Source organism: Pezoporus occidentalis, unplaced genomic scaffold (assembly GCF_034315485.1).
Source record: "Pezoporus occidentalis ecotype Australia unplaced genomic scaffold, CSIRO_AGI_Poc_V1 ctg4, whole genome shotgun sequence".
Taxonomy (NCBI): domain Eukaryota; kingdom Metazoa; phylum Chordata; class Aves; order Psittaciformes; family Psittacidae; genus Pezoporus; species Pezoporus occidentalis.
In genome coordinates this window covers 7,905,220-8,049,398 of record NW_026915724.1, presented here as the reverse complement: position 1 = coordinate 8,049,398, position 144,179 = coordinate 7,905,220, and the positions used below count along the sequence as shown (strand labels likewise).

The window sequence follows — 144,179 nt, the reverse complement described above, 5'->3', positions numbered from 1 at the left end:
TTTTCCTTGCTAACAAAAGGGTTTGATTTCAAAGGGCTTTTTTTTTGTGTGTTTTTTTTTAGTTGATTTTGGGGTTTGTTTGTTTTGTGTGTCTTGGGGTTTTGTTTTTTTTGTTTGTTTGTTTGGTTTTTTTTTGTTTTGTTTGTTCTTTCTTTTGTTTGTTGTGTTTTGTTTTGTCTTTAAGGCAGTGCAATTCAATTTCTAGGTTTCTAGGTTTCTGTCTGGATCTCTATGATCTATACTTCCCCCCAAAGCAGTTACTTAAATGAATAGAGCTAAATAAACAGAGGAGAGGGAACAGATGGATGTGTCAGTCTGGTAAACCTGGGGGCAATTTGTGCCTAAGAGGCAGAACAACCACACTGGGCAAATGTAGGGAGGAGAGGATGCTTGTTTAATGGGGACCTGTAGCACATCCAGCTGAAGTAGCCACTGTTCCTTGAGAGGCTGGATCAAAGCTGGTACTCCAAGCTCCTGACACCTGCTTTCCTTCATTCCTGACTATCTACTAGTTGCTGTGTTTGCTGGTTGTTCCTGTGCAGTAGAATAGTGCCTGCAGGATATCAGTTCTTACAGACAACTGCAGTGGTTTGCAAGAGTCTGTAGCAAAAGGCAGACTTAAGTCTTCCTGTTATCCATAATTGTTTTCTTCATCTACTTTCCTCAGCATGAGACCCTCAGATACACTAAACAGTTAACCTGGGGATATTAAGCTAGTTTGGATTGTCTTTTCACCATGTCACTTGGAAATATTCCACTTGCCTTGCTTCTGTTCAATTGTTTTTTAGACATGTGCCCCAAACAAAACAAATACAAGCAAAATTTATGTGTCTTCCCTGTATCTCTTCTCGTAAGTTTATGTTGCTGGCACATTATTTCTTCCCAAGGACTCCAGCCTTGTGCCTTTCTCACACAGGCAGCTCTCCTTCTTCAGGGCCACACTTCACTACAGCAGGATTTGATTAGTATTATTATCATTTGCTTGGCTTATAAGCAAATAAAGTTTGTTTATTCCATACTGTGCAGAGTTCTCCAGTGTTTTTATATTTCACATTTAAATCTGTTATTATATGACACCCTCCCAAAGGACTCTCAATAACGTGAGAGGTTTACTTGGCTAGTGCTTTTGTGTTCCTGTTGTTGTAGAACTCAGCCTTTGGAATAGTGTTCTCTCTATTTTTGTGGAGGTTTGTGTAGCATCTCATGGCCCAAATTAAGAAATAAAGCTTAGGTTGCACATATGATGAAGACATGGAGTAGGTCACAGTGTTAGCAAAGAAATGTGAGAAAACTAGAACCTGGAAAAGATTTTGGAAGAACTTTGATTCTCCATGTTTCTCCTCTAACCTGCACTGACCTCTTCCACACAGCAGTGTTTACTTGTTATTTGCTCAGCTAAACACTGTCTCATATGTGTACAGAAAGACTTTTTTAAGTTCTGTTTCAGAGCCTTGAGCCTGCAATGCCTAAAGTCTGTCTTCTTAAACAACTGTCTGGACCCTGTTGGCCTGCCTATAGGCATGTGAAAATAATTAGCTTTAGGTTAAATGCACAAATCCTAAGTTTTTTGTGCCTGTTCCATGCCTCTCAGTGCATCTGCAGTTCGTAAAATTAGTGGATGCCTAGTTCTAGTTAGCAGTCTTCAAGCTCTACTGCAGTAAAACATCGAAACGATAAGAAGTCAGTGTAATGACTATGTCAATGGTTTCTCCAGTTCCAGTTTCTAGTATGTGACCAAATTCTAGCTCCTGGTGCCCTGAATGGTACTGCAGTATCAGTCCCATGGATCTCCAAGTTGATGCATTGGTGGACATAATCTGTAGTTTTGATGTAGAAAAAATGTATGGAAGAGAAAAATACTTTTTTTTTCTCTTTCTCTTTTGCAGTGGCAGTTTACTGAGCCCATAAAAAGTCAGAACATGTCAGCCTGGCAAGGTCTGTTTGCCTTTGTTGTCTGTATAGGCTTTATTACCCAATCAACTGCGCAAGCAGAGAAGGTAGAGGTGACCTGCAGTTAGTGATTTCCAAATAGCCTTTATTCATGGCCAAGGCCACCAACAAACACACATGTAATTTTATTAGCTTTCTTAGAATAGTAGCACGTGCAGGCTCAGATGTGCTGCTGTCTATGCACAAAACTGAGTAGTTGTTAAAATGCTGCTACAATAATGAGATATATTTAGTATGTAGGAAACATTTTGATCATAACCTAAAGTCTACTCTTAGATGAATAAGCCAGTCTCTTTTCTGTAGAGTAACAATGTGATAGTCAGTAATATGTATTTTTTAATACATTCAGAACATTTTGTGTAGTAGCAGTAGCATTATAGAGAGCTTGTCTACAGTTATAAGGGTATTTTAATTCCTGCAAGACAGGATAAAAAAAAATCTTAAACGGTACTATCAGATAAGAAAAACTTCTTTGGATTAGGGTTTTACAGATGAAACCAAGCAGGGATTGCCAAAGCTTCTGGTCTGATGAAATGAGACTAATCTTCAAGAATGAACTCTATTATTGTTTGTTCAGTCCATGGAGATTCTGCCAGTAACTTGTGCTTTTTAACAAAAGAAAAGTGTTAGGCTTTAAAGAGAAGGCTTGAATATATTTCATAGCTGAAGGCCGGACTTGACAGTTAAGCAATTGATATGCAGCTGCTAGTATCAGTAGAGCCCAGTTTTCCTTTCTGGTTCGCCCCTACACAGAGCAGTTGATTATAAACACGATGCAAGTTGGTCACAGCAAATTGTTAGGGATAGATATTTTTCTTTTTTCTTTATTTTGTCATTCTGAGGGGGGAACAGATTGTGATCTCTCTGATTGTAATCTCTACCAGGTATTTCTTCTAGAAAGGTTTCAACAGATGCGAGCACCAAAGATGCTGCCTTCTCACTCCAGCTGTCATTGCACCCGCAGAGCTTGTGGTCTACATTTCCCATGCAGGTGGCTGCCTGTCTGTCATTAATGTCATGCTTTTGTTTTTATTGTTGCCTACTTGAGCATCTCCCACTGAAACTGAGAAGGTCTTCTGACAACATATTTTCATTCTGTACTCTCAGGATCTCATCTCTTATGTTACACCTCATCCATTTTATTTGGTCTTCTGCAGCTAATGCTGCTGCTTGAGTCATGAGTTGCTTGGGTGGTTAATTAGGCCAATCATGTAGCAGTTTATTTGATGCTGAAAAATTACCTTCTTGATGATAGATCATAAGTGTTGGTATCCCAAAGATTCACCTTCTTTCTGAGAGACAGGTTCTTGTGCATATCTAAGAAATCATTTGGAAGACATATTATCATAGAATCATAGAATCGTTAGGGTTGGAAAGGACCTTAAGATCATCATCTAGTTCCAACCCCCCTGCCATGGGCAGGGACACCTAACGCTAAATCATATCACCCAAGGCCTCGTCCAACCTGGCCTTGAACACTGCCAGGGATGGAGCATTCACAACCTCCCTGGGCAACCCATTCCAGTGCCTCACCAATTGCCTCACCAGTGCCTCACCATATTGAAGTGGATGAAAGGAAAAAATCTTTTCCTCAACTCAGTAGTGGAAGGTTGTCACACTTGATGCAAAAATCACTAATGGATTCTGCTTTCTACACTCTTTGAACTTCCTTTTTTTTGCCATAGCTAAGCTAAATTTTTCATATTAAATTTCTTTTGTATTGCTTCTCCATTGTCACTGCTCTGAAGGTGTTGATGTCTGGATGTTTCTCAGACCTAGTCTGGTCAGAATAAAAGCTTTTAATCTGCATGAAGGTAAGATTTGCACTGAAAGCATGAGCCTGTTCCCTTAATCAATGAGTTAAAATACTGTGAGGACAGGGGATCTTTATAGTGAGGTACCATAGTGGACATAAGAAGTGAATGGTAACCACAAAGGACCTTGGTTAGCATGAGAGGGGGTGGTGACTGGTTCTCATGGCAATATATTATTATGGACTTCATTTTTCCCCATTGCTTTCCTGTCTTTTGAATGCTAGAACTTTCCTCTCTCTTTCCTCACCATGACTAAGTGAATGATTATCACCTTTAACCTAAGTTGAGAGCACTTTGGCAGTATTGCCAACTCCCATTTTCATCCCAGTAATAGGATTGTAGCTGTCATTACATCTGATGTAATGTCAACCCATGACATGACAAAGACCACAGATGCTGCAACCCAGCTGTAGGAGAACTTCCCCTTTATTTTCTTTTTTTTTCTCTTGTTTCTCTGCTTCCTAAAGCAGAACAGCCAGACTGGATTGCTGCAGAAGTCAGCAAGACTTTGTTCATTTTCCTGTGAGCTAATGGGGTTTTCTAGATGAGGAAGTTAAAGGGAAAACAACAAAAAAAGCTCCAGCAGCAAGATGTGATTCTACTTATGAGCCTCCTCCTATGAGTGCTGCATCAGTTCCTTGAAGCTTTCCCTACCCTGCTGCAGAACCAAGACTGGGGTAAAAGAGGAGGAATGAATCATGGAATAATTTAGGTTGAAAGCAACCCCTTGTTCATCTGTAACCTAGGGTTCTTTCAACCTCCTCTCCAGATTTACTAAGGGACAAACAAATCTGGTTGCATTAAAACTCATGATAGTACAGGATATCTGTGGAATTTCAGGTGTGAAATATGGAATATGAGCTAATGAATTAAGCTTCACCAAGGGCAAGTCCTGCCTGACCAACCTAGTGCCTGTTTATGATTCAGTTTTATATTACTGAGGTTGTCATTTAGGGTAGAATGTAATCTCTACCTAGAAGATCTTTTCAGGTGTCTTTAGGTTTCTTTAAAGTTCTTCCTTTGAATGATGAATGTAATTTCTTTCTGAGATTTGGGGGAGGGAGTGATGATGGAGGCAGATTTTACTTGCACCAATGAGCCCAGAGAGACAGGCTCTTTTTTCCTTCTGTAAGTAAAGATTGTTCTCTATTGCTTTATATTAAGCAAGCTAATTAATAAAATTCTCATGTTTATACGAAACATCTGCACCATCAAACATAAGTATGTAGCAGCTTATCAGAATAAACAGCAAACAAAACAAGTAGTATTATAAAATGAAAGTGTCTTATTTATGATTACAAATTTGGATAGGCCTTCTCTGTTATATCTTAAATAAGATGTAGCTTTGCACCTGAACATTTACTGTAGAAGGGTTGTGCAACATGCATCTCACCCACTGGTTTGAACATTACGGCTGTGATAGTCATGAGACACTGCATAACAGAATTTAGTGTCAGCAGACAGGAGCATCTCTGTCTTTTGTATGGATCCATAGTTGCGCATGCAGCAATGGATAGAAACACATTCTTGGTCTCTGCCCCACTGCATCTCTTCCGTGACTTCAAGTTAATAGAAACAGACAAAGGCACTTCCTGCCCTTATAATAAAAGTTATAGAGGAGGCTTTCAAGAGCAGTACATGCTGGTTTCTCTTCCTGTGGTGGAAGTTTTAGATTAAGTTCCTGCTGATGTTGATGAGACTGAAAGCAAACCGATGCCAAGTGTCTTGGGGAACGTTCACTGTGTAAGAACTCCAGAGAAGTGGCTCATAAACATTTTCAAAATAAAATGCTATCTGAGTCTACATAGATTTCAATATATAAATGCATGGTAGGAGAAAGTTAACAAGTCTATAGTTAAAATGGAAAAAGCAGTTTTAGTTACTAGAAAGCTATGAAAATCATTAAATTCAGAAAGAGTTGGATGATAGCCATTTAGCAGATCTGACCTAAGTAAAACGTGTCAGGATCTTCAGCAAACCAAAACATTGTGACAGCCAGTACAGATCAGATGAAACAAAGTGCTTATGCTTTCCATCTTTTAATCCTTTAACTTGAAATAATTTTAAAATAAAAGAGCTTTTTAAATGGGAAGGAAACAAAAATCTGTCATTTTGAATACAACAAAAAGAAAGAATTAATCTGCTTATTTCTAATCCCAGTGATTCAGGAAATGCACACACCATAAAACTGTTTCAATTTACTACAATTTGCATTTTTTTCCACAAAAATTGTTGGCCAAAGTGTTTTTCCAGATCTGTGCAATCTTGACTCCCTTAGCTTATGCATAAATTACATGGTATGATGCCTAAACCAAGAACACCATCTGTCTCCCATTTCAGACTGCAATTGAGAGCAAAAGTCTTCAGGACAGGTTTATTATTTTATATGATTCATAGCTATTGTTCTGTAGAAATCAAAATTTGTTTGAAAAGCTGATGACCAAAACTGAATTCAAAGCCAGAATTTTTTTGACAGTCCTTGAAAGTCTTAGAATCATAGAATCATAGAATAATTAGGGTTGGAAAGGACCTTAAGATCACCTAGTTCCAACCTCCCTGCCGTGGGCAGGGACACCTCACACTAAACCATATCACCCTAGGCTTCGTCCAACCTGGCCTTGAGCACTGCCAGGGATGGAGCATTCACAACCTCCCTGGGCAACCCATTCCAGTGCCTCACCACCCTAACAGGAAAGAATTTTCCTCCTTATATCCAATCTAAACTTCCCCTGTTTAAGTTTTAACCCGTTACCCCTTGTCCTATCACTACAGTCTCTATGAAAAGTCCCTCCCCAGCATCCCTACAGCCCCCCTTCAGATACTGGAAGGCTGCTATGAGGTCTCCACGCAGCCTTCTCTTCTCCAGGCTGAACAGCTCCAACTTCCTCAGCCTATCTTCATACGGTAGATGCTCCAGTCCCCTGTTCATCCTTGCACTTGTCACAACAGTTGGCCCTCCTCTGCACTTGTCACAACAGTTCCATGTCCTTTTTATGTTGAGGACACCAGAACTGCACACAATACTCCAGGTGAGGTCTCACAAGAGCAGAGTAGAGGGGCAGCATCACCTCCTTCGACCTGCTGGTCACACTTCTTTTGATGCAGCCCAGGATACAGTTGGCAATGGGTTCAGTTCAAATAGTAAGACACTTAAATGTAGGTATATACCTGTATGCATTTGCATATGAGCAAGGTGCCCAGCTCCCATCCTATATGGTGAAAGTTTAGGGCTTGATCAGGCTGCTATCCCACAATCAGACCCCAGAAGCCTTTTGGTCTCTGAAGACATCATGAAGTCAACAGATTTGACACTTGACTTACATGACTTACATGCACGTATGAAGGTGCATTATGTGGGATAACATGGGGCATTTCAAATGGCTCTAGATACCGGTGGTCAACCCTCTCGTTGGTGACATCATTTCAGTTTAGAGATTTATTTGGTTTACCCTAAAGTAGTCAAGCATAGTTTGGCAGCTGCTTGTGTTCAGCTGTCTGCATGTGCTGACCACATCTCTGCTGGCTATATGGGGAGTTTGGAAACCTAGTTCATGTATGGACATGATACAGATAGCTTTCTTCATCTGTGGGCTGACTCTCACTCTATCATTCTCAAAATGAGACTTCAAACATTTTTTTATTGTATTTTCTTCTTTCCTTTGGTAGCACAATTTAGTATTTTATTTTTCATACTATAAATTATTTTCATCTATATATGTGACACCAAAGTTTTGCCTCTTCCTTGTATGCTTATCATATATTAATTACAAAACTCTTCATTACCCTGAAGCTAGGGACTTGAAGTAAAGGCTGTTAACTTAGAAAAACACCTGCCTCAAAAAAAATTAAAATTATCCCCTAGATAAGCATAGCAGGCAGTGAAAATTCTGTATTTCCTCAGTTACTTCTTGTTGCTCAGCATGTTTTTGACAGTATGGAAGTTGTAATAATGGTTCTATGATGCCGGTGCAGTTTGTATACTGGGCATGATATGCTGTGGTACAGAATACCCCTTTTGGGTCAGGTGTCCTGTCTCTACTCCCTCACAGGTTCTTGTTCCCCACCTCACTGGCAGACCATGAGACACTGAAAAGTCCTTGACCAGAGTAAGCATTACCTAGCAACAACTAAAACATCGGTGTGTTACCAGCGTTGTTCTCAGACTGAAGCTGAAACACAGCACTGCACCAGCTACTAAGAGGGAGAAAAATATCTGTTACATCTGAACCCAGGACAATGGTTTACTGGTAGGCCTCTGCACAAAGGTTCAAGGTTGCTCGATGGTGCATTTTGGTGTACCAATCTTTAGCAATAGCTGTAGTAGTGGAACACCTTAATAGGAGCTGTTCAAGGCCAGTTTCCAAGGCTGAACATTATCACCTAATAGCTTTGATCAGAGTGGTAGCAAATATTTGTATAAGAACATGCATTTGGATTCAGTCTGCTGTATTTTTTTTACAGCACTAACTGTTTGGAATATGGCCTGTCTGAGGTCTACTCTGGAAACTGAGGTTCATGGTTTCCACTAAACCAGCACTCTTACTGGGCTCTCCTCCTGTCCTTGTGACTCCATCCTATCGTATCTCCTGAGAGTCACCCTGTTTGCCACTCTTTCCCTAGCCATTTTCCTAACAAAGCAGTCATCCAAATGCTCCCTTCTTGCACTTTAGCAATTTTGCAGTGCTGTCCTATCCTGCTACATCCTTGGTGCAAAGGTTGTTTATCTATACTGGGATTCCTCCTCCCTTGCCTTCTTCTCCTGCATCCTTTATAGCACCAAAGATAAACTGCTCTTTTTCCACTTTCAAGGAGCTTCATAGCTTAATCCTCACGTAAGTGTCACCTGGTACTAACTGTCTAGTTCTCATGGTTTAGATCTGACCAGATCAAGATGCTTTAGTGTCAGAGATAAACTAGACATTAACCAACCTGTTGGTCTTTCAGACCGCTAGCTAGCATGTGCTGGCAACACTGCCTCGTTCATTCTTTGTCCTCCTCTAGAAGCTACTCGTGGGGCAAGATGAGGCTGTCCCTTCAGCCCTTGCCTCTGCCTGTGCAGGAGCCTCAGCAGTTAGCTTGGGTCTTCTGAACTGTAACCAGTTGTCTACCTTCTGGCATTGCAATGCCTTCATTAGGAACCCAATGTCAGCATATGCAGATAGCTCTGCAATGTAGCGTATCTCTGTGTATGTGTATTTTGCACCCATAGCATCTGGCTATGGTTTCTGCAGATTCTGCAGAATTCCTAATGCTTTCTCATATCACCAAATTTCAGGAAAAGTCCTTTGACTGTAGTCTCTTTACAGGCACAGGTGAATCTCTCTAATTCGAGACACACAACTTCAATGGATATTTGTTTTGGTCTGTTTACACAGGTTTGCTGTGTCTAAATGTTATCTGTAAGAAGCTAATGTACCAAGAGTCTAAGGCACAGTTAACAGAACTCATATAATTGACTCTTGCTTGCATCATTAACAGTTTCCCCTGTCATTTTTTCACATCAGCTTTTAATCCTCATAAGGATATTATTCCTTGTTCCAAATTCTTACATCTAGAAAATAAAATAGCCACGAAATGAGGCCATTCAATGTGGAAGATTTATTTTTAGAAAGCTCCCCCTTGACTCTTCGCCTTTCCTGAGGCTTCACTTTCTTGGGCAGAGCAGTCGAGATTAAATATCCCATAAAGCAGATAGATAGGAAGTCTTTCCCTCAGTGTAAGGAGCAATTACCATTAAAGGGAGCAAAGCTGAGGTCACCACAGTTCAGGAAGGCCCAGTTCTCTTGCCTGCTGATGCGACTCTTTGGCCAATGTCCCTCATCCTGTGCTTCAAGGCAGCCATGCAAGCTCATAGTGGGAATGACTGAGCTTTCATAGGCACCAAATGTTTGTATCTGTCCACAATCCTCTTGCAGGCTCTGATTTACCTTTGAGGCTCTCCATGTGATATAGGCCAGATGTCTGTGCAGAGCACGGCTGAGTAGGAGCAGGGGAGCTGGCACTGATCTCTCTATAAGCTGAGCAAAAGGTGAGACTGGCCACTGCCCAGCTGGCTCGGGCACATCACAAGGGTGCAAGGATTGGGTCTTGCACTCCAACCAGCAAGTGCTTCACACAGGGTATTCACCAGCAGCTAAAGCCAGGACAGAGGCCTCCCAAAGCCCTGAAGAACCTGACAGAAAACCAGTTGTTTCTTGAAAAATGCCGAGCATGTATAGGTTGATCACCTCTGGGGGCACATGCATTACTCAGGTGACTTACAGAAGTCCCGAGGAAGCTCCACTCATGCTTGCTTTACTCCTGAACAAAGCGGACCTCTTGCCATACTCCTGGGTGAAGTGGACCTCTGTCTGACCTCCTCTATTCTATGGTCTTTAATGATGTCCTTGTGGGTATTTCTGTGTCTCAAGTCTGCAGCTACTGGAGACAGTGAGACATTTAAACCCTTTCCAACTGGCTATTACACAAATGTCACTAAGAAATGATCTCATGGCTCCTCACACTGAAGAGCTCTCAGGAGTGATTCAGTCAGCCAAGGTGTTTTAATCTTTCAAACCCTCTACAGAATGCTGCTATCTGATGAGGTGGCTTTCAGAAGTTACTGTCATCTTCAGCAAGGTAAGTAGTGTCTGCAGGATCTTATTATTGGGGAGTTATGTAAAATGAACTTTTAATTTTAAAATCTGTGGTTCTTCAGTGCATTGCTCTGAAGTGACCTCTCACTCCTCTCATGACACATGGACCACTGGAGATCATTTGAAGTGTGTTCCACAGAGTTGTTTTTCTTGGCAAAAAACAAAGTCAACAACAGTTAGCAAGGTGGGTATTTACATTGACAGCAGTCCACTTAGCAGTATGTAACCTTTTTATTGTTTAATTCTAAGGTTATAAGGCAATGATTGCCTTTACCACCAAATCTACTGTATGCAGCTAGCTGACAAGGGACAGAAAGTAGGCACAGTTATGATCAAACCCCCTCTGTTTAACTGTGCTGTTTAACTCTGTTGACTTTATGGTGGTGTAGATGAGAACAGATTTTGGCCCTGTCTTCAGGCTGCTGACATGAGACTGTAGCACTCTGTGCAGTTCATAAGTGGTAAATTCCTATTTATGCTGCTACAGCTATCCATTTACACCAAGACCACGAATAATATCTTTTGAAGCACTCCATTGACAACTGAGCTACAGTTAACACTAAAATTTATTTCATGATTTCAGAAAAAAAAATATCCCATGACTTTTCTTCTTTTTCCTTCCTCTTTACTTCTTCTTTTCCCTTCAGAAACTTGTCTGAAAGGTCTCGCACCAGTTCACCCTGATTATTTCTACAGTAAAATACAAAAACTGTTCAAGAAGTTCAGGTAGGGGCTGAAAATTTTTGCTCAAACCTGCAGTCACAAACCCACTGCTGACAATCTGAAGAGTGGCCTGAACTAGTGGCAGCTCTGCTGCTAGGAGCCTACAGTTTTTCTTCTGCTGGAGCCCAGAAGTGCTGCAGTTTTGACTGAGAAGAGCCGTGCTTTGCACACAGCTTTGGATCTCAGCCCATCAGAATCCACAGACCAGGAGGTCCTCTCCCTCTGCCACTGGGTAGCTCCCCAAAGCAAGCCTTGAAGATCAAGTCCCCACATAGTACAATGGCAACTTCCTTTTAACATTCAGGTAGGACGGTTTTAGCTTCAGCCTGTCAAGCAGTTGAATGGAGCAGCCTGATGGAGGCAGATGACTCTGCCTGGGGTAGTTCTACGTGACCTTTAACAACCAGCAAAGGCTTCTCTTGAGGTAGTTTCTCTGTGGATGAACCCCAGCTGGTGAACAACAGCTATGGCCAATGTGGTTTCAGACACGTAAAACTGTATTCTGATAAACTGTCTTGTTTCATTAGCAAGGTCATCATGTCACCTCCAACAACTCCAAGATGAGGTAAAGATTTCTTCTAGCCAGAAAACTGCAAAGTATTTACACTGCCTAGTCCCATCTGCTCAGCAAAAATGCCTCCTTCTGTTGGGTTATGAGCCACCTGCTCTCAATCAGATGCCTGCGTCTTGCTCTTAATCCCAAGATCACTTTTCAGAGGCACCTGGATAGCCCCAAGCAGAGCTCATGTGGGTCCAAAAAAGCTTGAGTACTTAAACTCCTTGGTGTGCCTAATCTATAATGTGCTTGTAATCTTCCTCAGGCGGTACCTCTTGCTCTTACTCACCCTTTACAGGACAACCACAATGTTAGAATCCTTGCCTGCAGTGTAGGAGAGACTAGACTTACTACCCTCCTCTACCTCAGGGGCTCCAATCCCATATCAAAATCTTTTTCTCAACTAAGAGAGCACTTTAGCTGTAAGGGGACCATCAAGGAGTCTTGCAAATTGTCCTGTTGATTCTGATTCAAGCTACAGATACCTGAGAAAAGGCATGAATCCCTGAGCTAACCTTAGTGGTTAGGGTTCTCACCTGGGGGTGGAGGTTTTTGCCGCCTTTCTGCCCATGTATCTTTACACATTCTACCTAGTAAGTGTGTAATGTGAAATACTCATGCAACCCATGGCACAGGCTGCCTTCCCAAGAACCTGGATCTGACCAGTATTTTTATAATTGGTCTTATGGTCTTTAGTCTTACTTTTTTTGGTCTTCTGTCTTAGGAAAAGCATTGCTGTTAGGAGAGGCACTATAGAGAACTGCCCTGTTACAACCTTGTCATTGTCCATGACCCTGGCAAGGCAGATGATTATTGATTGCTGAAGTATTTGATAACATTAGCTGAGGCATAGCAGTCACAGACTTTGTACTCTTTTCTCCCCTGACTTGCATCTGTGTGAACCCTGGTAACAGGAGTTTAACTGAGGTAGCAGCCATGGCAGCAAACCAAAATGCTTGTATATAGCCCAATTTAAAAAAAAAAGAAGAAATCCTTATCCAAAGTCATTCAAACTGTTCATCTGTATGTCTTTTGTCATGAACTGGAAGTGTAGTCAGGGGGTTATACTGGATCTTTGCAGCTGCATAACACTAGCTCAGCATTAAAAAGTGTCATTGCTCTGCAGAGTTCCCTGAAGACGTGCTGGTATACCCCTCTTGTTAAACAATTTCAGAACTGGGCAGAAAAAGCTGGTTGCCTCTGTTGTTTTATACACTCAATATCGATCCACAGGTTATGGGTCCAGCCATCCATGGAGAATTGCTAGCAATCTTCCATTTTTTTCTTGCACTTGGGTAGCTGAAAGATCAGGTCTAGGAGCTACTGAATACTCTAATTTCTCATAGACCAAGGAAGCCAAAAGAAGACATTAAACCACAGCCTGGAGCAGTCAGTTTGAAGGAGACAAGAGGATGTAAAAGAAGTCTTAAATTTTGAGGGAACCCAGAATTAGTTTAGCAGTATTCTTCTTATCTTTTGTTATACACTATTTCAGTTCTGTGTTGAATTTGTTTTCATCAAGGAAGAGTATTTTGCTTCTATTGTTGCATAGCTTTGCTACCCTCCAAAATGAGTGTTTTAAGAAGGATTTGTTTAAGAAAGGGGGAGTAGATACTCTAATGACCTCATAGCAGCCTTCCAGTATCTGAAGGGGGGCCTATAAGGATGCTGGGGAGGGACTCTTCATTAGGGACTGTAGAGACAGGACAAGGGGAAACAGGTTAAAACTTAAACAGGGGAAGTTTAGATTGGATATAAGGAGGAAATTCTTTCCTGTTAGGGTGGTGAGGCACTGGAATGGGTTACCCAGGGAGGTTGTGAATGCTCCATCCCTGGCAGTGTTCAAGGCCAGGTTGGACGAAGCCTTGGGTGGGACAGTTTAGTGTGAGGTGTCCCTGCCCACGGCAGGGAGGTTGGAACTAGATGATCTTAAGGTCCTTTCCAACCCTAACTATTCTATGATTCTGATCCTATGTGCCAAGGGACATGTAATTATGGTTTTCAGGTGTTCTCTAAGTCAGTGCTAGCTTGCATTGAATGTGCTATTTATAAATGCATATAAATAATACCAAAATATAGTTGACAGAGGTATGAAAACAAGCTGTACCTAAAGAGTGGATACTTCCCTCACCAAGAGAACCACAATTATAATTCAAACCTACCTGCATTATACGTTATAGTTTAATATTATACATATTGCAAATAGTAGCAAATTGGTGTTCTCTGTTCTCCTTTGAAAATGAAAAAAAGATTAAATAAAATTACAAAGACAACACAGGCAATAAATAATCACACACTACTGAATCCTTTTATTTACCCTTGAGTACTTATCACACTGGATAGTGAGAAGAGACACAGATACATAATTCAAAGCAGTTCTAGGACTCAATCCAAAATTCCATGTTTAAGAAAAGCTCTGTGAGCTAGACTGGATGTGTAGCCAGAATGTGAAATTTGAAAGTATCTAATAGTCCTGTGTCTTACCTTCTGTGATGAGGCTTACTTGTGAGTCAAGGACAAAAGGTCGGACCATAAGTCCTTAGGAATAAAAATAGGATAACAACAATATTTCAAGTCCATTTGATTTTTTCATTGGCAGATGAGAAGAAAACTCTCTCTTTTAGCCTGAAGATGTTTCATTAAAGAATGGACCTCTGTGGCATACATCCCTCATTTGGAGCAAGAAAGGACAGTGATGTTACAGAGAACCAAATTATATTATCCCTGGAGCAATTGCTTTTACAGAGATGCCACCACCAAAAATGAAATGTGTGGGCATACTACCCATGATAACTCTAATGGAATTAGACTAGGAAAACATAAGGAGTGTGACCAATGGAGGCTGATGGAAATACGGAGGTCAGATAATGTTGCAAAACCTGTGGTGACTGTTTATCCCCATACTGGCATTTGAGCTGGCTAGTCTAAAGCTGAGTTAGGGGGCTTTGGATGAGTGCATAAATCTTTGACAATGTTACAACATTAAAATGACAAACAGTCTAGAGATGCATTTGGTTCAGCCAGTATCTTTTATTTTAATACAGTTTCAACTTTCTGAAAAGAAGTATATTACAATGAATGTAATACAAGTTTGCAGTTCCACTAGAACGTGAACAATTTTGTATGTTTTCTTCAAGTCTTTTTCTAGGTTTTCATAAAACCATAAAGGCACTTCCCCAGGAAACTCTCCCCTCCCCACTATGAATCTGCCTTTGTATACAACAAAAAACTTTATTTCACCTGCAGGGAGAACCACTACCTCCAACATGTCACTTATAAGAAAGAGTAAGTTTTACCTGTAGTTGAATCTTGGTAATTATTTGGAATTCCCTGATGAAATTCTCACCACCTCTGGGAAAGTATTTGCTGACAGAAAAAAAGAAAAAGGAACTACTGCACACGCACACAATTCAAATCTTCACTTGCATTTCAAAATGGTCGATAAAAGGGGAGACATATGCATCAACACAGTGCATTAAACCCCTTGCATGCTGGTACCATAATGGTATATATTATGCATTTTCCATTAGACGAATTACCTTCATACAGATTTTCCCCCAAGACTTGCAATGTTTTATTTGCATATATACATAAAATATACATGTAGTATATGTTATATAGTGCATTTATACAGTACATAGTTTACATGTAATATATATATTCATAGGCATTTCAGTCTATACCTGAAGTTAACATCATTGAGTGGTTGCAAAATACCCAGCCCTGCACGGGATTGATCTAAAGAAGGACATTGCACATCATTGTCCGCAAGTTCTATCTCAAGATATGAAAAAATCAAAGCCAGAAACTGTTTAATTTCATGGACAGCAAATATCCTGCCAGGGCATTTTGCTGTGCCGGTCCCAAATGGCATATAGTAATACTTCAGTTTGCGACCGCTGTGGTAGAAGTCAGTCTTTTCTTTTCCATTCTCATTCAGAAAGCGATCATATTTGAATGTCTGTAATTAAACCCGCAAAAGAGTTAATTGATATTTGAATACCTTCAAAGAGAGATAATTCCATTAGGACACAAAATGCAGGCTGGGAAAGAAATGCCTCTAGCAGTAAGCATATTATAGTAGCACCCAGCCCCGTGGTGGTGTTTTGGAGAAGATAGTCCCTGAGAAGTTCTGGTATGTGGGACATGATCCCAGGTTCTTTGCTGGAAACTCTCCTTTTCTTTTATGACCGTCTTAAAGTTGTAACCTCCATTCTTGTTCATGCAGCAGAACTGAAAGATTTCTCATTCTGTGCCTCTGGGAAAATCTTATCCTTACCCTTGTCCTCCCTCAAACCCCCACAATGGTGATTTTTCCTCACCAAGGAAGGCAGTAAGTACAGGGCTATCCAGGGCTGGCAGCACGCATTCTGGTTACACGAAAATATATTTTGCATGCAGTGCTTGCACCAACTTTATTCTCTTTCTTGTCTATCGTTACATATCCAGGCGTAAGAACAGACTGGAGTTCAACAGCAAAACAGCCATGGGGCACCCCTGACAAATGCTCTATTTAAGAGGAATATTAGCTTCTGCTAGAGCTCAGAGCTTAACGCACTTTGATAAATACTTACCAAGGGATCAGCATATATTTCTGGATCAAAATGCAACAGTTGAGGATAAAGAGCTACAATATCATCCCTGCGAATGTTGTAAAAATCATTCTCTAAGTGCAAAGTGAAATCCTCCTTGGCAACTCGGAACGTCATGGAGGCACTCGATAGCCTCATTGCCTCTTTGATGATGCTGTCTGTGAGGAGAAGAAAAGGAATGATTACTATGGACATAGTATGTCCCTGGGGGAGGTCCTGCATTTTGAAATATTTCAGAGTCATGATCAAACCCTGCATTTAATAGAAGAAATATTTTATCCATAACTTTCTAACGCTTAAGAAGGTATCTTTCTCATTTATTTTTAGCATTATTATTGCTTCTGCAGATAACACCAAGGACTTATAGTTGATGTAACAGAATACTTGAAAGTGAGACACATTTTCACTTGAGATAAAGAACAAACCACTCAACACTGGAAACGGAATGAGAAAAACAATACTGCAGTGATCAGGATTTTCTGAAACTTTAAAAGGTGATGCATGGAAACCAGTGCTCAGAAAAAGTAACTTGTGGGGGGTTTGCTTCATTTTTAATATAATAAAAAAATTTTTTTTTAAAGCAACAGTAGTTAAAAGGTGTCATTTTCAAAACTCTCTGTAACTTGGACACTTTTGAAAAATATGCCTGTAATTTGAAATAAGAAGAAATAAAAGTTATTGGAATATTCTGCTTCACATCATAAGAACGGGGATATAAAATTTGGCAACACACTTTTATTTGATCTATAGTCATTATAAAAACCCCATGGTTTTGAATTATCATGGGGTCTCCAATACTGTATTATACAGCAGTACAGCAGTATTTAGACATGCCATTACCAAGAAAAAGTGCTATTCACGTGAATTTTGATACTGTCGGTACCACCCGGGACATTGGGAAGACTGATTTTGTACATACAGGGATTTTTCCCCAGTGTTTGTTAGCTAATTCCATAGTAATTCCATAGCAAGCATTTCTATGGTAATAAATAGAAGACTCTGACAATTGTGGTGCCATTTCTGATACTCCTGCATAAAATAATCATACCTAGTACTGGCATATTATCCAGTTGTTTCCGGTTTAAGGAAATGTGTTTGCCATTGGATCTGATCTCTCCGTCACTTTCCAAAACACTTTGCACTTCCTTGGTAGCAGCTGTCATTGCTTCTGGGTTCCTAAGACAAAACCAGCAGAACTATAGCATAGTTTTACACTTAAGGATGCTTTAAAAAGGGGCTGTTGCCATTAACTTTTTTCCTGACTAAACTTTAGTACCTTTTAAAATTAAAATATTGCAGCAAAATGCTGCAATTACACTTTTTCATGTCTTGGCAAAGGTATGATAGCTTCAGAAAAAGGAAAAGAACCTCAAGTATTTGATTCTGTCACCAATGGTAAGTGGGACAGAACTGAGGTGCGCAACAGGTAATAAACAGTAATATTACTAAAAAGCAACGCCAAGCATAAGAAAAAAAGCAATCAGTTGTAGATTAGGAAACAGCCCCATTGTGGGTAGAAAGTTTAGGAACAGGATAATAGATCAGTTTCATAACATCACTTATCCTGAATGATGTCCAGGACATGACGGCAGTATTCTGTCTAGCTGAAAGGAAACTTCCTAATAAGAAAAGTCCACACAGTATCTTTCACTGTCCAGAGTTTCTTACAGACACAGAATATATGAGCTATGGTGAACTAACAATCCTGATGAATGCACAATAAAACAGGCTTTTAAAAGACTCCAAGGCCAGATAGACCTAAATCCAATGGATTCTTGGAGTGCAAAATACTAGAGAACCTCAGATATTAGCACTGGCAGGTCGCTACAAGGGTGCAAGCCACTGGCTAAATAACAACGTTAGCAATTTAGATACATACTTAAGAGTTAGTTATGCTGAGGTGGATTATACTGCACAGACACCCACTCTAAGATGGACATTTAATAGTATTATCTGAACTGTGCATCCTTTCATGAGTAAGAAGCTCAACAAGTCTACACTGCAACATCAACAGGATCTATCAATGTAAAAACTATTTTCTACTAAGTATCTGTGAAAACAATAATAAAGTTACAGCTCATTTTGCCAGCTCTAATGAGATGGTCTAAAATTGTCCAGTTACACTGGGAGCCTTCCATACAATTAATGTTCTGACTGCAACCAGCACTTTTAATATCATATCATACAGATTTACTCCAAAGCTTTCTTGGCAAAGTGTAGCATTGCCCTGGAGTGTTTGTTGGGTTTTTTTAAACACTTCTACAGAAGACTTACTTAAGGAGATAGAACAAGCTCCAAAACGTGGCAGGAATGGTGTTCGCTTGAGAGGCCCAGAGCACTGCCACATGGGTCTTCGCTTTTTCCATGTCATCGAAAGTTGACAGAGTGTCATTCAGGAACATGCGGAGGGTGACAAGCTCAGAGAGGTTATTCCTCTTCAGGAGGTTCTCATGGAGGAGTGCCTCTCCCAGCTTCTCACGTGCGCTATGGGCACTCTTGAAGAGGTGGATAGGCAGCCCTGCCACAAGGGCTGGAAAGATCCTATCAAATTCCTTGAAGTTTTCGAGGGCATTTAGGATATGAGCTCTCTCATTTTCTTGCTTTGATGATAGATTTTTGTCATTATTTAAATTAAATTCTTTACCAAAAAGTGTTAAAAAGCCAGACTCAAACATTACCTGGCAACAGAATGCATAAAGTCCTTCTGTCACCCAGGTATTAGACTGAAGCTTAGACGTTCTTGACTGCAGCATTGCGTATTGTAGGTTTTCCATCATTGCTTCAATGAGGGCATCTAAGGCATTACCTTGAAGGGTTCTAATGAAAGTCTGGTGAAAATTTTCAGTGGTGTTTCCTTCTGCTGGGTCAATGCTACCATGCCCAAAAGCCTGTCACAAAAGAAATATACATGATAAATAAGGCCTATCATAACCTTAATGATAAAGTCTATCAGAAATGAAAGACAACATATTATAGCTTACTAGAGGGAAGTATAATAAGGGCTATTAATACTAGAGCTGATACTCTCTCAGTGAAAGCAGTGAAGTAGGCAAATGAAAATATATTTCGATAGATGCTTACAAACAGATCCCAGTGACATCAGCAGGAGCCTTTCTGCTTACTTCAGGAAGAGTTTGACTGAGCTGCTATTGTGTTGCATCGTTTTTTAAGGCCTTAGGTCTGACTCTTCCATAGTAGTGAGAACCCCCTGAGGAAAGTATCGGCTTCCGCAAGCTACATTATCATTTTGAAGATGGTGTTAATTGTATTTCTGCTTTAGCAATTTGGGATACTTCACGTTTAAACAATGTCATTCTCTAAATCTAAATCTCTAAATCTAAATCACTGCATATTTCATTTCCATTAAGGAAAGGGAAAAAAAGACACGGATGTTTTAAAACAATAGAAGTGCAATAATGTGAAAACGATTCTATTTTAAAGGCACAGTTATGCTATCAGGATTGACTGGGTATGTCTGTCCTGCCAACAGATACTTTGCATTTTAGATATAAAAAGCATTTTTAAAGGGGTACCTTGGCAGAAGTAGCAAAATGGAACTTTTTCCAGTCCAAGTGTTTACCCTGGCGGATCAATGCATGGTATGAAAATGGGTCGGTGAGGAAATGGATGTATTTCCCTGCTACTTGGCAAGTGAAAATGTGGCCATGCTTCTTCTGCTTTTCTCTGAGGAATTCAAGGGGATTGGCACCAAATTGCAAGGCACAGCCCAGGTATGGAAGGAACCCATTTTCAAGTGGTGGTTCACCTTGTCGCCTACAAAACACAAACAAAGCTGAATCTATAAGTATGTATAAAGAGCTCTTCTAAAGGACTACCAGGTAAGCAAAATACTGAGGTAATTTTTAATGTGAAAAAAATGCTACACCCCACTTTTCCCCAAACAAATAGTATACTGACAAATAATTTTTTTCCCCTTCAAGGACTAAGCCTTTTGTTAGGTCTATGGTAGAATAACTTTATGGTAGAATAACCTTAACAGCCCTTATTATAATAAACATAATAAACCACAGCTTGATTATGTCATCTTCTTTTCCCTAGATCAGGAATATATTTTTCACATGTTTAAATGCAGAATTGTTGCCATTAGCTAACATGCACAGTTATGAAATTGTTCCATAAATGAATAATGCACCCCACTAATATTGTCTCATATATTTTTGGGCAATGGCATCCACAATTCAATTTGAATACCAAAGGGAACAGCCTTGTCGTATAGAAAGATTGTTACTGGCATATCCCATTTGATTCAGATCTTGCTGAAAACAGTGGGAATTTTGCCATGATCTTCAGTAAGCATAAAAGTAAGTCCTTCTGGCAAAGTGTCATTAAGTGAAACATATGTTTAGAGTGAAGCATATGCTCCAATGATATATTTTATAGAGTCAGAAAACTACTTTCCTGCATTAGGATGCCATAGCTGCTAAAATAACTTTCAGATACTACTTTAGCTTTACCAGTAAAGTCCTTATATTTATTATCTGAATTTACTGTTTATTATCTGCATTCAACTATTTTCATCTTTTTTTATTAAACTTTTTAAAGTAAAACAAGAAAATAACTGCTGAAAAGTATGAAAAGACAACAGTTAAGCAAATTACTTGCTCCTTATGCAAATGTGCCAGCAGGATCAATGCTTTTAAGGAATATATATTCGACATAGTAAGGTACATAAATATTACCTTTATTACACTGTGTTACTAGGTATGATAGGCTGATGATATGAAAATGTTGGTAAGTAGGTATTACACTATAATTATATATAAGTGGATATTATCTATGATTACAGTGCATGCAAAAGTACAACCCAGTGCTTTAGGAAATTGGGACATGCACATTCATATTTTAATTACCTCATTTATGCATAGATTTGTATTTACAGCTATGTCTAGGCATTAACTCACTATTATTAAAAAGACCATACACAAAAATCCTATTGTAACATAAATTTCTCAGAAGACCAAACAAATGTACAAAGTATATCTGACAGAAACAAAGGCCAGGTACTCTGAGATGTATTTACAAAGATATTTCTTACCTCCTCCTCCTCCCTAGAAGAAACAAAAACCCACAGCAGAGTATTAGCACTGTTCCCCAGACCCATGATGCTATGAACATTTCTGTTAATGCCCAAAAACTTCCAAGTGGAAAATTGGTAACTACCAGTATGGCAGGAGAGGTGACTGAGAATGATACAGAAGACAGGCCATGATTTATATACTGTAGGTGCACTCCTGTATCTAATGGCATTCAATCAACCTAGCAAGCTATTGATTAACCATTTCTGGAGAGAGCCTGTTTCGTCTCTGTTCTGACATTTTTCTGCGGAGAGCTCCACTGGATTGATGGAGACAGTTGCAGACATGGCCTTGAGCTAATGTCACATATCAGTAGCAGTTCCAAAGTAATCAAACAGCTGTAATAGTTGATAATTTGAAGGTCTGTCAGGTGTGTTTTGATTTGCTCTGCAGATTTACCAATTGCAGTTTATAGTTCAAGTTTAGCAATATACGAAATGGTTACTGACAGGTGTCCAGAGGAGTCAGATTGGGCTAAAAGGCTGGGTTCAGGTTGTCCTTCAGCTGCCAGCCTGCTGCCCTCATCCCCTCCTTCTCGTGGACTGACTACCCTGGTTCTGGAATGCCACAGCAAGAGGGAATGGCAGGGGTTCAGCTGTGGCCAAAGGAATGGCTTCAGAGATGGGCAAAATGGGCTTTATATAATGCAGCGTGAGAGAGAAGAAAGCAGGATGAGGCAGTCCTATTTCTTTTACTTTGTTTTGCTTGCTTGGTTTGGTTTTGCTTGTGGGTTTGTTTGGTTGGGTTGTTTTTTTTTTCATCGTCCTTGAATCACCTTTTATTTTCCCATTAAATCTTTTTCCCTCTCTGTTTCTGACTAGTGAGAGTTCAAACTCTGGCTTGCCTTTAGCACAGGCAGCAGATAATGATCCCTCATTAGTCATTCAAGGCCTAATATGTTTCCAAGGGGTTTAGTCACTTTTTCAGGCTCACTTTTGTAGGCTTACTTTTGTATCAGTACTTGCTGGTATCCCTACAGCTGTGTGATAAAACAGTAATGACTTGGTCCTGTTTGCTGTCAAAATTGAGCACTACACTGAAGGTTCCGAGCTGCAAATCTGGCAGATGGGAATATTGTCCTGGCTTCAAACCAATGAAGGCAGAGAGGCACAGGGTAACTCTGTTCACATGCCATTACATTTGAGGCAATTTTTAAGTTCCTATACTGAAGAAATGAACTCTTTGTACAGCGCTGAGGTTTGCCCTCACTTGATCTGAATAGCAACTGCTTTTATGTGCCTGCTCAAAATCCTTTCTCTCACCCCATTTTCACTTAAGCACAGGTGTTTCTTTTGTTTATGCTCTTTCAACAAAGTTCTAAAATGACAGAGAAAATAAGATGGCATCAGAAGTTTCAGTGATCAAAAGGTGCTGTAATTCTATTCCTAGTAGTAATTTTTCCTCACAAGGGGAAGCACATAAAAAAAGGAATGCAATGGAGATGAGTCAGGAAAACTGTTTTTCATCAGCTGAATTTAGCTTGTTATAACAGAGTTGCTTTATAAAAACAATTTCCTGCTTGTTTCCATTATGGGAAATTTCAGTTCTGGGTGTTATCTTTGACTACATGCTATCACCTTCTCATCCTAAACAAGTATGTTACTTTTATTACATTTGTGTCTAATTCTGATTGCATGTGTAAGTCTCAGCCTTATGTCCCTTATGTGGCAGTACCCTTAATAAATTACTATTGTCAGCAGAGTTGCTTTTTCATAGTTTAAAGGTGTTTCCTAGTTCTAGATCATCTCCCATCTGGTTTCTTAAATAGGCCAATCTACAACCCCAGAGCCAGCCAGTACCATAGTAGGCTGCAGCCTATGTCTTTGTGATAAATGTACGCAGGAGTGTTGTTTGCCTCAGATATTGACACAAATTCAGCAGGTGAAAAGTGTGAAACCCCTTTCATTTATACAAGTGGGCATTAGACTTTCCTGATTTTTAGCAGCACCAGTGGAGTGCACTGATGTTCTGGATATGGTATTTCACTGTTCTTCAGTTTCAGACAAAGACATGACATCTGGCTGGATACTGGGTCCATTTCACACTGCCAAAGCTCAGGCAGTTGCCACCAATCTGTACAGCAGGGCTTGAAAGCACCATGTTGTTGCATTTATTGACAGGTATTACATTTTCTGCAGCATGTTATGTGTTGTGTATGAGGTTGACTCTCTTGCCCCATCCCAAAAGGGCAACTCACAAGAGTTACGGATGCAGTCAGAAACCATATAATGACTCATTTTACCCTGGCTTTGTGAAGCACAATCCTGGCATAAAAGGTAAGAATAATATTAGTGCAAAGAACTGACATGACTTGGGATCAAGACTCACCTCAGGCCAAAGACACCAGGAGAAATAAAGAAGCACGTATCTTTGAATGTATAAGCATTTGTCACTGAAGGTTTGAATATGGGTGTTCATCCCTCAAGAATAGTGGAGAAACTCGGCAATGCACTGGACAGTAGTTAGAAAACACAAGACCTTTAAACAACTGTCATTTGACCTTTTGGTTAAGCCTTAGTGCATACTGAACTAGAATCAGTCCAAAAAAGGTCAACTCAAGAGGATGTGGGTGCACACAAGGTAGTGTGCTGGTATTTTACCCAGTATGATATGTTTAGTACCTGCTTCCACTTCAGCGTGGCTGCTCACACCAGCTGCAAGGTCAGCAGAGATACGGCTCTGTTTGTCTTCCGGGCCATGACTTGTGTTGAGACTGATGCTTGGTTACATTGCACCACTTTCCCTAAGACATTTTCACCTAGCTATGGGCAGAGGCTTCCAGGAGCACTCTTACCTGTCACCTCTGCTCCAGCCCATGAAGTATGTTTGGTTATGGTCTCTGAGGAGCCAAACTGCTCCCATAAAGCAAACAGGCCCAGCTCGCATCCATGTGATTCCTGAAGCCTCATAGAAGCCTTCTGGCTTGCTTTGTACAGAAGCAACTCACTAACCATCCAAACCCCAGCTTCCATCTCCTGTGTTGTAGCTATATGGCTTTCTTCAGTCATGACCCATACGTGGTATTTAAACAGACAATAATAGATAGGCCAAGCTGAAGTGAATAGTTTTTTTCCAGTCTTCATAATTTGGAAGCATTGAGGCACAGAAGGGTGTGATGGAGTTAGGAGAGGCTGCTGATTATATTTGACAGTAAATAACAAATTTATACACAGCCAACTATAAAAAACATTTATTCACTGGAATTAAATAAGGGGTACACCCTGTAAATAAATTATTGACCTTTTTCTTTTGCATGTGTTACAGAAACTGTGTTAATATCAATATATTTCATCAACAGACAAAAACCACACAAAAAAAACCTCCAGCTTGGCAGTGTGGAGGCAGCCCTTCAGTTAACGAAGCAGGAACAGCCTGATGTGCCACAGCCAGGAGGCATAATTCCAGCTACAAATCATATCTGAAGCTATGAAACAGGTAAAAGATACCTCAGAAAGGTGGAGCAATATGAAAGTTTAAACAAGAAATGGCACAGCATAGCTGCTTGTAGCTCAGAACCTTTTGCAGCCAAAAAACTGCTAATAACTAACTACATGCCACCACCTACTGGTAAACGTCTTCGAATGGCACTCGTGTGTTTACAGCAGTCATAGAACTGTGCTAGTCAGTGTTTGTGTCTTGCTTCTATAAAAGAAAAATTGTATTTATTTTAGGTGCATATGTATTTTTCTTTGCACCTACATACATGTAAATACATGTTAATAGTTTTTATAAAAACTCAAATACTCCTAGTTTTTGGGGAAGGGTAACTTAGGTTTGTTCAGGGTGTGGGTGTTTTGAAAGCTGTGGATTGTTTCTTCTGTGCTGATAAGCTGGGTAAGACTGCTGAGGTTCCTGACGGCAGAGCTCAAAACCTGACTTTTCTGGGATCACTGTGAACGTTGCTGTCGATTTCAACAGGATTAGGGTTTTGCTCTTCTCCAGCCATGAGAAGCAGCTATTTTTAGGAAGGAATGATGGCCGTCATCACACAGGATCCTGTACTGAGGGGACAGTCCAGAAACTGAAGGTCCTTGACCAGCATCACTGTTCACTTGAGGCAGCCCCCGTGTATTTAGAAACTGGAAAGCATCAGCAGTGCTTCTGGCACAAAGGAGAGGATGCTGTCTGCTGTGTCCACCAGGAACACCAGACCTGCCCTCCCACCACGTAGTGTCATTGCCCAGCCTGCCTTTGCCATGGTTTCCAGCTGTGCTTTGGCAAAGACCTGCCATCACAGAGAGAGGTTAATGGCACAGAAGCTATTAAGTCCTCATTTGATGAGTCCACACTAATGACTCGTCTCCATTGCATTCTGTTTTTTCAGTGCTTCCTCTTGAGGAAAAATTACTACTAGGAATGGAATTACAGCGCCTCTTGATCACTGCCACTTCTGATGCCATCTTATTTTCTCTGTCATTTTAGAACTTTGTTGAAAGAGCATAAACTAGCTGCTGTTATCATGGGATCATGCCAGAAAGGTGGTATCTTCCTCAGAGAGACTGTAATCCCAAAACCAAATCTAACAGATCCCTGCCTGGATTCACCTTTTGTCTGGTTTTCTTGGGTAACTGGAAAAGGTGGAAGTCTTGTATACCTAAAGAAGAATTGAGTATCTAAAAAAATATGAGTAAAACAATATTAAAGATGCTGCAGAGAATAATGTCAATCAGTTTAATTATTTAATGATCTACATAGTTGACAGTAAATTCATGCTGCTAATATAAATGTGAAGTAAATACATGCTAATCGTTCTACAGCTCTATTTCAGCAACTGTCGTGGTTGTTCAAAGGGCAGATTTTATCTACCTTTCACTCAGTCTTCTGCAAAATTTGTGAGTCATCTCTCTCCAGGAAAATAGTGTGCTCAGATTTATATTTTGTTTTAATTATTATTTGCTTTTCAGTAGATTGTTTGACTGTAGTACAGTAGAAACACGACTTTTCTGTAATCTGGTATCTTTGTGATATCTTTGACCCTGTCATGTTTTGTCATCATGAAGCACTCTGCATATATACAGTGACTTGTATCTGCATTAGGATAAGCATAGAATTATAGAATAGTTAGGGTTGGAAAGGACCTTAAGATCATCTAGTTCCCCCCCACTTACCACGGGCAGGGACACCTCCCACTAAATCAACGTTGGTGGGTTATAAAGTTGGACAGGTTTGGGAACTGGGTTTATTTGCATCCTGTTTCAGGACTGTTGCTGCTGAGCATTTAATAAGATGCACAGATGTTTCCTTTAATGACTAAGTTAATATTTACATCTATATCTTAGAGTATCCTCTGAATGTGCTCATATATCAAATAATGAACTTTGCTTGTTTACACCATATCAGTTCATTTTCTCTCTGGGATTTTCTTTGTTCTTTTGCAATGTCACTTGAAAACCTTTCTTTTAAAACCTGGAGCTTACAATGCCACTATCTTTTCTTTAAGCATTATATACTAAATATCATTAGCAAACACCATCCCTTCATTTGAATGAGAGTATTAATAAAATGTGGCATTCTGTCATAACAGGTTTCCTTAAAACTGTAGAAAAGAGAACTATTCGACCTGTAGTTGCTAGTAGCTACTGAGAATATTAAGGTTTAATTAAGTTACCCTTTTCTAGGTATTGCATAGAAGAAACTGTAAAGAAAGAGAGCAATTATGAAAGCAGAGACAAAAGAGAACTGAGATGGGAACCCTAGCAAAGAAAGGAAATAGATGCAAAATGAACCATGAGGAGTCATTAATACTCGGTGCAGCAAACAGCATCATCTTAAAGCTTTTGGTGGTTCCTTTTTTTTTACTCTGGAATTGAATCGCATGATTTGATAACAAAACAGCACTTTCTGTATTATCCCATTACACCTAAAAGCCTAATTGCAGGTACTCAAAACACTGAGCTGGGAGAAATAAAAGCTTAGATGTGATTACAGAAATTATGCAGCTCACTACTACCAAATACTTATTCGGAGAAATGTGGTTAGGTAACGAGCCAGTAGCAGACTACTACAGTGTAATTGTCTGGATGAAAATGACAAGCTATTCTGGGCTGCCCCAGTAGATGGAGCAGGGAGTGTAACGGTACCTTCTGCCTCCCTTTGCTTCTTTTGCTTTGCTTACGCTGCCTCTTTTTATTCATTTAATTTTTTTTACTTTTTTTTTTTTTTTTTTAAAGTGCACCGTCCTGTTTCCCACATACCACTGTAGGTTACTAGTTGCTCTTTTGCACCTTGTTGCATGCATTCATCTGCCTGAGTTAGCCGTCCATTAAGTGTACCTCTTAATTCATGTGTCCTACTTCTTCATAGAATCATAGAATCATAGAATCATAGAATAATTAGGGTTGGAAAGGACCTTAAGATCATCTAGTTCCAACCCCCCTGCCATGGGCAGGGACACCTTACACTAAATCATATCACCCAAGGCCTCGTCCAACCTGGTCTTGAACACTGCCAGGGATGGAGCACTCACAACCTCCCTGGGCAACCCATTCCAGTGCCTCACCACCCTAACAGGAAAGAATTTCTTCCTTATATCCAATCTAAACTTCCCCTGTTTAAGTTTTAACCCGTTACCCCTTGTCCTGTCACTCACAACTCACCTTACGTCTCCATTTAGAAGCCACAGAGACTGAGATGTTAAAAGGTCTCTGTAATTCCAAGTTTATGTCAGCAGTAGCAAGTGGTGTAAGACAACCAGAGTGGATCTATAGATTGAAATGGTGCTGAAGATCTGATGTCCCCTCTATCCATATTTTGGAGGTTTATTCCTTCTCTCTTCACACTAGCTCTCTGGTGCAATGGACTGAATAGTCACCAGCAGAACAGACTAGATGTCCTCCTGTATTGCAAAGGTTTGCATTCATCTAAAATTAAAAAACGCACTTTGTAAAGTCCAGGCCTGCCTCACCAGATGCAAACCAAAGCATTGAAAGAGGGGACATCTGAAAGGTTTGCTTTGCACTCCTGATCCAAACTAAAATGCTAAAATACGTACGCCCAAGTTTATTTCTACAAGCGTATGTAAGGCTTTTCCCCTTTTTACTTACATCTTCAAGTAAGATAGTATTGCATGACATTTAAACCTCACAATTGTCAGGGTATAGAAATTGAATAGAACGGAAAAGCTGATCAAGCAAGTCAAAACAAAGGCTCCAAGGAGGCAAAGTGGCTTAACCAACAACAAGCAAGTACCAAATCCTTTCACAGATACCTTGGCTCTTGGTTTAGCAGACGCTTTAAATGGAGACCAAAGGATAGGAAGAGAGAAGGGTTGTTTTGCTGTTCTTCACTCCAAGGCAGCCATCTAGATGAAATCAATCTGGTTTTATCTTTAATAGACTGGAAGATAGCTGAAAGGCTTTGGCAACATAATAGGAGAAGACAGAGACTGGCTGGCCAGTTTGTAAAGGAAATACTAATATGAAAAATAACCATCGACACCAGTACTTATTCAGTGACTTCAGAACTCTGTTGTTAACAGCTATTTCCATCTTCTCTGTGTGGGTGCTTGTATTCTTCTGATCCTACAGCTTGGGTTTTTTGACCTGTAGTCAACAGTGGGGATGCTTCCTTCAGGCTATGGCCACTGCAGATCTAAAGGGGAGACAGAGGCCAAAAAGGAACCAGTAGCTGGAAACCATCAGCAAGTTCCCCTGGATGGTGATTTCAGTGGCTGTTGTGGCCACTTTGGGACTGAAGAAGTCTCCAGAAGTAGGGAAATTGAGGAGTGGGATTAACAATGCCATCTGGAAAACATCTGCAGCCTGGAAACACTGAGGGCTGCCTGGTGGGAATTTCCCTCTTTTCATGGTCCTCTATCACTTTTCCCTTTGATCTATCTATGAATACAGGGATCATTCTCTGAGCACGTCCTTGGTGGATCACTCCTAGCCTGATCCCTAGGTATCGGAAATTTTGCCTGGAACAGCTGTACATAAATGTGTCTTTTAATGTAGATCTAAGCTTCCCTGTACTGTGTAAAATGTAAAGAGCTAGACGAAGTGTGGGGCACACAGCTATGCAACTGAGATATGTTTTATTCTTCCAAGGGAAAACACGTGTCCTTCTACTGCTAGAATAACTTGAATGTTGTGTTTTCCCCAACGCTATGTGCTACTTTTTACATTACAGCATTTATTGGAGAATACGAGTGAAAGAATTGAAGAGTGAGTTCCTCTATATTGCAGCAGAAATCTGCCACTTATAACAGACAACTATATCCAATCCAAAGTCATATCCTTTTCTGTGATATATTCCTCTTCATGATCATATTTTTATACCACCAAAGCTTTTTTGCTTTTTTCCTTTTCTTTTTTTTTTTTGGTTAAAGGGAACTATGGTGGCAGTGAACAATATCTTCACTGTACAGAAGGAAGCAAAAATAAGTCATGGTGTTGTAATAGGCATAATATGAAAGTATGAAAGCAACTTCAAAGTGCTGCTCAACTGTCTAGATTAGATTAAAAAATGATGAATATGGGACTACATAAACAAAGCTGCCCAAAGCACAGCCCACTAGCTTTACACGTGAATTGGCCTTCTGGCCTGAGAAAATGGAAATGCAACTGAATGCAGATGGCTAATTGAAAAACTGTGTCAACTCTTTAACAAGTGATTTTGATTTTCCACTACCAGAATTACTGTAATATTGTGTTTTACATATTTCTTTCTATACACTTTTATATTATTTTTAACTTAAATAGGAAAAGACAAGAGATTTAGCTCGTATGGCTTTACTTTTCAGATGAAAAGACTTAAACCACAAGCAGAAAGACAAAAATGAAAAAAGAAATACACAAAAAGAACATGGCAACGTAGGAAGAAAAGCCTGATGAATAAGGGATGACAGGTAGGTGCTGCAGAGAAGAGGAGCTGAAGAAGATAAAGGAAGGCGAGGTAAAAGACATAAGCAGCAAAAGAGCTGGAAAATTTAAAAAGGGTAATAAATTACTGCTTTTCTTAACAAACTGACATCAGTGTTCCAGTAGCCATACGGCTCCAGACTGATCTCATAAGTTAAATAGGTTTGGTGTGGTCAGAAATGTAGTGGCAGCCTTCCAAAAACCACTCCTGAGCTACAGAAAGCATCTGACTTGCTGATTCAGTGTGGAGACAGCTCTCCAGAAGAGCGAGGGCACTCTGCCAACACCAATACATGCCTTTGGATGAGCTGCCTTTTGATAGCTCATGGCAATGCAAATTCCCACAACAGTCTCCCCCAGAATTTTTGGGCTGGTCCAAAGACTTCCAGTGGTGACAGATGTAAAAGGAAAATTCTAATTATAACTGCAGTGGTAATTTGTGACAAAGGAATGATACAGCACGGAGACTCAACTGCAAGAAGAGGTTAAACTGGCTGGAAGCAGGAAAGCCAGAGGCAGAACAGACTCCTTGCAAGGGAGTGAGGTTTCCCCCTGTAATAAGAAACAGCCTCAGCATTGTCTTGTAGCCACACTGGCATGGGAGCACTCAGGGATTCAAGCTCATGGGTCACCTTTGGGCAGCAGAGCTGGGCTGTGGGATGGACCCATGGCCAGGCTGAGGTGCTCCATGCCACCACTCTTGGGATTGGTGCTGGTGCAATTGTAAATAAGGAACCTGCTTGAGGTTCTTTGCATATTGCATATTGAGGTCCAACTGCATACTGCAGTAAGATTCTACTCAATGCATTGTTCATTAATTTTTTCTTTTATATTTAAACTCCACATGTGTATGGTACCATAAAAATTCTCCAGCAGATGCCACTGGTGAGCCCTGCTGAAGTGGTTGACATTCCTATCTGCCCCAGCTCTCTTCTCTTCTGACAGAGGCTACCTTCCTGGCAGCCAGAGCAGCGTGAAAGAAGTGCCCACCTCCATCCCATCACCTCAGCCCTGAGGCCAGTGTCTACTCAAGCTTACCCTCAGCGGCATTTTAAGACCAAGCGCTAGGCTCCACTGAGGCATGACAAGGAGTAACAGGTTAAAACTTAAACAGGGGAAGTTTAGATTGGATATAAAGAGGAAATTCTTTCCTGTTAGGGTGGTGAGGCACTGGAATAGGTTGCCCAGGGCGGTTGTGAATACTCCATCCCTGGCAGTGTTCAAGACCAGGTGGACGAGGCCTTGGGTGATATGGTTTAGTGTGAGGTGTCCCTGCCCATGGCAGGGGGGCTGGAACTAGATGATCTTAAGGTCCTTCCCAACCATAACTGTTCTATGATTCTATGCTTCCTCATGTTCCACTTCTTGTGCTTGGCACAAACACTTGTGCCCTGCGTTTGCAAAGTGTGGAGGAGAGGTGGCTGGGGTGTCCTCCCCAGGCCTACCAGCAGCCACCATGTTTGCTTGAGTGGTCTCAGTGGAGCTTCTTGGGCAGTGATATTCAAGCCCATCTAAATTCCTGCTGCATTTCACATTCATCTGACTCCAGTGTATGACTGTGACTCAGTTAAAGCAGAACACAGAAATATGCTCAGACAGGCTATTTTATTTATGCATTTTGAGGGCAGAGGCGTCTGTCTGTAGTCTTCTAGCCCGGCTTCATGCTTCATTTGCACCACAGAATGTCACCTGAATCAGACACCATAACCTTGGCTTGAACCAGACCGTATCTAACATGAATGAATAAAATGTTGATTTAGAGACAATGGGAGAAAGAAAAAAACATTGAATCATTGGGGAAGCAGTTAAACAGTAAAAAATACTGTTACTGTGAAATATAGGCCTCATTTCTACTATGCCTACCTAGGCTTTACCACATAAAACCAAAGAATACAGATTTTAAAATACAGAAACATGTAAATCAAAGATAGAAAAAAAAGCTGTTTGGCTATTTAAGTCCTTTCCAGTGAAGCCCCAGTTGTGGATTAGGCACAGGAAGAGCACAGTCACCCCTCCCAGCTGTATGCTCAAATCCACCCCTTTGTTGGCTCTTTCTTGCCTCCTCTCTCCTAGGACTCACCCAGGGTTGTGCATGAAGGAAGCTGTTGTCTGCAGGACCTCTGCTTCATCTGCCCTAATGGTTGGAAGGTATCTAATGAATGAGGAGAGAGGAACATCTTTGTGCTCACGCCCTGGATGGGCAGGCTGAAAAGCAGATACTGTTCCCACCTCTGCTGCAGAGTCCTCCTGCAGTGACAAACAAGTTCTCTTGCCAGGCTCTCCACAAGCAGTCTCTGTGTTTTCCTCATTTTCCAGTTGCCCCAAAGAGGCCCTAGAGTCTAATTTATAGAAGTGTTGGGTGCATGCAACCATAAGTGAAATCAGAAAGGTGATGATTTACCAAAAAAATCTGTTTTCTCACAAACATGAGACACAAGTTTGTAGAACCGAGAGCTCAGAATAATGTATTATGAGCATATTCAACTTAAGTGCCTGAATTCCCTGTCTGTATCCTGGGAATCATGATAGAAAATAAATGAGTGATTGTTTGCACAGCACTCAGCTACTAGAGTGTTACTTAGAAAAGATGGTGACAACATTAGTATTTCCATCTTTAGAGCAAAGTTTGAATAGCAGACAGGAAATCGGGCATGAAACTGCCAACTGAACAGTGGAAAATTATACTATACACTCACTGAGCACCATCCACCCTGTGGGCTGAGGAGGGGACAATGAAAGTAATATGTCATATTGCCCTTAAAGGACAGGGTCAAACCTATACGAACAGGAAGTTGGAAACAAAGTGACCCAGGCAATTTTAATTCCAGCAGTTTCTCCTGTTAAGTGCCTTATTGGAGCAAAGCTCCTGTACTGTAATTGATTCTGTGTAACAGGTGTAACATGCTGAAATTCTTGTTTCTATAGGCAAACTCAAAAAATTCTTATTTGGGAAGCCCAGAGGTTTATTGACACAGTTCAATGCAATGCAGCAGTTACTTAAGTTGGTTTGGGGTAGGTTTGTTCTAGAAATGCAAACAGTAGGTCTACATCAGGACACTCCTCGTACCTGGGTTAGAGCAGGACCTGTTAACTCCCTCATAACTACCCCAGGTGCAGAACTGCTTTAATACAAATATTCCATTTCCAGTACTGACAGGGTGCTATCTTGCACAGTTTGTACATCGTTTGAGTGACCATTGATAATGTCTTATTGTTGGAGGGGTGGAGAGCTTCCTAACAAACAAAAGCATAACTTGTTTCCAGCTTCAAAGGAGAAACGTGCATTTTTGGGTAACAACCATGTATTATTTTATGATGTTTTTTGCAACAGCCAAGACTGATACCTATCAGTAGGTGGTTTTTATTATTGTTTGAAAGTTGGCACAAGACTAGTAAAAACCCCACAAACAGTATATTGACAATGGAAAAATACCACACTATCGCCCATGGGTGTTCTAATTTCAACATCAAAATCTGGTATCTTGGCCATTTGTTCCACTTCTTAACCAATACAGAATCTTTCTGCAAATACCTCAGAAACTAATCAAGAGCCACTTGTTCAGACAATTCACCTCTGCCTCCTTGGAGATCCTCATTCTTGGTGGAGTTCTTAGAAAGATACAGCCAGGCCTTTCCAATGCCCCTTCAAACTCTGAGCCTCAGAAATATTTCCCTTGACCCTGGGTCTTCAGTTCACATCACAGAGTGATTGAGGCATGTGCCACCCCCTTACAATCAGTTTCCTGGATTCTCTAGGGTGGGTACAGGGCTTCACCGCACTGACCTCACTGCAGGATGAAGAGTTACTGAGCACACAAAGTTTTAAACCTTTGCCCACACTTATGTCAAAATCACTGTTGGCCATGCAGAAAATTTAGCACTTCAAATGCAGTAGCCATCTGTCAGTATTAAAACAGAGCTAGATTCCCCACCTCCCTCCTCACACAGAAGGCACCTAACACAGGATTTCTGTGAACCCATACCCTCCGCCCAAAATAGCCCGTCATATATATTTAATGATTTGTAATTGCATGACTCAGTAGCTGATGGTTCAGGTGCTGGTGGGCAGGAAGGTGTCAGGCTTAGCTGATGGTTGGATATAGAACAGGAGCCATCTGAGCAGCTAGATAGAAGCTGTTCTTTTGGTATTCAGCACTGCTGTTGGCTGCTGCCCTAATCCTCTGCACGCCTGTAATGGTCACTAAAGATGCTGGCAACTGGAGAAGATCAAGAGACAAGGACTGGAAAATATAAATTCCAACAAAATCCCTGTTTAGCTTAACCAAGATTATGACTGTGGAAGCAGTTCAAATGGTGAAACAGCTTCTTAGTGGCAGTAGGAAGGGAATTAGCCTTCCCACTCTTTCCTGTGCCTCCCTTCTTTCTCCTGTTTCAGCCACATCCTCCCTTCCCTTGCTCTGGGTGGTGCTGGTGCTTGCAAGATCCTTTTGTTGCTGGTTTGGCTCTCTAACCCAGTGGACAAACAATCATTTTTTCTTTTATGGATTTGATTTCTGCTGGAGCAGTGACTTAAGCTGTGCCACACAAGAGCCTGACAACTGCTGGGACTGGCTGAGGACAGGAGAAAGAGACTAGAGGTGGGAGCAGACCTCTAGACTGTGCTTATCAGTGCTGGCAAACTGATAAAAGTCCTTCACAGAACAGTGGTTTCTTAGCTGAAGAGAAGCTTCAGGTTGCTCAACACATTTAATTACCTATATTACAGACTAGATTCGATAACAGTCAAATAAGCAAGCAAAGAATCCTAGTGAAGAAGGATTTTAAAGACTGAAAATTGAAGCTAGAGAACTTCATGCTATAAATAAGGCAAATGACAAATGGAGTAATTATGGTAATTGAGTATGAAAGCGTCTTTCCAAGCTCGTTCTGGGATTTTCCTGTCGCTAGCATATTTGCATCATAGTTTCTCTGGGGGAGCTTCTCCAGGAAATGTGGTCAGCTTCAGAGGTGTTCCAGGGGCAGAAGGCCCACACAGGCACTGGATCATGGGCCAGCTGACATAGTCACTTCAGCTCTGGAGTGTCGCAACTCACTGACACCCGGCCAGCAAACACGGGAAGCAAAGCTGATACATGGCAGTTCACAGAATCATAAATCACGGAATGGTTTGGGTTGGAAGGGACCTTAATGCTCATCCAGTTCCAAGCCCTCTGCCACGGGCAGGGACACCTGCCACTACACCAGATTGCTCAAAGCTCCACCCAGCTTGGCCTTGAACAGGAATGGGGCGGCCACAACCTAGCAAAGCATGCTTTATTACAGGAGAGGGAAGGGGTGATAAAGAGACTGGAAAATGAATTAAAAAATATACTTTTCCTTCATTAAGATAACAGCTGTGAGCCCATAAAGGCAAATGAGTGACGTACAGGGTAAAACTGAAGAACGCCAGTGGAGAGTCATCGGGTAAATAAAACAAGCAGCCAGAGGTAAACGCTGCCGGCCGCGGGTGACACAGCAAGCAGTTTCTAAGGCAACTGAGCCTACGCCACCCGGCTACCCGACCCTCCACCTCACAACCGCCAGCCCCTTCCCAGCCCGGCCAGCCCCCTCCCGCCACCGCCGCCGGAGCATGCGCGGGGCTGAGCCGGTTCCGCCGCCACCCCTGCTCCCCTCATAGCGGCGCTGCCGGTACTGGAGGGGAGCCGCTGCTGCAAGTCTGCCCGCTGAGGGTCCCGACGAACAGCCATCGCTGCCTGGGCCGGAGGTAAAGGAGTGGCCGGGGCCTACTGTGAGGGTTTCCTCCCCTGCAGGCCATTGTGTGCGGGCCCGCGGCCCGTCCTCAGCGGTGGGAGGGGAAGGGGACGAGGACGAGGACGGGGGGGGTGGCTGAGAATACGGCGTCTGAGCATGGCGGAGCGGAAAGGTGAGGGAGGGTGGGCCGGTGCCGAGCCGGCTTCTTGCGGGGGCAACGTTGTTCTCGCTCCCGCCGGGAGCCGTGTCGTGCTCCTGCGGAGCGACCGCTCCCCGGAGCCGGTCGGGAGAAAATCAGGGCTGGAGGGAGTACGGTGCCGGGTGAGGGGCTCTGCCTCCCCGGGTGGCTCCTCCGTCGGCGGCCAGAAAGAATAGCCGAAGTAAACGCCTGCGTGCCTGTGTCCGCATTCCCCCGCCGTCTTGGCGTTGAGCTTTCGGGTGTCTTCTGATCTCTGTCGGTCAGGCTCCGCGGTCGTTGCGGCAGGGCCGTACTTGTCGGCCGGCTCCCGTAAGGAGGCTCGGACGTCTGTAACAACTTCTGTCTCTGAAAATACGGGTTAAGTGTTGCTAAATGATGCGATGTGCCTTTTCGGTCAAGCGAGCCCTGCTTCAGGTCTGAAATGGAGGCAGCAGATTTCAGAGCTGAGTGTGTAATGAGAGCACTTGCTCGGAGGCTAATTAGGAATGTTTCAGAAGGGAAACGCCGAGGTGTTAGTGAAGAATTCGTCTTGCAAAACAGTTGTTCGGTTCCTGATATCTCAGTGTGACCTCCAGGTTGTTTTGTTCTAGATTTGCTCTAAAAATGAATTTTGGGGGTCACAAGCTTATAAGGTTAAGTGTAGGGCTGGATCTGTGGCTTGCTGTAATATTTCTGTGGGCACAGGCAGAAATTACTTGTGGGTGCCATTGTTTGGTTTGGGTTTTTTTTTTTTTCTTCCCTCCCCCAGTATTGCATACTGGTACTTTGGGAGATAGTAATCGCTATGGGCTGGCCAGAGTTGGGGTTCAGTTCTATCCCGTGCTGAGTTCAGCTCCATGCTTTCCAACCTGGAGAGCCTGTTTTGAAGCCCGTCTCCTGCTAGCCACGCCACTGAGGGCAATTTGGGATCACTCCTACCCGTAAGACTTCCTGCTGGCAGCCTCAGGTTGTCACGAGTGCTGCCTTTCCATGGGTCTCCGATCAGCAGCACAGCACTTCCCTTTAGCGGACAGGATCTGCTTAGTGGGACGTGGTGATGGGCACTGGCAGTCAGACTTTCCAGCAAAGGGCACTGGGAGATGGGGAGAGGTCTTTACTATTGGATTGTGCAGTTCACCAGCTGGGTTATGGCTGTCTCTCCTGCCCCATGCTATTTCTGTGGCTTTCACTTTTGCTTTCCTAAACATTTGTGTTCCTCACAAGAAGTGAGGATATGGAAGTGATCAAGGAAAACTGTTTTGATGTCAGTGTAGATTTTAAAAAGAAAAGGAGGTTATAGTGACTCATGTTTCATGGTAGCCACTGCCAAGTTTCTGAAGCTGTTAGAGTGCCTGCTGCAACTCTTGTTTATACTGTGAATAATGTTGCACAGAAGTCATGGACAACTTCTTCCTGCAATTACTGGCCATCCCTGGCAGTGGCAATTTCAAACTAAATACTGGGGGTTTTATGTTTTGTTTTGTTTGTTTGTTTGTTTTTTGTGTGGATCTTGCATTACCTAATGAGGGATATTTGTGTTACAGCTGCCTGCGCAGAAATTGAAAATACCATATGCAAAAGTTATGAGATCACTGGATGCAGTTACAGTGGCGACAGTTGTTCTGGCTGTTTAGTTGGGAAAACCAAAACCAGTGACTGGTGAGATTAAGATGAGGATCTAGCCCAGCAGCTCCTTGGTAGTGTGCTAGCAAGCTGAGGAAGGTGATTATCCCCCTTTATTGTTCTTCATAAGACCCCACCTGGAGTACTCCATTCAGCTCTGGGATCCCCAACATCAGAAGGACATGGAGCTGTTAGAGCGAGCCCAGAGCAGGGCATGGAGATGATTGGAGGGCTGGAGCATGTCTCCCCTGAAGACTGGCTGAGAGGGCTGGGGTTGTTCAGCCTGGCAAAGGCTAGGGAGAGACCTTATTGTAGCCAGCTTTTACCTAAAGGGGGCCTGCAAGAAATTTGGAGAGGGACTTTTTACAAGGGCATGTAGTGACAGGACTGACAGAGGGTAGATTCTTCACTGTGAGGGTGGTGAGGCACTGGCACAGAGAAGCTGTGTCTGTCCCATTCCTGGCAGTGTTCAAGGTCAGGTTGAATGGGGCTTTGAGCAACCTGGTCTAGTGGGAGATGTCCCTGCCCATGGTTGAAACTATAAGATCTTTAAGGTCCCTCCCAATCCAAACTGTTCTATGATTCTGTGACAAATACCTGGGTTTGTGAGCCCCTAGCTGAGGAGCAGAGGTGGCTAGGAAGGTTGTAAAGTGGCAAAGTAAACTGTTGGAATTGTCGTCTGTATGTGATCTGAGAGCTAATGTTTGTTTAGCCTTGCTAATGCTTTTCTACAGAAAGCACGATGTTCCTCTTTGTACGCTAGAGGAAAGTTGAGGTTTCCAATTTGTGACAAATGTAATCATGTGCAGAGTGAGACTGGTCTGTGGAAGAGAACTAAAGCTGGCCGAGTTGTAAATGTGCTGGGGTTTGTGGTGTGGAAGTTGGTCACTGAGATGAGGGACCCAGCAGACCCTGTGTTGTGCTGCATGGTTGTGCCTGTGTCTGAGATCAGCATCTGCAAACTGCTGCTCTTTTGTTCCTCCTCACCCTGCAACAGGGTGACTTCTTTGGGAGCACACAGTCCTTGGCCTGCTCTCTTTTTATGCCTGCAGGAAGCAGAACTTTAAACTAGTTTTACACGTGTATGTTTAACTTGCTTGAAGCCTGGAAGCTTCGTATGCTTGGTTTAGTTGTGACAATTAGTGAAAAATGTCAGTGGTAATTAAGTATTGCAACATAACTGGCCATGCACTCACAGTTTATATATCTATCACATCTAGGCCATGCTTTTTGGAAGTTTTAGTTGTAGTTTGATGTGATACTGAAGCTGTTGGGCACTCTGCTGAACAAGTAGAAAAGCTGTTGATGAGCTTAGTGTAATATGAAGAGATGTCTGTTGTCTTACTGCAGTATTATATTAGGTATGAGTGTGTGTAGTTTTTTTCTTTCAATCAAGTTAATATCTGCACTTAGAGAATCAGTAGTAGAAGGATTTATTTAGTGGTCACTTCTGGAGGGAGTGCTAAATTGCTGCGTGAATAAAGACCTCTTGTTTGGATGCGAAAATGAATCAGTGAACTTAAAGCTTTTAATAGAATTGTCTCATTAACTGTGTTCTCAGTGCTTTCTATAACTTGCAAAACTGTATCAAATTTTGTTGTCTACTGTTTCTCTCTTCCCTCTCCCTAGGCCCCCATCCCCCTTTCCCCATTAAAATGTTCCCATATGTTGATGTGAAATGTTTTATTACGGTTTTGAGAAGTTCAGCTGACCTCAGTGAGACTGTGCGTGAAGGAGCACTGTAAAACTGTGATTTCCTGAAGCTTTGGGTACCTGGCTCTAGCAGAGCTGGATGTCGGTGTGGTGCCTTAGAGTATCATGCGAAGTGGGTTGCTTGTCTTTTTGTACCCTGCAATCCCCGCTTCCCCCCAGCCCTTGACTTTTTTTTGTTGGATTACTTCCTGATAAGTTGTCACAGGGCTTTCCCAATATCACATGAGAGCCAGCCTGAAGCTCTGTGTGTTTTGTAACTCGCCACTGACTGAATCTTGCTAGTTTATGGTCTCCTGCTACAGTTAATGTATTGCAAATGGACATGGGAAGCCAGTTCTCTTTAGTGGTTTCTTAGTGGATGTCATGGTTTAACCCCAGCTGGCAACTAAGCACCACATAGCTGCTCATTCATCAGTCCACCCCCCTGTGGGATGGGGGAGAGAATCAGAAGAGTAAAAGTGAGAAAACTCGCAGATTGAGATAAAGACAGTTTAATGGGACAGAAAAGGAAGAAAATAATAATGATAATAAAAGAATTAGAATATACAGAACGAGTGGTGAACAGTGCAGTTGCTCACCACTTGCCAGCTGATGCCCTGCCAGTTCCAAGCAGCACCCCCTGGTCGGTTGTTCCCCCAGTTTATATACTGAGTGTGATATTCTATAGTACAGAATATCCCTTTGGCCAGTTCAGGTCAGCTGTGCTTCCTCACAACTTCTTGTGCCCTTCCAGCCTTTCTGCTGGCAAGGCATGTGATGAAAATCCTTTACTTAATGTAAACACTATTTAACAGCAATTGAAAACATCAGTGTGAGATCAACATTATTCTCATACTGAATTCAAAACACAGCACTGTATCAGCTATTAGGAAGAAAATTAACTATCTGAGTTGAAACCAGTACACTGGAGTATCAGAACTGATGAAAATGTTTAGATACTTTGGATAACAGTGATAGCTTCTGCAGTTGTATAAAAATAGTGGCCCAGTTGGGAGGAGGAGTAGGAGGAGGGTGATCAGATTTTTTTCCTCTCAGCCCTCATCATCACTGCCTCATGGCTTCCTAATGTCTGTCCTTGCAATACATCATGTGAAATGGTTTTCTCTGTATAGGCTTTCTCATCACTGAGACCTATGACAACACTAAGTATAGTAAATAAAGCCTACTAAGCAAAGGTTGTTATTGATAATAGATTAAATGGGTAGTCTTAATGGAGTTTATCTGCAGCACCAGGGATCTGTAGTGCTAAGACTTACAGGTCACAGATCACTTGTGCATCACCGTCTGCTTTTTCTTATTTTCTCTCTGATGTTGTAATGCTCAGTAAATATCTCTGAGGGCTAACCCTGTTGTTTGTTTGCTTCCCTTTTTTTTTTTTGTTTCGGCCTTCCTGCTACCCAGTGAGACTGCATCAAAATGTCTCTCTATCCTTCCCTGGAAGATCTCAAGGTGGACAAAGTTATTCAGGTATGAGAGGCTTTCATAAGATGAATTTTGATGGCAGTGATATAACTGATGATACTTAATCTAGGGAAGGGGAGATTTATTGTGAGTGAGAGTTTTACCATCACACTCTAAAAGGGAAAAGACAAACTGTTTATAGCTTGATATAATATAATTAATGCTTACTTTACTACTGTTTGGTATATTTATTTTTTTTTGTATATTCATTTATAGTCATTTGCTTTTAATGTGTTGATATGTTTGGGTGGGGTTCTTTTTTTTAAACTATAAATACTTGGTCTTAAGTAGACATAGTCTCTTCTTGCACTTCAGCTCTTATGTGATGAATTAGTGTTGACGGAATTAATAAACCTACTGTGTCTTACTCTTGGTGTCCAAATCTGTGGCAGAAAGTGTTCATGGTCAGTTGGGCACAAAAAAAGAGCAGTGACTCTCTTGACATTATCTGGAATCAGACTCATCCTCTGGCTATTGCATGGTAGTGACCAGTTCTTACAATACTTCCAGGATTATTGTGTCTGTATGAAACACTATGTATAAGAATATTGGTGGCTTTATTAGGATGAGGATGGGAACATCTGTGAAACAGGATAATGAAAAGCATCTTAATAAAAGCTCCATAAGAAATTCCACATGAATGTATTTTATGAGGAGTTTGCTTTCTTCCCCATTGTATCTAACTTCCATTTTTCTTTCCTAAACTTAAACTGGATTCCCTCCCACTTTAAACAACAGCAGGGAGTTATAATGGATTTTAAGGTGGCTGCTACTTCTGTCCTTGTTCTTCTCACGGGGAAGCAATCAAGCAAGCTGCATAGAAGAGCTTACTAACTCTCCTGTGCTGTCCCAGAGTGGATTGCCTCAGTCTGACCTATGTTTGTATGTGTGGGGTGGGACTTCTGAAGTTCTGCTGTGTTGGAGTAGCTCCTTGTTGTATCTGCCCACACCATTCTTCTTATCTTATGAAAGTCCTTTATCTACAGTCAGGTAATGATGAAGTAGAGAGGGTAAAAAAAAAAAGTACCCTGGAGCCATGAATGTGCTCCTTCAGCCTTTTACTGACCAACTGCTAGAGTTTATAGATTGCAGTTTAAAATTGTGGTAAATGTAATAATTAAGCCATTACAGTTACACTGATAATTTTCCTGGTATTATACAATAATTTGGGTTGGAAGGGACCCTTAAAGGTTATCTAGTCCAACACCCTGCAATGAGCAGGGACATCTTGAACTAGATCAGGTTGCCCACAACCACATCCAGCCTGGCCTTAAATGTTTGCAGGGACACCATTCTGGACAACCTGTTCCAGTGTTTCACCACTCAAAAATTTCCTTCCTTCTATCCCATCTGAATCTACTGTTTTTTAGTTTAAAGCCATTATCCTTTGTCCTATCACATTAGGCCCTGCTAAAAAATTTGTCCCCATCTTTTTTATAAGCCCTTTTTAGGTACTGGAAGGCTGCTCTAAGGTCTCCTCAGTGCCTTCTCCAGGCTGAGCAGTCCCAACTCTCTCAGCCTGTCCTCATAGGAGAGGTGCTGTAACCCTCTAATAGTTTTTGTGGCCTTATCTGGACTCCCTCCCTCCTGTGTTTAGTGCCCCAGAGCTGAACAGTACTGCAGATGGGGTCTGATGAGAATAAAAGGGGAGAATCACCTACCTTGACCTGTTGGACACAGGAGGTAGCAAAAGCTGAATTATTTCATTTCCCAAAAAGTGCTTTATAAAAGTACCTGTTTTAATATGTTTGAGAGCACTCTAGGAGAAAAGGGGGCAGAGTAGAATAGAATAGTTGGAAAGGACCTTAAGATCATCTAGTTCCAACCCCCCCTGCCACAGGTAGGGGCAGCTCAGACTGTGCAGCCTGGCCTTGAACACCACCTCCAGGGACGGAGCATTCACAGCCTCCCTGGGCAGCCCATTCCAGTGCCTCACCACCCTCACAGTACAGAACTTCTTCCTTATACCCAGTCTAAACTTCCCCTGTTTAAGTTTGAACCCGTTACCCCTTGTCCTACCAGTACAGACCCTAACGAAGAGTCCCTGCCCAGCATCCTTATAGGCCCCTTTCAGGTACTAAAAGGCAAAGTCTGTATCCACAAAAAGTGAGTGAGATTAAAATGGCTGCTGGTTAAACAGACAGGCTTGGTACATTAAATATTCTAGCTTGTTCTTTTTTGTCCAGCATTTCAGTTGGAGGCTATTCTTCTAAATACATTTGATATTCTTAAATAGAGTCATTCTTGCTCTGAAACATTTTCCTAAAAACAACTTCCTGGAGAGTGAAGGACTATGACGTCTTCTATTTTTAAGCATGATTTCCTTAAAAACATGAAGTAATTCGACCATCATGTTATGTTAGGTGATTTATATGTCCTGTTTGGCATAATCTTTCACTGTGTATTTAGTAATTTCCCTCCCACCTTTGACATTCAACCTCAGGAAAGCTACTGGGATAGCTATTTCCATCACAGTTAATGGGCGTTTTTCACTGGTCATGATTACACAAGGCCGAAAAAGTAGTAGCTGTGGTATTGAGAAGGAAGGAAACTGGCTTGCCTTGTATGGTCTCTTCTGTTTGTGAGTCAGTAAACAATACAGAAATCAAGCTTAGTGTGTTTACCGTAGTGGCAACTTCTGTAGAAGAAAAAGTTATCTTAGAAGTTCCATTTGTTTCAGAAGGTATTAAAGTAGTAGCATTGGATTGTGTGGAACTTGCAGCCTGTAATGGACTATGGCAGAAGTCATGAATAACGTTTGTATATGGTAAAGCTATTGCGATCCAGGTGAAAAAAGTAATTGCAAAACACTGTCAAAGGTCATACCTTAAAATTTAAACTTGTAAAGCTTTCTCAACCAATATGTCCTTTAAGACTCTTTAACTTGCTTAATGACAAAAATGGAACAGGTTGACAGTAAAGCTTTTCTATATTATTTAGTAGCCTTGTCTCTGAGGAAGATACCTCAGATCTACCAAAGGAGTTTTATGCTACTACAGCATATTGTATTGAAGTTCTTTATTTCAAAGAAAGATTTGCTTCAGAACTTCAAGATGAATAATAATGAGCGTGTATGAGAAAAAAGAAATAACTTAATTTCCTGTCTGCACAATAAAGATTTCATAGATTATTCCCTCTCCCCCCCAAAGATAATGTGATTTTTCTTTGCTTTTAGGCTCAGACTGCCTTTTCTTCAAATCCAGCCAATCCAGCAATCTTGTCTGAAGCTTCTGCTCCTATTCTTCATGATGGAGGTAAGCTCATGTACTCTAGTATCCTAATGTTACAGATAGTTGCTATGAATCCCAGTGTTAACGGAACAGTCAAAAATGCCTACCAATATGTAGTCCTGTTTACAAAGGGTGAGACCATGCCTCTTGGAAATGCCAATATCCACCTTTGTAAGGTGCTACAGGAATCAAAACCAGTGTTTGCTTATAAAAGGAAGTTTTGGCCAACACTAGCTCTTCTCTCAACTTTTTGAAACCTTTTCAAAGTGAGCCTGATGTAACAAGATTTGCTGTTGGTACCATTTGAGCTAGTTTTAACTCTTGCCTTAATTATTACTTATCACATGTCTATCTGTAAGCTTTATTGGGCAGCATGCTTCTGCCTTTCCTCTTCATATAATCTTAATTAGGAGCAGATAGGCACAAATCTATGTCAGCAGTGAAGGGCCAAGGAAGCTGGAACTTAATCTTGTCATACTGTCAACATTAGCTTCCAGCAGATTTTGGGATCAAATGTCTGGTGGGTAATCCATTAGATCTAAAGGTGAATGACTTGTACCCCTTTCTCCTCCTTTTCTTCCATGTACATCCACAAAGGTGCACAAGTATGTTTTAGGTCAGGGCTCTGGGTTAGTTGGTCTAAAAAGTCTAAAGTCTCTAACCAGCATGACCAGCAGCAGTGCTGGTTCAGCTGCCAGGAATACTGGTGAATAGGATATTAAAGCTTGGGAGATATAACTTTGTCTCCCATTACCCTCTGGATGCTGGTAACTTTAAGGCAGGAGTTTGTATAGCTCGTCAGAGAGATGCCTGTTGTAGTTCCTTTTGGGACTAGATACTTAGCTAGCCTAACTTCACCGGATCCGAGTTCACCTCAGCAACCTTCTGGAGGTTCAGAAGGTAGCTGTATTATTAGACAGGGTGAGGAACTAAAAAGGTTCAGCTTCAGTTCCCTTCTTGGCAGTGCTCTTCCTGCTGTCCAGAATTTTAATTCTCTTGCAGTTTCTGTGTGTGCTGGCAAAATGCCATCATTTTGATGTTAGCTTTGCATGGATTGCTCAGGAGTTGTGTGTGGCTGAAGAGTGATTAGTCGCTCAATATATCCCCAGAAAGGGAGGCCTACTCCATCTATAGGATGTGCCAAATCTGCTGGGAATCCCTCTGTGCTAGCAGAGGCAGGAGAATATTCAACATCCAGAGCTTTTGGATGTGTTCTGCTATTTGGAGGTCACTGTTTTGAATGAGAATGTAATACAGCAAGCAGAGATGCATCCTGTATTGTGGTCTTTGATGAGGATCAAGTAGCTGCAGAAGTGTTGTGCATCATTAGTTGTGTATAATTTTAGGGGCTTGAAAACACAAGCAAAAGTAGAAGAAATGTTAATTAAAATCTTATTAATCAATATTGGTGAAACTATAATCTGATAATCTGGAAATGAGATCAAACAAGTCTTACGAAGTAGCATGCAAACATGATCACTGAAAGTATGAAGGAGTGAAAAAAATTTTATTTATACTGAAATTCACCTTGCAATGATGTTTGTTCCTTCCCAGAAAAGTTATTTTCCATTTCTGGTCAAATTTCGATTCTTAAAGTTTTATGCATGTACCCGTAAATGAACACTAGAAACTGAAGCTTTGTGAACTGTGGAGCCTGCTTGTTTCCAGGGCTCTCCCTTGCACCATCTAGCTTCCCAAGCAGCCTTTTCTGTCCCCAGCGGTTCTGTGAGAACAGAAGGTGGGCTCTTAAGATTCCTCTGAACTGCTTCTAGCTAAATGGCACCAGTTAATCACCTGTGGAATGTTAAGAGCAATAACAAGCTTATTTCCAGAATGCTTCTATTCAAGGTCTGACAAGTCTGTTGGTTTAACATCTGTTCCTCCCACTCCCTGCACCCCACTCCTCTCTGGTGTAGAGAAATCTCCTGCTGGATATTTTGTGCCATGTGACTTTTCTAAACTGGGCTAGAATAACAGTCGTAATTGAAGTGGGTCTGCCATCTTAATTTTCAAATTAAATGTTATTTCAAGTCTTGTGCTATTGTAATTGTACATGTGAAAGTAGTAACCACTTGTTCTCTTAAGCCAACAATTATACTGACTTTTGTTTTGTTCTATTTTCCTTCTATAGGCTTGTACCCTAGATTGTATCCAGAACTTTCTCAGTATATGGGCCTGAGCCTCAATGAGGAAGAGGTGCAGAGAAACTTTCCAGTGGCAGCAACTGCTCAGCCACAGGGTGTAGGTACCAGTCAAGCATGTTTTAGAAAGCAAAAGTATAAAGACTATATGCATAGTTAGTGTTCTAGAGATCAGACTATTTGTCTTAAGTAGCATACATGACTGATAAATGAATTGTATTAAGTAATAGTGCCTACTTTAATCTGGTCTTAAAACTAAGCAGTAAATTTCCAGTGTTTGGTGGGGGGGGGTGGCAAAGAGCTGGTGTTGTGACTAACTTTGTTTTGTTGGCTTTGTTTTTGCCTTTTTTTTAATATAACTTCATATAAATTGATGTATAACTATTTTAAGAAGCTGAAACTAAGTTGTCTGGCTATTTTGTTTTAATCAGCAACTGGTAACACGACCTTCTACTAATTACATGGTAGCTCCAGTGACTGGAAATGATGTTGGAATTCGCAGAGCAGAAATTAAGCAAGGCATCCGTGAAGTCATCTTATGTAAAGATCAAGATGGCAAAATTGGACTTCGCCTGAAGTCAGTTGACAATGTAAGTACAGAAGCTTGCGTTTTGCTTATAAAGATCTTACTGCAGGATTAAATTAGTAGTGAAGTTAGTGTATGGTCACAAAATTGTCTTCTACTTGTAATTTTATTTTTCTACTTCAGAGCATAATATTGTCCTTCAGAGCAGCTGTGATACTTGTTAGCAGTTCAAGACTTCTTGTCTCTAGCTTTGTGGAAACACTTGGGCAGTGCTTGAAGTTCAGCAGTATGCAGAGAACTGCCCATGGTTTAGAAGTAGTTCCTCTTTTATCAATTCTTGCAGCAGGTTGCTGTAAGGAGTAGTTACGAAGTAGGATTGTTTCCCTTGATGTGAACATGGCTGCAAGAAGATCCTTAAACCTGCTCTGGAGCTTCTCTGTTTCAACACTTTTGGATTCTCAACATGGAAGACATTACTCTGTTCTTCCCCTAGTATTGTCTGCAGTTTTGCTGGCTATACTTTACATGTTTTTTAGGGGTAATTTGTCTAGAAATAACTTTTTAGTGCCTTGTTTTCTTATGTGAGGTGCTAACAAAATTGATAAAAAGTTGAAAACTAATGTGGTTGTGAAAGAAGGAAAATCTGCTATAGAGTTCCTAGCATTGCTAATCTGTTTCTTTAGCTATATGTAGACTCTGAAGTCTGGTAAAATAATTATTAGTTAAATGCATAAGGAGATACGCAAATCAAATTTACCAGTAGTCTGTCTTGATCCAGTTTTTCAGCTTTCTTTTTAAAACAGAACAGTATTTACCCCCTCAACTAAGGCTTTAATGTTGTGCTTGTTTCTTTAATATCTAGAGATCTAGACAGAACAGATTTGCCCATTTCTGAACTTCATTCTAGCATTAATTATGTGTCAGTCTCTTAAAACCATCTAAAAACAAACTGACCTTTCAAAAGCTACCACTTAAAGAGAGGTAGTTACCAAATGTTTCTGTCCGGTTGGTATTACACAGAAAATGGGAAATGTCACAGGACTCTGTTCTGTCACTGGTCTTTAGCCTTAAGGAAGAACTTCTGTGTTGTATTTATTTTCATTTATTTTAATTTTTTTCCCCTTTTGTAGGGTATATTTGTCCAGTTAGTTCAGGCAAACTCTCCAGCATCCCTCGCTGGTCTGCGGTTTGGGGACCAAGTTCTGCAGATCAATAGTGAAAACTGTGCAGGATGGAGTTCTGACAAGGCACATAAAGTTCTGAAACAGGCTTCTGGAGAAAGGATTTCAATGATCATTCGGGACAGGTAAAGCTAGCTGCAGATACAGGTTGTCATCATCTGTCTCGGGGTAATTCTGTGGGGTTTGGGTCTCCCCTTGCTTGAGCAGGACTGCAGGAATAACAAAATCTGTTTGTCTGTGTACTTCAATAGTAACGCTCCTCAGAGATGTTCCCTTTTGTGGGGAACAGACCAAGTAGTTGTCAACTCATAAACTTCCCATGCATGCTTGCATGGGTGTGCATGATGGGGCATAAGATTTTTCAAGGTAAACTAAGGAGCCATAGAACAAATCAGATTTAAACTCTGAATTCAAGAGTTACGTGCTTTCTTGACTTCTGCTTACACTAATTGAAAAGCGATAGAAGATGGTGCCAAAATATTTGCTGTATTAGTGAATACATGTGCATTTTTTACTGTGGTAGTTTTCTTCTGAGCTCTTGCTTATATATGAATTAAAGCCAGTTTCACTAAAAAGTGTGCTTGATGAATCAATACAGATATTTAATTATATTAAGTAATGATTATTAAGTAAAGATTATTAAGATTTAATTATATTAAGTAATGAATATATTAAGTAGCTTTCTAAGACACAATTTTAAAGTTTTGTCTGTAGAACAGTAGAAATATTGTTGGGGAAGCCTCATACTCCAAAATCCTGTGGCCTACCTACAGCAGTTTGAATTGCCTGTTCTATTTTATCTGCCTTACAGTGTCTGTAGAGAAAACTTAGTTTTTAATGGACATTTGTGGTTTTGGTTGGTGGTTGTGGGTGAGTGGATGGGTTTTCTATATTGTTACTATTATTAATCCAGATGGTGGATTTCCTTGTAAAACAGGGAAGACATGTAAGGTTTATAAACAAGTATATATTAATATGACAAAATTAACAAAATGAAGTTAAACCCAACTACCTTTCATTGTAGGTAATGTTATGAGTCTCTTAGATCTTTTTGTAAGTCAAAAATGTTGAAATTGTGTGGTTCTTTCTGTGGCTTAGGAGACTTAAAACATGGTTTTGCATTTTAAACGTCTTGTAGGCCTTTTGAACGGATTATTACTATGCATAAGGACAGTACAGGGCATGTTGGTTTCATATTCAAGAACGGAAAAATAACCTCAATAGTGAAGGACAGTTCTGCTGCGAGAAATGGACTTCTTACAGAGCACAACATCTGTGAAATTAATGGCCAGAATGTAATTGGATTGAAGGTAAAATAAATAGTATGCTGTGGGTGTGAATAGCTGTGAGCCTTTTGTGTGCATATAGTAATTGTGTTTGGAGCAGATTGTAATATGTTGTTTAATGGTCATAAAATAAGAAAGTAAGTCACGAGAGATAATTTCACTTGATTGGAGAGACATAAATGTTTTGTGGCTTCTCTGCAGTTTTGTAGCTGTAGGCAGGGTAAGTCACTCCCTTCTTCTGCTTCTTTCTGTCCAACACTCGAATTTTACCTTTAGTCTAACTTAGCTGGCAAAAAACTGAAGCTTCTTCCTGCCAGCCTGTATCAAACTCTAGTAGGAATTCTGTGTATAATGTCTGTATCCCTTCTCCAGTCAGTTCATGCAAGATACTGATAACCAAACATCCAGAAATTGTATTGCAGATTGAGTGATGTGCCCTGAAGGTTAAATACTCCAACCAAGAAGTTGTGGGTCTCTTAAGCTGCATGAAATGTGTATAGAAAAAGCTCTTGAACTGCTGCTTTGTTAGTCAGCTTGGGTAAAATGTTGCTCATATGACTTCTTGTTTAATAACAGGACCCCCAGATTGCAGACATCTTGGCAACAGCTGGAAATGTAGTGACCATTACAGTCATGCCTTCCAGTATTTATGAGTACATAATAAAGAGGTAGGTAATAAACAATGCAGCTATGATGGTGTGAGAATCAAGTTGACAGTGACTGATTTTTGTACTTGTGCTAAGACCTAATTACAGACTTACCATGAAGGCTTGAGAGGGGTAGGGGAAGTACTTGCTGATGTTTTAGTCAAACCACCACATTTTGGTTCTGTTTTCAAACTATACATACGTTAGTGATGCTCCTTTGCCTTTCCTTCTCTTGAAAAACCCTTTTCTAAAGGTAATCTGACTATACTTGAATTTCCAAGAACTTCACAGTACATGGATAACACAAGTATTGGTTACCTTGAAACTAAAATGTTGTTTTGAGTGCAGCAAATTCTGGTGAAGTGAACATTATTCTTGGGAATAATAGTAATTCCCATAGTAATTCTTTCTAATCCGCTGGCAGCAGAGGCTTTCTACAACTAAATCTCTCCTGCAAAAATGTTTTTGAAGTTCCTAGAAATTAATAATGCTTCATGTATAATTTAGGGGTGTGGGGTTTGTCTCCATTCTCCCTGCCCCCTAGGTACACTCTTCCTAAAAAATGGGGTTTGGTCTAACAGCCACCTTTGCTCCTGCCCTCCTTCCCTCGTGTTTGTGATACTGCTCTGCCTTGCACACATGCCCACATCCTGAAGGATGTTGGTGACGCACCTCAGTTAGTAATAAACCCATTTTGTTTCATGGGATTTTCTTCTATGACCTTTTCTGTGGGTGCAGCTTGTTGCAGCTTTCAGTAACAACATACTTTCAGAAACAGTAGAGCAAAAGGGCAACCTCATCATTCCCAGCCCTTTAATACAATTTGAAAGATAGTGATCAGAAGCTTTAGTGATCTTTCACAGTTTTCTCTTAAAACTGAATGCCCTTCCCTTTTCTTTAGGATGGCAACTAGCATTATGAAAAGCCTGATGGATCACTCCGTTCCTGAAGTCTAAACTTACATCATGTATGCTTGTGTGTACATATACATAATGATGATTCCACAAAACTTGGGCTACTATACTCAGTGATTTCTTTCTTCTGCACATGAGCCTTTCTGGAGGCTAAGAGAAGATATGCTGCATCGAGCACTTGCATCTATAATGGCTGGGAATGTTACAGTTCAACATATCGTTTTATATTCACAAACTGTAAAACTTGTAGCCTTATATGCTTGACAAATGTGAAATTCCAATTGTTATGACTTCTTTTCGTAGGTCTTTTAGTTTAGTACTATTATAAGCCATTGCAATTAAAGGAACCAGATGTCACTTGCAAAGTTACTTCTTGTTATCTAAGACAATGCTGTGCTTTCTATGTCTAAGACAAATGAGTATTTTTACTGCTTTCTGTTTGCAAGAGTAGATTTGAAATAGGTTTTTAGAAATATGGCTGGTACTAGTTAATCTTTTTGTTCTAGTAAACACTGTTTACATGAGAATGCCAGCTAAGCTGAATATAGCTAAAGGCATCATTCAGTAAGTAAGCGTATTAAAGTAGTGTACAGCTACTCTATTACTTGTTATACAAATTGTAACTAATATGCTTATCTCTCGCCTTAACCATGTTCTTAAGGATTCAGAAATAACCAAATAAACGACTGAAACTTTAGGTACTCTGTGTGTGTACTTAAGATGAGCTAAGACCGGCTTGTTTTGTTGAGGTCAGTTTCAGGCAGCAACAAAGACAAGATAGGACATAGCTTAAAACTGCATTCTAAATTATCTTGCTGTCTACAATGGTGAAATGTTTTAAAGGGTAGATCTAGGATACTTTAGACAAGATGCTTAACTCCCTCCTTTCAGTTTAATAACTGGAATATCAGCCTGGCTGTTCTACAACATGTACAAATTGTATAGCTGCATTTTTCATTTCAAATTGTTTGCAGCTTGCTGGGTGTACTGGGTCTGGTTGGGATGGAGTTTACAGTAGCTGATACGGCGCTGTGTTTGAGAGTGTGACTAAGTGTTGATAATGCACTCATGTTTTTCCTGTTGCTGAGCAGTGCTTGAAGGGTGTCAAGGCCTTCTCTGCTTCTTGCTCTGTCCCCTGTCCCAGTGAGTAGGATGGGGTGGCCAAGAGGCTGAGGGGGAACACGGCTGGGACTGCTGACCCAGACTTAGCAAGGCAAAAATTCCACACTGACATCATGGACTCATCCTGCCCGGCAATAATTTGTGGGGGGTCTTCCCCCAAAGTAGTCATTGCTTGGAGACTGGCTGGCATCAGTCTGCTGGTGGGAGGCGGTGAGTGATTGTCTGTGCATCACATTTTCTTTCTCCCCCTTGGCTTCACTCAGTAAACTACTGCAACCTGCAAATTTTCCTAACTTTTGCCCTTCTGATTCTGTTACCGATCCTGCTGTTGGGTGAGTGAGTGAGAAACTCCTTGGGGGCTCAGCAGGTGGTTAGGTTTAACCTGCTGCAGTAGGTCACAGGCATGTTCAGGTGAGATTCTAAAGTGGTCTCAAGTTAAATACCAGTTTTACTGAGTGCTTGCTTCTATTTTTTTTTTCCTGCTTCTGTTGCAGGGTTATTGAATTTCAGTCTTCCTCTGGGTAGTAGCCCAAAGTCAAAGCAAGTAACTTCAGCTTAGTATAGGTACTTGTTGGAACATGGGTATGAGGAATCGGTTCATCTGCTCTTCTGAAACTAATTTGAATCCAGAATTGGTCTGAGGTTGGTGTTACCTTAATCATTTACTTGCACCAAAATGCAAAGTGTTTGGCACTTACTTAGTAATAAATACATCTCATGTGTCCCTGCTAGCATGTGCAGCTAGCTGTACCTTTCCCAGTTTGTAGGAAAAGTACCAATGAGGGCAGGGCTGGCAATTCCAGCTGATCTGAGCTGCAGTGTGCTCTTCTTCCTGGCAGTACTGTAACTGGGAGAAACCCATTACACTACCTCAGGCTGCAGTGGTGATTGGATTTATCTTGGGAGCCATTTTAATTGGGTTGTTTGGTTACTAAATTATATGTCTCTGGAACCACTGTGGCAAGTGCTTACTGCCAGTAAATTGGTGGCTTCACGTAGCATTGGTGTGGTTCAGCTTTATGGGCACAGGGCCTGTGGCAGTCATCCTTAAGTTCCTTGACAAGCTAGTTTGCTTTGCTGTGAAATCCCTGGAGCCCAAAACAATGTAGTACTGATGCCTACTGATAATGTGACCAGTAACAAGGTTAACTTCATTATTTCACCCCCCCCCCATAAAGCTAAGGTTACTTTAGGCAATGAGGCAGCTGCTTGAGGGCTCTGTTGTGTGAGCATGCTTTACAGCAGCAAGCAAACCTCGGATGCAGGGTCTGGCATCCATCTTTAACCAAAAGAAAGTTAAGGGTATTTTCTGTCTGAGGTAATTCAAGACAGGCTTGTGTTCCTCTGGTTTAGGTCAACAGGAGGCCCCCTCATGACAAAGGAGCACAGCTGTGCCCAAAATCGCCCAAGACAGTTGCAGGCAAGTGTAGAATATGATATTTTTTGCTCTCTTCGCGTACACACAGTTATATTTGGGAAATAAATATAGTAAAAGGTGAAGAAACAGGGCAGCCACCAAACATTGTGCTGCGTGATTAAGACTGGTAACATGCTGGTATGGATTAATCTTTTGCCACATGTGCTTTCACCACACTCATGGATTACATAAAAAGATTCAAGTATTTGCTAAACCAAGGGAGTAATGCAGCTGGAATACCAGTTTGCTTTACCATCATGGCATTGTTACTAAAAATAAAACTCCAGCATAATTAAAAGTTGAGGGAATGAAAAAGCATCCCTCAACCATGAAACGATTGTTTTACAGTTAAAGCCACATTGATGTTAGGTGTCAACCTAGGCAGGATAGCTACAGACAAAAGACTGACTGTAGCTTAAAAGGATGCCTGTCTTGGACACATCATAATACCAGCAGCAGAGAATACCAGGACAGAAATAAATATTGATTTTGGGGCAATGTCAACTGCAGCTGTTTGGTGCTGTAATCAGCCATTAAAAGACTATTTCAGGTCTTTAACTTCAGAACAGCTCTTTGCAGGGAGTCATATCCTGAAGTCCTACAGCGCAAGTAAAGCCCAGTCCAACACTGCTTTATCACTGGGTTAAAACAGAGGATAAACCCACAAGCTACAGCTCTATTTAAACACTGTTGTCTTTAAATTCCATCTCAAAGATGATTTGAGTTGAGAGGCTGCAAACACCAAACAAAGCATGAATGAAGATGCTGAAGATTATTAAGAGAAGGATAGTAATAGAAGTGATGGAAGGCAGTAGTAGTTCAGCTTAAGACTAGCTTCATGCCCGTTATGAGGAAAGATTTACATGTTACATATATATATATATATAACTGTTTTCTGTTAGGGGATCAATTTTATGCTTGGCTTCTTTTCAGGCTAATATAAGAGGAAAAAGCAACGTGAAATATATTCTTATTCTCCTCTATGCCTTTGCAAACACATTTGAAGACTAGACAGTAGACCAGACCCACCACTGCTCAGAGCAACAGCTGCCTTAGTGTTCAAAATAGCATTTACCATCATCTGCATCTTCGCTAGGAAGAAAGGCTGACTACAGAGGAGGTACATACATTGTCATGAGATGTGGCACTAAGCTGCAAGCATTCTTAAAGACTTCTTAATGCAAATGCTGTTTCTCTGAAACTAGTTCAAACAGCTAGCTATGACGCATTCTACGTAATCAAACAATGACTGCAAGTGAAGAGCTCTTTAATTACATAAAAATAGGTCTTTAATTTCACCTCAGATATCATTTTAGACAAGAATTTTCTGTATGGTAAGTCCATGAAAAACAAATGCATACACAACAGAAGTTAAGAGCTCTCAGTGAAGTCACCGTAACATACAAAGTTGTAGTTGAACAAAGCTTCCTATCTGGTTGAACTTCAGCAGCCATCATTGCACACAGTTAAGTTCCTTTAAAAGGTTTTGATTAAAATAAGAGTTCATTTAAATATCTGGAGGGAAAGGCACTTAGTATTGCAGTTTCCAGAATACGATTTGTTTGTCTTCCCCTCCTGTAATAACACTGTTGCACTGTTCATTCATCCACATGGACATTACAGCACCTGGGGAATGAAAACCAACCAAACAAGTAAATCCAAATGCAAATAGAGGCAATACTCAAGATGATGGAACAGGTCTTTTTGAAAGAGTTTAGGATTATCTGATCATTAGTTTGGCTTACACTGAGACTACATATGCTATGAAGAATGTTAGTTGGCTTCTAGGTGGCTGCCTCTATTCACAGTAATGATCGCATGCTACATTGCCTCAGCTGGCTTTGGGTACTTAGAGGGACAATGTCAGTTGCAGTACAGAATGAAGATGGCACACTGGCAAAAAGATTCATGGGGGCAAGGAGAGAAGGTTTTTCTAAAAAGTGGGATTTTTTTTCTCTCCAACAGTTGGCCTTCTCTTTTTAGAAGAATGTTCACATTTTCTAGAATATGCCTAGAAACCCACATCTAATCTAATCTATTCTAATGATTTCTCTAGCTACAGAATGATCTCTATACAGGTCAAGTTCCAGAGTACAAGCTTGTAATAGGGAAGTTTGAAGTAACTGTTCGTTAAGTCAGCCTGAAAAAACAAACTGAATAAAACAGTTTCTCTTTTACACAGCCTGGTTAGTAATGTGCTGAAGACTATACCATACATTTAAGAAGCCTGTAAATCCCCATCCCAAACTATTTTGCGGGTTAACTTAATTTGTTGTTAGACTCTCAGTCCGGATGGACTTCAACAAAGCATACAACAGTGCAGTCTATACTAAGCTTAGGGCTATGAGATAGAAAACTGATAATTTTTGTAATGTTGTATGGATTAGAAAAATCCCAGGTCATTTACCTTTGGCCAGTCTTGTAAAGAGTCATATTCCTGCATTGTTAACAGATTTCCTAGGAGGCTCATGGGACCTACTTTTAGTTCTGGTGTTCCAAATAACACATTAAGAACAGCTCACTGACTGTGCAGATGACTCGCAAAATTTTCAATACTAAGGGATCTTCCATGCAATCTGAGAATAGGAATAATTCAGGCATACCTGTATGTCCTTTGAGTCTTTCAGTAACTTTTCCTCCAAGAAGGTCCCAAATCAGTAATTCACCAGATTGACTTCCTGATAAGATGGTATTTCCATCCCATTTGAAGCACCTGCAAGCAAGTCTGGAATTAATTCACTCCACGCTCTTGCATAATGAGAGCTAAGTATTTCCAAACTGACTAAGCAAAAAAGAATTGAAAATGATGTACCAAACTGAAGGAAACTCTACTGTCTAACACAACCTTTCTGGAAAGGTTATTCCCCAAACTATTTTGAAGAGTCATGACCCAAACTTGCTTCTCTTGACTGCCCTAGACCAAACTACACCTTTCCCTAGCAGAATGATGGAACTTATTCCTGTATTAGAAAGGGACCCAGTCAGCTGTATATGTTTATGGTACGCAAGGGCTCTCATGAACCACCATTTTCACTTGTGTCACTTCATATTCCTGAAACACTCATGCAAAGAGGACTTTCAGGGAAATAACTGAAGAAAAAAAGATTTATATACACATTCATATACATACATAGCTATGTATGCACACACAAAAGGAACCAACAAGTGTACCCCATGTATGGCTGCTATGTTTTTACTTCAGTAACTGAATAAGGGTTCCATCTGTTTACCTGATAAACCATAAAGAACTGGTTTGTGGAAAAAAGTGATCCCTCTTCTTATAATAGTTAATCTTTTCTTAGATTATTGAAACAAAAAGGAAGCGTTGCAACAGATAAATATTTAAAAAAGATCATTGACAGATGAAACAAGCAAGAGAACTGTCTCTGTTAGAAAACTGGAAGCTGCAAACTTAGCTACAGCACCAGTTATCTTTCATGGATGTGAAAGTGGTTAAGAAAAAACATGAGTTATTTACTTAGATACTTGACTGGTTTTGTCCCAGGTTGGAAAGCTTGATCTTAATGCACACAACATGCTAGAATGTCAGCCTTTGCGCTTTAAAAAGCAGTTCAGTAAAACAAAGTTGCCAGTATTACTGTCCCTTCCATTCTGCTATCACCAACCATCAGATATCTCCAGAGCTGGCCATGCAGCTTCACAATCCGCATGTTGTCAGAATTACCTCTGTGGCTCCTCAGTGGTTACAGAAGAGATAACCATTCCAGTCTGTACATCTATTACTTTAAAACAACAGTCTTCTCCTGTGCTTAGTAGATGCCTGCTGTCTGTACAAAAGCAAACAAAAGAAACAAGAATAAAATAGCATGTTTAGACATTCAGTCCTAGTTACCAAAGCAGTCTGTGATAGAGCATGTTGGATGAGGCATTGCCTGACCTAGGTATTTATAGAGACTTAATTTTTAATGTTACCTAAACAAGCAATGATAAACAAAGTTGGTTTAAGTGTTGAGCCCACTGGTTTACAACCTAGTATGGCCTGGTTTACAATTAGTAACTTCTTTGTAATGGAGATGAGTGGAAATCCAAAACATCTCACCATCCCCCTTAAAATAGCAATTCCAACAAGAAGGGTGTATTACATGATATGAGGAACAAAATTCCCTTTGACATTCCCAATGATGCATATTAAAAATTGAAATCCAACATACCAGGACTAAAAGCAGCATCAAACACAGTTCCAGAATGACATGGTAACTGGTGCAACGCTGTTGCTGTAGTAATATCCCAAACATTAATGGTACCTTCTTTGGTTCCAGACACTAGTATAGTATTTGCAGCATTAAGGTTGATTGTATTTACCTAAGAAGTTAAACATCCCATGATTCTCTGTTCTTTCACATGAGCCATCTTGATACAGGTTTTAAACACACATAAAGCAAGCCCATTATCTGCAAGATGGTATTTTGTTCACAAAAAGCTTTTACATTTAATTCTGCAACATCCTTAATTATTATAAATCCTGCCTGTATAAAGTAGAAGATAGGTCTCTTTGATATTATTTTAAAATGCTTTTTCTTTGCAGAATCATAAATAGAAATTACCATTTTTGACTGTTTCTAGTTCCCATGCCCTCCCCATCTAAATGCAAGAATTTGCCCTTAAGGGTGAAATTCTTCTTTACTTTAAAAATATATTCCAGCTGTCAGTAGTTTCCAGTTCCCTTGGGTACAGTTCTTAAATATTATCAGAACTGGTTTAGTATTTGCCTATTATGTGACCTGTTAAAAACCCTAAACATTAATAAGGTTTAAAACACAGTATATTCTAAATATACTACTATAGAATGACATTACAGACTATAAATAAAAGTTAGCAGTTACACATTTATGATTCACTTCACACAATGTGTTTAATATAGTTACAGTGAGATCCACTAATGTATTTTAGAGCATGGTAAAGAACTTTGAGGAATTCTTTTTCATTTGCTTGCCTTTGGCAAATCTACATTAAGAAGAAGCTGTAACAATGCAAATACCTGAAAAACATGAGTCTGTTTCTGAAAACAAAGCAGCAGACAAAAAGTCCCCAGTCCTCCCTTTCTTCCTCTGGAACTTTGTGCTTACAAGCTAAGCCAGACAAATTAAAAAGTCCCCAGGAACAGACCTTGACCAGGGAAGCACAGGACACTGATGCAGGACACATCAGACAAACCCACAAAAAACAAACCAGCCCCCTCCCCTACACACACACTTCCAACAGTACACCCAACCCAATCCTTGTGCTTTAGTACTAGATCTTGACTTTGATTTTATTGAGCAATTAATTTTCATATTTTGAGATACCATATCTCTATCCACATACTTACACTAACTTCATGTTCTAGCTCTGCCAGCACTTCAAAGCGGTGTTTTTTACTGCTCAAGGTCTCTCCAGGAGCACAGTGCCACACCTACAACACAGATATTTCAGTTTGCTCAAGGAAGCATTAGTATAACCCTGGATGAGTTTCTTCAGTACTGAATTCTCACATTACAAGGAGGGCTGCTCATGTGAACTCTCGACCTTGCCTGCGTGGCAGAATGCAGCAACAGCAAATGGCACCTGAACTCATTTACCCTAAACAGAGCCACATACTGAACAGGACTATGCTGATTCCAGAGAGCTTATAGAAGCCTGCTTAGGTACATCACTGCACTGAATGTATACTTACCAAAAAGCCATATACATCCTTTCCTGTCTCTAATTTCCAAATTACCTTTCCACCTAACTGTAGGCATGCTCTTTAGATAGCAAGTTCCTGGTCCACTTATCTGATGAACATAAACTACACAACTGAAACATTTCAGAAGCCTATTCTACTCAGCAAACAAAATCACGAGTCAAGGTCACAGAACACTCCAGTTTCTCCTACAAATACAGTTTGCTTCCAAAACCTCTACATTTAGAGTAAGTTAGAAGAAATGAAATTTAAAGTAACACTTCATCTTTGAAACAGTTGAGATAAAGCTAAATGAAGAAGATAGATATTCTAGAAGCAAACATACTGTGACACTAAGTTATTATTCCAGCACAACAGGTACATCCACTCCAAAGCATTTGGCTGGCTGAATATTATAAAGCATTAGGGATAAACAGTTACTGAAGTACAACAAACCCATATACAAACCTTCACAGTGGAATCCCAAGATGCAGAATATAAACGCCCATCTTGCCAACAGATCTTACTGACTGCATCATCATGTCCCATTAAGATGTCTTGCTGTCTTCCAAATGCAATTGAATAAAAATATCTAGCAGGAGAAGGTTATAAAGGCAGAAAACTTCAGGTTTTTTTTCTAAATAGATGAAAGTAACTTGGCTTCTACAGTTTCTAACAAATCTACTGAAAATCAAGTGGAAATACAGACACTGCATCTTAACAATGAATTTTTGTATCATTATCTAAAACCATAAGCATAACAACCAAGGCATTCAGTGTAATTCAATAAAGTAAGTAGTAAATACACACATATGATTGTCCCATGAAGAACTTATGACAGTGGTATCTCCTGGTAAGATCAGACAAGATGACAAAGCCTGTAAGAAAGAGGAAAGGAAGCAGTGTTCAATCTCTTACCCTAATGCTTCTGGAGAACAGGAAGCATCTTAATCTTCTATACACACAACATACAGGTGATATATGAACACAAGAAAGCCCAACTTTATAGGTTGGACACTGAACAGCAAGAATATTTAACCCCTGGTATATGTACAGGAGGCACTGAAGTTAAGGAATACAGAACTGATGGAGCTCCCTTTTCAAAATGCTGGTATCTCAAGGACATGGTATGTAATTCCTCACTCAGGAGAAAATGGGTCAGCTCTTAATCTTGTAAGGTACTATCAATTCTAGATGCAATCACCTAACAGAAACTAAAATGAAGGTTTCCTTTGATGTTTGTTCTCCATGACAGCTACTTATCAGCTCAGCTCTTTCAAACAACAAGCGTAACTATCTAAATCCTGCATTTCTCAACAAGAACATTCCTTACAGACAGATGCTCAGTTACATTACCATCAATGGAAGCAGCAAGGGAAAAAAAAATAATAAAATCAGCCCAGTGCTTCTACTAGTATCACTACTGGTCGTGTTTTACATCTGTTTTAAAAAAGCCAGTAAGATGCTGGATTGTAAAAAGACTACTCCTTCTGGCATTGCTGCAACAGATCAGCACTAAGACTACAGAGAGGAGAATAACAAAGAAAAGGTATACAAGGCCTCCTCATGAAAAAATGACTTTTGACTTAGGAGTCAAGAGCTCCCTTTTTACAGGCCAAGAAGCAACATACCCTAATTTTGCTTTGACTAAAGCATTAGGAATTGCTGTATCTAGCTTCACCGCCTAGTGTGTGCTATGGCAGGCCATAGGGTCTTGATTCTGCACCTTACCTGGGGACCTGTTAGAAGCCACAGCATGGTCTATGTAGGCAACCCCTTTGCCTTTTTTGTTCCACCCCCCCCAGAGATGAAGATACAGAGAAGGTTGTTATATCTTAGTATCTTGCCTCAATAAAGGATTGTGAACGTGACAACTGGGAGCGAATCCCTATGACCCAGGTCTGCCCACAGCGCTCAAGCACAGAAAATCAAATACAGAATCTCTTTCCAAGGTCTGTTTTAGAAACAGATTAAAAAAAGTTGCTCAGAGCTTGCAGAGATCACTGCTTATTGAGGAAAGACGGCTCAAATTCACCCAGCAGACATTCCACTCTGTGTGGTTGGTTTTCCTCTGCTAGTTGACTCACAGCCTTCAAACGTTTGGAAGCAGCAAGGCAATGCTGTGTGTGAGCACATGGGTGGAATTTAAGGTTGTTCAGAAAGACTCCTCTGCTCATGCCAGACTATTTGTCTACTGCAAGCCCTTTCCTGGATAGCAGGGCAACTCAGAACAGAGCTGACACAGAACTGCAACCATCTAATGCTCCCATGTTTCAAGAATGCACTCTGTCTCCCTGGAGGCCTGACAGAGTCTCAATTCACTCTGCTAAATTATTCATACACAATACAACTGAGTAGGCAGGGGAAGAAAAGAAGCACTGATGTGTACTAAGAGCCATTTCTCCAAGTAGCTTTCAGAAGATTCCCAATGATCTTGTTTTTATTTTGACAGCAGCTTACCATGTTTGAAAAGGACATGCTTCTCTGGATTTTTTTTGATTCCTTAGAAAACATCTTCAAAGTTGAATCTGGAAACAATGGACAAAATAGAAGATAAAAAGACTGGTTTATATTATAGAAGACAGTAATTTTGGTCCTATCTGAATATTCAAATATCTTACTATGAAAAGTATACATAGGTTTCTCATAGTCTTAAACTCTTTATAAAGCTTGTGACTGGAGCCTGGAACTATCCTGTTCTACACCAGCTACAGACAGACTCCCCCATGCCCATCAAACTGTAAGAACACTCCCATACCTGAAAGGAGAAATTACCACCTTCCCAAGCCTAAATATAGATGACATTGAGATCTTTGAGTCTAAGTGATCTAAAACTTAACAAGTTTATGTACTTGAAGTATTATGGGAAAAATACCTTTAACTTAGTTTTTATAATAGGAGACTTTCAAAGTGACAATCCAAAAGCCAAACAGAACTAGCCTTTGCATATGAATACCCTCAAACAGTGAGAAGGAATTGAATATGAAATGAAAACAGAGATCATGCATTTGGCAGAAGATTAGGGCTGCTCTTTTCATGACTGTAAAAACCCCAGTGGTTCCATAAATACCACATTTGACATTGTCTTTGCTGTCAGTGAAGATACTAATGGGATTCAATCTTATCTACATTGCAGAGTTTCATGCTATTTCGTTCACAAAACATTAACCTGCATTTACACTCCAGGGTCTAATAAATATCTTTGCAATAATACTTACCCTGGGATGTAGTGAAAACAGAAGACCCATTGCAAGTGACTGCTATTCCAGTAATTGCCCTGTTTAATACAAGGAAGCTTATAGGTGATTTCATAGGTTTTAAAACTTAACTGTAAATTGACTACAGTTTAAATTTGTTATTTGATCTCTGCAAGGGCTAAGACATTCAAGGTGAGTAAAAGCACTACAGTGGTGTTTTATATAACTAGAGACCAAAATATATCTTGATATGAAAAGTGAAACATCACTACAAGTTCCCCATACTGTTCTGCAAGAACTTCATCCTCATCAGAAAGGACATGCCCAATGAGAGGACAAATAGTTTCACACTGAGTCTTTCCAATTTGGGATTAGCTAAAGAAAGCCGTCAGGAACCTGCCTGCAAGCAGATACTGCATACCTCAAGTGTCAGGAATCAGAACTTGCATGTCTTCTCAACTTTGACAGTGGCAAAATCACTGTAGTCTAGATATTTAGACATATAGCTTATATTAGGGAGTTAGTTGTTAGGAAGCACAGAGAATTCTGCACAGCCAAAATTCTGTTACGCAGACCTACTTCTAGTTTTTCTCAGCAATCTGAAAGCAAAACCCAACAAAATCCACAAAACAAACAAACAAACAAGCTCCCACCAAGCAAACAAAGGATTGGAAACTGAAATTCAGTCTGTTTTCAGGTTCTGGATTTCCCTAACCCTAACAACCTGGTACCAGAGGCCCTTTCTCACTACAAGTATTACCTTGTTTTCTGGACAAGAGAATGTTTCTTTTCTATATTGTTTACAGACAAGAAAGTAGTTGCACTCAAAGCAGTAAGAAATCCTCCTACTAGTTCAGCCACCAGCACAAGGGATGGGGCCAAAGGAAAATCTTCTTTAAAATATAGCTGTTGTTCATTGTTAGGTATTTTCAAAGTTCACCTGAAGTGCCCTTGCTGACTCAAGACTCCCAAGGAAACCATCACAACAGTAGTTTGATACCTGGATTAACTGAAAGCCTATAGCTGGAGACTTTGCAAGCTGCTCATACAGCAGCAGCTTAAGGTGTACAGTACTTGAACTTAAGTTGTTTATCCTTAAAAAAACAAATGGAATGAGTAAGTTAGGTCCTCCTGGGGTTATAAAAATATAAATGGAGGCAGGGCGGTTGAAACTAAATGATCTGAAGGTCCTTTCCAACTCAAACCATCCTATGATTCAATGAAATTTACCTGGCTGCTGCTATCACAGTTTTAGAGAAGGGTAATCGGTATCTGCTTCAGCTACTAAAATGATATGGAACTTAGCTCTAGATCTGTATAAGGAACAACAACAACAAACACAAGCTGACAAATACCTTTTCTGGATTGATAACCCAGCATATACTCAGAATCATCTTGTATAATCAAATCAATGAGCTGTCTCACAAAGAAATGTATTTACCTTAAGACCTAACCCATCATTCAGATTGACATGCAGATACTTCCCCTGCCCCAAAACTAAATGGAACAATTTTGACTGTGAAAAAAATAGTACCTACTCTTTGTGAATTTTATATTGCTCATCTAATTTTAGTTTGGCAATGTTGTTCCAAGCAAGTGTTATACTTTCTTCTGTCAAATCTTCAAATGATTCTTCATTTGGAGAAACTGCAATACAATGCCACAATAAAGCTCCATCACAAATAGAAAAAGATTGACTTCAAATAATTAGGTAGCTGAAGTTGCAGACAAAGATGAAAGCACAGAAATCATGGAGAGATCCAGGAATAAGAATTTTTAGCTAAAGTAGAAAGTGACAAGTTTACCAACTTTTTGTCAGATTTCTTCCTGAATGCATAGGCTTACACTGTCAAATATATGTTGGTTTGGGGTTTGTTTTTTTTTTTCCAAAACAGGGCTTTTAAACCGGAAACTTGAGGGAATACATTTCCAAAATGGAAAAAACCCAAACCAACCAACAAACCCTCAAACCAAACAAAAAACTCCCACCAAACAAAAATACCAAACCAAAAAACCCATAGGCTTTAAGTCACAGAAAAGGAACAAAATTTAGGTGCTTAATATAAGTTCTTAGGGTTTATTTAGACCAAGCCAATCGATCACCCTAAAGACACCCCTGTTTAAAAACTGAGCAAATCTTTACATCATTTGGAATGCCTGCAGATATGGTCATTGAAGCTGTTGTCATATCAGCTTGATTTTAAAATGTCATAAAAAAGCAGGGATGACAGCCCTCCCATGGCTTCAAAAGCAGAGGTTGAACAGCCCCACAGGAGATCACAGGGACAGAAAGCAAAAGGCAGGACAATGCCTGTATTTCCAAATACAAAATTGGTCTTGCCAGTTTAACAATTAGTTCATGGATTTATTTTGAGTTGGCTTACTGGGAAAGTGTCCAAGAGTTGTATAACAAGATCCTGTGGGAGAAAGATACAGAACTTGTCAAAATTACAAATCCATTACACTGCCAGTTTATCTGTAGACATTTACCTGGAGACTCAGTTATGGAAACATTGTGACTAGATGTTCCAGCCAAGCTTTTCAACTTCGGCATTATCCTTCGAGGATGAGGAATTGTAAACAACTGTTTCGGTGTCTGTCCAAACTCCAAGATTTGTGTCAGCAGAGCTACTTTTTCGTTGGGATCCATAATACTTTCCAAAAACAAGATACTTAATTAAGCCAAATAGGCAAGTACTTTTTCTTCCTTTCTTCCCCTGAAAGCATGGGCCTGCCTGTACAGTTAACTACAGCAGTATAGGCCATCGCAGTTCTTACAAAACTGATTTACCACAGATGTGCAGAACTGTCAGAAGGCAGCTTCATAATTTTGCTAATGTACGACAACATGCTCATCAACTAAAAATATAAAGCAATTTTACAAAAGCCAGATTGAAGAAGTTTTCAAGTAACAATCTTTCAACACATGATAAAACCAAGAACCCAATGCTGGTTTTCTGCATACCTGGGAGTATGAAATGGAAGAGCTACACCATTCACGTTCAAAGTACTTTTACAGCCACCAGAGAATCTGGAGGGATACTGAGAAATTCAGCTAACTGCTTTAACAAAACCATTCAGATTCTTTTTAATTACCTGTTTAAATCCACTCCTCCTTCATAAGTTAATGGGTGAAACACTGGGGGGAAAAGAAAGTTTATTTGTACTATGTAGCTATACAAGGACATTTTCTTGCATACATACTATAAAAAAAAGCTGTATGTTTTACGCAACTCGGTTATATTTAAGCAACTAAGTTATTTCAGCAGGCTACAGAATCTGAGATCTTGCGCTTTAATCCTGGGTTTCTTACCTGAAGAAAGTTTAGGATTTCTAAGAGACTCAGAGTTTCAGAATAAGTCAGTCCTTTCATAAAGGAAGAATTACTTACTTAGGCTTCATTAAATACCCGCCACCCAATAAGGAAAAAAAAAAAGCACAGTTGCATTAACTGGATATTCTCAAGTGTCCTCAATTTATTATGCTAAAAAAAAAATCCATGTTGCAGCAGAAGCAGCACACTGTGCATAAAATGGGCTCCCGTTTGAGAGGTAAAAATATAGGTGCCATAATTTAAATGCTCGTTTACCATATTCAAAGCCTCTGGCACATTGTAATTGACACTTATGGTCACAGCATGAGTGGATGCCAAACCCTGCAAGCCTAAAATACAATTTAAGAACATGTCGGGAAGCATATTAAAAAATCCTCAACAAACCAAACCCAAGAAAACAAACAAACAAAAAACCCACCACAAAATAAATCACATTATCTTACCCAGGAAGTAGAAAGCATTAACTACTGCAATGAAGAGTTGCCTATTCCTTCTCTCCCCACTGCTGTAGGAAAGTTGTTTTCAAACTTCTAACTTCAAAAGTGCAGACTACCTCAACATTGTCTGTTACTTCCAATCCATCAAAAACATCAAGGCTTCTGGAATAAATACCCTAAAAATCTGACTAATCTTCCTTTACCTTTTCCTTACTGGGTAGTAACACACATAGCTAAATATCAGACTGCTGAATAACTTAATCATTGTTATTACTGTTAGGTCTAGATAAATTAACGCATCCATGTAGCAATCACCCCTTTTGTAAGCATTCACAACAATTACATACATGCCCAGAATAAGATCGCAAGCAGTAAAGCTTTCAACATATACAGTAAGAAGTATGTATACTACTGCAGTTGTATATATGTACACAAGGACAAACTTAGTCACTTACATGATTTTTTTTTTCTTTACATTCTTGCTCCTAGAGAGCTTTAGCCCATTGGCCCCTTCTTTCACTTGCCAATTCTCTCTCAGAAGGAGAGGAAAAAATTGCATTGAAATTCTCACACTGCAATTACAGTACAGGAAAGTTAAATACGTCTTTGTGTAGAAACCCTACAGGCTCCCATTTTTAATTGGGAAACAGCAATTCCACACTACATTGCCACACCATGCAGTGCGATCAAATAACAGCAGTGCTGCAGACCCTTCTGACCTACCATAAAATAGAACAGTTAGGGTTGAAAATGACCTAAAGATCATCTAGTTCCAACCCCCCTGCCATGGGGGTTGTAGGCTGTCATCTTAAGTACATCTTCAAAGATGCAAATCACCATGAAAGCAATAGATTTTACTAGATAAGACATTATTTCAGTAACAAAGAACTGCATTTCCTTCAAGGATCAAACATTCAAAGGATAGTTGTGAATGCTTAAAACAAATCAGACACTAGAAACACTGTTATTTACCATTCCTACCTAATTAAAGCACCTTTTATTTTTTTTTTATAAAGTATATATTTACCATTGTGAGCTGCAACTGCTTCAGTTCCTTTCTGTTTGTAGCCGAATATTATGTCAATCCATTCATGAAGATGTTCTGATACATACTGACTTTCTAAAGCCTCTCGACTCTTCCGAAGAAAGTCATCAGGACCTGGCAAGAGAAAGAGAAAAGTTAATTGAAGGAGAAGATACACCACCCAGTGCTGGTATCCACCTCTGTTTCTCTTCGTTCTTGAGAAAGCAAGCAACCAAAAAAACCCCAACACCCCCCACCAAACCTCAAAATTGCTTTAAAAATTAAACATAACTATTAATTATGTCAATGTTTTGAAGGAAAAATTCCTTCAGAAGAAAATAGAACAGGCATTTCTGAGAGAAGAACTGACATCCCAGGAATCCAGATCATCTTGAATTAATATTCAAACTTCTTGTATTATGAATTATTACCTGATGCCCAAGGGGGAAGCTCTACATCATCAACCATCTTTCCACCCTGCCTTTTTCCCAAGTCCAGCTTCAAACTGTTTACTAGAAAACTAGAATCATTTTCATAAAATTCTGGAATCAACTGAAAAAAAAAAAATAAAAGGAAGTTTTGAGATTAGCTGGGATTTCATCACTTTAGTAGAATACTAAAAAAAACCCTAAACACTTAAATAACTTAATAACTTAATAAAATAACTAATAACTTAAATAAAAACTAAAAGTTACCAAGGTTTATATGCCAAGCCCTAAAGTTGGGTAGTAATTTTTCCAGGCTTTATCCTCTGTCAGTAAAGCAAGTCTGAAAGTTTCCCCCCATTATCCTTCCAACTACTAGGCAATTTTCGGAGCTAAATTCAGAGCGGCATAAGTATTTTTAACATGTAATATGTGACACATGAATCCATAATATGTAAGAATATCTTCAGAACTCTCATTGCATAGCCATCAGTTGAGAATCAAGGCAAAAATACAGAAAACGAGAATGACAAAAGTTTCAGAGGTTAAGCCAATAATTTAAAGACCACAATAGCTAACCATTAACTGTAGACTTTTTTTTTTTAAGAATCACTATATTAAACTCCTTTATCAAAGGAACCTTATTTAACAGCACCCACTATCTGACAGTTAATCGTTCTCAACATATTACACAAGCTATAGTCTACAAGGCTCAAAACCCAAAAACTTCTGTAGTTTAACCTTTCCAGATGTACTGTTGTAATACAGCCAAATCCTTACAGGACTCCAGCAGACAATACATAAAATTGCATCTTTTCAGCCTTAATCCACTCTGGTAATTCTCATTTATTCCAGTAACATTCGCAATGACAGTTCTGTTAAATTAAAAGCCACAAAGCAGACACAGACAAGCAATTATGGAATTCAATAGAAGGAAGAAGTTTAAAATGTTAAAGGATTCAGAAAATGCAGTCAACTGGCTTACCACACACACACCTAAACCCCACAAAAAAACAGAACAAAAAAACCCAACCAAACATACCTCATCCCCAACCCAAAACTCTCAAATCAACAGGAGACCGCTAAGAACAGAAAGCTTAGCAGCGATTATCAAGAAGGACTAGAACAATTTTCCAGTCAATTACCTCTTTGAAGTCTGTTGCACCATCCAAACAGTTTTTCCAGGTCTCTGCAAGGCTACATAACACATAACAATCACACATTTGTTAACCCCCCCCCCCCCCAGTTTTTAAAGCTTTGCACTCTCTTAATGCATATTCGAGAACAAACCCAAGCTCCTTATAGACAAATGTAAACAAACCTATTGAACGTTCTGTCAGCATGATCAAATTTTCCATTCTGCAGACAGAGCATATATTCTGGAGCTAAGGAGAAAGAAAAGGCCATCAGCTTATTCCAAACCTTGTCCACTTTGGAGGTAACTGCTCAGAGAGAACATAAAAACTGTCTTACCAACTCTAACGAGATAAAACAAAACATATCCTGGGGATGAGTAATGGCTCCCATACATGAACTTAGGCTCTGGCATTTCCTGATAACGTGTCTGCAACATATGAAGAAAAAGAGAGGTCTGTTTAAAATCAGCACTCCTGCTTTCCTTCAATACTGAATATAAACACACTTTTTTTTTAAAGACAGAGATTAGGACCACCCTCTTTTTCTTCTTTAAACGATGAAACAAACTATGTTCTAATAAACATGCAGCCGTAATCAGATCAGTAAATCTACAAGGCAAGAAATTCTTTGCAACTTTGAATCCAGAATTACCAGGTTTTAATCTTTTTTCCTCTCTCATATGTAACTGCAGTGACTCAACTTCAAAGGAGTGCAAACAAGCGCTTCCTTTTTTATCTTTCATACGAAGTGTAAAGAGAGTACAGAAGAATGTACTGACTTAATTCAACCTGGAAGATTCCCTCCTATCTGAAGCTCCTATGTGTTATTCCCAAAACCTATCATAATCTAAATAAAATTACTTTTACTGCAGTAAGCATGAGGCAGCTAACAGCTTAAATAAACAGTCATATCTTAGAAAGAAAACATTGTTTACCATGACTGAAAACATAATATTGATCATGTTCTTTCCTTCTACAATCTTAGGAAGCCCTATTACTTTGAAACATTTAATCCTTTTTGTCAATATAATGCAGTTAGTCTGGCAACATTTTTTTCTAATGCCTAAGAACTAATAAAGGTTCCAGAGCATTAAATATATTTATGTTCTTTAAATGACTGTGGAATAATTACTAAATATAAATTACTAAATAATTAACTTACATTCTGTAAATGATTTTGGAATAATTAACTTGCAGTAAGAGACAATTTTATGCAAAGAATAAAAAGCCAAGAAACGGCGTACCTTCTAAGTCTGTAACTATCTGTTTAACTATTTATGAAAAGAAAGCCTGCCTACTTTGAGAAGTGGAAAAAGACTGTGCATTACTATCTGCATGTGGAAATTCCAGGCTGGTGCTCTGATCTCCATGAATCCAGATTTCCTCCATTTGAAGTACTCTCCCACAAATTCAGCATTTTTCTTAAATGGAGGTACTTAAGATTTCTGTAACTTTGTCCTGTTTAATTCTAATACATATTTTACGTTACACATTTAAATCTGTTAGTCTTCAGGTTTTTTTTCCTTGGGGGTGTTGGTCAATGAGAAACTGAACATGAGCCAGCTTCAGTGTGTGCTCGCAGCCCAGAAACCAACTGCGTGCTGGGCTGCGTCAAAAGGAGCATGACCAGCAGGTTGAAGGAGGTGATCCTGCCCCTCTACCCTCCTCTTGTGAGACCTCACTTGGAGTATTGTGTGCAGTTCTGGTGTCCTCAACATAAAAAGGACATGGAACTGTTGGAGAAGGTAGGGGGGTCAGAACTAGATGATCTTATGGTCCTTTCCAACCCTAACTATTCTATGATTCTATATGTTTGCAGCACCTCAGTGCCTGCCATATAAATGTAAACACAACAATTAAATGGATTTGGGGATTTTATTTTAAAAGTGAGGTAAAAGCATTTAAAAGCATATACGTACGAAACAGTAGTAAGAGAGAGAAAACAGATTAAAGTAATTTTAAATTAATACTGACAAAATCAGTACTGATGAAACTAAGCTGAAAAATAAATGTGGTATGTTTATAAGTAAGTTTGCTCAGATAAGGTTTATAGTTAGTGTTAGATATCTACATAATTCCCTTTTGTGATAAAGGTCCTTTTATTAACAACATGTATAAGGCAAAAAAAGTGCAGCACATAAAAGCCAAGATATACATACCAATAGTCTATCCAGCCTTTCCTTATTCAGGGCACCAATTGGCTTACTAAGGTCACGGAATGTTTCAGGTTTTGTCAGATCTAAAAAAAAAACCAGTTAGACTCTATGTATTCTACTAGACAGGAATATAATCAATATTTAAAACAAAAGAAAAAAACAAACCAAAACAAAACCCAAACCCAATACAAACCTCCCCAATAATTTTCTCTGTTTCATTACTGCAAAAGAATCATCTTACTGTAAATGGCTATTCATTTCTTCTTCCAGGTAAATATAATCTTGCTTAAGAACGAGTAGCTACATGTACGTGACAGCTACTGCAACTAGCATCACCTAGTCAATACAGGTCCCACTAGCTGAGGCACAAAACCAGCTGTTATTGTCTTCTTCCTATGTGTTCACTATTCTGTCAGGTTACAGAAATTACACCAAATTATGAGATTGAAGTGTTTGAGCGGGTGCTCATAGCATGAGATTCCCCTACTCTACTCCATGTATAGGGACACAATTCTCAAAAGGGCAAGCTTCCAATACAAATTGCACTAAGACCCTTAATCAAGAAGCCTAATTTAGGCACAAGCCTTGTTAGCCTCTTCCTTTCAACTTATGATGCTAAGAATTGTAAAAGAACACCTGGATTCTACACATGTCAGTGCGTCCAACTTGTTCCACAAAAAGCCATTTTACTGCACAACATCCAAGATCACTAATGCCAAGTTCATTCTGATGTAACTTGAACTTTATGCAGTGTAAACACCCTCCTCCCCAAAACATTTCACATTGGGCAGGATACACTAACATGCCTTTTTGTATCCACATACCTAATACTGAACTAGAGTAGTCTGCTATTATCCAGGGAAATACAGGATACTGAGAGAGATCATTGCAGCTTCTATCAGCCAGGTTGTTGAGATGAAGAAGATACTGGTAATTTGATATATGTCCTCGCTGCCATTGCAACATATAACTTTCAGCTGTATGCTCTGTAATGTGATTTTCTAAAACAAAAGAAAACATTTAGAGTTTTGAGGTTTGGAGTTTCATCCCCAAATTATACCATGATTAGTATTATGCAATATAAAAAATTAAGGTCAGAGGTGCTTAAAAGAACAAGTCAGAATTAAATGGCAACTTCATGTTTCAAAAACTACCATACTTTATACATTTTTAATATGATCTATTCAAACAGAACTAAGCTACATCATCATCATCACCATCTTCACCTGCAGCTTGAAATTTCACCTCTGAAAGTTATCCAGAAAATGAAGTTTGAAGCAGGGTAACAGCATGCAGTTAATTCAATAACAAAAAATCGTGTCAGAATCTACTTCCTTTTAAAAGGAAAATCTAAAAGATTTAAAATGATTCTCAGAGGAAGCAATCATTTCTTTGTGGACTTTCCACTTTGCTTTGTAAAGTGGGGAAAATGTCAATGGATATTTATGCAAATTCAATAAAACATAACTGAGTTCTGGTACAACAACAAAATAGTATGAGATTTAAACACTTTCAATACTGGCAGTAAACATGAGTTGCAATGTTTATTTGTAGTCAGATTTCTTTTTCTCCTTGTTTTTCTAGGAACCATGCAAGCCTGTTAGCTTCTGTTCATGATCTGCAAAAGATACGCATCACTTTCTTGGAATTAATGCATACAAGATTTAATAAAAATGAGAAATTAACTGGTTCAGAATGGTAACTTTCATCAACCACTTCTAAGACTGGGGAAAGTTCAGATATTTATGTGTGCACTGGGTATCCAGCTGTTACAAGAACTTTCTTAACAGGATTTTTACTTGGACTTTAGCAGGTGCCAGGGGTATCCATCCAAAAGGCAGTCTGTATTCTTTCAGCAAAACACAATTTAGCCGAGTGGATCTTATTTACCCCTTACTTTGAAGATAAACTGTTTTGTGTTGGTTTTTTTTGGGGAGCGAGGGTGATAGGGAGGCTGGTGGTGGTGTTGGAGTGGGGTTAGGGGGAGGTGTTCAATGAGTGCATATCAAATTACAAATCAAAAGAATTAGTTTCACTTTAATAATGCTGTCTTACCTTTCATACTCAGCTCTTCAAACACAAACAGAATATATGCAACTTCACAATATTTATTCTGAACTTTGCTGCTTCTTCTAAAAAATGTTCAGGGCTAATACATGTTTGTTCTTCTCATTCTTCCCACATAACAACAGAGCAAAGCCCAGACAAATTTCCCCACACAAGGTACTACAAACTACATTAATAAATAAATACTGCAAACCTATATATGTTGCAATAAGGAAATAGAGCTCATCTCGATCTTGATAGTTGTAGAATTTCAAGTAGATGTCAGAACACAGATCATTTTCTGTGCAAAATACTTCAAGTCCCTTAAAGTTAAAGGGAGGGAAAAAGTAAATGAGAGCAATTACTGACAAGCTGTAATATTCATTTTTTTTTTTCAACAGAATATTCCAGTAGCTAGCATCTAAAGCTTAAGTCTCTAAACTGCATGACAATTTTGCTCACAAAGTTTAACATTTTGATCTTTCCTATTTCCAATCATAAAAGCATTCAGTTTACAGCCAGTTGAGCAAATAGCTTTATAGCTGTCCATAGATTGGCTCTGTCTGGACTGATTAATCACAGGCAATATCATAAGTGAATGGAGTGAGACAGAGTAAAATGTCTATTTATCTTAAACGTGTTTTGAGACAAAAATTTTGTTTAAGACTGAAAGTACAAACACTGAAAGCATACAACTGAGGTCACACTGCAGCACTCTCATTACTCCTCAGTCATGTACAGGGGGACTCATCACTCCACATTACTCTCATCTAAACCGGCGATCAAACTCCCTCCATGAATCAAACCTGAGAGAAAATACACCATGAGAGTAATTCATTCCATCCGATGATAGGTGTTTGAAATAAATGGAATGAATCACTCCCTGGAGATACTCCCTTCTACCTTCCCCTATACTGACTGCTTATGAAAGACATTTTTCATCCTTGACAGGTTTCACTCTTCCTGCTTTCAACCTTTTGACAACACAGGGAACTAAAACACTTAAAAGCCAGAAAGGATCTTCTGAGTCCTGTTCACTTTTTAATCCAGAGTTTTTAAAAACGCATAGCTTTTAACTAATGATGCACATAGTTTCAGCTGGTCATTTTAAGAAACAATATATACAGCAAGATATTAAAATGAGAGTAATATTTGAGCTTACCAGTGGCATTAGCCCATGCCTTCTTTTATAGATGCGATGCACATTTTGCAGTGTTATTTGTACTACTGGTTTCTGTGGGGAACAAGGGAGGGGGAAGAAAAGATGGAGATATTCTAGAAGGTTTATGTTCTTCTACATTATTCAAGAGAAATTTCATATTGACTGGAGAGGTTAGAGATACTAGAAATATGAAAACAATATCCATCCATATCATTTTAGCAGTGGAACAGTGGTTCTAAACAGTTATACTAAAAAGAGAAAGCTTGTCTTTGCTGTTGATTCTTGTATGAGTAGCAAAGCAGTTTAAGAACAAAGAACGAGCAATGTATTATCAGCCGAGTCTGTCACCAGTTATAATAATCATGCAAGAGAAAGGAGCAGAACACAATAAACTGTGCTAAGAATAAGGAAGCCACTGAGCTGCGGGGCAAACTGTTTGCCAATGGTGTCACCTGGTGGACAGAAATTGAATGGCATTTTGTCATCAGCTGTGAAATACAATTTTCCTTGTGTGCGTACAAATATCAGTGGCCTGCTAAGACTAACGCTGCTTTTTCTGTGAGAAGGTTCCAAAGCAGTAATATCTGCAACATGCATTCAGTTTTCCTCTAGAGAAAAAAAAATACTAGTTTAATATAAAACCTAGCTAAGATCTTCCAATATGAAATAAATGTATATAAAGCTCTTACTAGGTAGGAATTGCATCACAGAGTAAAATTAAGCAATTTATCTCAAATGAAGTGTTACAAAAAGTGATCTTTAAAAATATCAATAGGGAACGAGCAAAGGACATTTTGTGCTTTGTCAGGAGGAGGTCAACTTTAAGCAAATCAGTACAGAATAAAGCCTCAGAACCAGAGATATGCTTGAATGCAACACAGCAGCAGAGATCAAGGAGCTTGATTATAAATGAAAACAGAGTCTTGGAGATGTGCTCAATGTGCATTTAAAAGGAATAATACAGATAATGAAAACTGTCCACTAGAGGAGCAGTGTGCTCATACCATATGCAAGACCATCTATGAGGCACTTACAGGATATCCATTAAGAGGCTGGAAGTACAAGTTAGCATCAGTAACACACACATGCCCTGGATTAGTCACCAGTGGTGTCACCATTTCTGCTTTACATTCCATATGCAGCGTTTCAGAAATGCTTTGAAATCTACAAGTGAAGAAAAGGAGTAAGTTTACCTCCAGTTCTTACTTAGGTATAGCTACCCTTAAATTCTTCAGAAAGGGGACTTCACTAACCCTATTTTAGACACAAAGTTCTTTGTCGAGACCTCTACTTTAAGAGGTACTCCAGAAAGTTGCCACATTCTCCACCAGCCTCAGAGCAGCAAACCAGTTGACTGTTTTATACAGAGCTTTATTTGGCGTTTACTGATGCCTGATTTGCAACAAATTCATAAACAGAATGGTTTGGAGACAAAGTAATAAGTTCATCTTCGCAACACAGAATTTCCCATTCTCTGTTCCAGATAGTTCAGAATACAAGAGAACACAACTCTCTGAATTAGAGAGCTTATGCTGCCCCAAAGAAGAAGATATTAAGTACTGATGCAGCAAACTAATCAACCAACAAGAGGAATAATTTCCCAGTACAAAGTAATTAGAAAGATACCTGTTTTTATCAAACGAAGTTCTAGCCAAGCGCGATTGCAATATGGCAGTTATCTAATGTGGAAGGGGAAAAAAAAAAGTCTAAGATTCATATGCACTCAGAATTTCATTATTAAACAGTGGTATCAGGAATAAGCAGATATTTACCATGGCAGCTTGATCTCCCATCTTATCTAGACAAGAAGCCCTGTAAAGCTGAAGAAAAATAAGCTGTAAGTGAAACAGCACAGAGATGTCCTACACAGCTCAGAAGCCAAGAGAAACTAAGGGGGCTTTGAGCATTCTTGGTGTCAGAGTACTAAAAGAGCTATTATTATTTGTTTTTAAAGTAGGACATGCTTGTTCATTGCTACTGTCATTCTATTACTTTGTCTGTATACTGCCATCCTGCGTAGTGGAAGTTAATACAAGTAGCTTACAACAGCTGTCAGAACTAGATGCTGTGTTCAACTACTACATTTCAAAAATAGATTCACCAAGCTTTCACCTTGAGAATAAAGAAAGCTCTCCATTAAATATTAAAAGACAAAAAAAAAGCTGTAATAAAGTGTTTAGTAACCACACACCTGATGCAGAGTTTGCACAACGTCTCCTAGCTTTCCAGCAACATCCAGTTGGAATAAGTGCTCTGTTCTACCCTAAAACCAAAAGTACATTTACCACAAATGAGTTTAAAATAAAGCTCAGTTAAAAAAAAATAAAATTAAAACTAAAAGCAAAATACTCTAAAACCTGGTCAAAGTACGCTATCAAAGGTTGCAGTATACCTGAAACATTCCAAAGGCAGATGTTAAACCTGATTTTTTTTTTTTTGTTACAACTGTATCTTCCCTGTGATAAGCTCTTTGTGCAGTATTTAGTCTGTTATTTAATACAATGCAACATAACAGCTTTGAAGTGAACAGATAAATGTAGTGTAAACATCAGTAAATGTAGAACTAGTATCTGCTCTATTTTAATACCAAGTAAACACATGTAAATATAGAACTAGTAAATAACATGTTACATTAAGCCAGGTACTGTATATCTTTTAGACAAAAGATACTAGACCATCAAATCTTTAAAGACTAGGCTATAAAAGTTATCGTTCTCCTCTACATAAATAGTTTTGAGCTGAAAAGATCCCAAATCCAATTACAACCTGTTGTGACTACTCACTAATAAAAACCTCACTAACACAGCACCCAGTATATGTGGCATACTCATTTTTCCCCTGTGAAGTTTTTCCAGCTTTCTTAAATGTTGTTTCATAACACGTATTTCTGGTTTTGACTGTAATATATTAAAAGTATGTGCACTGATCAATGAATCAATAGATCTCTTACACATAACTCATATTTAGCAAAGGTGGTGAGATCCCTTGGTGACCCCTGAATGTAGTAGAAGACTGTATCAACACATTTCTGGGGGGTTTTGTAATTTCTCAGGCTAACCAAAAAAAAAAAAAAACAAACAAAACCAAAACCAAAAATTTATAAGTAAGACTACATCAAGACATTGGTCAGGGGATATGATGGGATTAATTTAAAATTGAAGAAAAAAAGACACGAAAATCTAGACGATCTTCAGTATAATGTATGATCTAGCTGAACTGACAGAAACCCAAGAAAAAAGCCTGCTTCAGGAAGCAAATAGAGATGGAGTAAAGGGAGTCATGAAATTCAGTAGCAACCTAGATGAAACGCTTTTAACATTTCACCCAGAGCACCATTTTCTGTCATCATGGAAAGCATGACTCTCAGAAAACCCAGTGGATGGTCTACAAGGATTGCTTACAGCCAACAATGTAAAAGCTTTTGTGAGTGGTTCTCTGTAGCTCTCCAGTCATACGCAAAGACAATAGCTCAGTATTTTGTAATTGATCTGAAACAACCAATGCATGACATGGAAGATAAAATGTACTACCGAATCTCAGCACTCAGTGACATATCCAGAACTGGCAACAATTCAAACAGAAATTAATTGTCAGCAACAGAGAAAAAAAAAATATCTGAAATTACTGAAGGCAAACTTTTGTGAAGTAAATCGTAATGGTTTACTGTCAGGAATGTTTTAGGTATGCCTGAATCTGACTTAGAGGAAAATAATGTGAAAAGTTTTCAGAACAGCCCTTTTGACTCTTTTCTTTTTCACTTTGTTGGCACCATGATATTTGTATACTTAATAAATCTTGCACATGGAGGCAAAACAGAAAATAGAAGGACTAGAAGAGAAAATGTTCAAAACATGAAGAATTAATGGCATAAAGCAAGCAAAGAAACAAAAACATTTAAAAATCCTAGCTTAGAGACAGATCTAATCACAAAACCAATCTAAAGCAGTTGCTGAAAGAGCAGAGATCATCCATTGCCTCTTTGTTGTTCATTACAGTAAAGCAAATTTATGGATTCCATCACACTTGATATTTTTTACTTGAACAAGTAAGAGAGAAACACAATTCTGTGTGTTTCAATTCTTGGGCAAATATGGCGTTTAATGACCCTGCGTTTTCATTTTGTGTTTGTGTGTTAAGACATCGCATACTCCAGCTGGAAAACCCTTACTTCTATGCCTTACAGCATCCAAGCTCAGAATCAGAGCAGAGCCACCCCCATCAGCAGAATGCAACCAGAAGCAAGCTCTGATTTCTGCTGTGAGCAGCTTCATCTGCCATTTCTTTCAACTGTGAAGCACCCAGATGGGAAATCAATTAGCAATCTCTCATCTCGGGTGTAAGCAAAACTGAGAAGCCATCATTTATCCAGGATGCAGCATCCACTGAATACTAGCAGCCAGCTCTGACTGTTGAGCCCAGAGCTGCACATCAAGGCAAGTAGCAAGTGTAAAGTCTGCACTCCAAGAAATATCACAAACCCATTGAAGAAGAATTCGAACACTTGTTTTATCAATATGCGCAATTACCTTTTTTAAAAGCTTTGTTGTTATATTCCTCAAATGATAATTATCTTACTTTCAGAAATGAGAACATAAATTCTTGCAAAACATTAGTTTGCTGAGAATAGGAAAAAAAAGTATACTCACTCTTACTGTTTTATAGGGTGCAATGATGTTTCTTTCTTTAATGAGAAAAACCTGGAAGAGTAAGAAATGTCACAGTTTCAGCCCTTAAAAAATAATAACATCAGAAGTACTGACAAATGCAAAGCTAGGAATGCTGCTTAAGCAAGCAAACACTGGGTTTCAGTATCTTGCTTTAGCTACCCCAGAGAAACTGCAGAGAACCAACGAAAATTATAGAATCATAGAATAATTAGGGTTGGAAAGGACCTTAAGATCATCTAGTTACGATCATCTTGTTAAGATCATCTAGTTTATGGCAGTTAACTGCAAAGGGGCAAGTGTCCAATTTAGTTGAGGCTTACTTACTTACACAGAATCATAGAATGCTTAGGGTTGGAAAGCACATTAAGATCATCTAGTTCCAACCCCCCTACTATGAGCAGGGACACCTCACACTAGACAATGTCACCTAAGGCTCTGTCCAGCCTAGCCCTGAAAGCTGCCAGGGATGGAGCATTTACCACTTCTCTGGCAAACCTGTTCCAGTGCCTCACCACCCTCACAGTGAAGAACTTCTTTGTATATAACCTGCACTTCCCCTGTTCTAGTTTAAACACATTACCCCTTGTCCTGTCACTACAGTCCCTGCTGAAGAGTCCCTCTCCGGTATCCTTGTAGGCCCCCTTCAGACACTGGAAGGCTGCTATGAGGTCTTCCGCAGCCTTCTCTTCTCCAGGCTGAACAGCCCTAAGTTTCTTAGGGTGTCTTCATATGGGAAATACCTTCTCTACATATACTCAATACACAAAAAAATGGCAACACAAGAAACCTTGGCTACACAATATTCTTCACAGAAGCAGATTCAAGATGAAATTAAATATACTGAATACTTTAACATGGTCCACAAACTTCTCCAGTATAGATAATATTAAATGCTTGAGTTCATTTTTGACTGCAGCAGTGCTTAACTAAGCAAAGCTATCAATTTTAGATATTGCTAAAGACAGATTTTACAAAGATGCTAGAATATTTAAAAGGATATTTCCCATCTTATCTCTGTTCTTTCCTGAAAGGAAAACATGAACGTTTTTTGGAAACTTGTATAGCTTTGGAACACCTATCAGCTGCAATTTATCAAAGTTTGAAGTATATTCCCTTGGTTAACTATGAACATATCCAAATTGATGTCAACTTATGATTGAAGCTTCAACCCAGTATTTCAGGACAGCTACCAAAAATTATTTTGTGGACATACAGCGCAGTCCAATGTTTCCACAAAGCTGAAATGCAAGGATCAAGATGGCCTTGCCATTACCACTACACGCTGCAGGAAGTAAAAGAAAGCAATATAGCAAGACCAAAGATGATTAATAACCAGTTTTATTTCAGTCTATTCTCCTTTTTCATTCAATTCTAAAATTGCCCTAAGCACCATTATAAAATGCACAGTGTGAAAAGTTCACTTTATCAAATTAATGACTTAATAAAGTCATTAACAGTTGAATATTCCCAGTATCAACAGCTTCGCATTAATGCTAAATTTTTGACACTAATTAGTTTTGTTTCCAGTTAACCCCCCACCCTAAGACTCCAGCTTTGAGAAAGACACCAGCTTTGATAAAGACACCATTAAAGAATATAACCTTGCTCATTTATATATCAAGAATCTGTTATATGCAGTTCTTACCTGATTACATACAACAGAAATCCCTCCAGATGAATCCCTAAAATGTAAAAAAGATAATTGAAGTGATGGCCATTTCAGCTTTAAAAGGAGTTAAATATGTAACTCAAATTCACGTACCGTGTGAAAGGGTTCTTTGCTTCACTATCTTCTGGGGCTTTTATACTAATGCAGTCTCTCAGTGGTATCTGCAGCAAGTTATAAAAATACATACCTCTTAAAAGCTTTATAAAGAGAATATTAAATTACCAAGAAATTGTAAATTCACATTGCTTACCTTTATAATAGGTTGGATATTGTCATCAGGTTCAAAAATTATTGACTTTGAACAGATTTTTAGAGACCCTCTGAATTTTCTAAAAGGAATAATAAAAAAGAAAGTAGTTGTGTATGTGTTAGAGATCCACAAGACTAAAACAACTCTAGTAAATGAATGTATTAAGAGTTTTGTACCTTTCCTCTCTGCAACCTTTATTTTTAATATGATTAGCTGTGTGCTGTTCAAAGTAATATTCTTCCAGGTTAAGAAGAAGGAGTGAAAACCTACAAATAAATAAAAAATATTTATTCAAAAAGAAAACACTGTAACAGTTACAGTTCTTAAGAAATTCTATAAAGTGTTTGGGAAGTCTTCACCAATTTCTGTGCTGTGCCACATCCCCCCCAAAATGAATTAACTTTTTAAAAGAACAAACCCATATGGAAAATTTGTATATGCATGAGGAAGACTGACTGATGCTCTTCCAACATATATAAAGTTAGGTATTTGATTCTGTTCATATGTCTTAGGTGGGAACTGCCCTAACACAGCCAGGCTTTCCACCCATTAAACATTAGTTTAGGCCCGATCAGCATATGCCTGTCAAAGTATGCAATAACACAAAAGGAGAGGCAGGAACTAACTGCTTGGAATGGAGGAGATCAGACCTTTTTAAAGCAAAGCCAAATTACATTGGCTGAGCCACCCAATGGATACCCTCTGAGGAAACAATACCTTTCTCTGTAACCACATTTCTGCATTTCCTCTGTACCAGTGCGTCTTCAACCCCACGGGAAGATTAAGTTTATGGACTAATCCAATAGACAAGAAACTTCAATAACAACAAATAATAACAATAAAACCTCTGAAATCTTCTGAAGTATTTAACTGCAGGATCATAGTAAGGAGGAGGTAAATGCATGGTAGGAGGTAAATGCAAATAGGCTAGTTTAGATACAACATGAAACTGTTCTCTAACAACTTGACTTAAACTGCTGTAAGTGATTAAAACACACCAACAATACTAACAGGGCGAACACAGGGTCACCTACGTTTTCAGCTGTGGGGAGTGCAGTGTGTATTGGCACAAAAGGAGGAGCAGAAACATCTATCACTTCAGTTGGAAGCACACCATCTTGTTTGTGTGCAGCGGTGGCATGATCAGCAGAAGTTCTTAGCATTTACTCACATCCACTCTTTGAGCTTTTTGTACTGTGTTCATGATGTGCTCCACAAGAAATGCCCGTGACAGTGCTAATAAACATCAAATGTCCCCAGAGCAGTAGTCAAACAGCAGTAAAGGTGTCAAAAGTTCACAAAATGAACTGTATGTACTTAATAGCCTGCTTGTTAAGAAAGCATATTTCATAATTAAAAAAAAAAACAGTTATTGGAAAACACATCTTGTTCAACTAAGATTTGTGTTGTGACTGTTATATTAGACAGAATACAACAATAAAGGTTTACTGTAAATACAAGTAACAGTGGGTCAACATACTCAAAACTGCATGTGTCCAAGACACTCTGTACTAATGCTCTGCTGCTTTTTCAAAATGGCATTGTCTTTACCTCTTCTTTCTTGAAAACAGGTATTTTACGATGCCATTAAGAAACAAATGATGTTATAACGTTACAAAACATATGAGTTAGAACAATATATGCCATACAAAACTTCAGAAAATTCACCACGCATCTCAGTCTCTTCAGCCTCTACCCCAGTTGCTGTTATTGTAAGGTTCTTGAGCATCTCCAGTTTCCACTAGGGTTATAGGGGCTATGCCTTCACGTATCCTTTCTCAAAAGACTTAACTTCAGTTGCCTTCTATTTCTCCCCAAAGTCTGTTCTTCAAAATTCCTGCCACCTATGAAAGCATGTCTTATAAACAGGTGTAAACGGAATTTCTAAGTTTCTGAGGCCTTGGGGCTTTTGAAGGGGCCAAATTGTTCTTTTCATATTTATTTTGCTCACTCACCTTCAGGAAGCTAAAACAGGAGGTAGAAACAGTCTACAAGGTAAGGGGGAAGAGGAGTATGAAACCATACCATGTTCCACACATTTACCATAAAATCCCATTTTTCAACACGTCACACAGTTGAAATTGTCTGGGATAAACTTAAAATTTTAGTGATTTTGCAAACTCGGATCCAGCAAATACTATCCATTTTGATTGAAAGTTATTTAATAAAGCTATGTTAGGATATGTAAAGAGAAATACATCATCAGAATGCTTTTCTTTCTAGTATAAGTGTATACAATCAGCTTATTAGCCACAAGCCAAAATATTTAAATAAAAAAAGGTTAGCAACAAAGGTAATATACAAATTTATTTGAAATATATATATGTATTTTGATATATGTAGCCTATATTGTAAATATACTATACACTATGGTATATTTATATATATAAATATATATGAAAGATATATAAATATTAATATATATATTCTTCTACTCTCTTTTATCAGGGAACAGACACTATTGACATAGGGAACAATCAGCTTCACAGCAATGACTTTCATGGGCACCCAATTTTCGTTCCAAGGAAACTGGTAACTTCCAAGGCAACGCCTGGTCAACAGAACTGATTTCTGAAGTTCTTCATTCTTGGTCTCTTTCCTTTGTCTCCACCCATTCTTTTGACAAACTCCCTACATTTTTATAGTCTTTCTAAATCCACAAGTTGGCAGCACTGTTAGTTAACAGACTTCCCTTTTAAGTGTTTGGTAAATGCAAGAACCCATCTATTCAAGATAAGCCATGTGTTTAGATCAAAACATTGCCTCTGTTATTCACAGTAACTACAACATGATTACATAAGCCAGAATACATAAAGCTAGGGCTCTTTTTCAAAGTTTTCAGGATAACCAACCCCCATAAACTACTGTATCTTTATATTCAACACATTATCCACCAATTCACCTTCCCAAAAGCAGAAGCTGTGAGCTATTGGGAAGGATCTGAGGTACACTTTACCTGGCATACTCCTTACGCCTGCTGAATCAGATGCTTTCATGAAAAACACAACACAAGCTACACACAAAAACTCAAAATAAGCTCTTCACATAGGCTAACTAGGTACTGTGGGAAATGACAGGTTTCTTCCCTTTTAAATACAGTATTTAATAGCAGCATCCAGTTTACCCTTTTGCTATTAGACTGTGTCTTTCCCATATGACTACTACAGTATCCAGTTAAAGCTCCTTGCTGGAGACCAGCGACCTCCTGTGCCCTAATCTCATGATCACTTTCTGATCTCTGCTTTGCCATCTTGAGAAAGGGTTGTATTGCTGGCAGCTGTTAAGCACTTTCTCCAAAAACTGTATGTCATGTAGGTCAAGTACATTTTCCACATTTTATCTTCACCCCGCCACGTTCTCCACAGAGCCTTCCAGGTGGTCCTGCAGTCTCTTACAAGCATTTCTGTGCTTACTGCTACTCTCCTACTTGCAAGTCCATTTACTCTAACCACACTTTCCTATATTTTCAGGCTGATGAGTCACTTCTGCAGGCAGAGCCTGACATCAAATCTCCACAAGTACAATCACCTACCTCTACTCTTCTCAAGCACCCATTCCAATGATCCCGTCACAAAAACTTCACTTTTCAAAAATCCACCTTTCTTGGCCATAAAGTATCATATCCCTCAACCCACACAATTTGAAATGTCTGTTTCTTCACCAGGACAAAAGTATGCATTACCAAAGATATCATTAGTTAAGGAGAAATACTGCTATACTTTTTCCTGGAGTCCAACTGTTTGCATACACATACCAAGTCTACCTTTAACTCTTTTTCATGATACTGCCAGTGTGTTACAGCTCCTTGGAGCTTTTCACATCTCCTTTTCTCTTGCTGTTCTCTTTTGAAGCTCATGAGAATACTCCCTCTTACCTTCACTTCTACAAATATGTTTTCAAGTTCTAGTTATGATACCAGAAGTGGAACAAAAACTTTCAGACTTGCATCTCAACTACTGGCTAGCAAAGATAGACAAGTTCAAGTCACTGCTAATTGTGAACTTTGGAGATTATGAAGCATGATCTCTGGAATAACCTTCTAGAATCTCTCAATTCATCTCAGTCCTTACTGCTTAAGTATTTAAATTTCATTTGTCTGTGTTAATGATCCACAGAGTTGTTAAAAAAAGAAGTAGAGTTTCATCAGATGTTACTAGAATACAGACAGTGCTTCTTATCTTCACAGAACAGACTTCTTCCATGTAAATAAATACAGCCATTGATAGCTATTGTATCAACAGGGTCCCTCTTGAGAACCATCACTACACAGGACGGTACTTCAGGAGGTTTAACAAGTGTTTACAGACAGCAAGAGAACAGATCAGTCTCCGGTATGTTGCATGAGCAGGCAAACACTGTGTTGTGAAGGCCTGAAAAACTAGGAAATCAATCACAATAACTATACAATTAAAGAAGTGGGGCTCTTCGGCATACAACTAAGCAGTTGGACCTCAGGCTGTCTTCCAAAAAGCTTAGATAAGGTATTCCAAAGACACCTGTGATATCAAGATGACTGTCATACGAAATTTATATACTATCAACCGCTCTGTAGTTCTGCAACAGGAATCTGTATGCACACTTAATGTGGATCTAAAAGAGTAATTGAATTCTTATGCACATGACAGAAAGGAAAAACCCTACAAAATCAAAACCAACCAGAAAACCAACATATAACAGTAGGAGGGGAATGCATGATACCCTATATGAGAAACTGATTAAATCTGTAAGAGTTGAGAACCGTATGTTGGTTTTCAGCCACTGAAGAGCTGCAGCGTTCCCTGTGCTGAGTAATTAACAGCACATATTGTAAACCTATGACTTCCACACTGCCCTGGAAAAACAGCCTGGATCACAAAGCCAATGTCAAATCAAGTAAGACCAAGCAAGTCTGTTCCCAGTCTACCCTTTCTTGCCTTTAAGTCTGACCCCAGGACACAGACCCCAGCCCCCCCTTAACCTCAGCAATTAGGTAGGTAAACTGGTCTTCCAATGAGAATGACTGGACAACTTCAATAATGTAATTGTCCCCTTCTCTCCCTCCCCCAAATAAACCCCATATCTATCTATAAAAGCAAACCATAAGTATTAAGTGGGAAATATAAAAAAATACTATCATATATAAAATGAAAAAGATTTTTTTTTTTTTTGTCCGTTTAAATTATAAGCAAGAGCTAGAAACAGAACTGGTTTTGTCGTTTGATTTGGTTTTTTGTTTTTGTTTTTTTTCAGATACTACCACAAACAGTTGTGGGTTTAAGAAAACTCAAAGGAATCTTCGACATTTGCCTACTATTCTGAAACTTTGTATTACTACAACACAAATATCATTTTGTCAATTCTGATACCAAATATCAGAAACTACTGTTTCAGGCAAATATAAGAGATCGAGTTTGAGATATTTTTCTTATCATCAGCAAGTGATTAATTTTAATCTATTTTCAAAATGTGTAACCCAGCATACTTGAAAATTCCCAAGTATAAATAATTTAATCAGTGTTTATTAAAAATCTACTTAGAGAAGGATCATGCTATATCTTCTTTTGGAAAGCAACTCAAGTATCTGTTGACACAAAATCCTTTAAAATAAGCAATAAAGCTCACACCTTAATGTGTATTACAGGATATTTTTATGCTGGTCTCCTAATAAAGACGTATTTCACAGGTTTATGTTCACATATTTTGTGGTCTTAATGGCTCACAACAGACTGAAGTTAATAAGCTGCATCATGTCTTCAGGGCTCATTTACCCTTTTCTCTTGCATATTGAGCTTGACATTTTAGACTATTTTAAAAAAAATATTATTTTGACAATGAAAATAAAAGACAAATTAGACAAGATTTTCAAATAAAGCTCAAACCACACGGAAGTACCTATAAAGGGCAAGAGTCTGAAAGATGCTTAATGCCTTATAATATAGCTTCTTAACAGTCTGGTCTTCATCCTCAAAGTCTCTTCAACAGCAAACAAGCTTTCAGAAAATATCTAAGAAGATTGTATTTTCTTAATACATGTGAAAATTGGAATTTAAGGGGCTGTTGGGGGGGAAGTGTGAGGTGGAAAGGGTAGCCTCACTGGTCCAACCTAGCCCACCAAACTGTAATACCTCAGAAAACTACTTATACTTGAGGAGCCCATCCACTTCTGACTGGAAAACCTACCACATTAGCAAATAGATCAGAACGCAAGCTTCTTTTCAGAGCTGTGGAGTCCCCCCAGGACAGTTCTGCACAGATTTAGTAACATCAGGCCATGGAAGCAAACAAGAAGTACCGAAGATGGTACAACATGAAGGGGTCAGAAACAAGAACAAGGCGGCCAGCTCTGCTGTCAGAGACACAGAAAGAGGCAGTTTCACTTTCCAGGATGAAATGAATCGGTAATCACCCCTGCCACCAGGGCAAAACCCTGACCTTTACAGTGAGTGGAAGGGAACTTAGGCTGTTACATCTCAGGTGTAATTCAAACCCTGTATTCAAAATCAACAGCAGCAGCAGCAGTTTTGGGGGGGATGGGGGTGTGTGTGAAGAAGAACACAGAATAGTTAGGGTTGGAAAGGACCTTAACATCATCTAGTTCCAGCACCCCTGCCACAGACAGGATCACCACACACTACACTGTGTCACTCAAGACTCTGTCCAGAGTGTCCACGCCTTGAACACTGCCAGGAATGGAGCATTCACAACTTCCTTGGGCAACCTGTTCCAGTGCCTCACCACCTTCACAGTAAATCCTTGCTTTCTCCACCAATACAGTTCAACATGCTAGGTAAGGGAACATTTTCTATTATAACAATTCATACAGCAAACAACTTTAAAGAACATAAAGAGCTTCCCAAGCCTGAAACATAAGGAAGACTGTTCAGTCACTGTTGTGTCTGTCTGTCTAGGGATGTATGCTGGGGGGGGGCAGGAGGGAAGGCAGTGGATAATCAGTATAATGTTGTCACACAGACCTCCACACCCTCCTCCGGATAATTTTAATGAAGGCTTTAACAGATTTTATGTTGAAATATCTTCAATTCCCACCCAGTGTTAGACGTATACAGAACCCGGCAGAGTACAGTTAATTAATCCTTTAATAGTGTATGACAGAGCTGTTTGAGCTCAAGAGGTAAGCAAGCACCTACACTTAAGGGGAGAGGTAAATTAAAGCATGCTAATGTATTTTTGCTTAAAGACTAGTTTCAGATTCCTGTATGTATTGTCCCAGAAAAATTATACTAAGGAGATCTGAAAAATTTATATGGAAGTGGTATGGAATGTATTTTCTTGTGAACTGAATTGGTATTGGTTTGAGAAGCAGCTTCAGGGGAAGACAAAAAAAAAGGGAGCCCCGTACCTTGCCAAGAAAATAAGAGAACTTAATATACAGTGCTATGGAATGTATTTTCTTGTGAACTGAATTGGTATTGGTTTGAGAAGCAGCTTCAGGGGAAGACAAAAAAAAAGGGAGCCCCGTACCTTGCCAAGAAAATAAGAGAACTTAATATACAGCAGCAGAAAGATTGGTAAATGAACAAAGCACTGAAGAACTCTGGTTGCTCTCTTCTAAATACAAAATTGAAAATTACTTGTTTATTTTTGCCTTTTTTCAAAAAGCTCCCATATAATTGCCACTTAGAAAAGAGCTGATGAATACGAGTCAAGAACACACCCAAGACATTCAGGAAAACTAGGCACAACACTAAGTAGCAGAAAAACATCTGCAAAACTTCACCTCCAATGATGTCATTCCCTACATCCAAATGGATTTCCAAATGGATTTCCAAATGGAAATCCAAATAGTACCCAAACATTCCTAGCATTGTTCAGAGTATGCAACAAACAGAATCACACTTTACAAACTACACCCTGAGGTTTACAAGTCCTGCCAAGATGCCATAAGAATATCCTCCAAATAAAGACTGCATTGTATCAGGCTTAAGTCTACTTGAGAATTTTACTGTTACTTTGCTTGATGTGCCTGTCCATCTATACTCCAGTTTGAAAAGATCTCATCTAAGATCCAACAACATGGTGGAAGGGACATAAAACAACAAAATAAAACCTCCAAGAAACCCACATTTGATATACCAATGTCACTCAACAACTGCATCACTGGACTTGTTCAAACTGGAAACAGGAATGAATATGCATTAACCAGTGTCTTGGCAAAATCCTGTTTATACCATTCAGAGAAGGTACCCCACAGATCCCGCTTTAAATTTTCACCATTTCCATCACTTCAGGGAAGTGCATGCTGGAAATGTACTTGGACACAAGATGTCAAGTGACTGATCCAACACACCTTGCACAGTCACTGGACAAGATATGGGAAGTACAATCCTGATAACGGAAGGACATTGCCAAGGACAAAAAGCATGCTACCCCAATCCACCAGCAGCCCACAGCTGTATAAAACCAGTTCTCAAATTAAACCTCTTTCTAATGAAAGCAAAGTATCTACAGACAAGCTGTAGGACTCATTTGCTGACATTTGAATAAAAGCCTTCATTATGTGTATTTTGTCCCAAGAGATTAAGATAAGGGCACAGATTTCCCAAAAAATACCCAAATGCTGAAGCAACCATCATGTAAAAGAGCCATCCAAGGGCCTACATGTGCTGCCAGTTGGTTGCTTCGTGTGAGTGATGTTCCCAGCAGAAGAGAAAAACCGCTCAAACAGGAAGCCAATCAACATGCAAGACAAAACAGCAGAACTGTTATAAAGAGTCTCTGTACCAATGCCATGTTTGGGCAAACCACCAACAGAACCAAGAACTCAGTTATAAAGAGAGCAACAACCTTCTGAGCCAAACAGCACAACAGTCAATTTCAAGTTTTGCAACTACAATTATTTGTAAAAAAGAATTCCTGTTAATGAACGCTAAATATTTTAGATATTAAATAAATTGGGTAAGTGCGCATACACCCTTACACAAAGGGTCATATCTTAGCTTTCTTTACTCTGAATACCTGGGCAAAAACAGCGATAAACACAGATGAAACAGATACATGATATGGGTGAATTTGAAGGCAAAATTCCTGCCAGAATAAACCCTGCTCAGTAGAGAGATGGATTTATTTAATCAAATGTAAAGTAAAACCTGCTCCTTGTTATCAGTGTGCACACACAGGACATTTCAGTGGTTTCTTATTTTCTTCTAGAAAACTGCTCATAGAAAAGCAGGCTTATGTAACCAGGTATTAATGCAGTTCAACTGATTAGTTAAGAGGAAGTAATTTTTTCAGATCACTTAAAACCAATCTGATCTTGCTTCCCCCATAAAGCAACTGCATAAGATGATTAACCTTTTGCCTACTAAGTTTCATGGTACTCTTAGCCAGAACTTTTACAGCTTGTATTTTTGTAGTAGCAGCAACAAACCAACCAACCAACCACATCAGAAATGCAGTTGCCACAAAGCTTCAAAAAGTCTTCGTCATCTCACTAGGAAGTACCTACACCAAGATTACATAAATCATGAGAAGCTATGAAGCAGGAGTTGGTGTCTGTAACAGTTACCCAGTAAGCAAAAAGAAAAGCTCTCTGAGGCTACCCAATCAATTAAGTGATAAAAAGCTGGGTGGGTTTTTTTTGTTGTTGTTGTTGTTTTTTGCTGTTGTTTTAAGCGGAACTATGAGGAAAAATTTGATACTTCTCATTTGCTACTTCAGAGCGCAAAATCTTTTAAATCACTTAATTGTTTTCAAGGTAACCCAATTCAGAGAAGCATAGGAAGACAAGGACGGTGAAATACCTCATATAAGGTACAAAATATATAGAAAATTACTTTTATTTTACACAGATATTAATTGTTCATCAAGTGGAAGAAACAGAAATGACACTGCAGATACTTAGACAAAAACCTATCAGTGCAAATGAGAACAAGACTTTCATGAAGTGCTTATATTACAAACTCAAATAAGATTATGCTAAAATGCTTCCAACAATGAGCAAAGAAAAACATTTCTCATTAGAGACTTTCAATAACTGCATATCAGTAATGCTGATGCATGTTGATATGTTGGGGTTGTTTTCAGGGCTTTTTAGAAAAGACTTAGTTCCCACTTGAGTTCTTTGTGACAAGTCTGATGAGTTTTGGCTTTTTCTCAGCTTCTCAATAAAAAAGGAGACTATTTACATTAAATCCTTAACACAGCTAATATAGTCATTCTCACTTTCTATATACTTTTTATATTTCAAAATTAAAAACTGTTCACTTTTCTTTCTGCACAGGAAGTTTGTCCATTCTCCATGCAGCCCTTCATACACAACTGAAACCACAGCAGCCCGTCAATGTCTGTACTCCAACAATACTTCAAGAGTTACAGTAGCTTCGCAGGCTGAATAGCTATGAATCAGAAATTATAGTGACAAAGTGAGCCAAGCTCTTTGTCATGTGCTTTTCTCACCAACAATAAACAGTACTGTGTGACCAGCAAACCTGCAGCAGGAATTTGCACAGGGCTTGTACAGTAACAAGTCTCTCTTGTCCTGTGCCTGCTGGCTTCCTGGTACCTGCAATGGGAGCCAGCTGGGGAGTCTTGGTCCCTCCAGAAAAGACACCTGTGTCCCTCCACTGCCTGACCCAGGCTGACCTATCACTCTCACCTCAAAGATTTCCCAACATGGCAATACTACCACAGGAAAAGGTTTTGAAACTTCATGACAAACCAGATATAGATAAGCCACATCAAAGAAACCTGGACACTACCTAAAAATAAGAGAGTTGATTCAGGATATACTAGGGCACGCGTGAGAAGCCTTTGTTGTACGTTCAGCTAGCCACAGGAGCGTAAAATACAGACTAGAGTCAGAAAGCAGGAATGGACTATTGAATTCAACACTTTAAAGAGCCAGCACAGAGTCTATAATTTAAGGGCTAACGATACGCTGATTATAATGTTCAGGAAAAAAAAAAACAAATAAACTGCACCCATAGTAAAGCAGAGCTCCAACTCCATGCCACGAACACAACTGACAATAAACAAATAAACAGAAACCTACAAACGCTATTTTCATGCGATTTATGAAAGGCGATCAGCATTCGTATTTCCCCAGGTCTATTCTACGGCCTATCCGAGCCCTAACTCTCGGGAATCATTAGCCAGCTGGTTCACACAGTAACAACACCGTCAGCAACACGCCGTGCACAGCCGCTGACCCCCGGCGCTGCGCTGCAACCAGCGGACCAGAGCCTCTGGTGGCAGTCCTGCCGGCCGCAGCGCTCCGCCGGGCCCGGGCCCCCGCCCCCCGGGTCTCCCTAAGCGGTGAGGGAGACGGCGGCGTCCCCACCCCCTGCCCCTGCCGCGAGGCCAAGGCCGAGTCGGGGACAGGGCAGCTCACCTCTCCTTGGAGTAGAGCTCCCGCTCCAGCCGCCGCTTGCGGATGAAAGCCATGGAGCCGCGCGGCCGAGGTATCACCGCCACAGTAGGCTAGGCTAGGCTAGGCTAGGCCAGGCCAGGCTAGGCCGAGCCAGGCCGGACCGCGCCTCGCCTCGCCTCAGGGAGGCGGGGAGATGGGGTGGCCCGCGGCCGCAGGCAGGCAGCCGGTCTGGCGGGCCCGGCCGGGGGCGCCCGCCCCGTTTATACGAGGGGGGGAAGGTGGCACAGGCTGCTGGGGAAGGGAAGCTAGTCGGCGCCGAACACTTTGCGCCCTCGCCCGGGCTGCGGCGTCTCTGCGGCCCTTTGGGGCCTCCGGGAGAGGCTGGGGAAGGGCCGGGGATGCCGGGGTGCCTCAGCGGGTCTTGGCGAGGGGACCCACCTCCCACGGGAACGCGGCTGCCCAACCACACTCCATCCGTCTCTTTCCTTAAGGCTTCTGTCGGTTTATTTTTACTGTGGCTGGCACGGAGATGTCATCCGTGTCCGCGGCTCATGACAGCGGAGACTGAGCACGGAAATGCGGCCCTCCTGTAATGCCCCGGCCGAGAGCCGGCGTCGTGTGCTCACGGAGGGAAGCGCACACTTCAGTGCATCGCGGAAGACGCGTTTATTGCGTTTTCATTGCGTTTGAATAAAAATCGTAAATATAATGCTATTTCAGTGAGATTCCCTCAGCCCATAATGCGTGTGGCAGAGGTGAAGTTCTGCCAGGTTTTTAAAACCTCTGAGGGAGGCTGAGGTAAATAAAATCCATTAGTTTGTATCGCTGCCGTTGTATTTGAACAATTTATAATGTGTTTACTGGTTGTATTGTGAGGTAGGAAAATACTGCTATTTGCATTTTATAAGTAAAAATTATTCACAGAGGAGGTGCAATTTTTCACATAGGAATAAAAAGAAATACAGGCTTGTTGGCCTCAATTGATTGCCTGATCTAATCTCTGTACTAAAACTGAGTTGAGTGTTATGTCGATCAGTGTAACTCTGAACACTTCAACTTGTGGATCCATAAACGTGAATTTGAGAAGTGTTGTATGTACTGACAAGAGTTTTGCTGATTGTCTTCCAGGGACCTCTTAGGAGTAGTTCACAGAATCTAAGGGCGTGAGAGATCAGTTTGGAAAACAGTGATATCCTCAAGAACTATTTGTCTAATTGATTTGTAAAAGCACTGATTTGGAAGAAATCTGCAACACTTGCATGCAGCTTGTACAAATGTCTAACAACATTTATGAATATGTACATGTCCAGTATCCAACCTGAATTTTGTTTGCTGTGTACCTTGTTGTCATACTCTCAGTGGAAATTGACCCTATTTGTTAAGCTGTTCACATTTTTTAATAAATGTGTGTGTAAATATATATCTATTTATACAATTATTTATATGCGCAGATGTGCATATCATCTTCTCCTAAACGAAACAATTCTGTTCACTTTCCTCATAGACTGCACTCATAATAAATGATTTATTCTAACAGCTTTACTCTGGCTTCTTTTCAGTATGACTTTTGTTTTTATCTCAAGGCCCCTTATGGCAGTCCATAATTACTGCACCAACTAGAGTGCAGTAGTTACGTCCCATGTATTGCACATGAGAGGAACATCTGTGAATACATCCCAGAAATAACTTGCTTTTCTTCCTATGACAGAAACTTGTTCTCAGAACTTTTTCTAACATACTGCCACCTAGTTCTCTACAATTTATGTCATATGTTTAAGTTCTCAGTATAATATTTTTGCCTTAGCCTTGATAATTTCATCCCAAATTTAGACATTTATCCAAGTTATGAAACTGGTTTTGAAATCTGATTCTGTCTTCTAGCTCCTAGGTTGGTGAAAACCAGATTTTTTTTATATTTTATTTTATATACATATATCAATATTCTGTTGCCTCTTACAGATCACTAATGGAAATAATGAATAGAACTGAAATGACTAACAGAACCTATGGGTTCTCACTGCAAATGCTCTCCAGGTTTGATTTCTGCAAGCAGCATGGCAATTGTTAGTGGATTAATGAAAACTACATTTCCATGCTTTTTGTTTTAACGGAATTGTCATGAGACAGTGTGTAACTTATACTAAACTCAAGATCTATGATACTTACTGTTTCTCTTTTTCTGCTGAATCACTAAAATTGATTGTAAAAAAGGGAATTAGACTAATGTGAGAGCATCTGTTCTGGGCAAACTTATACTATCTTCTTCATCATGGAATTTCTTCTAGAATATCCATTGAGATAAGAATTAATCTATAGCTTTGGATCTGCTTTCCTTAGACACAATTTGTCTTTTCCTAGTCTCCTTGAACCCATGTAAGTCCTTTAGCAACTCAGAGATAATTTTTGCTATATTATTAAGTAAATTTCTTCAGGCCCTATTAACCTGAATATATACAATTTAAATAGGTTTTAACTCATTCCTTCTGTAAATTCTGTGGTAAGATAAATTTAACTAAGTATTTAGGCACTTCTAATCTATTTCCAGAACATTTTCTTGTTGACCTTTATACCCTTTTTTACCTATTGCTCATTTTGTACTGTAGGCTTTATGATTTTATTCTTTTATGCAAATTCTTTTATGTTACTTTTCAGTTATGTCCCCTTATTGTGACTTCTTTTTTTTGCAAATCCTTGAAGAGCTCTTAATGTGATGTTAGCGCAGTCTACTTACGCTTCCCAACTTCCTTTTGTTCACATCTATATAGCTTGGTATTGTACGTTTAATTAAAAATGAGTCTGTTCTCTGCAGAAAATCTAGGTTAGCTTTAAATGAGCTCAGGCCTAAACCAGAAAGGAGATTAATTAACTCATCCAAAATGGCATGCTGTTATGATGAGCCTGCTTTTAGTACCTAGACTAGCTTCATTAAAGTTAGCTTAACTGTTTCTACATAACAATGCAATCCATAGTTGGCAGTGCAGGCGTGCTTTTTCTTCCTCTTAGAGAAGCCTATTTTGGTAAAATGTGTCATGATCACTTTCACCCAGTTTACCTTCTGCCTTTAAAATCAAAATGAGTTCCTCCCTACTGGTCATGCAGTTCAACTTGGTAATGCCTCTCATAACTTCCTCTGTCCTGTGAAGCAAAAGATCATCCTTAAAATACTACAAGTATTTGATAGACCTTTTATGTCCTGCCATATCATTTTTCTAACTGGTACTTAAGTAATTGAAATTCACTATTGTCTTATGGGCAAGATTTTTGAATATGAATACCTTTATGCTCAGAATAAGTCAGAAAAATTGACTTCCTCCTTTTGAATACAGCTATAGCCTGTTACATAAAATAGACCCCAATCATGGCATACTTTTACTTCCTCCTGTTAATTTTCACCAAAAACAGTATCTCTTGTCTCTTCCTGAATACAGTACAGTATGAATCATCCTCCCCTGATTTTCTCTGCCCATTTTCATTAGCATTCTTGTATTCTGCTGTCACTGGTGTGTACCATGGTATCTCTGGGATGATACAAACCCCACATTTTTCCCCCTGTGGATACAACTAGATCCCTGTCATTTGACTTCTAGTATCCTAAGATGTTTTTTATTATTTTCTTTTCCCTCTTAATGCCTAGTTCTTTATTCTCTCTTCCTCTCTAAGATTCCTTATTTCTGGCTCTTTGTAACTGGCCTCTTTCAAAGTCCCTTTCTAACGTTGTTAAAAGGTCACCTCTCCGTGTCCTCAAATGCTTTTTCCTGTCCTTGCTGAATAGACATAATTTCTCTCCAATAATATTATGGAAAAACACCCTCTGGTCAAGTAGTTCAGACCCCCTGCCAAACCGTTCACAAAACTGGGAATTAAACCCCAGTGCTTGTCATGGAGCAGTCAGGACCCAATCCTTCCCATAGAGTTGTTAGTCTTTCTTCTGTCAAAGTGCTGTTATAATGTCAATCTGTCTAGTTTCCTCCATTCTAGATTTGTGGCAGCGTTGTGCTAATGATGTCCTTTTCTTTGCTTGTATTTTCCAGGTAAGTACCCCTGCTCATTTTCCCTTTCCTGAAGAAACCGTTGGAAAGCAAAATAATTGAAAGAACCAGAATGACAAGACCTAGAACCGTTATATTTTCACACTGGTAGCGCCACCTTAAATAAATAAAGGGTTCAATTCAGGCAATACTCACATATCAGCACAAGCTTCAAAATGCACATAGATTTTTCTTTCAGGAATGTGGGAGTACATATGAATGTATATGAATATATACATTAATGTCATTGTGAATACAAGATTCATGTCTTAGGTGTAGTACTGAACTTACTGTGCCAAAGATTTATTAGGGAAGGTTTTTACAATAGTGGGTTTCTGGTAGATATTCTTCAGGGTATTTATCTGGTAAAGCTTTGTCTTTCAGATACCTAAAAAGCCTTGTGAAGTACAATGCTCAAGTGTTCCATGTCAATCCATTTGTTGTACTGAGAATTTTTAGACTTGTTCAAAATAGGCTTAACCTCAACTGTTGAAGTCGGTGGTGAAGTTCCCACAGAATTGTTGGGAGTATTTCAAGGAATCATCCAATAATATATTTGCTCTTCAAGGTATGTCAATGGCCAGCCCATGACACATTAACTAAAAGCAAAGCTGGTGAAAAATACTTTAGCTTATTGTTATTAGAGGTAGTCAGAGAATGGAATCACATTTTAGTCATGGAAAATAGTCACTTCTCACTGTTTTTCAGTGAAATTTTAACTATTCAAGTTTGCTGTTTTAGCATTTTTTAAAGATGCAAATTAAAAGTTTTGCTTTCAGAAAAATTTAGGGCAAGTTAAATTCTGCAAAGCAGATGCTAGCTCTGAGTTCTTTGTGGCATATGCTATCTTTTCATTGTGTGTGCACTCAAAAGCTAGAAAAAGAGATCCTTCACTGCTTCTACATCAGGAACAACAATAGAACAACATCAGCAACAATGAAGTCCCTTTTAATGTTGTGCCTTCAATTAGATGTGGCATGGCTTACCTGTTGCCATGATCTGGATGATGACTTGGGTGTGCATGCAGAAATTCCACTAATTTAAAAAGAACTGTAAAAAGTTTACCCCAATCACACCATTGCAAGCTGTGGTGTGAACATGTTTACTAGTTTGAAACCAGCTCTTATGTACTAAATTCTGCTAAGTTTTTTTTGAGCTAGTTGTAAATCAATTTGTATGTGTACACAAAAAAGTTTGTGTTTAATTTTAAATCAATTTTAATTAAACCAATTTTTGTCAATAAACGAGTAATTTACAATTTCACCTGGAGCAAAACAATCTTAGAGGCAGATTTGCAGTGTCAGCATTTAAAGCTGTTCTGTAGGCAAAACCATGAAGACAAGGGAGAATTTTATGCAATTATTTTACAGAGCAATTTAAGTTGACAGTTTTATGTAAAATTAATGTTTTTAGTGAAATCCCTACACCCATGAACTATACCCATGATTAAGTGGATTACTTGGCAGGTCGAAGGAGGTGATCCTACTGCTCTACTTTGCTCTAATGAGACCCCAGTTGGAGTACTTTGTGCAGTTCTAGTGCCCTCAACATAAGGACATGGAGCTGTTGAAGCAAGTCCAGAGGAGGGCCACAAGGATGATCAGGGGGCTGGAGCACTTCCCATATGAAGATAGGCTGAGAAAGTTGTGGCTGTTCAGCCTGGGGAAGAGAAGCTGTGTGGTAACCTCATAGAAAAGGCTGTGTTCCAAAATCTGAAGGGGCCCTATAAGGATGCTGGAGAAGGACTCTTCATCAGGGACTGTAGTGGTAGGACAAGGGGGTAATGGGTTCAAACTAAAACAGGAAGTTCAGGTTGGATATAAGGAAGTTATTTACTATGAGGGTGCTGAGGCACTGGAATGGGTTGCCAGAAAAGTGGTAAATGCTCCATCCCTGGCAGTGTTCAAGGCCAGGCTGGAGAGAGCCTTGGGTGACATGGTGTAGTGTGAGGTGTCACCTGCAGGGGGGTTGGAACTAGATGACCTTAAGATCTTTTCCAACCCTAACTATTCTATGATTCTATAAGTTGTTTTGATTTTAGTTCATTGGAGGATTAGGTAGCTAATACAACTTTATGTCTCTCTATTCCTTCACTGACGTATTAATAGCTTTTTTCATAGGTTAAGTCATACAGAATTTGAGGGCTGGATTCTCAGCCTCTGGTTTGGTATACCCTGCTCAGCCAGATCCCTGCACTTCATTTTTGAAGTGTCCTGAATAAAACGTGAAATAGTGCAGAGTATATGGTAATCCAGAAATCATCTGGTACACTTCTATATGTCCGCACTGCTGAGAAATGCAGTGCTATTAACTTAGTCTCTTTAAAAGCATGTAAGATTTAAAGATCGGAGACAATTTTTTTTTTAACAGAAAATAATGTATTTACTTTATTAAAACAGGCTTTGAACACATGCTACCTATACTGGAAAAAAACAGCTGATTATGTTCATCAAGTAAGATCTCTCCTCACACCTTCAGTGTCCCAGCTACTCTATGAAGCTTGGTTCCCCTCCAGCACCCATACCTACTTCATGTCTTGAGATGCATAAAAGTCACTCTGTCCTGCTGTATAACTACTAAGTATGTACTGCAAATATGTTGCAGAACATTAGTTTGCAGGTTAATACTGTTTTATTTCTTTCCTTGAGAACAAGTGCACGTCTGCACATTCAAGATCATATGTGTGTACATCTCTATGTCAAAGGGAAGTTTAAATCCCACTCTGTAAATTCTAAAATCACAACTATCTCTCAACTTCTGCTAGGAAGTACCTGCCCTGGCAGGTGGTGGTTTGCTTGAATGATGAACTGAGATGCAAGACTAAACTGTTTCATTTGCTTAGGTAGGTTGCCTTTAAAACTTTTAAAAGGTTTCAGCTAAGAATATTTTAAATGCCTGTATTTTTTCCATAGGTAATTTGCCCAGTTATGTTAGGCCTTTTATTTATTAACTAAACTACTTCTACTTTGTATCCAATAGCATTTGTCTACAAAGAAGAGCTGTGACAGAATAATATCCATGCTTCCATTTTAGTTACATAGAACAAATGCATAATTTTCAGACATACATGCCAGCATGTAATATTTCTTTGATATGTATTCTAAACTATTAGTTGACTGCATCCTGCTTTCCATAAATCAGAATCCAGTTTGGTAAAGAGAAAGAGCAAACCTATGATAAGTTCTATAAAAGCTAATATTGTGTGGTGAACTGGGAAGATACAAGAACAGCTCAGCCTGAGCCTGAATAAACAAATTAGATTGCTTTCCCTATATCGAAGAACACACAACAAATGTGTTAAAGCCCTTCCTTCTTCATTCCCATCTAGAAAAATTGACGTGTTTTGTATGATGTTTAATACAGATGTCCTGTGAATATGTTTCTGAAAGCAAGAACAGATTTTTTCTTAACTGGAAAATGCTGCCTCCTCTGTAACTAGTCAATGGTTATATTTTGTTTCAGAGCAGTTGGAGAAGTGACGAATGCAAATAACTCTTCAGAGCGATTGTTTAGAATTTAATTTCTTCAGGAAATAATTGTACTTGAGGCACTAAGGGTGGATTCTTCTCAGCTAAATTTAACTAAACGTGGGTTAAGCTTCTAGACTGAGGTAGTCTTCTGTGTTTCTACTCTATATCATGGAGAGATGTGGGTGATTTAGTGTTCTTACTTTAGACATCACACCTAAGGAGAATGAATTGCTTCCTATAGGATCTCTGTTCACTGTGGAAAGAGTCTACACGTTTGCCCTAAGTTAGATATTCAATTTTAATGTAACTACAGCTGGGTAAAATGAGCCATATGCTGCAGGAGGTGCTTTCCAAAGAAAAGTCATTGTTTGTGTTACATTATTCTTTAAGAGCAACCCCAAAATTGCCCTAAAGATTAAACTCACCAATTGCCATATAATGTGCATGCAGGAATAACTTGCAACATGTTTTAAGTGTATCATCAAAACCTCTGTGGCTATGCTGATCTTGGGAGTCAAAGTGATCAGACATGTTTGGGCAGGCTGTCCAGCAGGCAACATAGCAAAGAGAATGTTTACCAGACATAAAGCACACTGTGTAAATTGGGCTTTTAATTGTGGTGGAAACATAGCCACTATCAGCTGACTGGTAGAAGGAGTGATGAGAAGCAGTCTTGCATTTCAAGAGGAACAGAAGTAAAATTCTGGGTTCTTGTGTGCTCTGAAACATTTCCAAAACCAAGCTCGCACTTCTGCTCAGTACTCATAAGCATATGGTAATTTTTACAGTATCACATTCAGAGTTCCCACTTGGTATGATATGAAAGAGAAGAATTCAGTATTTGATATTGCTGCCTCATTATAATAGCCTGACTTCAATAGCCCTCTGTTCAAAGAACTGGAACAGAATAGTGTGAGAAACTACTTAGGAATACATCAGTCAGCAATATGCAGAAAATAAATTGAACAGCTCCTCATGCTATATGCCTTCCAATATTTAAACATGTAAAAAGAAATTCCTAAAGGGAAAGACCACTAATGGAAGAAGCTATTCATCTTGAATGTACCAGATCACTTCTTTCAAAAGGATGTTAGAAAGATGGTTTAGACACTGAAGCAGTATTTGGCTTGTTGTTGGGTGGTTAAGCTTAAAAAGCTCATATGCTGCAATGGCATACTTAAAGTAAGTAAGAATTTTTAACAGTTGAAAGCAAAAGGCACCTGTGCTTCTAAGATTTTGGTCTAATGGTCAGGCATTAAAGGATGCAGCACTTTGGTTGACAACTGAAGCAATGAGCTGTGGTGGTTTGGGAGGAAGGGAGCAGAAGACAAAAACAAAAAAAGCCAAGAGTACAGTTTATCATTGCTACACGGATCACAGCTTCTGTGTCCAACAAGTGGGATCAATTTTTCTAACCAGTTGTATCTGTGAGTTGGATGGTTTTGACTCTGGTTGTGTTTCTTCCTCTGACTGTGAGGATTTGTTACCTCTTCATGTAAGTAAGCAGTAATTTTTTGGGAAAAGGCATCTTTTGGATATGCCTATATTAATATGTATATAATAGCCACCATGGGATATTCTGGTCCATGACACTAAATCAATTACAACAGTAGAGCTACATTAGTTGTTGATGACGATGATGGCAACGGGACCATGAGAAAGTCAAGGAAATCAGCAAGACCCCAAAAGCCTAAATGAAGTTATAAGACCATAAGCAGATGCTGTTAGCAAAAGGAAATGTCATGATGGACAAGGTAAAATTCTACTTTATAAACTGGTTGACATTCACATTTTCCTCTACTCTGACCAGTACTACTCACTAGACCAGCATCTGAATCCTTCAAGAATCTGAAACCTTGTCATTTAGGAGTGTTATTTAAGTGAGTTTGTCTCTTCAAACATGCTTTTCATTTGTTTTCCGGCAGATGCATATCTCTTGCCAACTGGTACAGGTGTTTCTCTGGCTGGTTTCTGCTGTTAGCTGTGCTCTTGTCACTGTCACATGTCTCCAGATATATAACAGCTTTTTTTCTTCACAACCTTTTTCTAGAAAGATGCAGAAACTTTATTAAGAAGCAAACAGTTTTTTAATTCTAAATTTTTATAACTTCACAGGAAAGTGAGAAACGAAGTGGGAGGAAATACACTGAAAAAAAAGGAAGTTATCACACATTTAAATATGCATTTCAACTATAGCTAGTGTCTAAATATATGAACACTGATTACACAGCTCCTCGTGCACTTAGGATGCTCCCAGGCAGCGCATGAAACCACTTTAAAGGCTAAAGGGTATGTGCAGAGCTTTCAGCTCTTGCAAGCTTATCACAAAATAGATGTAACTGTAAACCATACGCTCTTGTGAATTAGCAACACCACAAAGGTTTGTTCTTCCTTATATTTCAGCAGAAGCTATAACCACAAGTGCTAACTGTCTACACACAATACAGGAATTACTTTGTAAAGGGGGAGATGAGGTGAAGTATCACAAGAAGTCTTTTACAAAAGCACCTATGATATTTCTGCTTTTTGGGGCTGCCAGGTAACAAACATGATTTGTAGTGTAATATTGTGCTCTCGACCACAGCAAGCCCTGGCAGACCAGTATTCTTGAAGGCATGACCTGGGATTTTTAAAATGCTTGCATTTCGTGTCCTGTCGGCTGATGCTCGGCTCTCCCGGGTTCTCCCTTTGCCCTCAAGTGTGTTTTATAAAGTCTTTGCATCGCTTTTCTGCCAGTTGTAGGGTTTACGCTGTCCTGGCGGCTGATACGCAGCTCCAGCTGCTGGTGGAAAATCAGTACGACAGACTCGAGAGAAAGCGCGTTTCCTCCACCTCAGAGAAGAACGCCTCTGAGACTGGTCCTACCCTAGCAAATCAGAAACTTAATATGTGTTTATCTACTTCACTAATGAGTGTTTAAAATTAATTTAAGTATGGTTTTGATAGGTACAATCTGGAAAAATAATTTGTAGAAATGTTTTCTTAGAAATTTACATTAGCTATGCTTGTTCATATGGTGTTTTGTCGTACAAGTGGACATACTAAATACTAAACTTTTTCCTTGATGTATCATTCCAATCCATTTAGGATTTCTGTTCCTGACAGAGCTAGCTTCTGCATGTCAGAAAACAAAATAAGGGTTTGTACACCCAGTTCATGATATCCCTCATTAAAAAACCCTCTGTCAGAGCCTAGGGATACCAGCGTACAATAAAAATTGTTAAGAGTTTTCACCCAAGTGAGACCTCATTTTAAATTCTGTACAGCAAGGATTTCAGCCAGAGAGGTGAGTGAAGTTCTTCAAAACAGAGGAGGCCTTGATTTACCAATGTATGCAAGAAATTTTGAAGATAACCTTGAGATTCCTACTAAAAATGCCCTAGAATTAGACCGCCAGAAGCCTGTGAAGCTATTGCCCTACACTTATATCAAAAGGATAACAGGTCAGCTTTCATTTGATTGAGAAAAATCTGAAACCAAAAACCCACATAGAAGTGCTTTTTCACATTTTTGGTCACTTGATGGCACTAAACTAACACTATACATATTAATCACAAATAGCATAAGAATACATCTGTGCCAGTGTATTTTTTTTTTAAGGCTTGGCCTGATGAAAGTGCTTTGTTTTGTTAAGGGCAGATTTCAGACATAAAAGAGATATAAAAAAACCCAAACATGAAGCCAAGAAGCAGTTGTGAAATCTGTGTGCTGTCTGTCTTGTTAAAGTTCACAACATACTACAAATACCACAGCATAATGGAATACATAGCATTTCTGAGCAAAACAAAACATAACACACCAAAGACCAAACCAAGCCTTTCAGTAGCAAATCTCAGAGAGGTATCTGCAAACTTTGGAAAGTGTCATTTCCACCAAAATGTGTGGCCACCAGGAGGCCGCCTACATGAGGCAGAGCAAGTAGACAGCCTGGCCTTTCCTGTGTCTCTTTATTTAGAGGGAAATTGCTAGTATTTCGAGGCTGAATGTTGGGTTCATTTTGTGAATGCAGAGGTGAAGCAGGGGGAGCTTTGCTTGGATGGTCTTAGTCATGTAATAGGAGCCTCCTGGTGTGATACATGGCTGAAGAAAGGACTGCAGTCCACTGTGTCTCCCCATAAAGGCACCCTCTCATGAGCTGTCCATCAAATATCTGTATTATATTTATTTGCAGTTAGAAGTCAGAGAACTGAGAAATCCTCAGCTAAATGGAGCCTTTTCCACAACTTTTCAGGATGTGATTCGAGTACTAAAGGAACATTTTTATTTATTTGTCAGAAGTTTCAAGCTTTCAAAAAATTTTCCCCTCCTGAAAAAGGAGGAAAACAAAGATTTTTGGAAATTTTCACCAATCAGCAATCAAAATGCTTTTGTTGGATCAAAGAATGTATTTTATTCCAATGATGCCTTTTCTCTGAATGTTTTTAGCTTCTTTTTTCAACAGGAAGTTACTTAGACTTCAAAACCCCCAAAAGTTTTGAAAGATTTTTCACACCTTCCAAAGGCAACCACAAAGGATATTTCAGCAAGTTGAAAGGGCTGGGAGGGGGTTTTCTTTTTGAAACAAGGGATAACATTCAAGCCTTTCCCATAAATAGGTTTTAATGAATCAGTCCACACAACAGTCTGTGGCACAAAATGCCCAGACAGCTCTAGAAATGATGCTGCAGGTTGCAGCTGCTCTCCCCCTTCCTCACAGCACTCCTGAAAGAGCTGTGGTGACTGACGGAGTAGTGCTTGCACAGAGGGACTTTCATAGAAGTGAGTATGGGAAACCCCATGACATCACATGCACCTGTCCTATCTTATGGAGAAGGAAACATGGTCATTGTATGTTAAGGCACTTCTGTTAATTTTTACACTTTTAAGCCTTTTTTTTTCTTTTTTTTTTTTTAATCATAGAATCATTTAGTTTGGAAAAGACCTTTAAGATCGAGTCCAGCTAACCTAACCCTGCCATGGCCACCACTAAACCATGTCCCTAACTACCACATTTATACATCTTTTAATTGCCTCTGGGGATGGGGACTCCACCACATTCCTGGGCAGCCTGTCAATGATTGACACCCCTTTTGGTGAAGGGATGTTTCCTAATATCCAATCTAAACCTCCTCTGGTGCAACTTGAGGCTATTTCCTCTCGTTCTATGACCTGTTACTTGGCAGAAGAGACCAACACCTACCTTGCTACAACCTCCTTTCGGGTAGTTGTAAAGTGCAATAAGGTCTCCCTTGAGCCTCACGTCATTTTCTAACTGCTGCAGAAGGTCATGATGGACTTCACTTTCCCATATTCTCATAATTTCCTATCTCCGATGATTCTGCAACTTCTGCGAAGTATGGTGCTTTCTGGGAGTCTTGTGGACTTTGCAATGGCTTCAATTAAATGGAAGAATTGCAACTTGCCAGCCAGTGAATCCATTGTCAAAATTTTGGTTGGACTTGTCACCTTGTGCATCCTTAACCATGCTAAGCTGGAGAAAAGTGATTGGCCAAAGCATTGCAGTGACTTCCACAGTACACAAAGCCAATTTCTGCCCCCCTTTCTACTAATGGCTTTCCACAGGAGGTAAGTGAGGACAAATTTGTCTTTCTTGGCTTAAAAATACCTTGTTTTCATGCCTATCTGATTATGTACTTACTAAATTTAATCCAACTACAACAAACTGAATCTGTTCATGAAGTTGGATAAATGTGAGCTAAGCTAATTTAAACCATGTGAAAAAATCACACTTATCTGTGCAGTACCAGTCCAATGCTATTTGAAAACTATATGGAAATATAGAAATGAATATGAAGATCTCAAAAATAATAGATGAAGGTCTGTAATTTAGGTGCACATCTATTTTTTACATTATAAGTAAAAGCATAGGATCTCAAGATGAAATTCAGACATGCAAACTCACTGCCAGAGAAGCAAAGACAAGAAATGGGAAAAAGCTCAAGAGGTCATCCTTTCAGTCTCACACACTGTCATATAAGTTTTCAATTATTACGTCATAGGGTATTTATGTTTCTCATACATGTACTGTAATCACATAACACAAGGCCTAACTTTTTATAAGCCTGGCAAAAAAAGTCATCATTTCAATTACGTGTGAAGGCTTGATTATTGTTGCTGGTATCTAGCTCAGAAAATACCCTTATGTTGCTGGACTGTGATCATTTTCCAAATTGTCTTTTGGTTACACAGTGTAAATTGAGTTATTTCTTGTTTTATCAATTTCTAAAGGGTTTTAAAAACATTGCAAGATTAATCATTCTGTAAAGCTTTGAATAAAAAATCTAGCATTTGCTGAAAGGACTACTAGAGGGACTTTCAGAAAGATGGACACAGGGAGACTCAATGGATCTGCCTGGCTAAGGGCTGCCTTTGTGCCCAAGGGCACCCTGCCTTGCCCCTCTGTGTCTTCATGGAACCTCATGATCCTTATTCAGATAGATTTGCACTGCATTTCTACCTGAATAAAATTGAATAAGATGCAGGGATTGCTGTGACACCAGAAACACTCTTGAAGACTCCTAAGGAGACCTCTCATGTCCATTCACTCCACTACTTGTCTCTTTTAGCACTGAATAGCCATTAGCTACCTAACAGGGCAGACCCACAGCTCTGCTGTATTCAGTTCTGTCATCTCACTTAGAATTATGTACACCCATATATGCTAAGTTTTATACATCTGACAGATGCATAACTAACTCTTCATTGCAAACAGTTTTAGTTACAGGCTAGGATGTGCTCATCAAAGCTTCATAATAGAACTAAAAGATAAAATCTTGGTCTCACTGGATAGGTTCGTATTGATTCTTGAGGGACAGCCTTAGCAAGGCTCAATTTTGCAGCTCATCCGTCCAGCAAACCTGGCCCCAGCAATTGCTCCCACAGAACACACAGGATTTTGCATAGCTTGTTAGATGCAGACATTAAATACAATTAAACACAAGAATTTAATAAACATTAAATTCAAGGAAGCGGATGGCAAAGGGATTGGCAGTGAAAGCTGTTCATGGGTGTTAACAGTTAGGGAATAGGCAGATCAGGGAGTCTGGTGTAGCCTCAGGCTGGTATTGGAAGCTGTAGACATTGAGATTGATGGCAAAAATCATGTTGCTGTCACCTTCTAATTCTGAACAGCCTTGTGTTTGAGTGTAAAAGAGGGAAGGAGATCATTGCATCCTCTTCTGCATGGCAGAGCCATAAGACACTCTGTCCATATGATTTTGCTCATTCTCTACTCTGTCAATGTTTCCACCGACTTCAGTAAAAGTCTGAATTGGGGAAGTCCAGCTTTAGTATCTTTTTATGCCTCCAACCTTTCCTTCACAGATCCTGCTCATTTTCACAAATTCACAGACTATATTTTTACTTATAATAAAAGAAAAAAAAAAACACTTAGTTGCAGGCTTCAAATGAATTATTAGTGCATGACTACTGAAGATGGAATTCAATACAAAGAGAAAAAAAGTTGTGAAGCCAGATACTAAGCTAATGCAGCTTGGTGTAGTTCCCTTAACATCAGTAGAGCTTTGCTGGTTTACCCAAACTGAGAATCTGGCCAGTTAAATTTTAAAAATACAAGTACCTACTAAATTTGAACTTTGAAATACAAGGCAGACACTTTATCCATTGGTCTGTGCAGTCTTTGGTTAAAATCCAGTGGAATTTAGGCGTATTGGTTTTGGCCACTGAAAAGTGCTTATATTGTTCTCTGAAAGAAACAGAAACATGTTGTGAATTCTAAAAAAAAAAAAAAAAAAATTAATCAAAAAGTTTTAAAAAAGTAATTAAAGACATCTTTGGAGTTCATGCGAAGTGCATTCCTTCATCCCAAATTAACAGCTGTGTGCATGATCATCTGCTCAAGAAGTCAGACTTAATTTAGCTGTCCTCCCTCAGCAGCTAAGTGCGGTAACAGAAGCTAAGATTTCCCTTCCCGTCTTTGCTAACTGTTCATTTTCCTTTTAATCTCTTAATTCCAGCCCTGAATAATGTGTGTAATTTTGGAAAGACCTAGTCTTTAACAAAGTGCAGTTACGGTTGTGTGTGTTGATGGTAGAAAACCTTGATGATAACCATCCTCTCAACCTTTGCAGCTGCTCTGCCTACTGAGGGATCCCCTCCTCTGCAGCCCCACCTACCAGCCTTATTGAAGGCTATGGGGTCTCAGAAGAGACCATGCCTGAGGGTAGATGGGCACAAAGGCTCTCTAAAGAATATATCCCTGGAAATGTTATACAGGTAAGATGAATTGACCTGCCAGGCTATGGATTGCAGGTTTGGACATGTCTATGAGGCAATATGCAGCCCCATAACTCAGAGCTGGAAAAAGGGGTGATTTTCCTATTATCATGGGTTAAGTATTACAAAATGGGAGTTTTGACTTTTCAGTCAGCAGTGGAAATCAGGAATAATTAAATCAAAGTTAATGGTCTCAGGTGGAAAACTGAACAGCAGATGTATTTACCCAGATAAACATAACACACCTGAGTCCTGCACTCTTCAACCATTGGAAGTCATGGAAGAGTTTAACCTGGCTATGTAACAGGCATTGTGGAGGAAACATACACTCTGATTGTCTGCATTGCTTGATTACTCAGTAGCTTACTGGCATGATTTCTTCTGTGCCAACTAGCATGCTCTGCCATAATGATCAGATTCAGATTTTTTGGTTTGGGAGCATTAAGGACCATTCCCAAAAGGGCAGTATGAACAAGAATGACAAGACTTGGCTCCCCCTACCTTTTTCAGTTCTCCAAAACTGTACTAGCAGATTTTGTACCTCAAACATGTCAGCATATCAAACCCAAGGCAACCCTAATTTTATTTCCATGCTACAAAATCACTGTTTTTATAAGCTGTGATTCACTTATGTATTGCTGTGGACATTTTGAGCACATATTATAATGATAATTATATGTTAGAGTCTCAGGGATACCATGCTGGACCTTAAGGACACCTGAAGGACAGGTGGTACCTAGTGCAGACAGCATCAGGCCAGATCTTTGCTTCAGGGCCAGAGGATGGTCCCTGAACAGGTGTATTTTTTGCACTGCAGCCATAGTCACAGCAACTGCAGTATCAGGTTCAAATAATGAATGTTTGTGCTGGAGAGCAACATACTGCTGCGAACTGAAAGGCCACCTCAGAAAACATAGCAGGTACAAGCATAGGAAAGGCCTTTATCCTATACACGTTTTAGGTATTTAGGAAATTAATGTAAAGATATAGAAATAAACTAAAATATCAAAGTATAAATCTGTCTGGCATGTGTTTTTCGTTACAGTAATTCTTTTGAATAATGATTCTTTAAAAAACTGTCCTCAATTTTAGACGAGTGCAGCTCATTGATAAGCTGTATTACTCCTAACAAACCAGAACATAGTAATAAAACCCCACATTTTATTAGACAGAATGCATAATGCAGCCTTTTCCATCTGGGGAGGTTCCTCTTTTCTCACTGGGATGAAGCAAGTATATGAATAATAAACTAAGTGGTAGCTCTGAGAGACCGGTGCTGTTTCTCTCTTGTAGAAATTAGAAAGCCAGAAAACAGGAAAAGCATCTTGGAAGTAAAAAATGGCTATTTTTGAAAGCATTAGGTGCAATTGTATGTCCAGGTAGCCATTATTTACCTATGCCTATCAATTCCTACTGCCTTAAATGTGTATTTAGTGTTGAGATGTGCACTACAGCACTTACAGATTTGTGATCAGTTATTGAGAGTAAATATTCTTGAGACAGACTACTCAAGACTCACTACAGAAAACCCACTTCAAGCAGCGGTGAACAAACATTACAAATCCTGGGCCAGGAGAGGCACAAAACATCCCAGCAATGAGAAATATATATTCAGAATGGCCTGAGATACAATGCAAACTTTAAATTAGTTTATATCATGACAGACATCCTAGTCTAAAAGGGTCAGATTTTCTTAGGAATCAGGAAAAAACCTGAGACTTTGGGACTGCTCCCCACCGTGCTAGTCTGACGAAATGATGTTGACATTAATACAGAGCCAAAGTCGTATTCTGCCAGTGTAAGGACAAAGGCAAAGGCTCACTAGCTGTGTTAAACAACTGATTTGGGCAGTAATTTCGCTAATTGTTGCATATATATGTGGGAATGTGCTTAAAAAATGATAAAATTCTGTTTGACATTTTATCAAAGGTCTTATGCCACTTTGCAAGAAAAACTGCTTTTAGGACTGCTGTCAGCTCTCTCCATCTGCAACCCTCAAACACTGTGGGATGTACATGGGAAAGTGCATAGGGAAATTAAGCTTGCTAGAGCTTTCTCCTCATAGGGACAGACATATAGGTCAGTATTTTCAAATATTGGCTCCTAAAGTTAGAATCCTGAGTCGTCAGTTCAGCATCTACTTCTAAGATTCTTAGTCCTGGTTCCCCTAGTGATTCTGAGAAGAATCGGTGATACTGTCTAGGGATTAGGTGACTGGTTCTTTATTCATCCCACTTCTAAAAATGCAGACATGCTTCTTCACTAGAAGACGGCTCGCTGTTCTGCAGATTATGCATTTGTAGCAGGTTGCATTTGGCCTTCAGATATTGATTACAAGAAGTTGAAAACATTTGAGTTTACATATATAGGTTTAGCTAAAATAACAAAACAAACTTTCCTGGTACTGTGCAAGGCAGTAAATGTTAGCTTAAAAAATTTCCATTAGCCATATGGTCTTCAGGTGAATTGATGTAATTCAAAACAGGCATTCAGTAACCTAATAGTTTTACCGTACCACAGATGTGTGCATTCCCTTGAAATGTATTTTTAGTTTGCGTCTCAGGCCTTGATTCTTTCGCTGGCATTAGAAGCCCAATTACAGAAGCAAAGCAAATTCCAAATTCAGTCCACAAGCCTACATTATCAAAACCCTCTCCACTGGAAAAATATTCATGTCAGGCTTGAAATACCTTAATCATATTTCTCTTCTTCATCCCCCAACACACTATATGAGGATAAGATGTAGAAGAGGTAGAAGCTATCAGGAAAAGCTCTTCCCTATGTTGTCCGAGTCATTTCAGAGAACTGTGATTTGAGTCTGAACTTAGGCTCATGGGTTCGCAGTTTTAACATGATTATGCACATGCATGACTAGCACCCATACTTCGGATTTTAAGTCAGTGGTTCCAAACACATCTTAGTTTGGTTTGTTGCTGTGTGAAGCAGCAACGATAGCTCTGCGGGAGGCTTTAGGGAAAAGGGGTTTATTTCTTTGCTGCTTTGATTTCTTGCAGTAACAGAAGTATTAATGTGAAACCTTTAAGCTCAGATTGGAAAATTTTCAAACTGGATGACTGTGTATTCATAGACTGATGAAGTTTAGATACCAATGAAATATGTGTCTGAAACCTGAGGTGAGCAGGTCCACTTCACTTTGCACAGCTATTTGTTTGGGCTGCTGTCTAGGAGTTGATGCACGATCTTTTCCTCTCCAATCTACCTCTTGTAGCTCTGACAGATTAAATAGAAAAGGTAGTAATTCTACAGCATGAACCTCTTCTCTAGTGTGGCCAGTGTGAGCTAAACAGTCTGTAGCTGACAGACACAAATGTTTTGTTTTGTTTTAACCGTATGGATCAAAGATTAATACAACAGACAGCATATCCCATATTAAATCATATATTTTCTATCAGTTGCTCACTATTTTTCTGAGCAATATATCCATTTACATCTAGTATATTTTTTCTGGTGGTTTAGTTTTAAGCAACTGGATTTTAAATGGATTATTTCAAATGACTGGAAAGATGATGGAGCCACAGGTTCTTTAAAAGATTTTCAGACTCTCTTGAAATGCTTCCAGACTCACCATTAGTGTTGGGGGACATTACACACATCAACTCACCAGAGACAGTAGTATATACTAAAACTGCTTATGTTGTTGTTAGCATAGTGAAGGAGTAAGTATGCTTTATGAGAACTAGATATTGCCAAGAAGCTGAGCAGACAGCACTGTAGTGGGGTAGCAGCACAGGACTTGTTAGCAGAAAAAGGGAGACCACACTTCATAAGATATGATATAGACTCTTGTCTGAAATGAGCTCTTCCTTTGCTGAGTTGCTCATGTTGCAAACCCTTATCAGGTATCACTACTCTTTTTACCTTAGCTTTCATTACATTAAAGCTAGTATGAGTAAAGATAGTCATTTAATCATACTGTCATGTTGCCATGCTGTCACGCTGGAAGAGCTGATGCATTTTAGACACGTGTGGTGGACACAGCAGGTTTTTTGGCATAGTGGCTATTTGCTTGGAGAACCTGGCCAGTTAGAGGGTGATGCTACCACCTTCTGTGCTCTTACTCTCTTTGCAGGCTAGCAAGTACAACCAGGAACATCTTAACTGCTCAAAGGTGCCAGGATAGCAGCTGTGTCCCCTGTTAGGACCTGAGCACAGAAAAAGGGGAGCCCTTCTACCCTTTCTCACTCGTGTGTATGGGTAGTTATAGATCTTTTGACGTGGGAGGGGCATAAGTTGTGAATCACCACAAATGCTGCTGCTGTGTATCACATGCTCTTTTTTCAGTGCTGGTACAGGGATACTTACAGGAACTACGATGAAGCTAAACACTATTTCTAACCTTTTATTAATGAGATCACAGTTCCTAGTTCAAAGCAGGTGAAATAATAAATACTGAGCTTGAGTAAGAGAAAGTAAATGGTATATGGAGATTCTTATTAAATCAAAAGTAAAAAATTATATTGCAGACATGTTGCTTCTTGCCAAGCACTTGTTGGTGTTCCAAGAAAAATTAATAACTGACCTACTATTCTTTTATTACTTTCTTGAAGCTTTCATCAAAAATAGGTATCTTGAGTGTGTTGGATATTTCTGGTTCTTTTGAGGATTTATTATAATGTTAATCTCCACAATGCGGTTGTGTTAACACCTTCCTGCTGCTAAACCAAATTTCACCTTCAGACACAGGGGGACTGAATTTTTAGACAGGGATAATCCAGAACTCAGCAGTAGTGGATTTTGGAAAAGTGAGTGAAATATAACCCAAGCTGGGCTGGCTCAGTTGGTAGGCTGAAGCTGAGACAGCTTAACAAGAAATGAGTCTTTTAAGATTCTGTGTGTTGATACTTCAGTAGTGCGTTACTTTTCTGAAACTTCTAAGGGACTTTATGAGAACTAGAAAACACTATTTCATGGCTGCAGAGTAACGGATTTTTTCCTTAGGAACAAGGGAAGTCCATCTCAGCTGTTGCTAGCCCATCAGCTGCTCTGACACCATGGATGATTGGACCTATGAAAATGGTTGCAGATCCCCTTTTCTTCAAGAGCACATAGAAATTAGAGTTGGATGTTTGCTCAGGTGTTGCAAAGTTAGAGGTATTACAGTGATATGAATTGTAGAAGTCTGTTAGATAGATATACAGGCAGGTAAATATAGGAATGTTCTCAGGCCCTAAACAAGACCCTCAAAAGCTGATCCCGTCAGTATGCATATGACATCAATTTGGTGTAGGTGAACCTCTCCTCAGGCTGCAGACCAGGTAAGTGATTGCTTGGATAAGGCTCAACCAATAGAGCTACAGGATGTTCACTGGATAAGAGCAATTCCAGAAGGGCACAAGGGAAGTGAAATCTGAGCTGTGGTTTTCTATAGCTGTTGCAAATGAAGTAGGAAATCTGCCCAGTTACTGGTACTTTAGCTCTAGTTACAAGAATAAACTACTATGGGGGTCCATTGTTATGGGAATGTAACTTTTCCTTTCAGCTCTTAGAACAGTTCAGTATGCCCGTCCATATATATGTACATATATACATTTGTATGCAGTGTATAGCATCGTGCTCTGTGTCAGCCTCTGCTTGGAAAAAAGCGAAAGCAAAAACTTCAACTAGCGAGTGATATAATGAGGTGTTTCTTTTGTGTACCTTGCTTGTGCAAAAGGTTCTTGCATTTAATTATTTTTTGAAATAACTCAGATTGTCCTTTGACCTGAAAAACTCTTTGGCTATCCCTGCCTTAGTAAATGTGCAGATGAATAGGTATCGATCTGCAGATGTTCATACTGTATGAATAGTATAGTATAATGCCTAAGCATTATCCTTTAAACATTTGACAGATGGCTCTCAAGGATCTTTATAAATCTTTGGAGTTCCAGAGTGGTTGAAATAAATGCTTCTATCATTGCTCTACAGCCACAGAAAGCAACATACTAAAGTATTGCATAACTTGCCAACAAGGAAAGTCTTTCTTTGAACCAGGAATATATGCCATGCCTGTTGACTTCCAGTTAATTTTTAAACTTCGGTAGTTAAATGCAGTCTCTTTCAGAACAGATGGCTATATATTTCTATCTCAATCTGTGGAAAATAGTGCTACTTATCACCTAATGGACCAAATGGGCCAGAAATACCTGGGCTATATCAGGTTTGTTCTTTGTGACCACATGATGTGAAAGCAAATGCCAAACACAGCCAAAACAGAATGGTATTTCAGCCAAGCCATATTCACTTTGTGGTACTCTAAATATCTATGCAATATACAGGGTTATATAAATCAGGCACACCACTTGTAGGCAAAAATATTCACCAGCAAAATGTTGTAAATTTCTTATTTAAAATGAATGCATAAATAAGAACCAGATTATGCAATGCGTTATCACAGATTTTTGACTTTGTAAACAACAGCGACATATCTCTGATTCACACTTATTTTTATTAAGAAGAACCTTTTAAGTCTTGTCTAGATTAAAAGTATTCATAATGCAACTTTTCGTCTTCTGTCAAAAGCTTGCCTTCTATTAGATCAGTGACATTTCCTTTGAAAAACACATCTGGCTTCTGAGACTACAGTGTCCATCAATGAAATTCCTGGTTGTGAAAGAGCAACAAGAAGGTGATGTAGCAGATAAGGTTACTGACATATCTCCAAATAGGATTTCCTCTGTGACAATTTTGAATAGTCAATTTTGAAAACTTATAAAGGGTTTTACAGATAGACAGTGAAACTTTATTATCTTAAACTGGTAAGGAGATAGGGTATTCTAGAGTAAAATAGATGGCTACCCCATTCAATTTTCATGCTGCATACAGATGTGTTTGTTGTCTGATTGGAAAAGTTTTAAAAAAGAAGAGTCTCTGCATAATAAAACCAAAATACACCTGGCTAGTTGTGAAATGCTGAGTGAAATGCTGATTTCCTAAAACATATTCCTTCCTGACTTCTGTAAGTAATCGGTTTATACCAAGAAGCATGAGGTTTCATTATACTTAATTATCTTAGTGTAATTATAAATGCTAATGGTCACATAATTATCAAGCTCTTTTTAAAATCCAATCACTCAACTCACTATTTCATTCAAAAGGTCTCTTGGGGCTGTAAATCCCATATTTTGCATGAAATAACATTTCCTTGAATTTGTTCTTCATTTAACTGCCATTAATTACACCATATAACCTCTTCTTATATTTGGAATAATGAAAAACTGTGTGCTTGTCATAGGTTTATATTAATATCACTACATTTCAGTGCTCATTTTATAAGATAAAGCCATAAAAGAATACATAAAAATGTAAAACCTAATGAATAAGTTGATAACAATCATAGAAAATAACAAGTTTTATGAACACTATTACAAACACTATCTTAAATCCTCATGCAAGCTGTCCTAATAAAAAATATGTCAGATCTGCAATGAATCCAAAGTCAAAGCATGTAAGAGATGAATCTAGACTCTGGGATTGTATGATAATCCCATTCTGCAAAAGGCACCATAGAGAAGTCCTGCATAGCCTGAAATAGCCTGTCAGACAAGTCTCACAGACTCCAAGACTCCAGACCAGTTAAAAGGCTTCATAATCACAGGTGGATAATCAGTACTTTTTTACTCATCCTTTAATTCTAATGTCTCAATTCTGGACAGTCCTCCTCTTGCATCACTGTAGGTAGCAGGGTGCTGCTGCTGATCCTGGTGAGTGCAGGATTTACACCGGCCTTTCCTCCAGCAGCATGTCTCACTGCTGCTCTCACCACTTAATTCCAGTCCATCCCCACAGGTCATTAAAATCATTACATTTTTCATTTCAGAAATCTGCCTTTTTCTTACAGCAAAGCCCTCTATGGGATCTCTTTTATTTAATTAGCCATATAGGAGGTAACACACCTGCATCAAGCAGAGCAGGGAGTACTACTTGCTGTCCTGTGAACTTTTTTTTTCCAGTGAGTGCTGCTCCTGATCTACACTCTTAATGACTACCTTAGCTGTCACCTCCTCTTTCCAGCATTTGTATGTTCAGCAAACAGGCTCCTTGTGTCCTCATTCTTTGGCATACTCCATTCTTAGCTCTTTCACAGTGTGAACCAGGTCTCTTTGCCAAAATGTGATCCTTGGTGTATTTGGAGTGTTTGTACTCTTATTCCACCACTCTTCAAATGAAGTCAGCAATGCTCACATGCCCTGCAAGACTTTGCTGGTTAGGCAGAGACCTAAACATATATTTAAAGTTTCACAGGCACTCCAGTGCTCTTCATTTTCTTGTCTCACACTGGCATTTAACCCTGCACTACTGAAGTTAATGGGAGCATCCATTAATATAAATCCAAGCTAGACCGGGCTGCTTAAAGCCCCATCCAGAGTGGCCTTGAACACTTCCAGGGATAGGACATCCACAGCTTTCTCTGGGAAACCTGTCTCATCACCCTCATAGTAGCTCCTTTTCATGGAGCCCAGTATAAGTTTGGCTTTCCGGGCCGCAGGCACACATTGCTGACTCATGTTAAGCTTTTTGTCAACCAACACCCCCAAGTCTTTCTCGTCAAGGCTGATCCCAATCCATTCCCTGCCCAGACTGTTTTTATAGTTGAGTTTGCCCCAACCCAGGTGCAGGACCTTGCACTTGGCCTTGTTGAACCTCATGAGGTTCATGTTGGCCCACCTTTCAATCCTCTCAAGGTCCCTCTGGATGGCAACCTTTGCCTCCAGTCTGTCAACCACACAGCTTGGTGTTGTCAGCAGATTTGCTATAGAAGAACTGTAAAACATATAGTTGATGAACAATATCATTATAGTAGTATAAGTACTACCATTTGCTGTAGCAACGGGTCAGATCCCCAGCTAAGTGAGAGTATGCATTTAATTGAAATCAATAGACCTACTTCAGTTGCATATAAACTGCTGGTTGTTCATTCCTCTACTTCTACACTTCCTAATGTATTTACTAATAGAGCTTGGAAACTATCATTGCTGATGAAGATGATTGAGTAAAGCAGGGGACAATGATAAAATGTAACTGAAAATTAAAGTATAACTGTAAATCTGAACAAAATCAGTGATAAAAATTGGCATTTTGAGGACTCAGAAAAGTATAGAATTTCTGAAATTTCTTTTCTTGGCTAACATATGGCATCTAGGAACAGGTGTCAGTGGCCCAGCAGGTTTTACAGCACAAAGAAACTGCAATCCCTTTAAAATTTGTGTATCCCATGGGTTGATCATGACAAAAGATGATGAGATAGCCATAATGCCTTCTTTACAGTGAGCAAACGTTCTACACTAATAGTTGGATCACATAATGACTAGATGACTTCTTCCCAGAGGCAATCTCAGTACTGAGTTGGGAGTTATTTTGTAGAGTTTTATTGAAGATCATTTTCAGTTCTGAAAAGGCAGTCAGCTGCATTCAGTTCTTTTGCTGTAGGTGTATCTGATCAACTAATACCTAGTCAGTGATAAAACTACTTTCTCGACACAGCATTTCAAATACACACCTCTTGCATAGGTGCACTAGCTCCACTTTTTTTTATTACTTTGAACATAAGATACTTCTATTTGCCTTCATGACTCCCTCCAAATCCTTGTCATTTTAGGGTCAATAAACTGATCCCAATCCCTGTAATTTGTCATATTACACTCTTTGTTATATTGCACAACTATGTAAATGTACAAGCTTGAGGAAGCCAGAAATAAGGAACTAAGTAATCACCAAAGATTTGTGAAAAAAGTGGTAACAAATAATTGATGTGAATTATTAATCCCAAATGCTTGTGAACATTGTGTGAAATAGCCCAGAAACTACACTTCCCAAGTGAAATAGAAAAGCCTAACTCATTCAAACTTGCTTAAAGAGAGGATTAAAATTGTCCCTCTGTTCATTGGGAGAAAAGAGAAATTGCTGGTAATAAATATCAATCACAACTGTGGATTTTTTAAACAAACACAAATTAAAGAATAATAAAACTCTTTCTGGAGTTTATTAATGAAAAAAGTGTTAAATTGTCCAATGGTAGTGTAGCAAAGGGAAATGTTTCTATTTGTATGTATGTACAGCGTATAGGGTAGAATATGTCAATGTCATATATGTGCTCTCCAGTTGTAACTAAAGAATATGTTAGAGAACAGCTGTGGAAGAAGATATTTTCAAATCAGCAATCTGGTCATCCTGTACCCACGAGTTTTGAAAGAGCTGGCAAAGGAACTCAATGAACATTAATGCTGAAATTTAATCAGTCTCAGAGCACCAAAAAATTCCATTAGACATTAAAAAAAGTTACCATTGTATTATAATAGGTAAGAGGAATAGTCAAGGCAATTACAGGCCTATCAACCTAAAACAGGGGTTTTCTGTTTTAAATAATAAACAGCTGACACATAATAAGAAAACTGAAGTACTAATATAGTTCTGTGCTACAGTTCCTTCCTTTAAGTGGTAATATAGTACTAATCTAGTTAATGGCAATGCACAGATGGAAAATGGGTCCTGTCTGACCAACCTGATAGGGTTTTTTTTAGTGAAGCTGGGTGATAAACATAATGATGCTTGACTTTTTGAAGTTTTTGACAGGGTTCAGCACAACCTTCAGGGTGAAAGCTAGAATGATAAAAAGAAGTGTGGCATATATAACTGATTGTCCTGGGTTCAGCAGTAGCAGTCATTTTTCCCCTTCTTGGTAGCTGGTGCAGTGCAGTGTTTTGACTTTCAGCTCGGGAACAGAGCTGATAACAATGATGTTTTGGTTTGGCCAAGGACTTTGTGAGCCTCATGCTCTGCCGGGGAGGAGGGGGAGCCAGGAGGAAGCAGAGACAGGACACCTGACCCAAGTTAGCCAAAGAGGTATTCCATACCACAGCACGTCATGCCCAGGATGTGACTGGGAGTTAGCCGGAAGGGCTGGGAGTCTGCAGGGTTGGAGGAGGTATCGGTCAGAGCTTGGTCGGGCTGGGGGGGCGAGTTATCGGTCGGCTGGTGGTGAGATGATGTATTCTCTTCCCTTGTTATTTCCTTTATCATTATTATCACTGGTGGTAGCAGTAGTGATTTGTGTTATACCTTAGTTACTAAACTGTTCTTATCTCAACCCGTGAGTTGCATTCTTTTCGATTCTCCTCTCCGTCCCTCCGGGAGCAGGGGGAGGGCAAGAAAGGGGGGGGAAGTGAGCGAACGAATTACCTGACTGAGTTTAAACCACAACACTGATAGAAAGCTTACTATGAAGTCCTTACAAAAAATTGAGAATGTGTTCGGCAGTTATTTCTTCCCACTGGAAGCAGATCTGGAACCATTTCATAGAATCATAGAATAGTCTGGGTTGGAAGGGACCTTCAAAGGTCATCTAATCCACCCCCCTGCAATGAGCAGGGAAATCTTGAACTAGATCGGGTTGCTCAGAACCACATCGAGCCTGTCCTTGAATGTCTCTTCATACTTCTATCATTGCCAGCTGGGTTTTCAGGTGATGGAGACTGTGGGAAAGGTGAGTGATAAAGAGGAATGGGTGAGCTGCTCAGTGTAAGCAATTTTTTTCAGACAGTCACATACAATGTCATTCAAGTTGGGGCTGTTCAGCCTGGAGAAGAGAAGGCTGCATGGAGACCTCATAGCAGCCTTCCAGTATCTGAAGGGAGCCTATAGGGATGATGGGGAGGGACTCTTCATTAGGGACTGTAGTGGTAGGACTAGGGGTAATGGGTTAAAACTTAAACAGGGGAAGTTTAGATTGGATATAAGGAAGAATCTCTTTACTGTTAGGGTGGTGAGGCACTGGAATGGGTTGGCCAGGGAGGTTGTGAATGCTCCATCCCTGGCGGTGTTCAAGGCTGGGTTGGGCAGAGCCTTGGGTGAGATGGTTTAGTGTGAGGTGTGTCTGCCTATGGCAGGGGGGGCTGGACCTAGATGATCTTAAGGTCCTTTCCAACCCTAACTATTCTATGATTCTGTGATTCTAAGTTATCCCCCTTCGTGCAAAGGGGGTCACCAAGTTGTGAGGAAATAGCTCAGGTAAGTACAAGTGCTTATTGTGTGTCAGTGGGCTGTGGTGCTGATGTGATCCTTGGACCGTAAACAGAGTGATCTTAAGAACTGAAATTTTGTACTCCCTCTACATTTGGCACGAATCTGTTACCACAATCCTGTGTTACTGTTTTCTCTGCAGCCTGAGGAAAATGTTTACAATTTGGAAGGGATTCAGGAAACAGTCATGACAGATACAACAGGACAAGCAAACATACCTTGGAGAGGAAGAGAGAGAATGCAGAGGCCCTGTTTAGCTCAACAAGAAGCAGGTAGGAGGATGCTTTTGCTCACAGTCTACAGCTGACTGCAGGGGGGAGATTGGCCAGAATAGGGGGTTCTTTAGTCTGGATGTGAACATGTAAAAACATCCAGCATTGAGGATACGTACATTCCATAGTAGTTAAACACTTGAATTGCTTACTGAAATCTGTGGTGAAGTCATCTGGAAATATCTCAGTTAAGATCGCATGTTCTTTAAAGTGTTTTTCATTACAGGCAGGAGCCAACACAGTGAAGTCCTTAAGGGCAATATCTAGATGCTGATCTCTGAGTCAAATCCTCCCCACAACATTTTTCCTTCCAGTCCAGCATATTTATTTCACTGTCTGGCAGGAGATGAAAAGCCACCATTTTTGTACCTTCTGAACACAGACAGCCTCTCAGAGCCAGGAGCTGTTAGATTTGCTTGGGATAAGCAATTAGTTCTGGAGTGTACTCTCCTATGCCATCTGCTCATGGCTCAGCACTTAGGACTGTGCCTGCACCTGCATCAGAGTGTAAATTGGGTAGGTTTGTACAATAGAGGCAGGAAAACAAGTTAAGTGTTCACAGTGGTATCTTCTCTTTACAGAATCTTTGAGTCCAGTTAAACAAGACTGCGTGACTTTACTTAGTATTGCTCTTCAGCAGGACTGTAGATGGCACGCTAAGGTCTATTGAGTTAGTAGCACCAGAGGCAGCCTTATTCAGACAGCCTAAGAGCAGAACAACCTCACACACAACAAAATACTTACTTCATATTTATCAGCATGCTCTCCGGATGCACCAGTGGGCCTTAGATGCCCTTACCAGACTTAGTGCCCTGACAACATTTTTCCTAATAACTTTTCCTTAACCATAGCTTGGGAGATGATTTAGATTCAGTGGACAGGCCCTTTCTGAGAAAAAAACTGCCTTTAAATCTCCTTTACTTTTATCTTTATACTTCTGTTGTATTTTGATTTAGTTACTAGTTCCAGAAAGTGTTTTATAAGAATTTATTTTCTTTTCTCAGTGTCTGTATCTGGTTATCACAACATATAATCTCTGGATAGCAAAAGCATAATAGTGTTTTGAGCAGTTACATTAAGGACTTGATGCTAGTTATCTAGTCCCATCAAATATGAATTTCAGCTAAACACAAGTTGTTGGAATAAAAGAAGATTCTTTTGTAATTTCTGTTTTCTGAATATTGTGTTCATAGTATTATAAAAGCCTGTATTCTCCTCAGCTATTTGTCTGTACTATTATGAAGCCTGGCTGTTCAAAGCACAGTTGGACAATAACACAGTCTTCTCTAAATCACTCAGGTACATACCACATTGCTTTAGTAAATGTTTTATTGTCAGAAATGTTGGAAAGGATCACTTGAAAAGTTCTGCTTTTTGGCCAAAACTGATAAAAGTGTTCAGACTGAATATTGAAAAGGAAGATTACACTGAATTATGTACAATTTAGGAAGGGAAAATTAGATATAGGTAGAAATTTGGATTAGATTCTGAGTGTAGCATAATTTCCAAGATAAACACAGTAGTCAGATATTGTGACAATGCTGTCTAATCGCAAGGACACCTGCACATTTTACACAAACTACTTCAGAGCTAGAGCTTCTCTTCAGGGGCATCATCTCTACTACTTCTCTTGGGGGAAATCTTCTAGTTCTGCGGTTGGGACACTGTGCTGTGGGGTGTGAAAATGGGTCGGTGTCCTCTTTGGAAATGGCAGGAAATGAACACAGGTTTTACACTTTCTGGCCAGAAGATTGCTGCTGCTGCTGTCACCTGAGAAAAGGGATTGGTCCCTCCCTACTGCTTTTAGAAAGCGGTTTGGAGAAAACGCAGGGTAGTTGGTGAAGGTCTCCTGACAACATGGATCCGCATGCCACAGGGCAGGAAATGGGCAGGACTTCAGTTCTTCCTCCTGGTACCTACCCAAACTCTCTTAGGTTGCTGACTGCTGTGAAAGCTGTTCTGAGACACCTGACCTGCCCTGCGATTGCACTGAGTGCTTACCTGCCTAACCCCACATGAAGGCTTTCACTTCAGGAGTCTAGACATATAGAAAGTAGGAACCTACTTTGGCAAACTCCTGAGCTTTGTAGCCTCGCTCTTCCTCTATACCTCATTAAGAACACTGCGGCAGAAATTTGGCTTACTTGATATATAAATATGTAGATTCTGTAGTGTTTAGGTGAATAAATATAATATATATTTATTTATATATTATTATAATATAAACAACATTTGTTAATATTCTGTGAGGGAATGTGGTGCTGACCATGGCCCTGAAGTGAATGGCCATGACATTTCCTCAAATATATGGAAGGGTTTAAAATCCTTAGAACTCTTGTAGAACACAAACCAGCAAACTTAATTCATTACATGGAAAAGAAAATCAGGCCTGCCCTTTCCGCACTGTTTTGCTGGGTACATCCTTTGCTTTAATTTTCCTTTTTGCTCCAGGAGTTTCCTGAGGCTTCCCAAGTTCCCTAAGCTCCACACACTCCTTATTTTTATGGACAAACATGGGTGTCCATATAACATCCCACCTACTAATCACGTTGCTTCTTTCTCCTGTTGCTGTCAGAATGCCATACCATAGTACAACTATGTACTAAAATCCAGTTTGTGTGATTTTTTTCTAAGTTGTGCGATACTCGGAGCAATTTCCTCACCTTAACCTTTCTGAGATATATGGATATACTTCAAGAAGGCTGGGATTAGATGATTCATCAACCCACGCTTTGTAGACTACCACCTACAAGCTGGGATTAAGTTTTATGTCCTGTTACGACTAATGCTCCACAAATACACCAATTGCTACCTTAAATCTTTGCCCTTGCTGCAACACCAAACCATGCACTGTTTGAGAGATCCTTGAACACAGACATGGTGCAACACTGTTCCTTGGTAACAGTGCCATTAGTGCATGTGGTGATGTCCCCACTGCACAGCCAACAAGTTTTCATTGAAAACTACAAATCTCTTTATTTGGATCAGGCTTGGATTAATTTGTCAAACTAGACTCACAGGGCTGGCTATTATCCTTTCCAGGGGATGGTGATTAGATCTGTACATAGGTTGGGGGTCTAATCACTGTCTTATACAGTAATAATAAATACTATAACCTTCTTTGCTTTATGTTTTTCTAGCTGTGCAATCTGTCAACCAGTTTATCTTCTTCACTAATTAGGCTGGGGGTTTGGGGGAATTATACTGTAACTCCTAAATCTCCTTCCTGATTAGCTCTGTGTTTACCTTAATTGTTTGATTTGGTAGTTTTTACTGTTATTTTAATACGGAAGAGTACAATTATTAATACCCTTGGTGGGGGCATTGGTACCTTGACTTTATGAGTGGTGTCAATTGCTACCCCCTCCCCACTGTGCTTTCCCCATGCTGAAAGTGGCTTTAAATGTCAGTAGGAGAACTGATTCTCTGTGTTTCCAGTTCGTGCTTATAAGTAGCTGTCATCAGGACTGCTCACTTGTATTACATTTTAGAAAAAATCATAAAGAAAGAGATTTGTGTGGTAGATGTGGGGATTTATCCCCTGTTGAAGCAGGAACAATGGGGAGTGAAAGGCTTCTTTATTCTGCCAGGAGACAAGTTTTCAGATGGAGTGGATGGTCGCTAAAATAAACGAGTTCCATCATTTGGATTACGATCAGTTGGTGACAATTGGATTTTGCACTTTGATGGGAAATAGAGGGAAAGTTTCCCGAGCAAAACTTTTGCCCTCTTTTCTTGGAAACTGAGAACTGTAAGCAGGGAACCACATAAACACTCACTCTTCAAGGAATTGTAGAAGGTAGTAAAAGCACTCTGAGAAGTGTTTTCTAAGTTTAAATTCCAAGGTTATGAAAGAAAGTGGCAGACCACACATGAAAAGCTTGGAAGAAAATATTTTCTATTTTGCTGATAGTAGCTAAGGGCAGTGTTTAGATGAGGTAAGGAAAATGGGCTTCATAAAAATGCCCCTTAACTTAGGAGTTCATGTCCAAAGAATCAATAACTTTCTCAAATCAAATAACACCACATTTATTTATTTATTTATTTATTTATTTATTTATTTATTTATTAAAAAGAAAGGAAAATAGAACCTGAATCAGGAAATGAAACCCACACCCACAAAATCTGCATAGGGAAAAAAATTGAAGATTCAAAAGAAACAAAAATTAAATGTCCAACACAGTTCATTGGCTGCATGGGATATTTACAAACTTTTCTGTCTCTTTTTCTGGTTAAATGAGTGTCTTGATATGGTGTATTGGTTTTGTGTGGTCAACAGCTATGGTAAAACATACTTCAACTAAATAGCAGCTAACAAAAAGCTCCTAAGGAAGCTTCATTTTTATACTTCCTGATTGTTTTATTTTGTAAGTTGTATTGTGGGAACATACCATAATATGTTTTATTTTGTAAGTTGTATTGTGGGAACATACCATAATATTACTACAGCTGCTTGGATTTAATAAATATCTGAAATGACACAGAATCAAATGTGTGTCAGGGAAGCTCTGAAGGTGATGCTGGTCTAGTTTACAGACAGAAGAAACATGAATAAGTGGAGGAGAAAGGGATCATGAAATCCTCGTTTGTGGATCTTAGCTTAATTGTGAGCTTAAAAGTACCACTGGAGCCTGAAAGGTGAATGAAGGGTTTGCTCTACCCTAAAGGATACTCAACTGTGATAGTTCCAGCAGCAGGAAACGCTGGTTGGTGGGAGTAGGGTGCAGGAGATGAGGGGGTCATGGGGCTTTATGCTGGACCAGTGTTAGTATATGCAGGACACTTCCCTGTTGTACTCAGAGGACAGAGAAAAGAAGAAAATGAAGGTAATATCTCAACAAGAAGGTGTTGAGTATGGTGGATACGCCAGTAGATGTTAAAAATTCTCTTCCTTGTATTCAAAATCTAATGGACTTGCAGTAACATCAGTCAGGGCAGCTAGAAGTTGATCAAGGTGAGCTTGGGGGTAGACTAGTCCTGGAAAGGAAATAGGAGAAAGAAGATCTCCAGACCAACTTGTGTGTACTCTGCCCAGCTCACTGCCTGTGGCAGGGGCTGAAAGGGAGAAGGGGAGCCAGAGATACTGCTTTCCTGCAGAAGAGCAAAACAAAGTACTCCTGGGAGCAGATGAGAGCAATGGGAGTGTGAGCACAGGAAAGGTGCTGGACGTGGGCAAGCCAAAAGTGGATGAATGGTCAAAACTCTTCATCTTACTGCCTTGACACAGCCAACCTAATCTGGGGCTTTCCAACTAAAAAAAAATAAAAAGAAAAAAGGAGAGAGACTGAACCACCTAATTCTCAGTGTCTGTGATAATGAGGTTTTGGATAAACAAACAGGTTTTTGAACTTTAGCTTCTTAAAGCAGTAGGGAGAAGAAATCCTCAGCTGCCACTGTCATGTGTCCGCTTATGGTTTTTAATGCAGTATGTCCTGGAAGTGCAGTGGATGGCTAATTCTGAGTGTACTTCAGTAGACTAGCACACTGGGAGAGTAAAATGCAGGGAAATAAACACCTTAGTAAACTCCTTGGCATGTGACCAGTATGGAATATGAATCTAGAGAACAAGAAAAAGCAGTCTTTTGTGCCACAAGATTATTTTTAACTTGAGCTTTCAAGTAGTTATCAGAGATTACTTCTCATCTTTCACAGCATGAATTTCATGTCTGTATTGTTAGGAAATACAAAACAATATGGAAAGCAGGAAGGAAGAAAAGAGGAATTAAAGTACCTAAATCAGCTGAGTCACGGCTGAAATACAAAAAGGATTTCTGAAGGGTTGAGATTGAAACAGTAATGAAAAAAATTCCTCTTCTATAGCTATGGGGTTACTTACTACAGTGTTTTTGATGGGAAAGATGACAGGGTTCCTGGGGACTCTCTTGCTTCAATTAATTAAACTCACACCGAGAGGACTACTTCAGCTGTGCAATGATTATTTCTCTTTTTCTTTTCCTTTTTTTTTTTTTCCTATGGAAAATTAGGAAAAGCAATTTGAAAACAATTTGGTGAACTTTCTTTTCATTTTCTGATGTTGAAGGTTTTGAGTACAAACCAGAGCTCAAACCACAGCCCTGAGTCTGGGAGCAGAGCATGAGGTGAGAGGTGACAGGCAGGGAGGGGAGGGCAGTACTGCAAGAAAGAACGGACACTCTTGAGTATCATCACCCCTCATATCAATTTGTTCTCCTTTCTTATTTCTTTTCTGTATTCCTACTGCTTTTTTCCTCTCACCCTTAATTCATGCTTGTTTCTGAGCTCTGATATGCTTTTACAAGAGAAATATATTATTTTGTTTTGCTTATTTATTTTAAGTGAGGCAAGAGGGTAAGTCTTCCTCTCCAGGAAAAAATGAATCATACTGGCTCCTGTGAGCACTAAGCAGAGTGATAGCTAACTCACTGGAGCCACATGGTCTTTCAAAACAGCCTGCTATTCTCCAAGGTGTCAATTTAACTCCTCTAGGAGACACCGCTCCCCAGATTTTGCCTCTTTTCTCAGAAGAAACACATGTAATTTGAAACTATCTTCCTTATTGAAACAAATCACTCAGGACTGCAATATTCTTTTCTCTCTTTGAAGTTGGACATACGGTAGTGCATGTGGTAAGTATGAAAACACCACTGGGTGATAAGAAACATACAATTAAGCCCATGAGCGATAATGAACAGATGCTTCCCTCCCACAAATGCTTTCTCATATCAAATGAAGTCTGGCTGCAAGATTTTATCAATTCTAGGAGTTTAGAGAAAAATGTGACCTACCTTAAAAATATCCCATATGTTTATCTCTTGCCCTAGGGCTTTTACCCTTGTGGGTAAGTTCTTTTTGTTTCTGTTAAACTGACTTTTCAGATCTTGGCAAAATGAAACCAAAATGGCATGTGACACCTTGTGGGTTTACAATAAACAAAGCCAGTGCACACATGCTATCTGATGGTGGATCTTTCTCTACACTCTTACTAACTACTGAGATATTTTTTCCTTAAAGGGAGTGGGCAAAGATAAAACCAACAAGTTTGTATCAGTAATATGTCAAGGAGATGCTGCTGAAATTGTTTGTCATCATGTTTGAGCCAGGGGTGGCCGGGATAGGATGGTTTCCAGCAACTATCTGTTTTAACGTGTTGAAGCTTCACTTTGCCCCCTGGTATTACCACACTAGTATTTACTATTGCACAGCAGAACTGCCTGCACAGAGACTGGGACCTTTTCTGCTGGGACCTGTGCAGATCTCAAGCAGGCTTGATAGTTGTGAGCCCTTGCAGCTGCAGGGTGGTTGGTGTGGCTAGGAGGTCAGCATGGTAGGAGGCTAACACTTGCCTGCTGTCTTGCTCTGACACTGCTCTGCTGCAGAGGCAGACTGTACAGACACTGATCAACAATTGAGTTCTCTGTGTACCTGTTTTTTTTCTTTCCTTTTTACTTGTCCTGACATTTAAATGGGAACCTTTGTAGGCAAAGGATGTTTCTATCATGTGTCTATCAAGTGCCAATCTTGGCTGGAGAATCTCAGCACTCCTGTGATATGAATAAGAATTTCAATAATAAAGGCAAAGCTTGACCATCTGGTTGCTATTATGATAGTGGCTTGCTCTGTGACAGTAGGTCACTCTGCAGCTGCTTCTCTGGCTCATTCTGTATTGGAAAAGACTACTTTTCAGCTTTGGGCTAAGTCTCCATGGCTTGAAGATAGAAAAGTCCCGTGTTAGTGCCATTTGTCTTAGGTATAGAGGCTGAAAGAAACCCACCATCAGGAGACTATCACTCAGGGATGTATGCTGTGATGCTCAGCTGAGAGCAACACCTAAACCACTGGTTTCACCCCAAAGTGAACAATGGTCACTGCTCCCAAGGGATCATCTTCTCAGATAACTCCATCCATGCCTGTCTGGTGTCCAGATAACATGCTCCATATCCATAGTATGAACTCTCCTGCTTTTATTCAAACATCTATGAATAATGAGAGGATTATGACTCTATACAAGCCTCTTCACCTCAGTCAGCTCCAGCTCCACCTCCTGTGACATGAGCCAGCACAGCAGGGTGCTGGAGTGTGCTCCCTGCCCTCCTAACTCCATTTGGTGTACACAGAATTTCTGCACTCCTGGTTGGCATGGAACAGACTCTTCAGTGATTTGGGTCGAGATATTACTATAGCCGTGAGTCACAAAATGAAGCAAAACATAAATTAGAAATTATTTATAAGTTGCATCATTTACGCTGATCAGAGTTTTCAAACATGGCCATTTCATATTATAAGATGAAACGTGACTCGTGATGATAATTCACATGGCTGAGTATAGTGATACTGATAATCATACTCAGCAGTGGGAAATTGCCAGATGTTTAGCCTTACTGTCTATTATAGTCTTCCATTAGCTGTTTTATTTTATTCCATCTAAAGTTTGCTTTAGCTTGTAAAATATGTTTGGCATAAGCTACATTAAAAAAATGCTGTTGCATTTGCAAAATGGTTTTTACTCTCTCAGGGAGATAGCTTACAAAACTCCTTTCCTCTCACATGTACCTACAACTCCAGAATAGACCGGGACCTCAGCATAAATGGATGAGCAAGAATAATTTCATTAGCCTTTCTTGTGTAGTATGCAAAGACCAGCACCGCTGTTTGGCTGATGCCTTGCTCATGGGGCTATCCAGTGTGTCCATGGGGCCATTTCATCCCAGTGATCCTTTGTGTGAGGCACAGAAAAGGTCCAAGGGATGGATGGATCTTTTTAGCTATACTGTGGCTGAAGGCACACACCACAAGAAGCCATCCTGGGCCCTTAGACCAAGCAGTTTAGTGTGATCCACCCTCCCCACCCAAGGGCCAGCCACCCCTTGGGCAAGCTAGCAACATCCCTGTTGCACAGCCCTCAGCCCAGGGACTCCAGAGATCCCATTGTACCCTGGAGCTGCAATGCACAGATAAGTTTGTTTGAGGATTTTGTCTTTTTTTTCCTCAAATCCATGATGATTTTGTGGCCTCTTGGAGCACACAGCAGGAAATAGAGGCTGTGTGTGGGCACGGGAGTGGGCACCTTAAGGGTGATGGTCATGCAGGCATAGTGGTGGGTGCCATCTTGTCCATTCTCAAGGGCAAAACTCAGGGGTTTCCATAGGGAAATGGGCTTAAAACCACACACAGGCCTGAAATGAAGAGGACCTTCACGCCAAAAGAGAACACAGGAATGAGCTACCACTTAAACAGGAAAGATATTGGGGCCCAAGAGTGAACTGGTGAACTAAGTTATTTGACAGGACTGATGCACTCTTTAAATCCCAAGGATGTGCTGAAGGAGAGTACAGTTTATATTCCTATGTTGTACGGTTTTTTTTACCACTGATCAGTCCAAATTTGCTCATATCCAGAAGTCATCACAAGCTGTAATTTTTTAATTCCCCGTGGAGACTGTGCTGCAGCAGTGTCCTCAGTAGAAAGGCGGGTTCTCTGCATGGCCCAAAGCAGGTGGAGCATTCACATGTCATACTGCAAATTGGATGCTTATTCCTTTGGGAACACTTCCTTTGTGTGAGGCAAATTAAATCTCTGGCTTGTCTGAGGACAAGGAAAGAAGACTGTTTTGAGGACAAAGGGGAATTTCAGCCCTCTCTTGAAACACAGCTTAATTCATTTTAAGTGTTTGCTTCTATGCCTTTACCTAGTTTATCTGTTTTCTGTTTTGAAAAAAAGCATAGCATGGAATCAAGGCATTCATTCGACACTGTTCTGTGCTTGGCTTCACTCATTCTGCAGTCTGTATTGTCTTTCTATTTTTTTTAATTCAGTTGTATTCATAACAATGGCAAAAGTCCTGTTAGTATTAACGGTAGAGGATAGGGTCTTACTGGAGGAACACTTTCTTAGGCTTCCTGACTTGCACGTGCCTATCAAGAGGAAATTTTCTGATTCCTTTTGAAAAATGCATGATAATCTTGAGATAAATTTCTTTTCCCAAACAAGATAAAAGGCACCATTTGGAAAGTAACCAATGCAGGCAAATCGATTACAACAGATTATTCATATGGTGAATTACATTTCTTTCTGTTTGCTAATATGCACTGGAAGTCTGATGTTTAGAGAAACTAGCTGCTTCTTGATATGCAGCTTACTCATGAATGGTTCACTGTAATTCAAGTCATAGCTCCTTTGAGGCCATGCAGGTCATGGTTTGGGTCCATTTTCCCAGACTGGAAGCACAGTATTCTTTCAGAATCTGTTTCTGTGGTACAAATATTCATTAAGACAAAATCATGGTAATGATTATTTGCTGCTAAGATGATAGCTCCTTTCCTTAGAGGATGGGGGAAGGGAAGGTCTGCTCACCCAAAGCAATGTGCTGAAAAACTTCCATGCAATTGGAATAAAATTTGATGCAATCTGAGCCATGGAGAGGGTTCTTACTCCATCTCAGGTGATTTACATTTCATGCAACGGTCAGTCTTTCAGATGTGATTGAAATAATTGGCAATAGCTGATGACCCAGCTTCAAAGGCTGATGACCCAGCTGATTTCAAAGCATAGAAAGGGGAGGGGAGGCAAGAGCAGAAAAATGCTGGTGGGAATGATAGATGAAGAGGTAGCTCAGTAGCTTTGGCCATCTTCCTGCTGCTGTGTTGGTGTGCTGATGCAGCTTTTTGGGTGTGGCAAACCCCCAAAGGCAATTACTAGACTTCTTACCAGCCTGTGAGAGGTATCCCCCAGAGTGTGGATGTCTGCTGTGCTCCTGAGGCTGGTCTCTGGGAGGGCAGGCAATCGGACCAAGGCATTATGGTGGAGCGGGGCTGCCAAGGAAGGAATAGGCTTTGACCTAAAAGGAAACAAAGTGTAACTTAGATGCTGTCAAAGCCAAGGGTGTCATCAATGACAAAAAGAGAGTCCTAACTTTGGACCTGGGCAAATGGATCCACATCTTAAGTCCACTGAGAAGCATCAGATGGGATGGTTACCACTTCTGCTGTAGCAACCACTCTGGGGTGGAGATTTCTCAACCAGCCCTCAGCGCCCACAGATATGAACGCCTGTGTCCAGCTACCACCTGTGGCTGTAAGTGATGTGCTGGTATCTGTTTGGATTATTTTGGGAGAAAAACCCCACACAACACAACACTCCTATCTGCCATTTTCCTATCCAGATTTTTCTCTTGATGCAGGAGGTGCACCAGAAAATAAGGCTTGGATCAGCAGTTATTTCTGACCCATAGATTATGTTTGCTTTTATTTCATATCACAGGTCCTTGTGTCTGTCTTGGCCTGGCTTAGATTTTCCTGGTGCTGTTCACTGAAATGTTTTATTTTCCACCACTGCCTGTAGGCAATGACATGGATTAGCCTTGGCAGCACCATGCAGGGGGCTTACACACTCTGATGCTCACTAATTACAACCTTCAGAACATCCTAACAGCTATAATAATACAGTGATGTATATATGAAGTCACGGTCTGTCAATGTATTGCCCCTGTGGTGTAAGCCCTCCAAGCAATATACTCATGATTGGAAATCCCTTTATTGCATGGTGAGTTTTGTCCTTTGGAGTGGTTTCTATTTACATATGCTCAGGTTCCCGAAATGTCCAACAGAATGCAATACTGCACAAACCCACAGCTTGAAGACACATGGGGATGTTATTTACTTTCTCTTCCCCCTTCTTTTCTTGCTTTTGGCTCCCTTACCTTCTTTCTTCCCACAGCTATTTGCCAGTGTTTTTTTCTGGCACAGTAGCTAAGTACCTAATCTAGGAAAACACATAGAAGGTTTATTTGTTCATTTTAAATCTCTGTGTTAACAACGCATCTAACTTTCTAGATGCTTGCTCAAGTTTGTGTACGAATTCAGCCATCTAACTTGTGGTGTGTGAATTTCTGAGTTACTGGTGATGAGGTGCAGTGCAGAAAGCAAATTCTGTCCTAAGTGAAACCCCTGAACTTCATGCAGTGCAGCTGTAAGATCTTTGGTCCCCTGCACTTCTTCAAACAGCTGATCAACTCCTAATAGGTGGAGTTACTTCCTACTGTAGTGCAGACATAGATTTTTAGGCTCTCCAAGTGCTGTAGAGAAGACAGTAAAGGAGAGAGGAGTTTTTCCTACATAATATGGACTTTGAAGGTGTTGATCCTTCTCCTCTGACCGCAGAGGGAGGCCAGTGCAACAAGGTTCCCAACAGTGTACCTCCATCAGGTGGTAGAGTTAGGTCTTAGTGCTCTGCATGACAATGTGCTGGGTGCTGGAGAGCTCTGCTGAAATGAAAGAAAAACACAGAGTCTACTCTGGATCAGCCTTGATGACTGTCTTAATGAAGAGATTCTGGTGTTTCCCATGTCCTGCTCCACTTGGTTCCAAATGAGCTCTTTGAATCATAAAGGACCTCGTAGAATTGAAATTACTCATATGGGATGCCCTCCTAACATCCCGTCAGAATGTGTATAGCAGGACCACATTAATTTCACTGCTAGAGGGAATTTCTTACCTTCAGAAGTGAGAGTGGATTTGACTGTAATAGCAATTAGGGTTTCCAGGATTGAACCCTCTCCAGTTTTCACACACTGAATGTATTCTCCAAAGTAATGTCATCAAGACAAAAAGGGAAGATAAAGGGTCTGCATCATTATGTTTGACAGAACATACACACTACTTTTGCAGAGATTGAAATAATCATAACTAAGCTCATGGAAAATTGCAAACACATAAAGGTTGTATGAAAAGATGCATAAATCAAATTTATGAAGTAATTTTAATGCACTTTTTGGACATAAATTCTCTTAGAGGGTTCATCAACCACAGTCTGGTATGAATCTCATTTGATGGTAAGAATGATGATGATTAAAATATTAGACACTAGTGAAAACTTCTCCACTTCTGCAAGAAAAAAATAACTTAAATCCAAGCCTTGAGGAAAAATGTTAAAAATAGACATTTTTTGCAAGAAACCATTGGCACGAATGAAACTAATAAGTTTTTATCTAAACCATCTGGTGGAGGAAAAGCATTAAAATGTAAAGTCACGTACTGAAGCCCTCTGAGACTTCTTGGGAGTGCTATATTAAAAAAAAATATAAAAAACCTTTATATTTCCTTCATTTATCTGAGGCCTCACTCCCCAGAGTCCAAGCTTTAACCAGTCAGCTTTGCTTTGGCAACCAATACTCTCCTGCTTGTCTTTGCATAAGAGTTGTGCTCCCAATAATGCAAACTAAATTCATTTCAAGAAAGTGATCAGTAGGTTAGGGTTTATGATTTGCTTGGGAGGGATTTTTTTCCCTTAAGTAAACCTCTACAGGAAGTTCAGATACAAATGACATTCACTTTTGCTTTTTCTGTACATGTAGAACCAGACTGTGAAACCTCAGTTTAAAATAGCACCATTTACTGTAGAGCATGAGATGTGTAGCAGGAAGTAACCAACAAAGACTTTCTCGCTCCCTTTTGCAATTTGAGGCCACATAACCATGATTTGCTTGGCTTTCTTTCTATCCCGTGTGCAGGGGATTTTGTGTGAAACAGTCACAGACCAGCCTAGTTTGGAGGGGATCGCTGTAGGTTTTCTGGTCTCCTCTACCCCCATAGCAAAATCTGGTGCAACTTAGATGGCACTCTCCATGGAGGGAGACCCCACAGCTTCTCTGGGCTCCTGCCTCAGTGTTTTCAACTTCCCCCTTGTGATCCTTTTTCCTAATATGAAATCAGAACTTTCTTTATTCCATCTTGTGTCTGTTGTCCCTTGTCCTTCATGTTTGCCTCCAGAAAGTTTTGGGCTCTGTCTTTGCTTATAAAGACTCACCAGGCAGTTACAGACTGCAACAGGAACTTACCGTGGAGTCCTCTCCTTGGGACTAACCAGACCCAGCACTCTCAGCCTCTCCACCTGTGCCCTGTACTCTAGCCCCTGTCCATCGTGGTGACCTCCAGTGGATTCTCTCCAGTATTTTCCCTGTACTGGGGTCACTTTTGGAAAGGCTCCCACCTCTGGGTTCTAGTTCCTTCCTAGTCCAAAGGTGACAACAGCACAAGAAGGCAGGAACATCCTGTTTCTGGTGTTTGATCAAACTGTTCTCAAAAAAATTGTCTTTTAAGAGTTTAGAAATACTCAGTGTATTGTGTTTGTATGGCAAGGTTTTGGTAGCAGGGGGGAGCTACCGTGGTGTCTTCTGTGATAAGCTGCTGGAAGCTTCTCCTGTATCCAACAGAGCCGATGCCAAATGGCTCCAAGATGGACCTGCCTCTTGTGATGGGCAAGCCCATCAGTGATGGTGGTAGCGCCTCTGAGATAACATAGTTAAGAAGGTGGTAAAGTTACTGTGTAGGAGAAACTGCAGTTGGAGGGAGGGATGAGAATATGTGAAACGGCCCTGCAGACACCAAGGCCAGTACAGAAGAAGGGCAGGAGGAGCTCCAGGCACCAGAGCAGAGATTTCCCTGCAGCTCGTGAAGATCATGATGACGCAGGCTGTCCCACTGCAGCCCATGGAGGTACGCAGTGGAGCAGATATTCTGCAAAAAGAGAGACAAATAAAGAAGTTTGAGTACAGTAAAAATTCCAGTCTCATAAGCTGAAATTTTAATAAAAATTACAGCAACACGAGACAAGAGATTACTCAGACATCTCTCATTTCAATCTTTTTAAAGTGTACATTTATGTTTGAAAATTGCACTCATCTGTACACATATGGCTTAAAAGTGGAAAACTGCTGAAGACAAATAAAACCTGGGCACCTCCTCTTACATATGATATGTAAAATCTCTCACCTGAGTTAAAGCTATCCTCATGGATCTGAGTGCTGCTTCACAGTTTTTGAACTTTAGTTCTGAGTAAAGCAGAAGTCTCTTTCAAAACTCTCAGATCTCACCCACTCTAAATTGCTCTGTGTTCTCGGGCACATCAATTACCTCCTTTTATATTGATCTCTTACAAAACTATGTAACACATGTTTCTATGTCAGAGAAAAGGAGATGCTCAGCTCATTATTTAAGAACTCTGAGCAGAAGTAGATATCAAAACATGAAGGCTTTCTCTACGAAACAGGGCATCAGCCTTTTTTTATTCAAGCAATGACATGTTTTGAATGAACTTTGGAACTTCTAGTTGCTATCTAAGCTGTGCTATATAGACAGCAGGAAGAATCTTTCTTGCATCTTCAATATTTGACAATGTGACTGCACTGATGGCATAAACATGGATCCAAGTGTTCCATTGTGAAGAAAGGCGGCATCACAAAAGCCACCTGCAGGCTTTGTGCCTGCAGAGGACTTGCATTGCCACAGCTGCTGTGCTAGCGCAGTAAGGGGACTAGCTCCTCTGCCCCCCACCCTCAGCCTGTGTTGGAAGGGCCTTTGACTCTTTTACTTCCACTGAAACTTGGCTCTTTGGGACCCTCAAGGACACTATACATTCTGTGCATAGAGCTGGGAAGTTACTGACTCTATGTATCAAAATATGAGAAGCCTGAATATTCACTAGAGGTTTTCTTTTTCCCCTTTTTCTTCCCCCCCCCTTTTTTTTTTTTTTAAGTACTGGAGCCATGCAGATTGTAAGCCAAAACTTCTTAGAAAGCTAGTTTAGAGCAGCATCTGAAATGTGCGATTCTTGGAGCCTTCAGAGACTTCTGTGTTACAAAATGTGTTCCCAGCCTTCTGTGAAACACATGGAGCATCACCTACTTACATGTTTGATTTAGCTAAAGAACATGTGCTTTACAAAGGTGTCCATCCTTATCTAACTTCTTTTTTTTTCCCAAGGGGTTGTACGTCCACTGTAATGCTTGGTAAATTCAGAATTAAAACTACTTCAGTTCCAGTTTGAGATTTTCTGACCTAAACTTCCAGCCTCTGGACATGGCTAGGAGTCCTCTGGTTCTGCCTGCCGTGTGTGCTCCGTATCCACTGTCCACATCCTCACTGGTCAACTGGCTGGCAGTCTGGAAAATGCTGATGTTCTAAGGGTTACCGGATTACAATTGTTCTCTGCAAACAAAATTCACATCTGTTCTGACAACTTACTTCAGCCTGATGCGACTTGAAAAGGTCGAGATTAATCCCAGAAAATCAGACTTCTATTTGAAAGGCCAAATCAACTTTAATTGTAACACATGGCTATTTGTATTGGCATTTAGCTGCAGCCGTTTATCCTTCTTTCCACTGGTATTATTTGTTTCTGAGCTCACTACTGAAGCCTACAATGCAAGCTGAAATGTTTTAAGTAATGTAACAAAAACAACAGCTGACATCTTTGCTTTTACAGGTTTCCATTGAACCAGGGTATTTTGCATGCATGGCTTTTATGACTTGTGTTTATCGGCAGTCTGGGGGAAAAAATCATAGAAGAAAACGTTGGCTCATTTTATAAAGATTAATGGTGTCTACTGTACTTTCACACACCCTCCTAGCCTGTTGGCTTGATCCATCAGAGCCTGGCGGAGCTGAACCTCTCACTCTGGAGTGCCTCCTAACAAACTTTGATTTGCAGCACTAAAGGGTTTAAACCCGCTTTTGCATTGCAGCAGTTGAAAGCTCTGGTTTTCTGTGTCGGTGAGGTGACCAACAGCAGCACCCTCCCCTTGGCACGGGCGGACCGGCCGGTGTAGCACCTCTCTAACCACCGTGCAGGCTCCCAGCACCTGCTATCAGCTGAGCCATCAAGCCATCAACCGATATTTGAGCTCTCAGATCTCCTGAAAAGTGACAGGGCGCGAGAGAGACTCATTTGGCAATACTTTGCTCTTGCTGTTTGGCCTGGAGAAAGATATTCAAAGTGGTAAGATTGTTTAGCAACAGCTGGCAAGCACCCGGGTGTGAGCCTGATTTTCAGACATGACAGGCACTTACAGGAATGTTGCCAGATACAGCTGTTTAAAAGCCTTAATAAACAGCAAGTCAATACTAATCTTTGCCAAATTAATCTTTTCCTTGACAGCCCATCAGAGCAATTATGCTCAGACTCGTTGTAAACACACAATTGTCAGAGGGTAAGGATCTTCTCGGCAGTATACTGTGGATTTTTGCACACAGCTTGTTTTCCAAATAGGAATGTTTCCTTTTCCCCTTTCCTCTCTTTCTTTCTTTTTTCCCTCTCCTGTTTTATTTTCTAGCCAATTATGTGTTCGCCAGCTTGGTATTAGCCTGAACAAAATTTCTTTGTAAAGTGTCTATCGCAGCAAGCCCTTAATAGAATGTGAAATGATGACAGTGGCAGGATCCATGCAGATGCACATTTGCTAGTGGGTTTCTCTAATTAGGCAGTAACTGTGACAGGCTCTGAAATGTTACAAGTCATTGTTCTCACTTGTCCTCTTGTCGGTGGAATAAGAACTACATTTGGGCTGTGATTTAATGTGCTGCTGGGTAATACTAAAATACATGACTTTGCAAAGGAAACCAAATGCCGTCTGCAAGACCTGACACAAAGCACCTCGTGTTCTCTGAGGTGCTGAGCACCTCCTGCAGCACTGCCAGCACACTGTGGTACTCACTAGAGTATTTTGTTCAAATGAAAAACGACTTGAAGACACCAGATAAATAATTAACAGGGCAATGGTTATGTATCTGTCTGTTAGTCTCTGCCTCTGTCTGTCTCTAGCCCTACCTCAAGCTCTACCTCTACTTCTACCTCTGCCTCTCTCTGTCTCTGCCTCTGTCTCTGTCTCTAGCCCTACCTCTAGCTCTGCCTCTACCTCCAATCTATCTATGCCTGCCTATTAATGGGAGCTCTGTGGAGTAACTCTGGTATGGGTTGCATACAGCTCTTCAGCTGCTTCTCACGTAGTGCACGAAAGAAGGATTTTTACCTCCTCCGTTTCCCCCAGAGCACAGAAAGAGATCTCTGTGGATCTGCCATGTTTACAGGATTGGTTAAGAAATAAGCAGATATAGTCTTGGAGATGTTAGTTCATGTTGATATGAAGTCTCAGAAGGTTGAGGAAGGTGGTAAGAGCATGTTTTACCTTCCAGTAATGAGCTCTTTTGTTGTCGGGTTTCCTGTTTACAGAGGAGCCTCGCAGGGAATATTTGGCAGAGACACCATTGGAATCAGGAACTGGTACTTGGTAAAAGAGAGAGAAGTGGGCATGAATACATTACATTTCATTGTGAATGGCTGGGGCCCTCCATGAATACATTACTTATTGCCTGTGGATGAATGGTGTGTGGGGGGAATCCTGTAGTGGGTCCCTTTAAAGAACTGCTTTGGGCCAGAGGCAGTAGCAGGGTGGGATTTCTGCTCTAAACCTCTGTGAATTTGGTGATAGACCTGGACTCACATTGCCAGAGTGTGGCACACTGAGAGCAGCATCAAATTTGAACAGCCTTTCCTTTTCAAAACCTCTGCTTACCTTGGTGAAAGCAAATGGGATTTACATTTTGCAGTGTGTATGTTGCTAACCTTGCATTTTGCCTAGCACTTTAAAAAAAAAACAATTAAAAATTCAGTTGATGGAAGACATTATTTCCCTTTGTTTCTATCACTTTGACAGATGTCTTTATCTTATTTACTTGCTGTACCGTGTTGCTTCAATGTGTAGGTTGTTTTGTTCCTGTGCGCTTTCTATCATCATTATGACAGATGGCAACTTACAACCAGTGACTTTGGTGTATGTGTTATTGTGGCCTAAGCTACAGAGCTTTAGCGAAGGACGGGGAATATCTTCATGAACTCCAGTGGAGTTTCACCTGCTTACAGAAAGATCTCAACTTTCTAGACTACATCTATTGACAACTTGTGTATATCAATGCACAGCTGAAACCAAAGTAGCAGCTGCCCTTTGCTGGCAACCATTGCTTTTTCCCAAGGTCAGACAAGAAGAACTGATGTTTATGCATTGAAGTTGGATCCTTTCTTTGGAACAAAGTGGCTTCGGTATAAGCCTGGCCAAAAGGGCTGCTCTTCCAGCATAGCTGTCCCATCCCAACAGAGTCCAGGTACAGAACCACACTCAAAGCAGTGGATGGGTAAGGTGCTGCATGGTAAACACACCAAAGGTTTCCCTTCTTACAGACTGAGGGACACCAACTAGCCAGATGTTCATACAGAATAAGTATTTTATTCATGATGTATTTTTTTTATTTACATTAAAGTTTTCTTGTATTTTGAACTCTGATTGGATACCGAAATTAACAACTTTATGTGACTGTGCACCTGCTCTAAAAGAAATGAAGATAACACAGTTCTTTTCCGTAACAGAAAAAGGAAAACTGCCTTTCAAAATCAAAGCTGATTTTTCTCATCCTCAGTAATTATCTTCTTGCTTTAAAATTAATATGAGTGGAAAATGTAGTTTACTATAATATAATAAATAGAAGACATTGGGTAATTAGTAGTGCTGATATATTTCTAAAGTACTAAACAGACAAACAATAAACTGTGAATTTAATCACGAGTTCTCATACAGTTTCAAGACAGGAAAATTAGAGCTCTCAGCTACAGTCATTTGAGTAATCACATCTGATCTGCATTATTTATTAGTTATTACATGCCAAGTGATTCTGATTGTACATTGCCTGAAATCATTCAAAAACAAGCATGCCTTTGTTTCTGTTTTGTTTTTAAAGAAAAATCAATGGCATTGCATAATGTGTATTTTATCCAAGTTGCTTGCTTTATTTCACACAGAAAATACAAATCCATGGTACTCTCCATTAACTCGACAGGCATCTGGGATGAAATCCTTCTGAAATATATTTTCAGAGCTATCCCTGATCCAAAATTTTGACAAAAATACCTTCTTTTGGATTTTTTTAACCCTTTCCCTGTGGCTGTTGAACTTACCTTTCACTTTATTTGTGCTACAGTCCCTACAACTCTGTAGGACCTTTTGCATGTATAATAAACTGGCTGAAGCATATTTGGTAATATTTCTGTTGGCAATATTTTTATTCCACTTGACTAATTAACCAAAACCGATGAAATTCCAAGAAGCAGCATTATGCAGCTTTATTCAGTTAGTTTTGTTGGTTCAAGCCTTAGTTTTGGGCAACTTTCTGCTACAATGCTTTAAAAAGGGAATTACTTAAAATATCTTTTTTTCTTTTTCCTTAACAACCAAAGAAATAGAGAAATAAGTATTGGTTACCTTCATTTTCTGCCAGTAAAGCAGGTTTGGTGTTGTATATGTCACTGTAAAAACTAAATAAAGTATTCACATCAGTTGTGAACAATTTGTGCCAGCAAACGTTAAAGCATCAAAGAAACCTCTTTAAAATGCTAACAAATTTACTTACAAACACCTATATTTATTATTTCATAAATAGGCGCAACAGGTTCCATAAAAAAAGATTAAATACAGACACAGTATGAAGAAACAATAATACATAGCCATATGTAAAGGTTATAATTTAGCTGTCTCCAATCTGTTTTTGCATCTAATAAAATATCAGGTAAGCATTTGGCAGTTTTATACATGAAAGGACTTAAATGACGTTTACTAACCAGTACACATAAAGTGATTTTCTTTTTTAAAAAAAAAAGCCTTTTTTAGGCAGTACAAAATAAATGTGTTTGCTCTTTATCAACATTAGTTTCTGTCCTTTATTTTTTTTTTTTTTGTGTTTATTTCATGAGATAAAGCCAATATTTTTAATTAATATAATTTGGGAATATTTTAGGTTTTTTTTTTCTCCAGACACTTTGAAAATATAGAACTATTAGTCAGTTGTTTAAAAATGAAGTAAAAATATGAATGTTTGCCAATTTAACCCTTATTGTGAAATCAATAAACTGGAATGAGCCAGTTTCAATTACAATTAGCTACAAAAACATTCACATTTTATACTCTAGGAGAGTGTAACATAGATGCTATTTACAAACTTGCTATGACTGCTACATCAAGCCATTTAAAAAGTCTTTAGTAGTTTCATATAAACACCCATTATGAAAAACCAATGGAAAATCCAGGACTTTTATCTGAGACATCTACAGTTGCTAAGGCAGTTACTATCGCAGCACTTCACAGCAAAAACCAACATAAAATCTGAATGGTCCAAGTTTCCTTCAGGGAAGAAGAAAAAGCAATGTCCGTTAAAGGATCTCAGGGTAGGGATGCAGAGGAGAAAGAAAGAGAAAAAAACGGGTAAGAGGAAAAGAAAAAAAAAGAAAAGGAAAGAAGCATGACTATTTTTTCCAGAGTGGGGGACCCACAAGCTCAAATAGTCCTAAGTGCTTAGCAACTTGTATTTCCTAGTAAAATGCAGAACTGCCTTGACTGCATAAAGCAATCCATGATGAAAAGACTTCCCTGCATTCCTCAGTGGAAAGGAGAGGTGTTTCAGATTTTCAGGTAAGGTAGAGTGCTTTGTCCCTCTGCATGCCCCTGTTCAAAAAGAAAAAAGAACAAATGTGATTTTAAATTTCTTTTTCCGATATTTTAGTCTTATTTTTCCAAAAAACCCCATATCTCTACCACAGGTCATTAATTCCAAGCATATCACTGGCTGCATGACCATGGTAATAGTAAGAAAAATCCTAGTGCCAAAGTAGCATGTAGCAACCTGAAGATCAACATCTGGCTCTAAACTACACAGGACTGGGATGTGGGCTTAAGCTCTGCTTTGACATCACCTGCTTTAGCACATCGGTAGCACTGATGGTCCCTCTCTCACGTACTGCATAGACAGGTACAGCTGAGGGTTCAGCACAGATCTTGGAACAATATTCCATAAGCACCCTAATATGATGTGGGCACTTTCCTTAAAGGTCATGAAAGCTTAGTTACATACACATAGGTGCCAGGCGCTATCTCTGGCCTATTTTATTCACTCATACAGACAGCCAAAATGCGTTGGGTAGGCATGTGTTTGTGTTCATTTCTCTGCCCTAATTTGACGATTTGGTCGCAACTAAGAGCTTTTATCTGCCTTTGCCTTGGTGATTCATGCCAAGGTCAAGGAGAGGTCAGGCTGGTCAGCCTGTTCACAAGGCACAACATCTATTATTTAAAACTCAAAAGATACCTTCTGTTCAGAGTCTTAAATGGTTCCCTGCAGTTCTGTGGACAGCAACATGGCTCCAGAAAACCCATGTTGCAGAAGAGCTAGGGGTTTGAAGGGGCTACTAACCTTATGGTACAGCTCTTACAGGCATGGTGTTTTGTTTCTGGTTACAGTTATGTGATTCTCATGTATCTTGTACCACATACATCACCCCTGCATCTCACTGATGGGTTTTCATGACCCAAACTAGTTGTTTTCACTGGCAGCAAGCTCTCCTCAGCAACGGAGTATTTGGAGAAAATAGTTCATGCCATTTGCCTCTCAGATAGGACATAGGGATCTTAAAACTTCTTTCCTGTACCTTCTCCCTCAAGATTTCAGTTCTGATTTTCTAAAGAACGGAAGTTCTCTAAGACGAAAGTGTGTATGTGCTGTGATAAAGTGACAAAAATATCTAATAAATGCATGTATTGAAAACTTGTTGTCCCACAACAGTCTAACTGCTGAATAAATACAGTACATTCACAGATGCACTTCTGAAATCCTGTAGGGAAACAGGCAACAAAGTTGTTTCCAAAGTTTGTCAGATACTTGTGTCATGAACGTTGCTCAACACAAGGTGGCATTCACTGGCTGCTTACCCATTACTGCAGTAGTCATTATTCCAGTCCACAGTCTGTGCTGGAGGATTTCTGCACCCTGAACGAACATACTCCATTGCTTGGGTAACAACTTGTGCAGCTGTTGATGTTGGATTGATGATATTCTGATAATCAGGTTGAAGAGTAAATCCCTAGAGGAGAAAGCAAGTACTTTACAATATATGGAAACCAAGCAAGAGTTTGGGTACATTAAAAAACCCCAAAATATGCATACTGTGAAACTGTAGAATAATTCCTTTTCCAGGTGTACTTTAGGTCATCAAACCTCAAATAGGAAAAAACATGTTGGTGTTTTCTAAGGTTTTAAATCGTTCTTTGATTTGAGAAATGAAACACTGCCAAATTGTTGTTATCTAGTAGAGTCACAGGAAGGAACTAAAAGGGACAGGGCAGAAACAATTCAAAACCAAGAGAACAACTCAATCAGCACGGGGGCAAAAACCCCTGTTTGCTCCTTAGAGCTTCCATTTAGATTAAATGTAAGGATACACACTAGTCGTTAATTCCCAGAATATGCAACAGAATCCTTTAGAAGGATGGAGGCAGCAGGTGGCTGACTGTTTTATTAGACTACACCTATTCACATATTGTTCTCAAAACCCTTTTTCTTCATTCAGTCACAAAGGGACCATCTGCTGCTTCTTTTATTTGTACTTCTCTCTCAACTAAACAGAAATTCAACCAAAGCCTTTTAACAGTTGTTGGACTAATGCAGCGAAAGCAGCACAGAATAACTTGCTTTTTGAAACTAAGAAGCTGAGAAAAAAAAGTGGAAGTTACAAAGAGACATCTAACCTTCTCCCTGAAATCTCTGTCATGTGAAGTCATAATAATTTTTAGCTCTTTTGATATATGAGGATGTTTAAATATTGTGTTTCAAAACCAGGAGAACAATTGAAATTTCAAGGCTAATGTATCTGGTTCACCCTGTGTAAATGTATATTCCTGTAGAGTTAGAAGAACTATATTGGGTAAAAGTATGGGAATGCTGTATGAAAGCAATCAGTGACTGCTGAAAAAAAAACAGACCAAACTCCTTCCTCGGGAAGGGCATACAATTCCCACTCAAGTTATGTGTATATGTAGCTGCTAAATCAGAAACTGAACCTGAATTGAGATACTTAGTTTGAAAACCCCTTCTGTCTGGCCAGTGTCCATGTAGAGAATAGACTGAATTGAAGCTCACAGCTTTTAGTTTTAAATTGTAGCTCATTATGCAATTATGACATCATATCTGTGATCACTTCTTGCACACAGCTTCCACTGGGACAGGAATTTTGTGGAGAGCTGTTGTTTTTCTTTTCTGCAGGTTTAACAAGTCAGCCACACTATCTTTAATCAATATAAATGAGTATTCTTGGTTTTTGCCTGCCCCTCCATCCACAGAAATGAACTTCCTTCAAGTATAGCATGTCAGTTCCTTCTTCAAATCCCTCTTTCTGGTGCATTATACTCCGGATCTTTCCCAGAGGTCCTGAGGGTGTTCTGCCCTGCCACATCAACCTATTCCACTTATCCTGATCTTGGATTGTGGCCATAAATGAGTGCCATTTTGTTCCATATTATCTCCCATATGGAGTATATCCCAAGTCACACTTCAGTATGCACTTCAGCTCTTTGAAGCCTCACTTTGTCCTTGATGACTCCAAGAAACAGTTGTGGGCAATTCCACAGCTGAATTCTGCATCTAGTTGTCATGTAAATTATACACTGCCCAGCTAATAAAGTACAATAA

At 39.7% G+C, this 144,179-nt stretch overlaps 4 protein-coding genes and 2 long non-coding RNA genes across 19 annotated transcripts in view; 3 read left to right on the top strand and 3 right to left on the bottom strand.

Annotated features, from left to right (window-relative positions):
- Positions 1–14,690: 14,690 nt before the first annotated feature.
- LOC134171275 (cytochrome P450 7A1) lies at positions 14,691–22,477 on the bottom strand. Its single transcript, XM_062633336.1, has 6 exons — positions 21,327–22,477; positions 19,804–20,044; positions 18,545–19,158; positions 17,319–17,446; positions 16,253–16,428; positions 14,691–15,639 (listed from the first exon to the last, which is right to left on the bottom strand). The coding sequence occupies exons 1-6, from the start codon at positions 21,536–21,538 to the stop codon at positions 15,340–15,342; spliced, it is 1,671 nt and encodes a 556-aa protein (XP_062489320.1). The 5' UTR covers positions 21,539–22,477; the 3' UTR covers positions 14,691–15,339.
- Positions 22,478–35,792: 13,315 nt separating this feature from the next.
- On the top strand, positions 35,793–51,533 carry SDCBP (syndecan binding protein). Of its 2 annotated transcripts, XM_062633349.1 has the most exons (9): positions 35,793–35,949; positions 40,852–40,917; positions 44,087–44,165; positions 46,273–46,382; positions 46,714–46,872; positions 47,939–48,114; positions 49,128–49,299; positions 49,852–49,943; positions 50,824–51,533. In XM_062633349.1, exons 2-9 carry the CDS (start codon positions 40,867–40,869, stop codon positions 50,876–50,878), a joined length of 894 nt encoding a protein of 297 aa, XP_062489333.1. In that variant the 5' UTR covers positions 35,793–35,949; positions 40,852–40,866; the 3' UTR covers positions 50,879–51,533. The 2 variants fall into 2 exon arrangements, with proteins under 2 accessions (XP_062489333.1, XP_062489332.1); XM_062633348.1 differs by lacking the exons at positions 35,793–35,949; positions 40,852–40,917 and adding an exon at positions 42,443–42,594.
- Positions 51,534–54,641: 3,108 nt separating this feature from the next.
- Positions 54,642–92,165, bottom strand: NSMAF (neutral sphingomyelinase activation associated factor). 9 transcript variants are annotated; one of them, XM_062633327.1, is made up of 31 exons: positions 91,870–92,156; positions 80,717–80,806; positions 80,541–80,619; positions 80,384–80,451; positions 80,267–80,303; positions 78,601–78,651; positions 76,146–76,217; positions 75,727–75,774; positions 75,581–75,633; positions 74,989–75,118; positions 73,955–74,026; positions 73,007–73,115; positions 71,571–71,747; positions 70,750–70,829; positions 68,928–69,018; positions 68,776–68,839; positions 68,600–68,651; positions 67,461–67,581; positions 67,033–67,164; positions 65,331–65,373; positions 64,725–64,888; positions 63,773–63,881; positions 62,256–62,314; positions 61,498–61,565; positions 59,848–59,915; positions 59,506–59,629; positions 58,705–58,788; positions 57,548–57,698; positions 57,061–57,163; positions 55,979–56,088; positions 54,642–55,001 (listed from the first exon to the last, which is right to left on the bottom strand). In XM_062633327.1, exons 1-31 carry the CDS (start codon positions 91,920–91,922, stop codon positions 54,907–54,909), a joined length of 2,757 nt encoding a protein of 918 aa, XP_062489311.1. In that variant the 5' UTR covers positions 91,923–92,156; the 3' UTR covers positions 54,642–54,906. The 9 variants fall into 9 exon arrangements, 8 of the variants coding, with proteins under 8 accessions (XP_062489311.1, XP_062489314.1, XP_062489315.1 ...); XR_009967570.1 differs by lacking the exon at positions 54,642–55,001 and having other exon boundaries at positions 55,977–56,088; positions 57,002–57,163; positions 91,870–92,161; XM_062633328.1 differs by lacking the exons at positions 54,642–55,001; positions 55,979–56,088; positions 57,548–57,698 and adding an exon at positions 57,699–57,787 and having other exon boundaries at positions 91,870–92,165.
- LOC134171274 (uncharacterized) lies at positions 91,768–93,390 on the top strand. The gene is made up of 2 exons (XR_009967571.1): positions 91,768–91,939; positions 92,977–93,390. It is a non-coding gene; the product is annotated as an uncharacterized LOC134171274 (long non-coding RNA).
- Positions 93,391–94,020: 630 nt separating this feature from the next.
- On the top strand, positions 94,021–121,828 carry LOC134171282 (uncharacterized). Of its 4 annotated transcripts, XR_009967574.1 has the most exons (5): positions 94,021–95,879; positions 98,641–98,718; positions 102,434–104,911; positions 107,437–107,581; positions 119,739–121,828. It is a non-coding gene; the product is annotated as an uncharacterized LOC134171282 (long non-coding RNA). The 4 variants fall into 4 exon arrangements; XR_009967575.1 differs by lacking the exon at positions 98,641–98,718; XR_009967576.1 differs by lacking the exons at positions 94,021–95,879; positions 98,641–98,718 and adding an exon at positions 98,934–101,820.
- Positions 121,829–138,868: 17,040 nt separating this feature from the next.
- TOX (thymocyte selection associated high mobility group box) overlaps positions 138,869–144,179 on the bottom strand; it is a 226,393-nt gene continuing 221,082 nt past the window's right edge. For both annotated transcript variants that reach the window (XM_062633340.1, XM_062633339.1), the window contains exons 8-9: positions 142,424–142,575; positions 138,869–141,163 (exon numbers count right to left, since the gene is read on the bottom strand). In XM_062633340.1, coding sequence (XP_062489324.1) covers positions 141,127–141,163; positions 142,424–142,575 — 189 coding nt within the window. In that variant the 3' untranslated portion in view covers positions 138,869–141,126. The remainder of the gene's footprint in view (positions 141,164–142,423; positions 142,576–144,179) is intronic.

Excerpts from the sequence above, each read along its gene's own strand:
- LOC134171275 (XM_062633336.1), bottom strand. The coding sequence starts at position 21,538 with ATGCCATTAGATACAGGAGTGCACCTACAGTATATAAATCATGGCCTG. Across the intron at positions 20,045-21,326 it reads CTTCTAGGGAGGAGGAGGAG|GCGACAAGGTGAACCACCAC; the intron begins GTAAGAAATATC and ends TGTGTTTTGTAG. Across the intron at positions 19,159-19,803 it reads ATTTTGCTACTTCTGCCAAG|GCTTTTGGGCATGGTAGCAT; the intron begins GTACCCCTTTAA and ends CTTTTGTGACAG.
- SDCBP (XM_062633348.1), top strand. The coding sequence starts at position 42,535 with ATGGGGTCTGATGAGAATAAAAGGGGAGAATCACCTACCTTGACCTGT. Across the intron at positions 44,166-46,272 it reads TCCTATTCTTCATGATGGAG|GCTTGTACCCTAGATTGTAT; the intron begins GTAAGCTCATGT and ends TTCCTTCTATAG. Across the intron at positions 48,115-49,127 it reads TCAATGATCATTCGGGACAG|GCCTTTTGAACGGATTATTA; the intron begins GTAAAGCTAGCT and ends AACGTCTTGTAG.
- NSMAF (XM_062633327.1), bottom strand. The coding sequence starts at position 91,922 with ATGGCTTTCATCCGCAAGCGGCGGCTGGAGCGGGAGCTCTACTCCAAG. Across the intron at positions 75,119-75,580 it reads ACTTCGTTTGATAAAAACAG|ATTTCAAAGCATTTCTGAAA; the intron begins GTATCTTTCTAA and ends CTTCACTTGTAG. Across the intron at positions 57,164-57,547 it reads TGATGCTGCTTTTAGTCCTG|ACAGCAGGCATCTACTAAGC; the intron begins GTATGTTGGATT and ends GCTTTTGTACAG.